The sequence below is a fragment of the Hevea brasiliensis genome, chromosome 10 (genome assembly GCF_030052815.1).
Source record: "Hevea brasiliensis isolate MT/VB/25A 57/8 chromosome 10, ASM3005281v1, whole genome shotgun sequence".
Taxonomy (NCBI): domain Eukaryota; kingdom Viridiplantae; phylum Streptophyta; class Magnoliopsida; order Malpighiales; family Euphorbiaceae; genus Hevea; species Hevea brasiliensis.
The window spans coordinates 97566239-97709661 of record NC_079502.1 but is presented as its reverse complement, the minus strand read 5'-3'; the positions used below and the strand labels follow the sequence as shown (position 1 = coordinate 97709661).

Genomic DNA, 143423 nt, shown 5'->3' with positions numbered 1-143423 from the left:
TAAAGTCATTAACTTAAATTTTAATTAAAGAATTTATAATCCAACTACGAAGAATTAAAGGTTCAAGACAAATAAGCAATCCATGCATATGATAAACAAACGTTTCCTGAAATAATCAGAGAAAAGAAATTACGTACACATGCATTTCATGGAATTTAATTAGAGTCCTAATGACGAGATAGAGGAGTGCCAATTCCATGTCGTTTTGTGGGAAATACAAGGAACAAAAAGCTGCAAATCACCCCAACTCCAACAGGAACTACAACAAGCAGATCCTTCGCCTCTTCAGTTGGTGTAGGATAGAAGCAGTTCACCACATTTTTATCAAACAAAGCCACTGCTCCAAAAACCAACATGGACATGAACCCATGGAAGAAATCAATAAACCTTAACCGATAATTCGCAGCCTCTTCTGGTGATAGTTTTAGCGACAGTCCATCGATAACCCACAAACCCTTGAATGTAGCCATTCCATATCTAACTTTACCTCTTTCATCTCTGAAACTATCAGTGAAGCATAAAAGAAAGCAAGCAAATGCACAAAGAGTTAAAAGGCCTAATGTGAGTGATATGCTTGTGATGGTGCGGCATTCCCCTTGGTGAGTCAAGATTGGAGATAGAATTTGGAAAGCAAGAACAGAACCCGTGGGGAGAAGCTTGGCTAAATGTGCTGTTCCTTTGAAGGTCTTTCTCATGGCTTTTTGTGCAGGTGTTTTTGGTGGTTTCTGGGGTTGCTGCAGCAGATGCTCTTGAAGTGATGTTTGTGTTTGAGATAATAATCCTTCTTGCACTACCTTAATGTCCATAGCTTAAAATAATTCTAAAATGTTTTGATTCATTTGAATGCTTGGAATTTGGAATATATAATATAAATTGAGTTTTATTAAAGAAACTGAAGACCTCAAAATAGGAGAGATATGGTTTTGTTCTTCTGTTTATCTTTTAAAATTGTAACAGTTTGAACATTTTTATGGAATTTATTGTTAGGGAGTTTGATTAGGCAGTAATTAATGCTAATTATGTATGGGTTATGAGCTTATGGGTGTTTGTTGACAAATGGGTTACAAATTTAAATACAGGCAAAAATAAAAAAATTGTCTTCTTGCCCTACAACTTCTCTCCATCGATACCTATCAACAAGAAGTGGCCTACACAGATTCTCGATCATATATCTCATAGGATTTTATTTAGAAAAAAAAAAATTCAAAACATAATGCATGCAACTATTTATATATTACTATCTTCTTTATTTCAAAAATTATTTTAGTATATCTATTATATCATATAGTAAAATATTATAATAAACACATAAATTTAAGACACACACAATCGTATAATCACATAATATAAGAAAAGAGAAGAATAATATAGAATTTACGTAGTTCGACAGTAAAATCTATATCTATAGACAAGATACATGAAAAAATTTTTATTATAATAAAAAGAGCAAGATATAATTACTAGAAATTCTCAAATTTTAACTACAGTGTATTTTTCAAATATCTCACTACTCTATCACCACAAATCTCATTTTTATTTAATCGAATTACAGCGTAAAACTTTCAGGTGAAATTACAATTCGAGTTCATAAAGACATATCTAAAATTTAAGTCACATAAAAATAACACAAAATCCAAAGATATGAATGATTTTCTAGAGGATTAATTTTTGGCATCCTAACTCAAATATTGACATTTGTAAAGATTTAGTTAGATCTATTCAAGCGTGGGTTTGGAATAAAACCGGATTGATTTAATTTGAAATTAAAATTAAATTGAAACTAATTAAAATTTGATTAACAAAAATCGATCTTGAATCGGATAAGAATTCATCGGTTTGATTTGAGTTAAAATTAATATTTTTCTTTTATTAAAAGTAAAAGAAATTTCATGAAAAAAAAGTATTAGATTTAATTAAAATTAAAATCAAAATAAAAATAGAAGAAAACTCTATAATTTTAATTTGATACTTCTAAATCTTAAAATTAAACTTTTGCAAAATTTTTCATTAAAACTGAAATCAAGTTTGATTCATCAAATTGAGAGTTGATCGAAAACCTTTTTTTTTTTTTGGGTGTGAGAAACCCAATATAAATTGTAGAACAAGACCCTGAAGTCATTGCAATTTGTCCCATATGGGTTAATAGTGTGAAGTTATCTCTTGATTGTGTTTTTGGACTTTGGTAAGATCCTTCCCCATGAAGTCCATGATTCTTCAGTCTCTGTGGCCCAAAAGGCCGAAAATAGAAAGAAGGCCTATGGCAAATCTCTTTCGAGGCATCAATCAATGTCCTTTTTCTTTATCGTTAATTAAAAAACGAGAACAAGATGTTCCAAATCCAAAGATGATTACCATTTAGATTTTGTATTTCAAATGAAATTGATCATTTGATTTTTATATTTTAAAAAATATATTATTTAATTTTTATATTTAATTTTTTAAATTATTTAATTAATTTTTTATTAATTAATAATTATTAAATTATTATTTAATTTTTTTATTTTAATAAAATTAATTAATTAATTCTTATATTTTAAAAAAATATATTATTTAATTCATATTATTAGATTTCGTTAACTATTTAACCTTATGATTATTTTTTATACTTAAACTATTATAATTTTCTTTCCTTTATTTTTTTCTTATTCTCCATTTTTTTTTTCTCATTTTATCTTTTTTTTTTTACTCTCACACCCTTCTCCATTCTCTCTTTATTTTCATATAATGATAAAACTATACAAAAAAGTTAATAATTTTTCTTAGTAATAAAAAAAAAATTATTTCTTAGTAAATAAAATATAAAAATAATATTTAAGAAATTAAAAATTAAAAAAATATAAATTTAGATTTACTCTCACATAGATCAAAATTTTTATTTTTATCAAATATTATATTTTTTAAAATATTATATTTTTAAAAATATATGAACCAACTGATTAATTTCACTAAAATAGATGAACTAAATAGTAATATTTTTTAAAAATTAAAAATTAACTAATTAATTTCCTTAAAATATAATGATTAAATAGTAACTTGAACAGTATAAATAACGAAAATTTTAATGAAAAGACTAAATAATTTAATAAAGTAAAATATAAAAATTAAATAATATATAGAAATTAAATAATTAATTTTATTAAAATATAAAAATCAAATAATAATTTTTTCCTAAATCTAAACTTTAATTAATTTTAATTAAAATTCAAACTCGAGTTTCATCAACCTCATAAATTAATATAAAAATAAATTTATGTGAAAAATAAATTAAGGAGGAAGAGGAATATGCTAAATGAATAATGAGCATGAACATGAACTGATAAAACTTGGACATTATTTGATTTTTAAATCTTTCTCAAACATGACAATGAAATCTTCAAATCTCTTTAATCAATAAAACAACAGCTGGCTGCTACACAATAAACATTTAATTAATGTGCTCTATAATCCTAATTCCAACTCCACATTCTGTCTTTATTAAACCTCCACTTTCTTATACTTAAAAAAATATATATATATCTTGTTTCATTCTTTGCTAATCACTGAATGTTAATATACTGTTCACATGTCTAAATGACAAAAATTTTCAATTGATAATTAATCACAAAATAATTTATGTTAGAATATTTTAAATATGGAAATTGGTATCCATAAGCTACAAGCATAAAATTATATATTAAGGTTTTGTTGGTCAACAATTTCTAAGATAACATTTAGTATTTTGATTAGAGTCAAAATATTACTTCTCTTATTTATATTATTTGATGATATAGTGTTTATATTAATTTTTACAGGTTGAGAGAGTGGTTCATACAAAACTATATCTTCTGTCTTTTAGAAGTTGAGAGAGTATTTTGACTAAGGTTAACAAAATTTTATTACTATTTTTACATTTAACAGCTAATTTAATAACTATTTTTACTAAACACTTCTATTTCAATAGCTATATAAACAATTAACCATTAACAGTCAATATCTAACAGCTAACGGCTGCTAAAATAACTAACAGCCACTAGAACGGTTAATATTATTAAACATGACTTAATAATTTATTTATTTTACGAAAAATATTAAACTAAGTCATTTAAAAAAATATCTTTTTTTCTTTTTAAAAAAGAAGTTATTTTTAGATATTGATATTTTTATTAAAATGTAAAAACTTATACATGCACAAATATAAATACATATGATTATTTTAATATTATAACTAAATAATAAAAAATATTTTTTTAAAAATAATTTTTAAGAAAAATATTTTTCATATATAAATTATTTTATATAAAATAAATGAAGGTCAAAACTCTTAAAATAGTGAAATGTTTTTTAATTATTTTAATAATATTTAAAATGATTGTTTTTTTTAATTAAAAAGAATATTAAAACTTATATCTGACCACAGACTGATTTGAAATTAAAAATAAATTAAAATCACATTAGAATTTATCAAAATTGGTATTAAAACTGACTCATTTGATTATAGGACAAATTATTTAAAAAAATAAATTACTTAATTTAATTAAAATCAAAATCAAACTAAAATTAAAATTAAATTGTAATTAGGAGAAATCTGATCCTAATATTCCAAAACCTTATCAAATCTGCTAATTCAAACCCAAAATCAAATCGAAAGTCTCCCTTGCCTAGCCCTATTGGAACTGACAATATAACAACTGCATAATTTTTCTAGGGCATGGAGATCTTATTGATGGAGATAGAACACAAATTAGGTGAAGAAATTTTACCAAATGCTGGCAATTTTCTACTGGTTCGTTACAATTTGATTTAGACAACACAACCTTTTTAATTTGATTTTGAAGGATTGGGAATTTGACTGATAATTAAATTAATTTCATCAATCATTTCGGTTTTTGTTAGGAGCACCAAATATTATTTAATATTTTTAATACCATAATAACCATTGTGAAACCTTTTTTTTTTTTAAAGAATTGTTAATTTTCCATAATCCTAAGGGTTTATTTGGTTTAAAATATTATATTTCTAAGAAAATATACTTTTCCAAAAATATATTTCTAAAAAATTTATAATTTCTCAAATAGTATGATACAAATATGTCTAATATATAAATTAATTTATTAGGAAATAATTTGTTTTCTAATTGTAAAGATAATAACATCTATTATATAATTTTATGTATAACAAATTAAATAATAAATTAATAAATTACATTACATTTAATTAGAGAAGTGTAACTTACTTAAATTTCATTTAGGTAAATCATTTTTCTTCTAATAAATACTTAACATTAGAAATTATTAAACTTATAATATATTGGTAGCCTAAAATTAAAAAGTCTATTCAATTGATCTCAAATTTATTTTTTTTAAATAATTATAAAAAATAAACTTAATTAAAATTATAAATTAAATGAAATAAATGATATAATTTTAATTTATGAAAGATTTTTTTATATATAATTTGAGTATGATAAAATTATAATAATAAAGATATTTCAATAATAATAATAAGATTACAATAAGAAAATTATTAAAATTTAAAAAATGATAAGAGAAATGTATTGTTAGACTTTCAATTAATAATTCAAATTAAAAAAAATAAATTAATGTGTACAGTAAAATAAAATTGATGGAGGAAAAGAGACATTAATATTTTATATCATTATTTCAAAAAGTAGTAAAAAAATTAGTTTTTTTTTATAAAATTACTAATAAATATCTATAATTTTTTTAAATATTAAGCCTAAAACTCCATCAAACTTTGATAGACAATTATAAAAAAAAATATTAATTTTTGAAAAATTATCATTATTTTTATACTCTAAAAAATTTTAAAATATTTATTAAAATTTTATGACCTCATTGCCTCATTAAATTTATATAATAAAAATAAAAAATATTGATTTTTCTAGAAACTACTGTACTCCTCAAGCATAGTTCCATTCCTGTTCTTATTTTCTTTTTATCGATGTTCTGCCCCTGGTTTCCTTGTACAAAGATTTATCTCCTGATAAAGTTAATTTAATAATTCAAATCAAATAAAAATAATATTATTTTCTACATTTTTTCAGAAAATTCCACGTCCTGGTCTGCTTAGCTGGACGCAACAAGGCCTAAGAATGCCAGTCGGACGCTTACTCTTTACTGACTCCCATTGACTGCCAAGTTTCCAAATATCCAATGAGGACCCACATTTGTCTCAAAGTAGGGCCCACTACAGGCTTCAAAATATAACATGACATGTGTTCAGTTTGAAACTGAAACAGGCCAAAGACCGACACACATTTTTCCTTCCCCTTCTCTCCAAGCTCTTCTGTTTCTTTCCCTTCTGCTCAGTTCAAATTTCAAATGCTGCTCTTTCTTTCCCTTCTCTTTCTTTCCTTTCCTCTCTCTGCACTTTCCCTCAACCAAGAAGGTCTCTTCCTCCAGCGAGTCAAACTCGGACTCTTCGATCCAACTCGCGCGCTCTCTAACTGGAACGAACGAGACGAAACTCCATGTAACTGGGTCGGCATCACATGCGACAAGGAAACTCGCCGAGTCGACTCTGTCGACCTTTCTGACTCATTTCTCTCCGGTCCTTTTCCCACCTTCCTTTGCCGCCTCCCTTCTGTCACCTTCATCTCTCTTTACAACAATTCTATCAACTCGTCCCTGCCCGTTGATTTCTCCCCGTGTAGGAATCTCGAGTACTTGGACTTGGGCCAGAATCTTTTAGTGGGCTCCATCTCGGAATCTCTCGCTGACTTGCCGAATCTCCGGTACCTGAGCTTGGCGGGAAACAATTTAACTGGTGAGATTCCGGTGAAATTTGGGGAGTTCCGGCGGCTTAAGACGCTATTGCTCGCCGGAAATTTCCTTAATGGAACTATACCCAGTGAGCTCAGTAACATCTCGACTCTGGAAAATCTCTTAATCGCTTATAACCCCTTCACACCGAGTCCATTGCCGATTCGACTCGCCAACTTAACGAATCTTAAAGCGCTCTGGCTCGCTGACTGTAAGCTTATTGGTCCCATTCCAGCAATTCTGGGCCATTTAACTCGGTTGGAAAACTTGGATTTGTCTCAGAATAGCCTCACTGGGTCAATACCAACTTTGCTCACCAAGCTCAAGAGTGTAGTCCAAATTGAGCTCTACAACAACTCATTATCAGGCATGCTACCAGTAGGATTTTCAAACTTGACGAAGCTGAGAAGATTTGATGCTTCGATGAATGAGTTAACTGGGACGATTCCAAATGAGTTGTGCCAGTTGGAGCTCGAGTCACTGAATTTGTTCGAGAACAGTCTCGAAGGCACTTTACCAGACAGTATAGCCAAGTCTCCCAATTTATACGAGCTCAAATTGTTCAATAACAAGCTAACAGGTCAATTACCGAGTGAACTCGGCCAGAACTCTCTGTTGAAATCGCTTGATGTGTCATACAATGGATTTTCTGGTGAAATACCGAATAACTTGTGTGCAAAGGGAGAATTAGAAGACATCATTTTGATATACAATTCATTTTCCGGGAAAATCCCAGAAAGTCTAGGGAAATGCCACAGTTTAGGCCGTGCTCGGTTAAGGAACAATCAACTTTCTGGGACAGTTCCAGAAGAGTTTTGGGGACTTCCAAGGGTATATTTGGTCGAGCTTGTAGGGAACTCGTTATCTGGGCAAGTTTCCAGGAGAATATCTTCTGCTTATAATCTCTCTGTTTTGCTGATCTCAGACAACAAGCTTTCTGGGAACATACCTATGGAGATTGGTTTTCTTGGCAATTTAGTTGAATTTTCTGCAAGTAATAATTTGTTTACGGGTCCAATTCCAGGAAGCCTGGTAAATTTGAATGTGTTAAGTAGTCTTGTCCTTAATGGTAATGAATTATCTGGTGAGTTCCCCACGGAAATTCAAGGTTGGAAGAGTTTAAACGAGCTTAATTTGGCGAACAATAAGCTATCTGGTCCCATCCCAGATGAAATTGGGAACTTGCCAGTACTTAATTACCTTGATCTTTCTGGGAATTACTTTTCTGGGAAAATCCCACCGGCCTTGCAGAAACTGAAGCTCAATTTGTTAAACTTATCAAATAATATGCTTTCGGGAGAGTTACCCCCTCTTTTTGCCAGGGAGATCTATAAGAAGAGCTTCGGGGGGAATCCAGGATTGTGCAATGGCTTGGAGGGTCTTTGTCCGAAGATGGGTGAGTCTAGGAAGCTGCGCTACTTATGGCTTCTTAGGTCGATTTTCATACTTGCTGGTTTAGTTTTTGTTGTTGGCGTTGTTTGGTTCTACTTCAAGTACCGGAATTTCAACAAAGGTAAGAAAGGGATTACAATATCCAAGTGGAGGTCTTTCCATAAGCTTGGTTTTAGTGAATTTGAGATTACTGATTGCCTTAAGGAAGATAATGTGATTGGAACTGGAGCTTCTGGGAAAGTATACAAGGTTGTGCTTAGTAATGGTGAGACAGTAGCGGTAAAGAAACTAAGGGGAGAGAGCAAGCAAGAGGATGCTAGTGCCAATTACGACAAAGACGAATTCGAAGTAGAGGTCGAAACTTTGGGAAGGATCAGGCACAAGAATATTGTGAGATTATGGTGTTGCTGCAATACTGGGGACTGCAAGCTTCTGGTTTACGAGTATATGCCAAATGGGAGCTTAGGTGACTTGTTGCATGGTAGTAAGGGTGGCTTGTTGGATTGGCCAACAAGGTACAAGATAGCTTTAGATGCAGCAGAGGGTTTATCTTACCTGCACCATGATTGTGTTCCTCCAATTGTTCATCGGGATGTGAAGTCGAACAACATATTGTTAGATGGAGAGTTTGGTGCTAGAATCGCAGATTTTGGAGTTGCTAAAGCTGTACAAGGAATTAACAAGGGAACAGAATCCATGTCTGTGATTGCTGGTTCTTGTGGTTACCTTGCACCAGGTATATATCGCTTGTGCGCATTAAATTGCTGAGTTATTTGTCTATTTTGTTCAAATTGAGCTCATCTAACTTATATATCATCTTGAATCTAAGAAAATCGGTATTCTTTGTCTGAATTTGATGCAGAATATGCCTATACTGTCAGGGTGAATGAGAAGAGTGACATCTACAGTTTTGGAGTCGTCATATTAGAGTTGGTAACAGGCAGGCTGCCCATAGATCCAGAGTTTGGAGAGAAAGACTTGGTGAAATGGGTTTACACCACCTTAGACCAAAAGGGAGTGGATCATGTAATTGATCCCAATCTTGATTCCAGTTTCCAGGATGAAATTTGCAGGGTTCTTAATGTTGGTCTCAAATGCACTAGCTCACTTCCTGTCAGCCGGCCTTCTATGCGAAGAGTGGTGAACATGCTGCAAGAGGCTAGCGTAGAGAGCAAGCTTAAATCCAACAAGAAGGATGGGAAGCTCTCGCCATATTACCATGAAAAAGCCTGTGATGATGTAGGGAATGATTGATGCAATGACATGAGATATTATAAATGTCTCCACATGCTCTCTTTGAACCACAGATTAAGACATGAAAGCTAGTAATTATTAGTGCCTGCTATTTTAGTTGCTGCCCTCTTCTTTAGTTAGGCAATTGTAGTAACATGAAACATGAAACTTGTCAAGAAATGAAACCCATTTCCATTTAGCAACAACTTTTATACAAAGAGTACCATTAATCCAAAATTTGAAATGATTCAATATATTGTAATTTTAACCTTCCCTGCATTTCTTCCTATGTTGTGAATTTGTGATCCAGAAGTTGCAGAGTTCAGAGTCTTCAGATAAAAAAAAATAGTCTCCTTTAATGCAAGGGAAATCTGATCCTGTTAACAGGAACCTGAAATGCAGAAAATCTCCTGAATTCAGATAATTTATATGTATTTTAGATGTTCAATCAACCAGTAGCTTGGAGTAATGAGTTGAAAGCTCCAACTGACAGTTATACTAATTTAATGGAGATAGCTGTATGCAAGTGCTTGTCCTTCCTGCTGTCCCCTCATTAATGGAGATACTGAATTGGGTGTAGTTTAACAAAGCGAATTCTAGACATTACAATCTTGAATATGATTAAAACTCATTCATTGTAATTTTTTTTTTCACACACAGCAAAGATGATGGAGAGTAACAAGTGGATTGAACTGGGATCTCACATTTATCAGCAAAATGACAATATGACCGACTAATTTTGACCAGAGAGATTTTCAATAATGGATCCAAAAATTCTTTTTTTTTTTTTTAAGTCCATTGGGCTTAGGATTTCTTTAAAAATGCCTAAAATCCTAATTAATTTTGATAGCCTTGCAAGTTGCAACTTCAAAAATCAACTACTTTCTTGTATTTTAAAAGCTTAGCAACTGCACATTAATTTCCATTACAGCCTGCAAAGCTTGGGAAACATGGTGATAACCTTTTGATTATATTAGGGTTAGTAATGAACAATAACTGTATTAAGCTGGCAATTATTCATCTCAAGACAGTGGAGGTATTGGATTAATCACACTTGGAGCTGATAATTTCATAAAATTCTCATATTTAAGTAAAATTTAAGAACTTTGATTTTTTTAAAAAAAAAAAATACCACAACAACAATGAACTTTTATTTCCAAACTAACCGAGTCAGCTATATAAATTCTTTTTCGTTAATGAGTTACATTATACACTAGATCTATATAAATATCTAAAATTTATAAATTTTTTAATACTACTTTACTTCACATCATTATAAAAAGATGAAGCGCCAAGATTTAAATCACTAATTTTTTATATTATTTCATCGTTCAATCATTAACTTAATAATTGAGATTTTCAAATTTATATTTAATTATTAAAATATAAAATTAAATTTGGAAAAATTATTGTTTATATAATAGCCACAAATTTCAAAAAAAATTCAAATTTCTGTCAACCGTAAAATTAATATAGAGAATTATTAGTTATAAAAAATGGTAAAATATATATATAAAATTTCATAAATAGTACCTAGCTTGATGATAGGACTAAGTATATTGAAAAGGGGAATAATATATGGAGGAATTTGCTTGTTTTCTTTTAATTTTCCCCTTTATTTTTGGAGGTTGACAATGATATAACATAGGGAAATCAAAATTTCTCCCTTCTTTAGACGAAGCTCATGGCTTTTAATTTTTTTTTTTTTTTAAAAAACGAAAAACAAAATGCTAAAGGGAATAAAAACCTCTGCAAAAAAAAAAAAAAGTGTCCCATACAAATGCCCATGGCAGAATGGCATTCAATTCCATATGAAACACGTTGTAGACAATACAATAATAAATAGAGTTAGAATTCCATACGCAGATTGCCCTTAGAAAAAAAAAATATTAAAATAAATTTTAAATTATTTTTAATAACATCTAATGTTTTTTAAAAAGTGTTTTTTTTTATCTTGAATTTTAATATCGAAAATAGGATTTTTGTAATTAGAAATTAATTAAGTGATAAATCTGTTGACAATATAAAATATCATGAATTCTTTTAAAATTTTATTTATGTGAAAAATATTTTATATATAGAAATAAATATTACGTATATTTGCCTCATCAAAAACTTTACCTACCAAGACTTATGTAATAATTAATGACACAGAAATTATGAAATCCCACTTTAATTGTATAAATAGCAATTTAAACATTGATATCTGTAATTAAAATGATCAAGGAGATCTTAATTTAAGTATGCATTTTTTTGTTTTAATTTGAAGAGGCTCAATTTCAAAAAATAACAAGTATGCATAATTTTTTTATTAGAAAATTATAATTTGTAATAACTCATAATTAATAAATAAAAAAACTTCTAAAATTAAAAATCTTTTCATTTCATGTATTTTTAAAGGTAAAATTCGTCTAAACAGATATTTTCTAACCTACTAGGTCTGCTTGTGCTAGGAAAATCCATTATAGAGTAAGACGCTCTTAGCAAGAATTTTATTCATTTATATGATCGAACACCCGACTTTATTTGAGGAATATAGAATTCTTTATCACTCATATCAATCCCGTAAGTTTAATTAAATAATTTTTTATTGATCATAATTATTTTTTTAAATGAAGTCTAAGTTAACATGCTAAACTCAATGATAATTATCATCTGGAATTTTTCAAAGATATATGTCAACCTTTATTTTAATAATATCCTTTTTCTACAAGCATAACAAATTATATATTTATGGCTGCTATTACTATAGATTTATCAACAAGGGCTACAAGAGCTAGATGTATATGGACACATTAAACACTCCCCAAATGGCCAAGTGGCAGAAAAAAAATCCAAGAAACCTAAGAAAAGTTGAGAGAGAGAGAGAGAGAGAGAGAGAGAGAGAGAGAGAGATGGGGCTGCCAATTTACAGTGAGAAAGATGAGGTTTCTTGCTTTACATGAGAAGTCTACGTGAAGAAATAGAATAATGGTTGCTGGGTGTTAATATATATATATATATATATATATATATATTCTGTTTTTTTAATTGATTCAAGAATTTATATATTGTAGCTTTACATACACTCTACTTTGACATTGGACCTGAAATCTCTTCTTATCTAATGTGGTGAAACAGTACAATAATATTGCAGATTGCCCCATCTCCACTCAACTCTGATTAAGTCTTTGATGATATCTTTCCAATTTTATTAATCTCTGCATACTCTGGTTTTCAAGAAAACAAAGCTGCCTTTAGACAGAGTTAAAAAAGACCCGAAAACTACATTTATTCTTCTGCAAGTTTTCACACATATGCATATGCACACAAGCACAAAACCAAACTTAAAATCCAAGCAACCCCTAATATATATACAACACATTTTTAATTTTCCTTTTAATTCTTTATATTATTAATCATGCTATATATATTAGATCATTTACACCTTATTTTGATTTTTTAGGTAGCTTTCCAGAGGAAAGGACAAAGAAGGTATAGTGTTTATTCAATCATGCAAAGGACTAAAAAGTGAGCAAGAATTTAATTCCTTCCCTGCCCTCAAGAAGAAATGGCTTGAGGGACAACATGCTTTAGAAGAGACAATTTTCTTTTCTTTCTTTTCTCTCCTTCTCATTATCCCTTTCTCTCTTTCTCTCTCTTTCTCTGCGATCTCTCTGTCTCTCTCTCCCATAGTTTTTGGTTTTTGGAGTAGCAGTAGAGGAGAAAGCAAGAAAGAAAGGATTCACTGTGGGATGGGCATAAGAGGAAACGGAGGAAATGACTTGGTGCAATGACAGTAACGATGTTCAAACCATTGAAAGAACCTCTCCAGTTCCTTCCAATTCAAGCAGTGTTAATATTGCTCAAAGACACAAAGAAAGCCTACTTAGAAGCTGCCCTTCTTGTGGTCACCAGATCAAGTGCCAAGATCAGGTTTTTCAATAATTATTTTCTCTTTACATTGTCATTGTAATTTTCTAATCATTTTGCTTTTTTCTTATTATCCTGTATTTTTTATATATATAGGCGAGAATCCATGATTTGCCAGGGCTACCTGCTGGAGTGAAGTTTGATCCAACTGATCAAGAGCTGCTTGAGCATTTGGAGGGAAAGGTCAAGTGTGATGCTCGCAAGCTTCATCCTCTAATCGATGAGTTTATCCCCACAATTGAAGGAGAGAATGGAATTTGCTATACTCACCCAGAAAAGTTGCCAGGTGAAAATATTCCAGGGATCTGATCGATAATTTCTAGTCCCTTACAGTATTTAAGATCTGGTAATCTTGTTCATTACATGCAATATATGACTATTAAAAGCTCATGATCCGGGTTAATCAATCATATATTATAAGTGCCGGAGTCATCTCTAGAACAGTAAAGCCTCGTGTTCGAACCCCAATCATGCATATAAGCATTCTGATGTTTGAAACATTAGATTGTTAATAGGCTGAATATCCAGTACCTGAAAAAATTGAGGTGATCCATGGAGGTCTTTTTTTTTTTTTTTTTTTTTTTTATCTGAGGAACTTGTAGACATATAGTTATGGAGAAGACCATATGTATATATGTATGCATGAAAATGGAGTGTACAGTTTTCCAATGGACCAGTTTGCTTTGTGTCTGAAGATGAAAATGTATGAGAAACATTCTTCTGACTCCAACCATAATAGTTGTTAATCTATCTTCTCGCTTGATGAAAACCCACCAACTAACTTTTCTATATACTTGTATGTAGCATTTGCCATTAGAAAAGAATAAAGTACAAAACCTTAATACCTAGAAATGAAGAAACCCTCCAACTAACCCTAATATATCACAATATAATTCTTAGAAGCATTAGTTTTCCAATAATTGAAATTAAAACATTTTGGGTTCTTAACGTATCATCAATATCTCATGTTTTCACCTTGCATTTTCACATTTAAGGAAATTAAACAATTTCTTTGTCACAATATCCAGGAGTTAGCAAAGATGGCCTGGTTCGCCACTTCTTCCATCGACCATCGAAAGCATACACAACAGGAACAAGAAAAAGAAGAAAGGTACACACAGACGCAGAAGGTGGCGAGACACGGTGGCACAAAACAGGCAAGACTAGACCAGTTCTTGTTAGTGGAAAGGTGAAAGGGTACAAGAAGATTCTAGTGCTTTACACCAACTATGGGAAGCAAAGAAAGCCAGAGAAGACCAATTGGGTAATGCACCAATACCATCTTGGTAATAACGAGGAAGAGAAAGATGGAGAGCTTGTGATATCCAAAGTTTTCTACCAAACACAGCCTAGACAATGTGGTTCTTCCATGAAAGACTCTCCTCCTTCAAAATTAAAGGGACAAAGTGGTCATGAAGGTGCTAATAGCCTTAAGAATTCTACTCTTGTTCATGAGTACTATAATCCTTCTTTTATTTCCTTTGACCAGGGTAGCCAAGCCAGAGCAAACCCTCCACAACTGCTTCCCCATTTTGCCGTCCATGATGGGTCTTCTTTTATCCCTTGAATAATAAAAGCAGCACCTAAGAGAGAAAAGGCTGCATGATATGGTGGTAGAGCAAGTTCCAATTATTATGGAATTAATGGTGAAATAAATTACAAAATATATTGTTAATTAGGGCAAAAGGGGAACATGGAAAAGAATAAGGTTTCTTTAGCTAAAGAGTAGAAGCCATATTCTTCAGGTTTAAATCTGAAGATTTTGGCAAGCTATAACTTTTATTTCTTTCTTTCTTTCTTTCTTTGTTATATGATATGATGCGTATGCATGGCTTTGTACAGTGTGAGGAAGATCCGAAGAAGTAAATTTCACATGGGTGGCGAACCTTTTTCCTCTGAGTGTGTGTTAACTTTGGAAACTGTACAAAGAGGATTCTTACCATAAATATTCTAACCAGTTTTATACTTTTGTTTGATTCTTGCATGTTCTTTTGAACTTTACAATGATGATGATGACGAAGAATATAGAACTTCACGATGATGATGTAATTTCACTTCTTCTTTTAGTTTACTTATTTCTTAGTAAATATTCTAAACCTGATGAAAATATACATCTAAATTGGCTATCTCCATGTAATAATTCTCATATTCTTTGAAAAAAAAAATTCTCATATTGAAGTTTAATTATATTCTAAAAAAAAGTTTAACTAAATAATTTTACGAACAAAAATTTCTTTTATCTGAAATAATAACAATAATACAAACGGTTAATTTTACTCAGGTTGATTCTTAAAAAATATTATTGGGATGGACAACTAGATAATCACAAACCCTAAAAGTATTATTCTTCTGAAGATGGAGACTGTAAAATGGATATATAGATATAATGCAAAAAAATAAATAAATAAATAAAGATTTGCTTTCAACGAGTCATCTCTAAATGGACTACCAATTGAAAAATTTTATAATGAAATAGTGATTCTATATAGATGTGTCTATATAAAATGGTAACCCAATAAGTTTTAAATATATATACATTAATAGACTGTAAAAAATTAAAACTGCCAAGTAATTACTTAATTTTTTTTTTCTTTTTAAAATTTTATAACTATTTTTATTTATAAGTAATTCATTTATTTTATTATTCTTTGCGATATATACCCACAGTTAGCATTTATTATGGGAACTATCTTTTTGTTCTGCAATTTTTCAGATGGGCCTCAGGCCTTATTCCTACTTAATGAATCCTGACTTTCGGAATAAACATAAAAAAGGGGCTCAAGCCTAGAGAGTTGGCTTGCAAAATAAATAAGAATGGTTTGAAGCCCATCACCAACTGCAATCAATCAAACTTCTTTTTCAGTAATTTCTTCGTGAATCGATTTCTTATCAACCATATAAGAACTTAAAAAGACTAAGCAAACAATAACAAATTCAAATGCCTGCTTCTCCAGTTATCATCGATCAACAAAGAAGAGATACAATTCAAAAAACAAGCACCAGAATTACCAAAAGAGCGTGTGCCTAGTTCTTCTTCATGAGTAATATATAAACACGTCGATCTCTTCCCAAGCGTATTCCGGATGCAAATCCTCGTGCGGTACCTTCTTGATGTCAAAAATCCTCTCTAGATATTTCCCAGAACTTCTCATCCACCTCCGGCGACCTGAACTAATATCCTAATAGAATGACACAGTCGTTCGCCAACAGCGCTTCCATTGCACCCACGAGCTGCCCCCCAGACTTCTCAATATAAATCACATCGGTGACTAACGCCTTGATCTGATCCTGATTGTTAAATTTAATGTAAAACAATAAAATTAAATGATTAATTTATTAATAATAGAAAATAATATCATGCAAAAATTAGCTGAATTATGTTTTCAGAAGTCTCTGAAAAACATGAATTGACTGTATGTAGTTGATTAATTAATCAAGCTATATAAATATTTATTTCTTTTTTAAAAAAAAAATTGAAATAAAAAAATGGTGGGACAAAGCTGTGTCACCATACGAAGAGTGGAAAACAGTCAATCAATGTATAGAATTTATTGCTTCAAAATAACCCAGAAAAATAAAACCCTTTTAAAATATGGTCCACCTGAAGAATATATATATATATATATAATATTAGCGATTAAAATTTAGAGAGTAACATTTAACCTTAACTTTCTACCATACACATATTATGAGTAAATTATTTAATTATTTTATAATTTTTATAATTAAAACATACTAAATTTAACTTCAAATTAATTTTTAATATTTTCAAACTATTATTTTTAAAATATATTAAAGAGATTCAAAAAGTGTTGTATGTGGTAGATGGGCAGATAAGGGTAACTTCTGTTTTAATTTCTTCTGAATCATTTATAGCTATACAATTCAAAAGCTAAAATTTGGAGCTGGCAGAAGTATGCCTGCAAGTATTGTTGTTCTCGACTGCAATGAATTTTGTGATGTGAATTTGCTCTAACTTCTATGGCACACAAAAGCAAATTAAAGCCTTTCAATCAATCATATCAATAAAAGTTTACAAAATCAAAGAGACTGCTTATCTTTTTCTCTTTACCCCTTTTTCTTTTTATATCATTGTGTATTTTTTTTTAATTTGTCTATAAATATAATGGAATGACTGTATTCTTTTAAATAAGAGCACTTCATATATGTGGTAGATGGAGGACGATTTATGTATAAAAAGTTTGATTTGCGCGGCTTGATCCATTTTCTGCATGAAATAATTATATAGCTAATGTTGTAATAATACAATTATGCATGGTTTGGTGATAGAAGGTTATTAATATATACGATATATGCTTTTTGCCACTGGGAAATGGGAATAATATTATTCTTTCTTTCTTTCAAGTCCGAGTTCGACAAGATAACAACCACAATAGAGATGAAACAAGTGCAATAATGGAGCTCAAAAGTTGCTCATACTCTGCCCCCCACTACTCCCTTCCTCTTTTATCAAAAATAGAAAAAGCCACCATTTTTAAAGGGATCAGCTTTCTGTGCTTAACAGGAATATCCATGGATCTCTTCCTTTATCTCTTCAATGGTTATCTAACCTTAACTTTTAGCCCACATCATGCCACATAATGTCACCTTTTCCTTCCTGCAAAGTTTCCTAATACTAAAATCTCTCCCTCTCTCTCACCTCAAGTCCAACTTCATTATTACCAATTTTAATCTCTACATGCGACCCATGAATGAAATTCCCATATCATATCAAAATCAAATCCACCCATTGATTGTTGATGGGTGGCATATGGCTTGTTGTACACCAACCCCAAGAAAGTCTCTTGTTTGCCCTCCTGCACTATCTTGGTCGCTTTGTATTTTTTGGCGTTTGGCTGTTGGGTACATTTGCAGCTGATGATTTAAGCTGGAAATATCATTCCCTGCTGTGTCATCACTTGCTAGATTTGTACTCGTGCTTACTGGGTTTGAGCCATACATTAATCCGCAGTACCTGTTCCCTTCTTGAACTTGAGTACTGTTACTACTGTACTTTAATCCAAAACTCCCAAGAAATGATGGGTCAGTTGAAGTTGCACCAATTTGAGCAGCTTTTTGAAGTAAAGCTGTGGCTGACATATTTGCTGAAGTGGTTTGATGCGATTGCTGTTGGTTGCTATATAAGGAAGGAACACTTGCTAGTTGAACTGCTGCTGCAGCTTCCTTAGCGTTGTTTAATGGAAGCGAATCATTGCTTGTTAACTGTTCATGACCATTACATGAAGAGAGGAGCTTATTTCCAAAAAAGGGCCAATTCAACTGAAAATGATCAGATGGTGAAGGATTTGATGATGAAAAAAGAGGGTCACCAAATATTGCTCCTGATGAACCCGTAGACCCAAGTTGGTGAATCTCTTGGATACTATTATTGCCGCCTATTACTTCATGATGAACTTGGGGTCCTTGGCTCACCCACAAGGAGAGTCCCCTTCTACTTCGGTCCATTGTCTGGTCATTGCTTGAGATTGGCTTGAAAACTGAAGAGAAATGCTGTGCCATGTTAGGCCCTACAGGAGTAGTCCCCATAAGATGATGATAGTTGAAGTTCGTGGAAACTGCAGCCAAACCATTAGATGCTGCATTTACTCTTGCCGTTTCCTCAGCTAATGCATCGCAAAAGGCCCTGTGAGTGATGAAGCTATCTCTCCTGCTCAAAGAAAATCAAAAGAAAACTCAGAAATTTTAATTAAACAAGTAACAATTGTTTTGCAAATTCAAGATTAAGCAATAACTTGACTACTATCTCCTTTTTTCTCTTTTTCTTCTCAAAAACAGAGAGAAAAAGAGGGAGCTTGTGTGGGGGGGGTGGGGGTTTGGTGGGGCGGTGCGGCGGCGCAGGCAAAGATATCACAACCACAAAGATCACTTTCTTCTTTGAGTTGTTCGATAATTTCTGTTGACAAGAAAAAAAGTGATTCTCTCTATCATATGTCTATCACACAGACAAACAGATAACAACCACAAAAATCACTTTCATGCTTTATTAATTATCTAGTTAAAGCTACTTAGCCTCCTTACTTATTATCTTCTCTTAGAACTTGTTAACTATATTAACAAAGAATTAAATTCCAGTATCAATAAATTCTTATTATAAGCTATATATTTAAGCTATACCTACCGCGAAAATAGAGTTCCACAGTCGCATTTGTACTCCCTAGTGCCACAAGTTTTTGAGTGTGCTTTCCAATCAGATTGGACAGCATATCTCTTTGAACACTTGTCGCACTTCCACTTCTTCTCTCCATGCTTTCTGCAGAAGTGCTTCTTTATACCAGTTAGGTCTCCAAGAGCCCTAGAAGGGTGGTGATGGACACAAGTCTTTTCTGGGCAGACGTAGACTCGCTTTCTTACTTCCTTAGTAGTCCTCTGCTTGAGTTTCCATGGGAGGTTGTGTCCACGGCGATGGAGTTGTAGATTCTGATCTCTTTGGAAGCCTTTGCCACATATTTCACACAAGAATCTGTTAGTGGCCATGAGAGTTTTTGGTGACAAGGCTATGACTTCGGCTTCAGGATCTGCATATATATAGAATTAGTATATGAATATCCCATTAAATATGTGGGATTAAATCTTGCAAACAAAAAAAGTTAATAACTTTGAATATACTAGTGGTTTGCATAAAGCTAGCTAAGGAGAGAAGAGGAGAAGTGAAGAAAGAATAATATAGCAGACAAAGAGAGAAGATTAATCATGAAGAAGAGCGACAACTTGCCTGGTGTTCCTGGTAGGTTTCTCTTCTTCTTTACAGCGGGAAGATTAGATCCACTAACTGGGTTTTGAACAAAACCACCATTACCTGAGATTGCTTCTTCAGCCATCTTCTCTAACGTGTCAAAGAAGTTCTCTTTCTCAGTTGACTTGGCTCAAAAATTGAGCTGTATATATGAACGAACCCAGGTGAAAGAAAGTCTCATCAAAAGGGTGTCATATATATTAGAAGTGTAATTAACCGAAAACCCAAAGAGAAAAGATATATATGCAAGGATTTTGATCCCTCTCTCTCTCTCTCTCTCTCTCTCTCTCTGATATGCTATGGAGTCCTTTTAATTTCTCTGCTTTTTTGACTAGGTGGAATAGAATAATCATAATTTTTGGGAGAGGCGGTGAAAAGTTAAAGTTGGGACATGGAGAGAGAGAGAGAGAGAGAGAGAGAGAGAGAGGGCAAAGCCCAAAGGAAAACCCAAAGGTGCATGATGACACATATGATGAGGTTGGGAAAGCCAGTCTCCATGCCTTTCTATGTAGAATGATTATCGCATAATTTGTTTGCTTTTTGTTCATCTGTTTTTCTAATCAACCAACATACCACCTTATTAAAATAGCATTAAATGCTAATTAATTAATTAATTTGTAACAAGCCTTTTGCAAATATTTTATATGGAAGCCTCTCTATCCAGGTTATCCTATGCAAAGCAAGTAGATTCAATTGTTGTTCTTTAGATTTAATTAATTAGTAATAGCCATTTAGTCATATAATACTTAAACCACTTCAATTAACCTAGTCTCAAACATATCAATTTCACTATATATTTCTCTTGTTTTCTTGTTTAAGCTAGCTAAAAAAATTGATTTTTTTTTGGGAAATGATAATTATTAACTGATAATTAATTGTGCAGTTAAAAAGGGTAACATGCAATATGCTTGAATTTGGCATCCCTATATTGGGCTATAACCCCATGGACGACTACTGAACACCTAACTCGGTGCCCACTCAGTAATTAATTAGGTGGTGCCTCCAAATTTGAAGTTTGGTCGTGGTGGCGGTTCCCTATGCCCCAAGACGTGCAAGAATTTTGCATTTTAATAAAACATAGTAACATGAATTGATGAAACCATATATATATATATATATATGCTAGTGGCCATCATACATAGGATGAAAAAAGCAGTGGTATGGATTATTATGTTGTTTTGATGATTATGCATCACCTTGTTTTTGTCAAAAAAGATGAGTTAACATGTCTCAGAGTTTGAATGTTACTGGTTTCAGACAACCCTCCACTCAAAAACCCTCTCTTTTAACCTATTTTCCACGCAAGTAAAAACTTCTCATTATAAACTTCATTCATCATATATTTGAAATATAAATATATAATATTTATATATTTAATAAGTAAGTATTATTATATATTTTATATTTTAAATTTGATTTTAAACTGTGTTAAACTATGCATTAGATATCTTTATCAAAAATTAAAGCAAAATAGTTTTTTTTTTTTTTCAAAGAAGAAATTGATGCCATTAGTTACATATTTACATCTCTAATGAGTTAATGAATCATGCAGAGGAAATCTTCTTGGTCTCTTATTTTGCAAAATCTGCCATGCACGTGTATCCATACCATGCACGTGCCCAAGTGCCAAGGAAGGTGAAAAATCCAAAGGAAACGACGAAAATAACACATAAAAGGGAATAATAGTCCGAATGACAGTAGGACGACCATGGCATCATATCCTTCAATTCAAAATGACTAGATATGTTACCCACTTGCCCTTCTATTATTAATTATTGTCTAGCTACTCAATACATATATATTTTTTATTTAATTTCTTTATTCATAATTAAGATTGGTATTATATAATAATTGGGTTTTAATTTGTTATAAAAATTGTACCAATTAATAATGATGCTTAAAGAAGTTCATAGCAGTAAGTTTATAAAATTTTCTATTCCAAAGTTTTGAAATTAAACTTGAATTTTATAATATCTCGCTAGCTACCATACATATATATAATTGATGGGTTTTTAATAAAAAAATGGAAAAGAAAATTAACCTTTAAGGGGTTTGTAAGGTATATAGTATGGGGAATAATTAACCATTGGTTGATTAATAATTAATGAATATTAATTAATTAATACTGAGTTTAGTAAGCTATATAGCATGGGGAAGAGATTAAAAGACAGAGAGCTGACAAAGGCAGTGAATTTTTGGAAGTATGAGCAGTCGTCTCCTTGTGGGCTGACTTTTCCTGCTAACCTTTAATCATAATCTAATGATGTTTTTGCTTTCAAAGTTAGTTTAGTATATAATCTTTGTAATTTAGCTGTTGAACTGTTGCAGCCTCAGAATATTCTCTCCTTCTCCAACACCCTCTCTCAATGGCTTCAACTTTCAATGCTTCAACTTTGCTTGTGTTTTCTGATTTCAAGAGATCCTCACAAGCTTGTGTTCCCTACTCATTCCATTTCCATAGAAATTATAATATTAATTGTAGATTTTGAAGTTAACACTGCAATGTGAATTAATAAGATTGATTTTTATTTGTAATGAAAAAATATTAACCCAAAAGGGATAGCAGAGATTTTGGATCTAGGAATCCTATAGAAACCCACATGCTTTGGCAGTATCAAAAGTTAGAGAATATATGCCTTTTTGCAAGCCATGTTATATTTCTCTTTATTTTTGTTTTCTCCACCTTTTTCTTTATATAACTTTCTTTTCTTATTTGTGTTATACACATGTACATTACAGTGGAAGGCTCATTAAATCTAATCTAGCCAACTTTAAAGACATTAAAAGAAGTTGATGTGAATATTCCTTACAGATATTGGTCTGTTAGCTCCTCTCTCTAGGAATGCATGTTAACTTTCACTTTCTCTCTCCTAAATTCTTCTCAACTTGTTAAGCATCTTATTGGTATTGCTGTTAGAGTTACAGTTAAGAAAAATATTTTTTTTACATCTAAAATGATTTTTTTTTTCAATAAAAAGCAGTTTTAGCCCTCGAATTATAATGCTAAATAGACACTAAGTTTACTTATTTATATAACAGAGCAAATAACCAAAACATAATAATAAAGTAATAAGTCTAATATATATATATATATATATAGAGAGAGAGAGAGAGAGAGAGAGAGAGAGAGAGAGAGAGAGAGAGAGAGAGAGAGGAAAGAGTAGCTATAGACAGGAGGCATTTCCACCTAGGTGAAACAATATGTGGAGGTGACGAAGATGGAGGACAACTTGTCTAGCAAGAAAAGGAGCAAAAATTCGTCCCTTATAGTGTTAGTGGTAGTATCTATGAATTATGGATATATATCGAAGAAGACAAATGATTTTTCAAAGAATGAATCAATCTTCACATATCAAGACATTATAGAGGTGAGAAGAGAGTAAAGTATGCAAATGTCACCTAGTGGATGATAATGGCTTCTTGTTTTTGTAATCATTTACCCTTTTCTTAGCTTCTTCCCCTATGATCCCTTTCATACGTGCCTACTTTTGGTCAATTTTGAAAAGATATATACAGAGGAGAAATATATAATTACAAAGTGTAGGAGTAGCTATCATTTGATTGTTGAGTGTGACTGTGAAGTGTACAATAGAGAAGAAACAAACGCATTGTTAAAAAAATTAATAAATTTGTCCATATATATGGTCATATAGGTTGATGAATTAGCTCTCAAATTTTTGAATCATTGAGCTTCAGATCATTCAATAATCTTCCAGATGTAACAAGAAATAAAAATATCTGGAACTAGAACTGCCTTTTCCTAACCTTGCTCAAGCTATGGATATCCTCTCCTAGCTAGAAAAAATGAAAGAGACCACCACTATATATATGCTCAATCAACTAAATGATAATGTACTCATTTCAAAATACCATATGTACATAATAAGGAAGACTAAAGATTCTCTTTTTGGCTTGGAAAGCAAAGTTAAAGCACATCCCACTCTCTCCCCCCATGGAAATGGTTGGTCCCTACCTGTTCTCTTAAAAGGAAGACTATTCATCCTTGATTTCACTTTTAATTGCTTGTTTGTGTATTTGAGAGAGAGAGAGAGAGAGCATATAATGCCTAAATCATAGAGTTAAGTATTCATACTTAAAACATAAACAGAATTAAATATTGAGAAGAAACAAGGTATTGTCCCCATCAAATTTTTTATGAGCACTGAAATTCCACTAAGAAAAAAAGAATTTCAATTAATTTTATATATTTTAAAGATTTGGATGGTGATTATCCATCGTTAATTATTGATAAATTATTGCATTTATATACATTTACGCAGAGAAAAGACACGAACCTGTTCAAAGCATGCATATATATTCACTAGCAAATTCAAACGCTAGCAGGGCCATGTATCTTCCACTCGGTTTTTCACTATAACTATTCCAACAAGAAAAGCTTACAATGATTGCAGAAATTGATTAAGAAAAGTAATCCTTGTAACCTGCATGATGACGAGAATCCATCTTTAGTTCTTGGATCAAATTATCACTCCTGGTTCAGATATATGAAAATGGTTTTGCTCCAATCTGCAATTTGTTGATGGGACCATACCAGTTCGTGCAACTACTAATCCTTGCTACATAACCTGCTAGGCAACGATGCAACACCATAGTTTTTCTTGGTTGATGCATTCTTTGACTCCCATTGCTTTTGGTGTGATCTGGCTTGATAATGCGATTAATGTTTAAAATAAAATATTATTAGTCGAAAAGATTCAAATCAAGGAATTGATGATTTGCTTTCTCATATACTTTATCAACCAACAAATGAAAGAAAACTAATTAATTAAGTTGCATGCTTTGGCATGCTAATTAATTAAGTTTTGTTATTATTATTATTATTATTATTATTATTATTATTATTAAAATGCATAGCATAATGTGTTCATACTTCATATATTAGTTGCCACAGCATCCATTTCCATTCTAAATCCCACTTGCATATAACTATATATATCTGTGTGCTGCTATACCACTTACGGTGTTCTTCTATTTTCAAACCCAAGTTCTTATTTGCCATTGATTCTCTCTACAAAATTTCAATATAAATTAAATTGAAGAAAAATTAAGTGTCAAGTTAATTAATCATAAGTAGCAATATTCATCTTTCAATCATAGCTTTGTGAAATTCTCCCTTGAATCTTATTTGGAGGAAATCATGTGATAGAGTAGACGTTGTGACCTTACTGCTAGAATGCTTAGTTTCTTTTTAAAAAGAAAAGCTCTCTTTCTAAAAAAGAAGAAGGCTTCAATTTCAACCAATATTATATAAAAAAAAATTTAAACAAAAGCAATTTTTTAACGTTCAGGACACTCAGAAAATAGTCACAATAGGAAAATTAAAGCACTTTTAAGAAAGTGATTTACTTATTTTTATAAAAAAATATTATATATATATAAATTATTTTCTGCGAGACAAAATTGCTGAATTTGGAATTCATTGCAATCCTTTTTCGAAAGGAAAAAGTTTGCTTCTTGGAGCATTCATGGGTTGGACCAGGAATGGATAAAGCCTTAAGCCTATATATTTTCTGCAAGTGGAGAGCCCTGGAAAGTATCAGCCTCTTTCAAAGCTGGGCTTGTAAAAGAGGCACCAGATCACCAACAGCTCTTCGTGAACTAGTGTGCTGAAACGTCGACGTTTCACTTTTTCTGTTATCAAAATATTCGATTCTCACAGTGCAAGCAAATCTCTGAAAATCCAGGTACAATAAGGGATTAGCCATTTTACTTAATCAAGGCTTCTTCTCTGGTTTTGCTTTAGCAGAACTCACTGAGTGAGTTCATTTCCATCTTAATGAATTCGTATCTTTCTGTCAATTTAATGGGTTTTATTTTGTTGCTTTGATTTCGAAAGTTGGTCAAATTGGAATTTCAAATTTCATACAGAAGTAAACCATTCAGGTTAACCTTTAATTTTATATGTTGTGGCATTGGCGAACTCAGTAAGCTTTGTTTTCAATAATGGATGCAAAAGCATTAGCAAAATCAAAGAGGGCTCACTCGCTACAACATAGCAAAAAGCCCCATTCTGCTCAAAAATCTAAAGCCCCGGCTGGAGGTGCTAACGATGCTGGAACTGGAAATAAGGCATTGGGGAAGCAAGCTAAGGAGAAAGCTCGCCAGTCTGGTCTCCCTTCGAATTGGGATCGTTATGAGGAAGAATTTGATTCAGGTTCTCAAGACCCATCTGGGGATACAACAAATAAAGCCTCTGATGTTATTTTGCCCAAGAGTAAAGGTGCAGACTACCGTTACCTGCTTGCTGAATATCAGACTCAGTGCCAGTCGGATTGTTACTTGGATACCGTTCCTTCACTGGATGATATTTTGCCTGGTATTTTTCTTGATGCCTTCTGCTTCACCAGTGAATAGCTGTATGTTTAAGTTATTTAATGTTAACTAATTGTATATATCATAGATGGCTGAGAAATTATTCCATCTTGCTTGGAATGATTCTTATGGTAGAATTCAATTCAATTGTATTAAAAGAATTCAATTTAATTGATCTTGTAAGGAGATTTATGTGTTTGGAATAAATTTTAAAATGATAGAATTTATTTAAATTATATTATTGATTAGTGAATTGAATGTACTCATTTTCCTATTTTCCCTTTATTTACAAGGGAATAAATATAAATTAAGTAGGGGTGTTTTGGGTTTTTGATAGAAAACTTCATTAAATGAATTGAATTCTTGCAAAATCATGTCACTTTTGGCATGAATTCATTTCTTTCAAAATGAGTTATTTTTTAACTAAAAGAATTGAATTCTAGCAATTTTAAACTTTCTAAACATGGGAATTGATCAAATAGAATAGAATAGAATTGAATTCTTTCATTTCCAGACTTTCCAAACTCACCCCAATGAATGCTATTTCATCTTAATTTAGTGGTTGTTCTTGTTATTAGGTATTGGTGATCTAGAGAGAAAGTTATGGTAAGATGTTCTATGACTAAGTAGGCACACACGCACACATCCATAATGTAGTTACTTATAATCTCTTTCTACTAGAAGTTCTAAACTTCCAACTAAGATGTGTAAAAGAAAAACTTTTCTGCATCTTAAAGATGGATGAAATAGTATTTAAGAAGTTCATTTCCAGTATGGAATAGAAGCTTGTATATGGAACTACTAGAGTAGCACTTTGCGGGCGGTATGGTTCAATTCAATAATTAAAAATTCTTCTGTGCATACTGCATACTATCAGGACTAAATAAATGAATGTCCTTCTACAAACATGTTTTGATAAATTTAGTGACGACTTGGATATAGACAGTGCAAGTCTTGCACAATCTAGAGTCTAGATATGATAATCTCTTGTTCATGGTATAAGTTTGAGGAATGGCTCATCCATTGAGTTAAAACCTAAGAAAGCTTGCACTCCCTACTAAGTTAGCTATTAATGGATGTTTGCCCTTTTGTAGATCCATCTTTTCTTATATAAACTTATTTTGGATTGCAATTGGTGGGCAATATTGCGTCAATCAAACATCTCTATACTAGCATCTTCTTCCATTGCCTTCTTTTCCCCATATACCTCAAACTTATGTTTCCAGCTCATCTATACACGAGTTTGCCTTTTTTTATTTATTTATTTTGTTTGGCTTGTTGAAGTAAAATGCAGGCCCAATTCTCTTTTTATTTGACACTGAATGCTTATATCCTTATCAAATTGCTTGTCCGTTTATCACCTGGCTAGCAGTTTTCTCATTGCATAATTGACTTGTTACTGATTGTCTCTGGCTATCAACTAATAAATCTTACGGCATCCCTGAATTTGTTAAGGAGTCCTGATTAGCTAATCTAGACATCTGACTCTATGTATTTGTTTGTGAAAATAGAATCGTTTCACTGCTGAGGCCATTCTGTTGGTTTTTAATAGTGTTGTTGAGGTATTGATTTTAAAGTGCATGGCTTGAAATTATTTGTACGTCATTGTCATAGGGGACTTTAAACTTGGATTAGAGTCAATGCTTTCAGTCAGGGGAAAGAGCATTCAATCATGGATTGGGGATGATAATTTTGTTGTAGAGGAAACAGCTGTGAGCCCTGAGGTAATTGGTTACTTATAATTCTTTTTTAATGATAATAAGATATGATAACTGAGTAAAAAGAAGGAACTAGTGATTGAAAAACTTTGTAGCATACAGGTCCTTGATATGCTGGTAATTCTGGACAGAGATTAATTCTCCCCCTTTCATTGTCCTCCCTGCTGTGTATGTTATATGTTGGATGTGCCTGCTAATGTGATAACTCATGTCTTAAGTGTCATGAAAATGAAGCAAGGGTTTACCCCAGGGTTGAAGGTATCCTTGAAATCAAGTAATTTGCTGTGGCAAAAAGAATTTAGCTTGAGTTGAATCCCTATGTTTCTCTAAGTGCAATCTCACTTACCTTAATAATTGATATCTCTGTAGTCTTTATTTGACTTAAGATTATGCCTGAAATGGCAGTTTAGAATTGACAGTCTGCCTTTAAGCAGCCTCAGTGTTGAGGTAATTTAATGTATATCAACATACTGGCAATATAGTTTCAGGATCTTACATTGAGGCTCACTTGTTTTATTTTATGCATAAATCTGATTCATTGCACTCAATTTCCAACAAATCATTTTTGGACTTCCTAAGATGGTTGAACAACAAACATGGTTAAGAAGCCGTCTCTTATCTTGAGGAGCCTCATCATGTTTGTTTGTAGTTTGTTTTGGATCTAAACTTATAACATTAGGATGAAAACTTGTGCTTAACTCCAGATTGAATTACAATTTTACAAGTTTAACTAATGTTATGCTGCACTTAAACTTTTGTAATTGCAGTTACCTGGAAAGACCAAAAACAATTGTAGATGTGTTAATATTGATATGGGATACGTCCACACTTCCTTTCTCCAACAAAGGCGAGAAAGGAAAGAAGGCGAGGAACACAATCCTAGTTAATGGGAAACCTGTGAGAGAATTTCTAGTTTGGTCCTTTCCTAGAATTTTATAGGTAGCTGTGCTGCTTACTGGCTGCAAACTATATTAGGTATCAACAGCATGTAAATTCTGTAGGTTTAACATCTAATGAAAATGGAACAGAAACGTGGAAAGCATCTTTGGTTGAATTTGCAGCAGTGTTCTGGAGTGTAGGCATTTATCATCACATCAATGCCAATATTCCTATTCCTATTTTATTATTCTTTATCCTGGCTTAGCTTATCATATGTTAGCTTTTCTTTTCCTTTTCTTATTGTCCTGCTGGGTTTTTCAATCAGGTACCATTTCTCTCCTTGAATTTGAATGCTCTTGCGGAACAACTAGCGAAAGTAGACATTTCAGAGAGGCTCTTCATTGAAGCAGACCTATTACCACTGCAGCTGGTATGCTTGACATTGTAATTTGATTTGTGAATACATGCAGAGAGTTTATGCTACTTCTCTAAATTTGCCAAATGGTTTGGAAAATTATATAACTGGTCCCAATTCCCAACTGGATCAGGATTACAGTTGAGTTCAAATTCCTTGAATATCATGGAGAGTCCGTGTGTGTTAAGTTGAACTTCTAATGGTTGGCTAGTTTGGCCTCTAATTATTTATTTATTTTTTTCAATTGATTGTTGAAGCTAAGACCTCTTTGAGCTGCTTAGAAGATGCCCCAACTGCTAGGAAAGAATTGGCTTGTAGGTCACAAACATTACAGAATATTTTAGAAGATGGAATTAATAATTATTTGCTAATGTTTCCTTGAAATTGTTTTGGCATTCAAACATGTTTCCTATTGCATAATGCAGTCCAAAAAATTGTTATTGGCTTAGATTTTCTCTGCTTTCATTTTTGAAGTACTTTCTCTGGACAGATTAATTGGTGAGGATGTTTATTTGTTGCCCAAGTTTCAACTATATGTTAAGTCATACAAAATTCAGTTATAATGCTGAATGTATAATAATAATAATAATAATAATAATAATAATAATAATAGTAATAATAATAATGCTTAATGTAACATTATTTACTTGGCAGACTGGTGATGGATCAAAGCCATGCAGCAGCCTGGAGTCAGATCAAATGCAAACAAGTGAAACTGAAGCAACAGCAACATTCTCTGAAGAACCGACGCTAAAAGATTTTTCCAAGATGAATAAGGTTGCAAACGAGAATATTGAGATTACATCATCAGGATCCATTGTCAATGGCCATTTGAACGTGAATTCATTTAACCAAGGATTTGATTTATTAAATCAGACTAGGACTGATCGAAATTCAAGTCAAGACAGCAAACACAGTCAAAGCAGAGCTTTGGAGTGCCCAACAGAATTCAACATGAGTTCGGTTTCAGAACCCAAGAAGAAACGATCCACATTCGAGGCATCAACTGCCGAGGCAGAACTGGATATGCTTCTTGACTCATTTAGTGAGACAAAGCTGCTTGATTCTTCTGGATTCATGTCTGCTACTATTCCTGTGAAACAAAAAGAGGCCCCTGCACCTCTGCCACAACTCGCAAGAAATACCCCGAGTTCTGCAAAATCAAGGCCCATTGCTGCAAAACTAGATGATGTACTGGATGACTTACTTGAGGAAACGTCCATTTTGACAGACAAAAACGGTTCATATCAGCTGACTAAGGTAACAGCTGCCCACGATGAAATTCAATCGTCTTCCTCTCAGCCTGCAACTAAGTCAAAAGTTTTGGATGATTTTGATTCATGGTTAGATACAATTTGAATCTTTGTAAGCAAAAACACCCCACTTGCGCATCCTTATTTGTTGTGTTTGATGCTCTATACGAGGAATTAAACCACTGAATTAAAGCTTATTGGTATACTTTTTTTCCCCATTATGAGGATGCATATCATTTTTGTGGGTAATCAAGGCTCAAAGCTCTTAAACTTTCCCATCATGAAAGCAACAATTTGAAAATTTGAATCAAACATTGCAGTTTCCCACTGCAACTTACAGCTTCACCTTTTTATTCATCTGTCAAACAACTGGAAACCAGGAGGTGTATTCTAATTAATCTTCAATACATGCAAATTAAATGGGATTGGATTTGATTTGATTTTTTTTTTCTTTTTTAATTCATAAATTGGTTACTTGTATTAAAAAATGATGAAACTTATCCTTGACTATATCCGATCAAACAAAATATTGGTGAGATTTTGTAATGTTCTCTGAACTGTTTGCCTAATTGGACTAAGTACTGATATCTTAACCATTAGCTGAATAGCTGTTAATGAGAGTGAAATGAAATGACCTTATTATTTAAATCTAACATGTTAGGTGGTGTGTCCAAAGCCACTTATGTTAATAATGGCTACATTTCCATGTGATGCAAACAGTACAAAGCATCTCTTTCCTTAATTTGCAAACCTTCGCACTGTAAAAATATGATAATATGCCTGGAAACAGCTGTTAATATTGTTTAAATAGCTTAAGTCAATACCATAGTTTTAGAATCGAACTGAATCAATTAATCAAGAAAGAGAGAGAGAGAGAGAGAGAGAGAGAGAGAGAGAGTTGTGTTTCTTTCTTTACTTCTGACAAAATTACAATCTCAAATCTAAAACCCAAAAATAATTAATCGTTCATATCTTGTGAACTAAACTGCAGCAATCAGAAAGCAAAGGAGGATTTTTTTTTTTTTTTTTAAAGGGAGTTAGATGAAATCAAAACTGCAGGAATCAAAGCCACAAGGCTCCTGCGTCTTTCAATATAGGCACCAATTCTCCTGAAATATGAGTAGCCATAAGCCTATCCAATCCTCCAAACAACTTGCCACCAATAAAAACACCAGGAAGCTGAACTTTTCTCATATTATCATTTCCACCTCCCACTTTGTTAACAATCATCTCCAATTCTTGCAAAACACTAATCTCATCTTCCTCATCAATCTCATAGATCGGTGGGTTCACTCCAAGACCTAATAGCAATCGCTTCACTACATGGCTCATACAGCACCCCCGCCTAGCAAACACTATAATAGCATTCTCTTGAACCATACTGACCATGTTTTTCGACCCTTTTAACAGTTTCTTATAATCAACGAGACCATTAGTGGAAGTGTGGTTAAGGGTTAGAGGGTTGGTGGTGGTGGTGTATAGAGGCAGCCATGACTTGTAAGGGATTGCCTGCTGCATCTTTGCTTATCTAAAGATGGAGAAATCAATGGAGAAATTAACAAGGAAAGACAGAGAGAGATTGAAAGGTGTAATGGGTTGTTTTGTGTGGTTTTGGAAACGAGAAGAGAATTGAATATATAAAGGGAGAAGAGAAGAGGAGAGAAGACTTTGATAATTTGGAGGGCGTCAACGGCAGTTGGGTTGTATTTTCTTGTTTACGCGCTGTATGTATAGTTGTGCGGTGACGTTTTGCTTCTGTCATTGCTCGCTATTTTATTAGGCACATGTAATGCACTTACGTCTTCTTTCTCAATCATCCTTTTTTTTTTTTTTTTTTTTTGTCTATACATGCTCTCTTCTCATTGCCTTTTTTTTTTCAATAAAAATTTTGAATTTTTTTTTATTATTTCAATTAATTTATATTTGAAAATAATTTATTAATTTTAATTAATTTATATTTATATTTTTTGGGGGGTATGGTGAGGGTGAGGGTGAGGGTGAGGGTGAGGGTGAGGGTGAGGGTGATGTAAACGAGTAGTGACGTTTACCAGAAATAAGAGAAAAATATCCATTGAAACTCTATCCATATTACTATGTGCGTAAGCTTGCAGGCTGTTTCAAGCTCATTCACTGCCCATAGAGTGTTGACATTTCAACCCCCAATAATTCATTTCTTTTTTTACTAAAAAATTATAATAAAATCTGTTAAATAAATAATATATCTCTAATTATTATATTAAATTAAATTATATATTTTTAATTATAAAAATTTATAATTATCTTTTTTTAAATAGTTATAAATTTTTTAAAAGAATGAGAGTTATAAATTATTTTTAATTATTTCTAATTTTTTATATTAAGAATTAAATTACCATAAAAAAAAAAATATTGAAGTAGAGATGAAAACCGTGTGGCGCTGTTACCTTATCATATCAAAACAGCCGCTGGGAGCCGCCTGACGGTGCGCTACGTAATACACACAAAATTTTAATGTCACCGGCAATCATGAAGCGTGTGCGTGATGTCATCTGCTGGTCCCGCCACGTGGAATTAGTGTTAGCTTCGTGCGAGAATACGTCAGAACAGTGACCTGTAATATCTGCCACGTCACCGATACATCGACGCTCCATCACTCCACCCCCGCGTGATTACGTTATAGTGACGACATCCACTCATCTCTTTTGGCATTCTTCACATGTGCGTTTGTGGAAGCTGGCCTAAGCAAATTGATAATTCTACCCACCAATTAAATTGATTTTTGGGTAAATTATTTTATTTATCAATTTTTAAAATTTAATTTTTTTTAACAGTAAAATTGAATTCATTGTCACTCCTCATCGTATACTTATTTCATTTATTCATGCGCACATTTTGATTCAACTACGGACCGATTTAGCCTTAAGATAGAGAGACCATGAGCAGGGGTGAGCAGATTTTCATAAATCAAATCAAACTAAAATTATATATATATATATATTAAGAAAATTTTAAAATTTTAAAATTCTAATTTCTAAATTTTTTTTTATTTTTATTATTGAGACTTATTATTAAAAATATGAAATCTTATAAAATTGAATCAAAGTGATATTTACAGGTTTAATTCGGTTTGATTGTCTCTTGGTGATAGGTTTGGTTTGATTTTCAAAGTTCTTGATTTTTGACTTTCGATTTCATCGGTTCAGTTTAGTTTCTAATCGAACCGATCGTTTACACACCCCTAATCATGGGAGAGTAGAGAGCATGGTTTTTAGATCCAGTTCCGACTAAAAATGAGTGAAAGCAGATAGTTAAAGATTTAAATTTCAATTGAATTGAATCGGATTACAATAAAAAATCTTGTATAATAATATTATTAATCTAATATAAATTTTCATATTCAACATAAATGTGTACAAATCATGATTTAATTAAAATTTAATATAACATGGTTGTCTATATAAATTATGTTTAAAATAAGTAACCATAACATAATAACAACTTAAAAATGAAAGAATAAAAGAATTGAATATTTGATTTGCATTTTTTAGTCTTTTAGAAGTAAAATGACATTATTTTGATTAAATTAGTTAAATAAAAAAATAATAATGAAAATCTGGTTCGTTAAATCTGTAATGGTTACTTGATTAGTTGGTCAAATTTTTTTCGATTTTAATAATATGCAAATTTTAAGAATGAACCAAACTTTTTGATTAACCGATTGATAATTTTCACAGTTCGATCAACTTGGTCCGTCTGGGTTTCAAAATCATGGTTGAGAGTAATATTTTGGATATGAAAGATAGAGAGAATTTAAGAGAAAGAGAGGGCATATAGAGAGAGAAGAGAGGGTTTTGAGAAATTAATTAGTCTTATATGATATAAAGGGTATTTTTAATATTTCATAAATAATTAGCGATAATTGAGTTTAATTTGGACAAAAAGGTTAAGTTATTGACAAAAAACCAAATTATTTTAGATTGAAAAGAACGATTTAATTATGATTTTTTTGTCAAACCTTAGATCAAATTGTAAATTATCTTTAACAATTTTTTAATTTTAAGAATTAAATAATAATTTAGATAAAGATAATAATATTCTTTTCATTATCTTATCAAAATATGAAAATACTTATATATAAATGACATAAGTACATAGGATTAATTTAAATCATAATCAAACGATATTTATGAAAAGTATTTTTTTTTAAAAATAATTTTTAAATATAAATTATTTTTCATGAAATAAATAAAATTTAAATTTAAAATAAAAAAAAATTGAGCCATTCGAGTCTTCTAAGTGTGAAAGCTCAAGTTGATAGAGGCTGAAATCATTTTAGAAATCTTGAGAGTAGTGTCCTTGATGTGCGATTTTAGAGACAGCAATAAAGACCCAAAGTGAAAAATTCAATGGCTAAAGCAGAGACACAAAACCTTCCATCTCTCTATATCCTTGGTAACGAAGACAAAATCCTGCAGACAAATACTAATGACTCATTAATTATATCAAAATATAATAACTAAAATATAATTCATCCTTAAATTTATTTACTATCTAAAAAATGAATTAATGATAAATAATATATTAAAAAATAGAATTTAATTATTTTTAGAAATACTTGGTATTCATACGATAGAATTTGGATTTCAGAAGGAAGAAAGTGGTGGTTGAGGATGCAAGACGTGCAACCAAAAATGGCAAAAATATCAAAGCCTAAAGCTTTGTAGTTCATTTACCAAAAAGGTTGAGGTGTACAAGTAATCAAATTAATGCTTACCAATCATCTAGAAGGTGCTACATGAAAAATTCCAACCACCTCCCATCACATTCTTACATCATCCAACCCAACATTTCAATTTAATTAATTTATTATCATCACAAAATGACGTGGCATACGCTCTATACATAATCTCTCATATACAGACAATTCATGCACATATGAAAAAACAATCTGAATTTATAACTTCTTTAGCTGCTTCTGTTCATAAAGAAGCTTCCTTCTGCTAAAAGTTCCAACCAAACCAAACTATTGCACATTTGAGATCAAATTAAATTAAATAAACTGAACTTGAGTATTGGAGGTTTAACTTGGTTTGATTTGATTACGGTTTTCATACCCAACAAAGTATCAATTAGAATTCAACTGCATTGAGAAGTATTTCAAAATTATTAAAAATCCAGAATACACCAAGCCAATGTGAAAGAATCCGCCTTTAAGATCGCTCGACGAGGAGATGTACATAAACTGAAATTGATCCAAAAATACTCGACTGTAATTACCATGAGCTGGACTCCAAAACCAAGAGATGCCTACTTCTTCCCATGAACCGCCAGCTCCATCTTTTGAAGGTTCAGTAGCAAATCATCTGAATTAAGGAAAACCTTGTTGGCTGAATTTGAGATTGTCTGCGCAATTTCTCTTGCAGCTTCAATCTTCCTAAGTGTGATAAATGCAGGATTGTTGGCAATAGCCTGGCCTATGAGCTGGGCACTCGTAGCCTCCCCCTGTCAATCACAAAGAGGCAGAAATATTTTGAGGGGTTTGTGAATTCACATATTAACTATCAAACAGAGCAAATAAAGTACAAAATAGATTCTTTACTCTTCTTCTCCCCTTCCCCCTGAAACAAATTAAATTAGATGAAAAAAATAGATGAGGATTAAGCATTTTTTCTCACCTCTGCTCTGATAATAGCACTTTTCTTGTCTTGTTCAGCTTTTTCCACAATAAATTTAGCCCTTTCAGCTTCTTGTGCAGCCACCTGTTTAGCTTCAATTGCAGCAGTAAATTCTTTCCCAAAAGTCAGGCTTGTAATGGACACATCATCAAGTGCAATGTTAAAATTGGCTGCCCTTTCTGTCAAAATCTTCCGTATTTCTCTACTAACAGCCTGCAAAATATCAATCAGTCAGCAGTCATCATATTATGATGCCTGAACAACCACAGGCAAGCAAGCATTAATATAATGCTAATATAAAGAAGCAATTTCACAAATCCATAACTAATGGAGGACTCTAATGTTATATATATATATATACACACACACACACACACACAAACAAACTATGTGAATCATGAAGAATTTGTAATATCAATCTGTACAGAAATCCAAATCATTTGAATTCATTACCTCTCTCTGAGTAATGAGCTGGCTGGCATTATACTGTGCAACCACAGCTTTCAATGTTTCATGAACGATAGAAGGCAGAACTCTTTCATTATAGTTTTCACCAAGGGCGCGATAAATTGTAGGTAATTGGCCTGCCACAGGACGAGTAAGAACTCGAAGTCCAATCTTAACCTGTACAGCAATTTTAAGACCCAATTTTTCAAATGCTTGGATTTTCAGGATTTTAAATATGTATAACTAATGGAAAATACAACCATCATACAGAAATCAACAAGTGACTACCATCCTAGCTTAATCCTAAAATTCATGGAAATACTAAATTTGAAGATTTAAAAAAAAAATCTAACTATGGTCAAGCAGACAACATGAATGAAGAGAGAAAGAGAGGGGACGGGAATCACATCCAAGGTATGCAATCATGCACAAACAAAAGGGGGGACTTGCAGGGTTTCCTGAGTGTGGAAACATGAAAGCAAGGTTCAAAACTAATGATGATACAAGTTCAAGAATATTATAGGATTAGAAAGCCTGCATGAAAAGAAAATTATCTGGACAAGGAACGAAAGGAGTGAATAATGGAACAAATGGAGGTTGGAGAATCTACGTCATTAGTGGGAACAAAAAGGAAAAAAGAAAAGCAATAGAACAAAATATGCCCTGCTATATAATCTGGGAAGTGGGAACAATTAATTATGACAAAAATGGTCTAGCTGAGGTTACGAAATTGAAATACTCCAATCAAGTTTTTAAGTGCATCAGCTGCCAAAAAAAAAAAAAAACTCACAAATGAGAATTTTTTTACCAATTTGCTAAACCATAAATAAAGGAATAATAAAGACCTAATAAATTTACCATTTGGAGATCACGACTCCCAGAAGTACTCTCAACTAGATGGGGTCGTGCTCGAACATCATAAATGACAGGGCGTTCAAACCATGGAATCATAAGGTGTGTCCCCTCAGGGTAGACCTGCATATTCAACAAGTACATTGTCCTAATAAAAACTCAGAAATTAAAAAAACTATGGGTGAAGATTTGAAAAATATCAGTGGGATCAGAAAAACAGAATCAAATGGTGGCAAGGAACAATATTTTCCAGGGTAAGTTGAAAAACCACATTGTTAATTTCAATCAAACACTAAAAATCTGCCCTCTAGTAATCAGCGCCTCTTCCCCAGTTACGATCAATGAAAAAGCAACAAACACCCTTGCATGAGAGGCCAGAAGAATTAAAGTGCCCCAAAAGAATGTAAAACATTACAAACACAAGGCAAAAAATAATTAGTAATTGGATGAATGTCTGGATGCCAGTAGCTGTCACAGTACCAAACCCCACATAAATGATTAAGCCAAGGTATCGTCCACTCAACAAGAACAAAAAGCTTAAAAAGACTTATTAATAAATTAGTATAGGATCATGGAGACTTTGACGTTGTTCCGTTATTATTATTTTTTACTATTGTTTTCATTGTCTAGTGAGCCTTTTTTTTTCCTTTTTACAAAAGAGGAAAAACCCCCCCTGTTAGGGGGGGGGGGCTGTGGGGGCGGGGCCGGGGGGGTGTGGGGGCGGGGCCGGGGAGGATTGATTAAAAGGTGGGTTCAGGAGAAGAAATTCCAGATAATTAGTGGTGCAGCTGCATAGAAACTATACATATTCACCACCAGCCCACAAATCAAAATACTCGGATCTTGTTAAAATACTAAATAAGTTCCTGCCTACATATTTCTTAACATTTGATGAAATGAAAAATAAAGTATCTACTATATCACAAAAAGAATAACAGAAAGATAAGATAAACATGCTTAAGAAACATGACAAGTTACTAGAACAGAAAAGATATTTGAAAAATATGGGAAAGGCAAAAAAATTAAATGTCCAACACAAACCATATATGAGAAGGAAGTCAGATCTGATGACAAAATTTTGTTGGATATGAGCTTCTTCACAAATTACAATATGAAGTATATTAAAGAAATAACCTTGTCTTTGACACCAACAATACGGTTGAACACAATGGCCCGATGCCCTCCCTCAACATTGTAGAGACTGTTAGCAGCTGCATACACACCAATCCCACCAATAACACCAAGCTTAAGCAAAGTGGAGACTGCACCACCGCCTGGCACCTTAGGAACTTTGACATTGTTGAAATTCATTTTTTCCAAAAGCTAAGCATATCATTTTGATGTTAATAGAGTAAAAAATTAAATGTAAGTACTCAACAATGAACATCAAGTAAAAAGTTCAGAAACAAGCTGCAATATGAGAACAAGGATGTGAGAGGAAACATAAGATATTTCATGAATAGGTAGGCGTGACCTCTTAGAAAGGAAAAACCAAATATGAACAGCACAAATATATTTCTCATCAAAGTATGCATAAAGGCAACTTTAACCAACTTCTGCTAGAAAGTACAAACCCCCACAACTGAAGTCAGCAGAAATCAACATTGATAGTAATGAAATACTAGCTAGCTAGAGGAAAAACATATTAATCTACAATTGCAACATGTTACTTGCTATTGCCTTGAACTTAATATCTGTTGAAGCAAGAGGAATCAATTTTCCGCCCTCTCTTACTACCTTTTCAATAACCATTTTATTTTTAAAATTTTTCTGGAGGACTTCTAAACAGTCTTTTAAATTAACACTTTTTTCTCAGCAATAAGATATTTAGGTGTGGATGAGATATGAGAGACTACTAATCTCTCTCTCTCTTACACAAACACGCACAGAGGAAATTACAAGCAAACATTACACATTTCTTTACCCTAAATAGCATCAAAACGCCCTCGACTAAAAAACCAAACATTTAACCTTCCAGTAGTCATAAAAATTACTCTAGAATACAACAATAAAAGAAAAACAATCTTGAATACATTTCTTCTAGGCATACACCAACGAACAAACTGAACGGAATTACAGAAATAAAGGGCATACTCTGTGACACAAACAAAAATTCAACCAAATATTTCTCACAATAAAATATAAGTAAATTGATTAAAGATGATCCCTATTTGGATGCTAAGATAAGTGAAGCAAAACACTTATATATATCTCTATTGTTTCAGAATCCATTAAATGAAAAGAACCCAACTCAATTAAGCCAGGAAAACAAAATCTTAGCCCCAAAATTTTGATTTCTCCCCTTCCCCAAAAAGAACTTTCTCGGGCATCAAACAGAAGATAACATCATGAACAAAATTTTAAAAAGAAAATGAGAAAAGCAAAATAAAAGGAGGGAAAGAAACATCTGTGCACACCTTGTAGCCTTCCACTCGATAGAGAGAGAGAGAGAGAAAGAGAGAGAAGGGGTTTAGGGTTTATAGCTTCGAACAAGAAAACGAAACGGTAGGGTTTTAGCGGGTTTCGGGCTGATCTCAAATGGACCCAACTTTCTTTCTCCGCTTCATCCTTTTTTTTTTTAATTTTTATTTTTTTTATTTTTAAGTTCCATTTGTTCTGTATAAAATGTTTTTCACGAGGAATATTTTTTACAAAAATATATTTTATAAAAATATTTTTTTATTATTTGATTTTAATGTTAGGTTAATTATATATACTCATATTATATATATATATAAATATCCTCACATTTTAATAAAATTTTTAAAATTTATAAAATAAAAAATAAATTTTTTAAAAAGAAAATAATTTTTTTCTTTTTTCTAATAAAAAATATTTTTTTATTAATTTATTTTTTTAATATCATAAACATCAAAAAATATAAAGAAATATTTTATGTAAGACAAACAGAGTCTAAAGGTATAATTTTCAACTATTCAGCTAATAATATATATATTTAATATAAATTATTAGGAATAAAAATAATAATTTTTATATATTTAAAATTAATTTAAAATTTAATTTTTTTTATCTATTTTAAATGATTTAATAGTTGAATATATAGTGATTTGTGTGTGTGTTTGTGTTAACCACTTGGATTTTGAAGACATAATTAATAGATAAATTAACCTAAAATTATAGGTTTAGTTGCTGAAGTCTTGGTGATTTGGTTGGTACATACACAGGTGAGGTGGCCACGATCAGATGGATCGATCTCTGTGAGGATTATTAATTATATATATTAGGATTTTTAATTCAATAATTAAATTTTTGTACACATAAAAATAAAAATTAATTGGAATAATGTTCATATTGAGTATATCTATTGGGAAATTATTATTTACGTGAAGTGAATGGTACCACTTAAAAAAAAAAGATTACTATTGCTACATTATTAGGGAATGGTTGAATATTAGAAATTATATGCATATATATATATATATAATACAAATGAGAAAAGAATTACAATCAAATGATAAAAGAAAGTTATTAAAAAGAACACAAGAAATGTGAAAATCTGCAGCAAACCCCAAGGGTAGATCGAGAAAGAAAGCAAATTCATGCGCAAAACACTTTGATCAACAAGATTTCTCAAGAAAGAACTCCCATGCATGCCAACCCCAGTCCCAGAACAAACCCCAATGCCACATTACTATTCCTTCCACCTGAGCCGTTGCCAGGTGCTGGCTGTGAAGCCGCTACTGTTGAGTTCGTTGAACCACCAGACGAAGTCTTTGTTGGCGGTGCGGGAGCTGCCGTTGGTGCCTTAACGCCAAACAACTCCTCAGGCAACAACACCTTGTCAACTTGGTAGACCGCCAAAGGAAAATCTTGCCTTAAAGCATTGTTGATTTGCGTCTCAACAATACCACTTGACACATTAACTTGGTTGCCTTGGCCTGTAAAGTTGAGACCAAAAACGCCACCATCTTGGCCGGTGGCCTGAGTCCTAACTGGGTTGCTAACCAGTAAAAGATTGTTCAAAGTGTAGAATTTTGGTAAAATGTGATACAGAACAAGTTGAACTTGTTGTTGAATAGTGAGGTCATTTATAGTACCAGCTTTAAGGTTGTTAAAGGCATTATCGGTGGGAGCAAAAACAGTCATGCCCTCGGTGGAGCTGTTGAGCTGGTTTTCGACTTGGTTTGCTACTTGGGTTGAGGTTAAAAGCCTAATAAATGTGGTGAATTGACCATTTTTATCAAGAATTCCAGTGAGGTTGACGGGACCAGGGGGTGCTGGAGCAGGGGCTGAGGGGGTCTGGGCTTGGGTATTGAGGGAGAGGAGGAGGAGGAGGAGGAGAAGGGTGGTGAGACAGATGGGGACAGAAGTGGCGGCCATGGTGGTTCTCTTGTGGTGGGATGGGGCTGTGGGGAAGGAAAGGGGATTTATCATTTATATATAAATTGAATGAAAGGGGATTCATCAATTAATTTTAATTTATTGATATTGAATTTATTTTTAATATTTTGATTTTAATGTTAATCTAAGTTAAATTAATTAAAAAAAAAAGAGAGGTAGGCTGGGACTTCGAACTATGGTGGAAAAATGAGCTGGCTATAGGCTTGAACTAAGAAAAATTATAGTGAGAAAGCTAGCTAAAGACTTCAATAATCAAAATAAATAATTAGTCACATACGTGCAAATAGGAAATAAATTAAATTTAAATAATAAAATTATAATCAATAATAAAAAAGGAATTAGAGAGAGACAAAGCAGTGAATAGAGAAATTAATTGAATTGATTATTTATTTTTATAATATGGCAAATGGGCAATATAAAATCAATTCTTAAATAGGTATTAGTCAACCAGCCAATAATTCAACTACATTATATATTTATTTTATGGGTGCTCACATGAATTTGATAATTTATAATATATTTGATACCAAAATGATAATAAATTTTACAACTTCAGACCTCCTAGAGGAAGTGTAATTAATTTGGTCAAACTAAGATCTGAAATATTAAAAAAAAATAAAAATAAAAAAAATATTGGACTGGTTTAAAAAGAATGATTTGAAACTAAGTTTTACTAACTTAAAAATTACTCTAACACTATTTAATTAAATCCTATATAGAATTTTATAATTTAGAAGAGCTTTCTATCCAAAAATGAGATGATAATGACTTGGAACATCCAGCATAGCTCTAGCCTGGGGTCTTCTCTGTATACCATCCTGCAGGTATTATGTTAAATGATTAAATGTGGGTCAGATATCATATCTGAAGAACAAAAAACTTTATCCAACCAACTAAAAAGACTCTTCAGTGGCTTTACATATTTTTTAATCAGACAGAGTTGAGAGCAAACAAAAGGTTTATATCCTTACTGGGTGAGTGCAGGCTGTCATAACATAGCAGGAGAGAACATGGGATACCTCTAACAACTAAATCAGGCTTCACCATATTCTCCTAATGTTGCATTGCAGAAATGTCGTGTTAGTTGTTAGAAATTATCTTGTTATTCTTATTTTTAAAAATAATTTCACAATAAGCAATTAGTATCTCTCCTGCGAATGAATAGGACTATTGTATTATGGGTGTAGTTGGAAGCCAGCATGTAGAAATGGACATCATTGCACTCCTCAATCAGCCAAATATTATTAATTCCTACCAACTATAGCTAGCTTCAAGATGATTACCAACCAACAGCTATAGCCCGGCGATATCTTCTGTTGGCATTTCATTTTCCTTTGCAAATTGCAATTCTTATATATAGCAGATTGGAATAAGCCAGTGTTAATTTCAAGATCTCATACTAACCCTTTTATATAAAATGGAAATTTAAAAGACCAAGTATATTTTCTACTCATCAAACAGAAAATTGTAAAAGAAACCTAAGTTGGCCAAAAATCTTCACATTGATATAATTTACTCTGTTCTGATTTTCTGAGAAAATTTTAAACCAGACATTCGATTTTAGTTATGGACTTACATTAATTTGTAAAACCATGTTGTCATCTTTACAAATATCAAAACCTACTGTAATGTTGATTGGGTTTGGAATATTTGCTCTTAACAGACCAAACTGAAAGTTGAAAATCTCCAGCTAATGCTTTGGAGTCCTAATCATCTACTTCTTCGTTCTTCCATTATTGAACTAATCCTGCTACTTCCCATTTTTTTCCAACTGCTCGCAAAGGAGATCTCACCGTCATCGGTACCTCTGGAGGTACTAGCTTCCTCTGTAGTGATTTCTCGTGTGGAAGTGCTTGAGGTGGTAGCTGCAATATTATGAGTATGGTTATGATGCTCTGCTGCATTTTCTGTTGTCTCAGGATTAGGAGAGTTCATGACTGCTAATTGACGAGTAACAGAAGTGTCATTGCCATAAGAACGCTGAAAATTTAATGGCTGTCTGGTTATAGTGGATATATTATTGTGAAGACGGTTCCTTGCTCTCCAATGCCAATTCTTGAGCCCTTTGGTTGCACGTTCAGTGAATACAGCTCTCTTCATCCCAGAACCCATCTGTGATCAAGAACCCAAATTCACTCACGCAAATCATTTCGTGCGTTAATCAATAGCATTCCATTGCATTGTGTTCAATGCCTGTACCTGAGTGACGAGTGCGTAGATTGGTAGAGTCACATAGCCGCAGAGGAACTGCACACCAATGCCCGTTGTGATCCTAATGGCAACATCTTCTGTTTCTTGATTGAAGCAAGATCTTGGGCCATACTTATACTATTTTTTTTTTTTTTAACAGGGAATGGTTAGCTGATAAGGATTATGAGGATATGAAAATCTCTTGAATTTAGTAACTTGGGCAATGTTTGGATTGTGGGTTTTAAATTCGTGAATTCCGTTAAAATACATGTATTTAGAAACCATGGATTTTATAAGCTTTAAAATCCATGGATTTAGGATGTCTCTCTTGTTTGTTATGCAAGCCAAAATCTATGGATATGTTTGGCAAATGATGGATTTTGTAAAATCCATGGATTGTGATGATGACAATTCCATGGATTCTTCAAAACCCATCATCCAAATCCCTCCAACCAAACGTTGCCTTATACATTGAGAATTTGAGATACCTACCCATGCCCAGGTGAAGAATGCCAGTTGAAAGGAATTCTGTAATCACATTCAACATCTTGGTTTGATTAATATTTAATGCAGATTAGTAAAAGTGAAAAAAAAAAACATAAAGCAAGCCGGTTTTAGGACCAATGTGTACAACTTTAGAGTGCATTTTCTACCTGGATTAGGATAAACTGCAGCAGATAGAGCAGCAATTTAGGTTTATTAAACCAGAAATATTCATTGCTGGGCTTCACCGGAAAAGTGCCTCGAATCACAGAATTATTCTTGCAACTCTCCACACACATTTTGGTTATTATAGTTTCCAGCTTTGTCCCCACTGCTAGAACAATCTGCCAAAAAAAAAAAAAAAAGGCATACAAGAGTCTAATCCCCTGTTTCCATGGTGTCTTTGCAAAGGATAATCATAGTGGGATTATATAGTTCATTATACCAGTAGGGGAATGAATGGAAGCCAGTAGTAGTTGTAAAATTCTGCAGATCAATCAGACTAAAATGTGAGAAGTAATTGGAAAATTATATAGAATATGCTCGGTATACATAAAAATAGTGCACCTGTCATGAAGAAAATAATTGCACCACAAAAAGATAAATGTTTTACCTTTTGCACTGAAAAAAATGAAAAGCAGGCACAACATCCAGATCCATAGCCTGCAAGAAAGAGTGCCAAACTTTTTATTGTTGGAATGATTTGTTCCCTCTTCCAAGGGGTTTGATACATTTTCTTATGTTAACCCCCGGCCCTGCCCATTCCAATATGAATATTGTGTTCCAGTAAAGAATCAATCTTTACCTGATTCCAACTATCTGTTTAAAATCATCATCAAAAGCTCTGACGAGGAATTTCTGGAAGTTGAATGTGCTTCCTTCAGCAACATTGGCCTGCCAAAACAAGACCATAGTTGTCCATGTTTTCCACTTGGAAATAATGGTTTAGATGATCTTGATTACCCGGATGAAACCATCGCGAAGGGTGAAGTAATCAGCTTTCGAGGCTGAGCCACTAAACTGACGAATGAAACATACCTAAACAAAGAAATCACCACATATTCAGATTCTTCCTTGGATATATTAGAAAACTTCAAAAGAGGAATGAATAACAGTTTATGAATTCCTAACACATCCTGCAATACGAGATAGCTTTAAAAGTAAAACCAGTTGTAGAGTTAGAATGGATACATATCTTATTCACTTACTGGCCAAAGCAAGAGAGGATTATCACTCCACATTTTCAAATGTCTTCTCCCAAACGATGTTTGGTGGGTGAGCCGGAACCTCCTTGGATCTGTACATATGAAGTTCTTAGCATTGGGAAAGAAGGATTTGTCTAAACCCTGACACCTTCTCCAAGACAGTTTCACCTTTTGAAGCACTAGCCGTATGGAGTTTTTTTAAAACTGAAAAACTTACCTAGTCCTAGTTCGTCATCAATGCAAGACATACATAAATATATGGTACCACCATACAATACATACTGTTCTGAGTCGATGACAAAGCGAGTCTAAGCAAGAATTTATCTTTTAAAACGGGGCAAAAAACATTAGTAATCCTGTGATGTATAATCTTATAGAATTGCATAGTCAATCAGAGTGGTTGTGTTGGTCTTCCTTCAGTTTTAAAAGGTGCAAAGAATGGAAATAAGCCGAATTTGAGTTTTTTTTTTTTTGGTTTATCTACCCATTTTGAGATTTATCACCAAGTATTACTGGATCCATTTGGGTCTCCATTGAATTTGAAAAAATAGCTGCATAAAAAGTACAGTTGGGGCAGGAGCAAAAGATGTAGCTAAAATATTGATACTAGGATCAGTGAAGCTACCATTAGCAATCTGATACTCAAAGGATTGAGTCTCTTCCTCCCATGCTTTCCATCTTCTCATCTGCACACAATTTTTTTAAAGAAATATTGGATTAGCCAACATTTAAATGCAGTGGCTGCTCAAACAATTGTCAAAATCTACATGAATTGGTCCACTATAATCTAAACTATGATGCCTCAACATCTTCTATCCTTGAAACTAGTCTGCAATTGTTGGACTATTACCTAATAAAGAATAACTGATCTAGGAAAAGTGAAATAGAGGCAGATTAATACCTTTGCCCTACCAAGAGACATAGTTAATATACAGTAGAATACATGAAACACAGCTAACGCAGAAATGAACAACTTTAGCTGCATGACTCCTTCCCTTGATATCAGTGATACCATTCCCTGTATCCATTTTCAGGCAAATTAAAGAATATATAATATCAACATGACTCATAAGTTTTGGGTAGGTATTCAAACACTTAACTAATATTGGCTCAATAGCATGATTTATTTTCTGTTTTTTTTTTTTTCTTAAAAAACTTAGTTTCTGATAAAGGTTGTTGCTCACCTTTGCCTGACAAAAGGATTCACCTGTGGTGTCACTGGAAAGGTCCGCAATTTGTGTTGCTGATAAAAGAGCAGGTTCTGGATCTTTGCAAGGATGAAAGGAGTTTGCCACTGATTCTGTTACACAGATTTTTGATATAGGTACTTCCGATATTGTGAGAAGCAATGATATGAAACCCATTGTCATCATCTCTAAATTAATTCCAAAACAATTAGGAAATCAAATGATTAATATCGATCTAAAACAACTTAGTAAACAATTGAAGAATTTAAGGGAGAGAGATAGTAATCAGTCTATAAAGAACTTGATGCAGAGCCTATTGCTAGGCTTGTGCTAACCTGTTTTAGTCTTTTCCAGGGCTATAACAAGGGATTTTCTTCTTCTTTTCCTGAGAAACTGAAACACGATATGCATACCAAAAACTATATCTTACAAAACCATGGCCCTCAGACATAAAAAAATTGAAGAAAGAAGAAAGAAAAAAGGAAAAAGGACTGCACATATATACATACTTCTGTGAGGCAATGAAGAGCAGCTTCAAAGATAAAACAGATGAGAATAAAACACATACAAACAATTGAAATAGCCCATGTTGGAGTGTGCTCAAGGGTAGCATTCCCTTGCTCCATCTATCTACTATTTTTGCTTCAAATGTTACAATTTCTCTCTTGCTTAATGAGACATATATAGCCAGTGATGCTGTTATTTTTGGGATGAATAGGTGTAACTAAATGAAGGATTTGTCAAACACAGCTTTTGAAATGGAGCATTTGTCAAACACATAGCTATCTTACATAGTTTTAAGGACTGGTTCTCTGCTGCCGTACTTCATCAGTAACACACACGAAAAGCGATTGAGCTAGACATTACATCTCGGGTATAAACGATTTCATGCAAATTCTTATCTAAATGGATTCATCTTGTACCTAAGAATGAATGGTAGGACCCATAAGACACAAACACGTGGATTCCACTTGTGTCTGGACGGTGAACTCGGTCTAGATAAAAAAAAAGTCCATAATTTCAAAAGCATTAAGCTATAACGACTTTACTAATCAAACAGAGCTAAATTTACTCTTAAGATTTTGTAAGATTTTTAACAGTGTGTAGGATGGATTTTCAAAGTCAATGACGTAATGCAGGGAGAGTTATGTGTCATATTTTTTTTTTTTTAAGGCTAATGACACGTGAGATCATTTATTAAATATATAAATTTATTAAATTTACGATGAATTGGATTCACAGAAGGATTTTCTAATATGTCATTGGAGAATAAGAACCACTGGTAATGAAAACGTTGAAAAATGCTCCATCTTACTTGAGCCAAACCTCTAAATTACGTAGAAAAATGAGAGTTCCTTTGATTACCTTTGATAGGGATAGCAAGAAGTTTGATGCAAGGAACAGACCTACCCTATTGGGGTACGATCTTGTCAAAAGACAAGCTGCTATGACTTGGAAATATTTCTTATTTTAATCTCTCTAGTTATAAGTTGAAAACATGTTATACATAAGTTAATAAAGTTGAATATTACTAAACAAAAATCTTAGAATTTTAAAACAAAAAATAATTGCATAATGTGAGATTCTTTTTGGTAAAAGGTTGAAGAATTTTTTTTTTTATAGTTAGTAACATTATTGGATCAATTTTTCTATATGAAAATTAAAAAATATATATATAAAAAAAAAGACTAAGCAACACAAAAATAATTATTTTTAAATTAATAAATTTTAATTTAATAATATTAAATTTGTCTTTAAAATTAAAAATTTTAAATTTAAATTCTAATTAAATTCTATTATGAAATAATATTTAAAAAAAATATAAGACAAATTCTATGTTTTGCTAGAGTATCAAAAATGATTATTTATTTCAAGAGGCGTGATAAAAAAGTAACAAATAACTATCTCTCTTTTTCCCATCAACATTATAAAGGCAATGGGCAAGTCCATGGGCTTCTTGCTTGTACCAAGAATTTAGGACACTTGGCCCATTGGTTGCTAAATTAGTAGGTTATATATATACTTAATTTAATTTAATTGAAACTTTTCAGTGATGTATAATTATAAATTTAATTTTAAATTTAAGTATTTAATTATATATAATTAAAATAATTAAACACCCCTTAATATATTGGATTATTAAGTAGACTTGATTGTGAGTCTAGGACTCTTTGCTTGATTTATTTGATTTAATTTCAACTCTTTACACTCTATTTGGATATGGGGAAAAGGGAAGGAAAGGAAATAAATAAGAGAAAATAAATTATAATTAGCACTTTTCCTTGTAAAAAAATGAAGGAAAAATAAGGAAATCAGGGAAAATAACATTTTTTCTCTTGTTATTTTTTCTTCAATTTGAAGAGAAAATAATAAAAGTGTGGGATTATACATCAAAATTATTATATTACCATTTTCTAAAGGTTTTTTTTTTTAAATACAGTGAATAAAATTATAAATTCATCATACTTCTTTTTACTTTCTTTACTTTCTTTCCTTTCTATCTAAACAAGAGCAAAGAAAATAACAAAAAAAAAAAAAATTCTTTATTTTTCACTCTTCATTTTCCTTCTCTCCTAACAAATTTTCCAAACAGAGTGTTAGTCTCTAAAAACAAATTCTCTCAAATCTTTTTTCGTTTTTTTGAGCATTATAGTCTCTTTTTTTCTCATAAAATTTGACTATCTTTTACCCTTCTTAAGCAAGGAGATGGCTCTCTTCCTTTACTCGACGTGCATTTTTATCTCTGTGCATCTCGGGCAGAGTTGTAAATAATTTTTGAGCTATGTGTTCTCTTTGTTTTTTTCTTGCAAATGAAGTGCTAAATCGTGAGGGAGGCTCATTTTGAACTTGTCATGTTGAGTTTAGTCAAAGACCTTGAGTCGAATTGGTTCTTCTTCTGATTTAGCCCGCGAGAGGATGCATTAATGCGGTGAGGATGAGCATATCAAGGGTCCCATAGCCGACTCACTTAGATGATCATGTGACTCTTAAAGACAAAAGATGTCATTTGGAACTCTGCTCATTGATTCTCCATGCAAATCATCGTGTTGGGTTGAATTTGTCTCATGGGGGCTTTGTTTTGGTTTCTAGAAGGAAATTTTGGGGTGGCACTTTATTGCTTTTCCATGCAAAACCCGACGATCCCTTGCATCAATGAGGCAAGCGATGCTGCAGGGTTGATTGCTTCCTCCTGTTCCTTGTGTTCTGTTAGCTTTTGCAACCGGTGATCTTGGGTTGAATCTGTTGTGTTGTTACTTTGCTGTGTACCATTAGGACTTAATGAAATTCTATTTTTGAAAAATAATTATTTTTTAAAAATTTAAAAATAATTTTATTATTTTTAATTTTTATGTAAATAATTTTTTTTTATAAAAAATTACTAGATGAGCTAAGCAAGCAAGTACAACGTCAACCCATAGAAAACAGAAAAAAATGAAATGCAAGAAACGAAGCTTGTGGAAGGAACGCCACTAAAATTGCACTCACGAATCGCCACGTAGGTATATGGACCCACCATTGATTTTCCACCAATCTCAATCTCTCTATTCCTGACTTTTCCTTCTCTCGTCCACCCAGCCTGCCCACGGGTATTACAAAAGACGACAAAAATTCTTTCTTTCACCCTCCTACGATTCCAGATCCAATCTTTCTCTCTCTCTCTCTCTTAAAAAAGGAAGAACCCCCAGTGTGGTTGTCTGTGGCGGTGGTGGTGGTTGTTGTTGTGGATGGCAAGGGCCAACAAGTATTCCTCCATTAACTTTAACCATATCTATGACAGAAACTTAACCAACAACGCTACTCCTAATACCGCAAACAACACATCAAAACAGCCTTCCTCTTCTTCTTCGTCGTCGTCGTCTTCTTCTGCTCTTTATTCTGCTATATCTTCTCCCAATACTTACAAAAACCATCTTTCTTCTTCCCGCTCCCATGGCCGTATGCTGGTTCTGACCCGTCCTACTCCCAAACCCGTTTCAGCTATTGCCACCCAGTCCTCTCTTTCACCTTCTTCGCAAATACCATCGACCCAACAACCTCGAGCGCCTATTTCGGATCAAGCGCCTTCTGAACCGGAATCGGACCTGATTTCTCTCCGTCCCTTGGGTCGGACAGGGGCCGCTCCGTTTGTTTCTTCTTCGGTATTGGTACCGGAGAAAGAGAAGGAGGTGGGGCCCTTGGTAGGATCGCCAAAGCCAGACAAGTTCGTGCCACCGCATCTCAGACCGGGTTTTGTGGGGAGGGAGGAGAGGCCTGGGCCGGAGGTTTTTAGGGGGAAGGAGGCGAATCAGAGGCCGCCGCAGCAGCAACAAGATTATTTTGTGTCTAAGGGTGAGTATGGGGTTGATGGAAGGCCTAAATCTGGTGGTTATGAGAGGATGATGGGAGGTGGCGAGTCAGATCTGGGTTTGATGAATCGTCCCAGATCTAGTGGGAATCGCCCCAGTTCAAGTGGATGGTATGGTTCTTGCCAATCTAATCCAATTCATTTATGCTTTAGATTTGATCAATTTTTGTTTGTTTATGTTACTGTGTCTAGTTTACTTGAAGCTTATAGTGTAGGTCTTATTATTTTGTTCATGCTATTCTAGTATTCTATGCTCAATTCTTAATTTTTGATGATTCATCTTTTCTGGGATTTTTATTTGATGAGCATTATTATTTGCAGCCTTTCTAATAAGATTTTTTATTTGTTAGTGGCAATTATCACAAATATGTAGGGTCAATATTAGAAAAGGGGGAAAAAGGGTAAGCTATTTATGTCTGGAGTAGCTTATGAAGCTTAAGTTGGTAGTATAAAAAAGTGTCCACATCTCAATCATTGATGTCTGGAAACAATTTTGGGGAAGATGCTCAATCTTGCAAAACCACTTCATTTCTGTTTTATTCCTCCATGTGTTCTGCTGCCTCTAAAATTTGCAAAATCTTTGAAGGCCTATTGTTGTTGAAAGCTTCTTAAGGCCTCTCCCCTATTTAAACAAATATATCTGCGCATGCACACATATTGCATTTGAAAGTGGATTGATGGCTATGGGAGTTTGCCTAGTGACATGGAGATGTTAAATTAAAGTTGGCACATTTGAAAATTTTATGAGGAAGTGTGGCTTTTTATCTTGGGATTGTGACATCTTGTTTAGGTCTTACACAAGACAATAAATATTTTAATGAGGGTAGCAATTACCAGAGCTGTTTGAGGTTTTTGTTTGTGGTGGATGGTGCCTTGGATTAACCGACTAACAAGAGAAAATGGATTGCACTTAACATTAACTGTCTTTCTGCATTGTGTTCTTTGTGCTATTTGCATTTGGTTGTAACGTTCCAGAGTATGCTGTTATTGCCCACAACCACAAGATCAATTGCTAATAGTTTTTAGATTATAATTTGGTTTTTTTACAAGGCATTACTTATAAGATGAAAATTGCCTTGAGTTTCAATGAGAAATGGTTCAGATTGTATACAGGGGTTGGCTGTTTTAGACTTGCAGTTGAAATTTTGAGGAATTTCTCAAGTCTGTTGACCTTTTGAGCAATGTTCTAGTGGCCGTAGTATATTATCATCTGGTTGTAATAATTCAAGTAAGTTATTATCCTTGATATTGAGTTATTTGGTGATTGAGTGCATTATGCTGGAGAGAGATAGGCTGAAGGGTAGTTATACAAACCTGCAATTAGAGTAGTTACTCTAGAGTTGGAAGCTGGTAATTAACAGATAATGTCCATTAAATGAGCTTAGCTGAAATTAAAAAGGTTAAGATAGCTGTGCGGGAATAAGAAAATATAGATAAGAAAAGAATGTATCTTAAGAAGATGGAAGAGGCACCCATTGAGTGTAAGTTGAGGATGATTTGGTTGAGAAGGTCTTTTTTTTATTTTTTTATTTTTTTTAACGCAGATGGTTTGTCCCTGTACGGTCTTCAGATGCACCGTTTGGACAAGTGAGAGAGTGCTAGTAGTAGGAGAGAAACAAAAATGACATAGAATGAAGTGATTAAAAATATGATTTTATGTTCCAACAACTATTAGAAAGATTAACCCTAAATGGAGCTGAATAAAGAAGCAGACTTTTATGATTGACTTTGATTAGGTTGGGGTTGAGATTTAGTTGAGTATTGGTTCATACCATTGGGGTTTGAAAAGTGATTTTCAGTGCAGTCACAGAAGTCAGAACATTATTGGGGGAAATTTATTGGAGATCGAGGATGATTTCATTGTTAATTTTAGCTATCTAATGAAGGGTCTCAATTTACTGAGTGCCATGTGAATTAAATTAAATATCTCTTAGGAGGGGATGATAATGGGACTAGAGTTTCTGAAATAATGAACTGCTTGCAATGAGAAAGATGGCTCTATTAAACAGAAGTATTTGTGCCAGGCATAGCTGTTGCATAGAAACCAATTCAAGGCATTGTATGCTATTATGTAATCAAGTTATTGCTATTGCATTGAATGTGATTATTAAAGTTGTTGTATGCCATTGTAAAACTAAGCTTAGTTCTGTGGATTGATTCCCCTAACCCCTCTGGTTGTTGTGAACTTTACCCGAAGTTTCTAACCTTGAATCAATGTGTTTAAGCAGAGGTTCATATGAAGTAGTTTAACTTGTGGAAGATAGGATCAAACCTGGTGGCACCTTTTGAGTTCTTGACCCTGTTGATAGAATTCACATTGAAGTGATGTAAAAGAGAGTATCTGGGACTTTCAAGCAGTCAAGCTGCATCATTGCTCGGTAATTCAGTCTTTGTAGCTGATTAAAGAAAGACATCAAGGTGCCTACAGAATGTAGATTGTGTGATTTTTTTTCCCGTTTAATTAGTTATATGAATTTTGAAGGTGAGGGGTGAGCATATACCTCTTCGATATTTATTTTCCTCTAATGTACTTAAAAAACTTTTCTTTTGTAAGGATTGTGTCTCATTTTGTTCTTCATCTGTTTCTATTGCAATCTTCATTTGCTGCTATGCTGGGACTGGCTTTTGAGCATGCAGAAAAAATGAGAGGAATTCTATAGGAAAATCAATCTAATGGCTTTTAGCGGTTTCCTGCTGTATAAGCCAAAATTAATACAATTTCAGTATGAACGTGAAATTTTTATTTTTATTCTATTCATTTATACGGCGAAATTACAAGTTCTCTGGTCATGCACTGAAATATTGTTAAAGGAGTTAGGCTAATAAAATCATTTCAAGAGAGAAAACCTTCTCAACATATTGCCTTGGTGGGTTAGAAAATGAAGATTTCTGGAAGTGTGTTTTTTTTTTCAATCTGAGAGTTTTCAAAAACTTAAAAAAATCTTATTTTGTAAAATCACAGATTCTCTTAAATATAAATGCCTGATTTTAGAACTTGAAAAAGTTTCTCAGAGGTATGATTTGAGTTTGTGTATCAGGAAAAAAAAAAAAAAAAAGCAAGGAATTTCAATTAAAATTCAACTTTGACAACTCTTTTCTTATGCATAACTGCGACGGCAGAGGGAGAATCTCTCAAAGATTTCCCCTCCAAAGTGCAAGTTATTAATCCCTTGCATGTCTGCAACACTCGAGTTTTAACATTAGTGCAGCTTATAAGTTATACCTGAAATGGAAAGACCCTATAAAGAGGTTTCCTGCATTGTCATTATGGGCCAAGAAGTAGATGTGTCAAATTTTGGCCCAACCTGTCAACTTAACATGAATCAGTTGCCTCCAAAACGATTCATAAGTTATATTTAGGGCAAATATAATTTAGACCCATAATTTAGCAAAATTTATATAGTAGTCTTTTTATTTTTAAAATTTACTTATTTAGCCCTCAATAGTTTAATAAATCTACAGATTAGTCCCTATCATTAGGATCACAATTAAATTACTGTTAATTTTAGCAAAAAAAAACCAAAATGCCATATACTATATTTTATATATTAAACAATTTAGTTCTTAAGGTTTGGAAAAACCTAAAAATTAGTCCTTGCAATTTAGTAAAACCAATAGATTAGTCTTTGTATTTTTAAAACCAATCTATTTAGTCCTTAAAATTTTAATAAACTTATAGATTTATAACAACCCGATTTTTTCTAATAAAATATTTTTCATTAAATTATTAATTTATTACTATTTTATTCATTGTGTTAAATTAATATTCTCTATAATAATATTTTTTTAAATGAATATTATTTTAAATGTATTATTATTATTTTATTTGTTATTTGTATTGTTGTTATTATTAAATACAATTAAAGTAGTTTAAGATTAAATTATAATATATGTAAAAATAATTAAATTTCTTTAGTGTATTATTATTATTATTATTATTATTATTATTATTATTATTATTATTATTATCATCATCATCATCAAAGTTTTATTTAATTTATATATAATAAGAGTAATTTTGGACATAATTGAGGTGGAGAAAGGACCTAGGTGAATAAGTTAGAAAAGTTCAGGGAGTTTAATGTAATTAAAAGTTAAAACAAAAAAAAAAAGTAAATCTAGAAATCAAAATAGGTGCCCCTTTCTCTCTCTCTCTCCCCCCTCTGGCCAAGGAGCAACTAACGCTGGCCAGGGCTCCAATCACCTCCCTAACCTCTAAGCAACATTGGCGAGCACCATAGCAGCAACACTGGCAGCAAGAAATAGCAGATCAGCGAGAAGGAAAAAGAAGAGAAGAGAGGTAGCTAGGCAAATTTTAGGTCATTTTTTGGCTGATTTCGGTAGCCAATGCCGGCGATCCAAGCGGTGCCTGACTCCCCAGAACCTAGCTTCATTTTTCGACCAACCACGCCTGAAGTAGCAGCTAGAGAAGAGAGAACTAAGGAGAGAGAAAATGGGTAGATTTAGAGCTTTTCGATAGAATTCAGGATGATCCAACCATCGGATCGGCAATTCGAGATCATCGTTAAACTCAACGCAGCGAAACCTTTGAGATGAGACCAATCTCGATTCGATCGGATATCATTTGAAAATGACGATTATCAGACTATCTAAATCGCTTAGTGAGTTTTCAAGCCTTTTCGATTCCTATAAATTAAAAATAATTATATAATAATTATTAACAATTTATGGGTTTTATTTAGGTGCAATCGGATCGGTGACAGCTCATCGGCACTTAGGACTGAGTTTTCGGGTCAATCTGGGCACCCGGCGGGCTATCTTGGAAGGTGACCATCTTAACAGTCATTTCTAACATTTTTAGATATTTTGAACGCGTTCCAGGTAGCAAAATTTGCAAATGTAGTCCCTAACTCAAGTCGTGTTGTTTTTAACTTGATTAAGCTAGTTAGTTAAATCTGTAAAATATTTTTGATTAAGTAAAATTAAGTAAACTAAATTTAATTAATACAAAGATGAGGTAAAAGACCTCTAAGAATATTTTTACAAATTTTGAAGTACTGAAAATAATTGTTTGGATTCTAGAGGAGTTAGGGACTCGAGTTGGAGCTTGAATGATTGAACTTAGATTAAGTTCTTGTAGGTCTCGGATGGGTATGTGATGTCGTTGTTGGGTCTTGAGGCTCTGTGTGTTACTTTTTGCTTAGTTTTCTTATAGAGAGTTAGATCTAGTTATAGGAGAGACTCTGCCAAAATTTCAGCAAGACCTTAGGATTTATTTTTGTTTCTGTAAATTAAATTACTTGGTTAATTTTGTTAGTATTTAAATAGAGGTCAGTGTGTCTGTATAGGTGATCAGGCCAGCCATCTTCTACTTCTAGTCGGACCAGCTGCAATCGAGTCAATCAGTCTGTAAATTAGATATTGACTATTTTTTTTTGTAATTTCAATATTATTTATATTTTGGCATGCTCATGCTTTTTCTAAATATATTTACATACTTAGTTAAATAAATTAAGAGCATTCTTATTATTGCATATTTAATTGTTATTAGTTATTTATGTTTGTTGCCCTAAGTATAATTTAGAGCTGTATGTGTTATATATATATATATATATATATATATATATATATATATATATATATATATATATATATATATATATATATATGATTGGATAGGTAGTCGCGGCTTGAGCTAGTCTTGCTGGAACCCGATTCTTATAGTTATTAAAAGTTGAGGAGAGGCACGGCTTTGATTTGATCTCGCTGGCCTCCGCACACACATTTAAGTAAAAGTCCGGCTTGAGTTAAGCTCGTTGGTAAGATTTGGACTAAAAAAGTTATATAAGTGATCAACTCTCGTATGTATTGATGTGATACACAGAGTGTGTGTGTGGCTCTAAATTATTTTTTTGTGTAAATGTTGGATGAATTATTTGTTACATATGATAGATATGTAAATTCATAATAGGATTGTACTAGTTTTGGGTGGTCATAGAAATTACATCTATAATCAATATTTAAACTCTTTGAGTTAAATGCTCATTCCTATTCAAATATTTTTTCAAGTTGCAGGAGGAGCAAGTTTATTTGCGAGTCTGACCTGTATTTTTTTTCATAGATTATGGTGTTTTTTTTTAGTTAGTAGGTTTTTTTTTTTCTGGTTATTTATTTATTTATCTATTTATTCAATTATTGAAACTCTATTATGACACCAATATATATATTTATTATATTAAATAATAAAAATTAAATGATTTATGCATGTTGGTATCAAGACTGAGCTAGGCTTCTTTGATTGTGGATTTTGACGGTTATTGGGTTGAGTTAGCTTAAATTAATTTATAATATTTTATATTTTTTTAATTTTGGGTTGTATAATGGACTTTGAATTTAGGCCTAGTTATGGGTTTGGGAATAGTGAGGTTTTCTACGAGTCTCAGGGGCTTTATGTCAACCTAGATTTTAGTATCGGTCCGACCCATATAATCAGGTCATGACAATATTAGTCACTCCATTAAATTTTCCTTTAAAATTAGTGTTAATTTGATAAAGAGATCAAGAAGCCCTTCATTTATGAATTTTAATATTAAACAAAATAGTTCTCGAGATTTTGATTTAACAAAATAGTTCCTTATGTGGCAAAATTAAAAACTTATAAATTACATTTTAAAATTTTGAACATAATTAATAATTAATTTTACAAAATAACTATCATTTACAAAATTAACTACTAATTAAAAGGGTGGAATTTTACAAAATTAGCACTATTAATAAATCCTAATTTTCAATTTCTTTAAATTGTACCTAATTTTACAAAATAACTATTAAATTGTATTTATGTTTCACTGTATATTGTTAAAATGTAAGGATGAATTTGTAATAAACAAAAATATAAGGATGTTACTTTAATAATTATAGCTATTTAGAAATTAATCATTATATGTTTATTAATTACAAAAATAAAATGTCTTATTTGTAAATAGTTATAATATTTAGAGATTATTTTGTAAAATATATGGATTATTTTATAATTAACTAAATTTAAGTCTCTTAAAGTAATTAATTCATATTTTTAATAATTATAATTTATAGGAACTAATATGTAGATTTAGCCAAATTCCATGGGCTAAATTGTTTGAGATAGAAAGTATATTAAAAGCATCTTGATATTTTCTGTTAAAATTAATGGCAATTTAACTGTAATTTTAATAGTAAATACTAATCTGTAGATTATTGAAATGTTAATGACTAAATTAATATTTAGGTAATAATTTATAAGTTTTACTAATTTCAGGAATTAAATTTTAATTTATCCTTATTTTTAATTTCATAAAACTCAAAATAATATAAATTTAAATTTAAAAAAAAATTGAGAATTTAATTGAAAAGTCAATCTAATTACTTGTATGATCCGATATCAACTAATTCGTTTAAACTAGTAAGTTTAATGGCAAAAATCAAAACCTTTATTAATTATCAATTTTAACTAAATCATTTAATTTTATTAATTTAATCATACTTTTCATGTTTAATAATAAATTTAATTAAAAATAATTAAACTCTTTGATTAATAAATTATTTAAATTTTTTTATTTTTATATTATCATTTTTAGTTAATCTATTTAATTTTACTAATTTATTAAGTAATTTTAATATTTTTATTAATTTTAATAGACTTCTTATTAATAAAAAATATAATAATTGAGTAATATATCTTATATAGTTATCTTAGTTCTAATTTTTTTCCTCTTTCTTTTTGCTATACTTTTAATTTACATCTTTATCATCATTTTTATCTCAAATTTAAGGCCTAACAAATAAAAAAATTTAAATCTTTAAATATAAAATATTCATAAATAACATAACTGAAATAAATCTAATTATAACTTTCAAAATAATAAGTATTTGATTTAGTAAAATAATATTTTTATTTGATTTATTTGACAATAAACATTAAAATGATAAAAAAATTAAAATAATTAACTAATATTAATAATGTTGGTAAATATTTAAATGTTTCAATTAATTAAATTATACAATTAAGTTAATTACTAAAATTGAAATTAATATGAAAATTTGAGATTAAATTAATAAAATTAAAAATTTTTTTGTTAAAATTAAAAAAAATTATAAAGGTTTAATTTTTTTAATTATTTAGTTAAATTAATATGATTAATTTAAAAATTAAATGTATAAAATTAATTAAAAAAAATAATTTTTTAAACTAAAAAAGCTAGTTGTAGCCTCTATTAAAACAATGAAATCAATAAAAATAAATTGGCACATCATTCTTGACTTTGTCAACAACCACTATAATTTCATCACTCAATGGTTCAACTATTATAAACAACATATTAAAAACTTGCGCTCTATATCTCTCCATATCCTCATCAAATCCTTAATAACATTACAAACTTAATTAAGCTACCCATGCACTCCATGGTTCTTTTTTCTAAATAATTTTTTTTTTATTGAAAGACATATTTGGATTTATTGATAGAGAAAAAAAAAGCTTCCAGATCAAATACAATAGGAACCCATGACCAAAAAAAAAAAAAAAAAAGACAAAAATCTGACATGAGTGGTTTGATATGAGGGTAAAACGTAGAATTGCCCTTTACAGCACAACTGATTGCCATATCTATATATATATTATTTTTTTTAAATCATACAATTATTGTTCTTAGATGGAAATTAATACAAGGGTAAAATTAATTTTATTAGAGACAATAAGATATTCAAGGATAAACCTCAATGATAGATCTTAGGCCAAGAACAGGATTTATTTTATAGCTGCTGAATCCTGCATCAAAAAATAGTTTGGCCCATTCTTTTTCGTTCCTCTCCTGACCAGAGACCAGCACCAGCATTTCCAGGTCATAAAGCTGTATGGTTTCAGTTGATTGCTTCACCCAATTTCGGTCCTCCATTACTGTGTCTATGATTATCACCTTCCCTGACCTCTCACAGTTATTCTTTATTGCCTCCTTGCATTTCTTCAGTAACTTAAGGCACTCTTCATCATCCAATATGTGAAATATCATCTGTTGGTCACTTGCAATATTGTATTAGAAGTAGCAAAGAGAGAAAATTAATTAATACACGCTTGAAGCTAAAGAGCTTGAATTTAAATTCGATATCTCTGGAAACAATTTCATTATTAGTGAAAAAATACCGTTAGCAGGACTGCATCTGCTGGAGGAATATACTCAAACATGTCTCCTCCAAGAAAATTCAAGTTCTTGTCGTTCTGCAAACCAGCAACCACATGTGGGAGATCTAACACAGTGCACTTCAAGTTTGGGAATGTTTCAGCAATGGCCTTGGCCATAGTTCCCGTGTTGCCTTCCACATCAACAAGCGAATTCAGGCCCTTGAACACCTCCTTACACTTGCTATTATTAATCACCACTTCACTAACCAGTGAGCTATCGCTAGCCATGGCTTCGTTAAAGAAACGATTAAACCTAGCTTCATCACTGGCAAGATCCCAAAATGTTTTCCCATGTGCAATACTGAATGGAGTGGGATCATCATTTTGGAACCAAGAGCTCAAGAAATGCCACGGTTTTGTAAGAATAGGATCAAGCACGGCGAGTAAGTATGGTCTAGCACTCAGGGGGTTGTCCTTGAGGAGGAGGAGACAAGATTGGGTAAGCAAGTAGCCGTCTTCTTGGCGATTATCATCAAGTTTCTGCAGAGAAAAGAAGCCTGAATGGACAAGAATACGCATAAGACGATAGACATGGTGGGATTTTGATGGGTGGATTTGTAGTGCAGAAATGAGCTCAGAAAGAGTCATGGGTTGGCCATGGCTATGGATGATATCCGGTATCCCAAGCTCAACTGCACATTTCAGTGACATGGATTTTATGAAGTTGAATATGTGATTCCATATATAAGCCTGAGCTTCAAGCAGTTCAATTTTCCTCTCTCCATTGCTTAACTCCACCGTTGTTCTTGTTGCAGTTTCCTGCATTAGCTTTAGCTCTACATACAGGGAAGCCTAGTAGAAGGATGGAGATGATTTTCTGGTTTTTTGGTTTATTTTGGTGTTTTGTTCTTTCTTGGAAGATTCTCTTATTTTCAATAAAAAAATTATCTTTCCTTATAAAGAAAATGATAGAGATGATTTATTCGCCAAACGTTTAACATGAATCATGAAACATCATTAACTGCCTACACACTCAAATTACTCAAAATGCCTCCATTTTATTAATAAATTTAAATTAAATTGATAAATCAAATTAAAATTTATAATCTCTATCAAAATCTAATAATGTTAAATGAAAAAGATAAAAATATAAAATCTTAGTGAATATTAAAAAGTAAGTCTTCTCTGCACTTAAAACTTAATTTATAATTAAATATTTAATGTACAGTAAAATTTATAGGTTAGTTGCTTTTTAATTTAATATAATTTATTTTATGAAATTTTATTTTATTATTAATAAAATAATTATATTTTATTTATTTTATATTTAAATAATTATATAAAATTATAAAAAGATGAAAAATATATGCCATGATGTAACTTTTCCGACAAGCTGATGTGGTTATGCCCACTTAAAGATTTTGTGTCTCATCTCATATTGCATGGTAGCGGTTGAAATGAAAAGCGATCAATGGATTATTAGGGGAAAATAATGCAAGATATATTTGTATATATCATTTTAATTTCCAAAAATAAAATAATATTAATTCTATTCAAAATAGTATCTTTTACATTTGAATTATCTCTTTCTTCTTCATTTTAGTTTTTTTTTTAATAGATACTAATAAGTATTTTCATTGATAATTATTTTTTTTTTATGCTTAATAATATTTAAATCAGTCTATTTTTATTGATAAATATGAGTTTTATTATTTTCTTTGAGAGAATTTAGTATTTTTTTATAAGAATTTTTTATTTTTTCATTAGCGATGATTTGCTATTTTCTCTATTATAATTTTTTTTATCATAGAATTATTAAGTATTTTACTTTATTATTTAAAAATAGTATAATGATGATAAGTATAAATTTTTTCTTCAAGAGGATATCAAAGCTTGGTGATTTTCAAATTAGACTCGTAAAATGATCATATAATTTAAACAATAGTAAATTACAATTGAGTGAAGCGTATAATTAAATGACCAAGCTAAATAATTTATCAATATAATTAGATCTCTTAAATTAAAATAATAATTATTATATTTTATATAAATAATTTATTTTAAATTTTTTTATGTAAAATTATAATAATATAAAATTTATATTTTAGAATTTTATGAAAGCATTATTTTTAGTTTTTTAAATATTTGAATTATAATATTATTTTGCGGAATATGAAAGGCGAAGATTTGCCATGTCTCCGACAAAGCTTGCGAGTGGGCAAGTTAAATCGAAGCTGTTTAATTTGGTTTTTTATTTGATTTTTCAATTATACAGTTTGATTTTAGTTATTAATTTCAGAAAAATTGATTTTTTGATTCGATTTGATTTAATTAATTTAATAAAAACCTACAAAATCAAACCGAACCGATTTTTGTACATTTATACTAAGCTCTGCCGTTTTGTATTTTATGCGTATATTTGCAACACTAGAGCAAAAGAAACCACGCCATTCACTTCGCAGATGCTCATTTTCTCGCGGCCATTTTCTAGATTCACCGTCATTGACCTCACCTTCATGACTTATGGCAAACTCATGGCTCCTAGCAGATCCATCCCTCCTCGGCCCTCGTAGATATGTCCATCTCGTTTGCTCCTTGCTTGCCAGATCGTCCATCTTCACTGTTCTTCTCCAACCATCGCCTATAGTCACCGATCATCTTTTGGTCTTCGAGACTTCTCATTTGTGTATGAATGTAAATGATGAGTTTTGAGTCTGTAAATAATGATTTTGGGTTCTTGAATCTGTGTAAATAGATGAATCTGGGTTTCTATAAAACTGTTAACTGATTTTTATTTTCTTTAACTCAATTTTCTTTCCTTTTAGGTTTTTGAATCTTTGAATCTGTGTAAATGATGAGTTTGGGTTTTTTGATGAATAATAGATTAATATTGCATCTGGGTTTGATTGAAAATTTGGATATATTCAATCTGTTTTTCAGTAGCCTAGATTGTGTTGATGTGGGAAAAATTTTTCTGTTCATTTTTGGGAATTTTTGTGTTGAGCTGAGTTATTTGGTTGACCGTATCGATCAGTTAAAATTGAACCAAATCGATTTATCGATTTGATTCAATTTGTTTATGTTTATATAACCAGTAGTAAGTCTATCAACTTGGGTTAGCTAGCAATTCCATGCTAAGTTTTCTTGTATTCTATTTATTAATAAAATGTTGCTTATTAAAAAAAAATTAAGTTGATCAACTTTTATGATTAAAATAGAGGAGAGCCTTTGATACAACCATTAAGTTAAAGGATGTGGGAACTAATTTGTCTGATCCCATCCACTCCATTTGCCACCTCTGCTCAACTCCGAGTGAAAGAAATTGTTGAAAATCTAGAGATTCAGTTTTAATTCCTAAGCATCAATTGAGGAGAGTTGCATCTTATGAGTCGTTGAAGTAAAGCATCGAACAATGATGCAATCTACAAATGCTCCAGCAAAGAAACATACATATATAGATGAAAGACTGGATTATGAAACAGATCACACCCACCATTCTATCATAACACTTAGTTCTAATTATAACCACATACATATGAAAGCATCATTCGCCAAGTAGTTCAGCATTTGAACTCTTATTTCTTCCTATCACATATGAAATCAAGTAGCAAGGTAAGTTGTTGATTAAGGATAAACCTCAATTAGAGCTCTGGGGCCTAATACAGGGTTTATCTTATAGTTGCTGAATCCAGCATCAAAGAAGAGCTTTGCCCACTCCTTTTCGTTTCTCTCCTTACCAATGATACAAACCATCATTTCCATGTCGAAGAGTAGCTGTGCTTCAGTGATCTTATCATCATCACTATCCCATGTTTGGTTTCCCATCACCATGTCAATGATTATGACCTTCCCTCCCTGCTGCTTCCCATTTCTTGTAATTGCCTCTTTGCAATTCTTTAGTATCTTCACACATTCTTCATCAGGCCAGTCGTGTAATGTCCACTGTTCATAATTATTCAGCTCAATTCTGTCAGCTACAACTTCATTGTACATATCAAATGACATATGTGTGGTTTTCTAAATTTTTTTTATTTTTTATTAATAGAAATATATTTGGCTTGTAAAAAAGTGGTTTATATATATGTATGTGTACCTTCAGTAAAATTGCATCAGCAGGAGGAACAGCCTTAAACATGTCTCCTCCAAGAAAATTCAAGTTCTTGCTGCCTTGCAAATCAGCAACAACATGTGGGAGATCCAACACAGTGCACTTCAAGTCTGGGAATGCATCAGCAATGGCCTTGGCCATATTTCCAGTGCCACCTGCAACATCCACCAGTGAATTCAGCCCCTGGAATACCTCCTTACACTTGACAACCACTGCCCTGCCAATCAGGGAGCTATCACTAGCCATCGTTTTGTTAATCAAATGATTAACGCCAGCTTCATGGCTTGCGTATTCCCAAATTGGCTCTCCAAAGGTAGTGACAAATGCTGAGGGATCATCATTTTGGAACCAGGTGCTCATACAATTATAAGGTTCTGTTACAGTTGGATCAAGCACCATGGCTATGAAGGGTCTGGAATCTAAAAAAGGATTGTCCTTGAGGAGGAGACGAGACGCTGGTGTAAGCAAATAGCCTTCTTGGCAGTGATTATCAGCAACTTTCTGCAAAGCAAAGAAACCAGAGTGAACAAGAAGACGCATGAGACGGTAGAGATGATGTGTTTTTTTAGGGTGGACTGGTAGAGCAGCAACCAGCTCAGAAAGAGTCATGGGTTTGCCATGGCTGTTAATGGCATCTGGTATGCCTAATTGAACTGCACATTTTAGGGACATGGATTTAATAAAGTAAAATGTATGATTCCATATATGAGTTTGAGCTTGAATTAGCTCATCTATGGTTTCTTCACTAACCAACTCCATCAATTAACTGACTCTTTTTTAGTAATCTAAAGGCAGCTACTCGCTATGTTGGTGCATACCCTAAATTCTAAGTTTCTATATATATGTATATGGTAGAATGTTACTGTTGGCTTGATTTCATTACCTTTCATCAGTTTTAGCATGCGAGAAAAATTATTCAGATTATTTGCATGTTAATGGTCATTTTTAGTCAAAATATTAACTTTTTAAAAATAATTTTATTAATTTAATTTTAATATTAAAATATTAATTTTTTAAAAATAATTTTATTAATTTAATTTCAATATTAAAATTTAAATTGATTGAATCAGATCAATCATCGAGTTCACCTTCAATTGAACTTTCAATTTTATGCATCATTATTATTTTAAATTTTATGTTATTTTCAGATTCAAATTAAGTTAAAATATATCATTTCTATATAAGATCTGATTTTATACGTTTCAGGCATAACATGTGAGAAAAAACTGTTACTCCACTAGAAATTAAAAGTTTTTAATATATTAATATGGCATCTACCAAATTTCACTTTCATTATGATCTTACTCACTTTTTCTTGAAGATTTTCTTGTTTATAATATATGGTAGTGGCGAAAATGGAAAGAAAGCAAAGATCAATGGTTGAGTTGGACAAAAAAAGAAAGGCAGCTTTACTTCAAATTGAGATTAATTGTTTAATTGTGCATAACTTTATGAAAATAATGAATGTGTATAATATTTGGTCCATGGTTGTTAAAAACATTCAAGTAGTGCATATGTATATTCCCACCACAAATTAGGCCATGCTTGGCAATAACTTTTAATATAGCGTTTAATGTTCTGATCTAATCAAAATATTATCTCTTTTATTTATATTATTCGGTGGTATAGTATTTACACTAGTGTTTAAAGGTTGAAGAAGTAGTTTATAAAATATTACCCTCCTAATTTTTAGAGGTTAAGGGAGAGTTTTGACTAGTTAAAATGATGATATCGGTATTTTTATATTTAATAGCTAATTCAATAGTTATTTTTACCGAATATTTCTCTTTATTACTATATAAACAACTAACTACTGATAGCTAATTGCCTTGTTCAGCAATAATTTTTAAGATAACATTTAATGTTTCGACTAAGGTCAAAACACTATCTCACTTATTTATATTATTCGATGGCATATTGTTTATACTAGTATTTAGAGGTTGAAGGAGTGGTTTATAAAAAATTATCTCTCCGAATTTTTAGAGGTTCAGAAAGCATTTTGATTAGAGTCAATAAGATGATACTACCATTTTTATATTTAACAGTTAATTTAATAGTTATTTTTACCGAACGCTTCTGTTTTAAATCACTATATAAATAGTTAATTACTGACAACTAATATCTAATAATTAATGGCTAGTAAAATAACTAACAGCTACTAAAACAGTTAATATTATCAAATATGACTAACATCTAATAGCGAATAACTAATAATATAGTTAACAACTAATAGAATAGTTAATAATTTTTAAAATAATTAATATTGCCGAATAGATCCTAAATATTAAAGTTGTACTTTTGAAGGATCCAAAGGTTGTTTTCTTCTCTCATATTTTATATAATTTATCATATACTCAATAAAATTAGTGTAATTAATAAGATATGAATTTTAGCTTACAGGAATTTATCAACAAAGAAGGAAGGCCGGTTCATGGATTTGTGATCCTCCTTGTGTCTATTGCTTGGTTTAGTGGTAGCTACTGGCTGGCTCTCTTGACTGGGTTTGTTGGAGTTTTATCAGCAGGCAAGATTGGGTTTGGTGTTTGCACCAACTTTGGATTGAGGAAATCGCCTGAAGATGAGATTTAATCTCGATATGGGAAAATTAGTCTAAAAATATCTTAACCATGTAAACATAAATATATAGTCAAACTCTTTTCTTTTTCTTTCAATAGGTGAAGTGGAGGAGTGAACTCAAACCCGTCATTTACCAGGTGAGTGATACAAAGTCATTTTTTTTTCTTGCAAAATTATAGAATACTTTAAATGCATCAATTTTCATATTACTTTTAAAATGATATATTTTGTAATTTAAAAAAAATAAATTTTGGGATTTATGAATTTTCCAAACAAGATAATCAACAAAATTATTTCGATTGAATTCACCTTTTATATTTTTAGAATATCCTAAAATATTATTGGAAAGACATGAGAAAATTTTATGGGAGTAGAGAAAGATGTGCCAAATTAATTAATTACAAAATAATTAAAGTACCTCAATTATAAATTATTAATCATTCGTTTTCAACTTAAATAAAATTAGTACAAGCGAAGATAAGTACTATCATTTGGTTGAGAAATGAAAAATTTTATTTAATTTTCTTTTATATAATTGGTTTTATTAATCTTAATTTGGCACTGTTTGCTTGATTTCATTATCTTTCAGGTTTAACATGCGAGGAAAAAAACTTTGATTTAGTTAGAAATTAAAAATGCAACTATAGTGATTGTTGACTAATGATTGATAATTAATTTATGTTAAGTATTTGATAAAACTAAGATATATCATATAATTTATTTTATTATGTAATAAATATATAATTATTAATTTATTATTTTACATATAATTTATTTTATTATTTAAATAAATATATAATTATTAACTTATTATATTATATCATTTATTTTACTATTAAAATATTTAAATAAATAGTTTTTTAAGAGATATTTGAAGAAATAATAAATAATATAAAAATTGTAATTCAATAAGCAAAGAAGAAATTAAAAAAAAAAAGTTATGATCCTATTCAAGAAGTTATGCAACTTTCGACAAGTTCAGGTTTGTCTTCCGTGAAGGTGCATATGCAGGTGCATGAAGCTGCATAGTCTGTGCAAGAAGTTATGCAACTTTTAGTAGGTTCTGCAATTCTTTAGCTTTCTACATAAGCTGGTGCATAGCTAGACAAAAGTTGCATAGGCTATACAGCTCCTTATACAACTTTCGACAATCTTCAAAATCTTTAATTTTTAGGCTTCATTTTTGGCACTTTTGGACTTAGAATTTACTCCTCACTTGCACAATTATCTTTTAGTCTCTCAAGAACACCAATTTATCTACAAAACAAAAATAAAATTATAAATTAATATAAAAATTGACAATTAAGAAAAATTAACTAAATAATTGATGAAATTAACTAAAGATAACTAACAAATGGATAAAATGACTATGAAATTTAACTTAAATGACTACATGAAATGCATGTATCATTCATCAATTTGGACAAGTCGATAAAGACTATTGTGAAAATGGGAGATGGAGTAGTTCGTGAAGCACAGAGAAATGGAACTGTAAAGATTAATTCTAGTGGAACTAGTTGCATTAAAGATGTTCTTTATGCCTTAACCTGGATTCAAACTTGTTGAGTGTTGGGTAATTTCTAAGACAAGGTTATTGACTCATCTTTGAAGACTTTTCATGTTCTGTTTTTCAGACAAAACAAGGAAGAACATACTGCTCAAGGTTCCTATGGCCAAGAATAATTTGTTTCCTCTCACTCTTAATGACAAGAAGAAAGCACTATCAGCTTCATTGGAGGATGACAATTGGTTGTGGCATCATAGGTGTGGACATTTGAACTTTACAAGTTTAAATTTGTTGTCTAAACATAATTTGGTGCATGGTTTGCCAGTGATAAAGCATGATACTAATGTATGTGAAAGCTGTGTGTTTGGGAAACATCATAGAGACTCTTTTTCAAAAGGCAAAAGTAAGAGAGCTTCATGACCAGCAAAATTGATACATGTTGATGTTTATCGACCTATGCACACTTCTTCCCTTAACAACAATAAGTACTTTGTTGTCTTTGTTAAAGAAAAATCAGAGGTGCTTCCCATATTTAAGAAGTTCAAGTTTTCTATTGAAAAGCAAAGTGGACATGCAATTAAGATTTTGCGAACAGACCATGGTAGAGAATTTGTTTCCACGAAATTTGATAAATTATGTGAAGAATTGGGAATTTGAAGGCAATTGACAGCTAGTTGTACTTCGCCACAAAATGGAGTGGCGAAAAGAAAGAATCGAAGTCTTGTAGAAATGGCCAAAAGTATGTTAAAGGCCAAATGTCTTCCTAAGTGTTTGTGGCAGAATCTGTTCATACTGCTGCTTACATCCTCAACCGGAGTCCTACATCAGCACTGTCCAATCCCACTCCTTTTGAACCATGGCATGGGTGGAAACCAAAGGTAACACATTTTAAAATTTTCGATTGCGTTGCTTATGTGTTAATACCATCTCAAAAGAGAGAAAAACTTGATGATAATAGTGTGAAATGTATTTTTGTTGGCTATAGTATGGAAACGAAAGGGTATGGATTTTAAAATCCTGTTTCTAAGAAACTACTAATAAGTCGTGATGCTATGTTTGATGAGAAAAATCAATGGAATTGGACTAAGATACAGACAAGTGCTGGTTACATTCAAAATGATTGTGAATTTGTTAAACCAGTAGAGTCCATAGACGATGATGGTGGCAATGGTGGTTCGGGTTCTTCATCACCTAGTACCAGCCCTTCCACACCTGGTACTAGTTCTTCCAACTCTACATCATCAAACTTGTCTTCCTCAACTACACATCCATGTACATGGAGATCCTTAGCCGGGATCTATACACCAACTGAGAGATGTCAACTAGCACAAATTAAAGAGCCTGATAGCTTTGAAGAAGCTATAAAAAGCAACAAATGGTGTGTTGCGATGGATGAGGAGATGAACACATTAGAGAAAAACAAAACATGGGAGCTTATTGACTTGCCATTGGGAAAAGAAGTTGTGGGGCTGAAATAGGTGTACAAACTCAAATATAAACCCGATGGGTCAGTTCAAAAACATAAAGCTCAGATAGTTGCCCGTGGATACATGCAAAGGGAAGGCACTGATTTCGAAGAGACATTTTCTCCAGTGGCCAGGTTTGACACCATCCGTACTGTTTTGTCAATGCCTACTCATTATAAGTGGTAAGTTTTTCAATTTGATGTGAAATTAGCCTTTTTAAATGCTTTATTGGAAGAAGAAGTATGTACAGCAGCAAAGAGGATATGAAATTGTTGGTGAAGAAATGAAGGTGTTTCGATTAAAAAAAAGCTCTCTACAGTCTCAAACAAGCACCGAGAGCTTGGTATGAGAGGATTGACGGGCATTTCATAAAAAATGGCTTTCATAAGAGTGCAAGTGAGCCCGCTGTGTTTGTTAAAACACAAGGAGCTGATGAGGTATTGATTGTTTGCCTTTATGTGGATGATTTAATCTATACTGGAAATAGTGTTGCTTTAATTCATGATTTCAAGAGGATTATGGTAGCTGAATTTAAAATGACTGATTTGGGTTTGATGAGTTATTTCTTGGGCTTAGAGGTGAAACAATGTGATGCTGGAATTTTTGTTTCACAAGAAAAATATGTGAATGATCTTCTTGAGAAGTTTAAGATGAAAGATTGTAATCTAGTTAAAACTCCAACGATTACCAGTCATAAATACAGCCTGGATGATGGAGAAGAGAAGGCAGATTTTTAAGTGTATTGAAGTTTGGTAGGGAGTCTACTCTATCTCACAAATAGTCACCCTGACATTTTTCAAGCTACCAGTCTTTTGTCACGGTTTGTGCAAAATCTAAGCAAAATTCATTATGGTGCTACGAAGAGGGTGCTAAGATATTTGAAAGGAACATGCTCTTATGGTCTTTGGTACTCTAACACTAACAACTTTAAGTTGTGTGGATTTTCTGATAGTGATTGGGCAGGTTCAATTGATGACTGCAAAAGTACTACGGGCTGTCTGTTCAAGCTTGGATCAAATGCCATATCCTGGTGCTTAAAGAAGCAGCCATCCACTGCTTTATCATCATCAGAGGCTGAGTACATGGTTGTTACTCTAGCAGCTTGCCAAGCAATTTGGTTGAGAAGAATTTTAGGAGACATGAAGCTACATCAAAAGGAGGCCACAACAATCTTTTGTGATAATCAATCCACCATTGCAATGACAAAGAATCCAATTCATCACAGTCGTACAAGGCACATTGACACTCGACATCATTTCATAAGAGAGCTTGTGGTTAAAGGAAGCACTAGGATAAAACACTGCAACTCCTAAGAACAAGTTGCTGATTTATTTACTAAGCCACTTTCTTTTGAGAAATTTGTGTATTTTAGAGATAAGTTTGGTGTAGTAGATTTTTGCATTAAGGGGGAGTATGTTAGTAAGTAATGTAAAAATCTATTTACTGCTGTTTAAGTTCATGAGTCAGATCTTTCATGTGTTTTTTTAATTATTTGAGTTGGTCAAGAGATGTTACTTAGTTGCCCTATTTTATTATTCATCATGAGATTGTGCTTCCCACATATTAGGAAGTAGTTGATTCTTCTGCTTGTATTTAAAGGGATTCACTCATTTAATAAGTTGAGAGATGAAGAGTGATATTTAATAATAAATTAACTCAGTAATAACAATTTATAGAAAAATTTTAATAAAACTTAAATTAAAGTTGAGGGATTTTTATGATTCAAACGCTTGAATTGAATTAAGAAGTGCAAACTAATCAATCCGATCCACCCATTCCGTTTGCCACCTTTGATGAACTCCGAAGTGATATATAAAAAGCTCATTAGAATTTAAATTATAAAGATTAATAATTAAAAATTCTAAAAGAATTAGGTTTTAGTAGCTTATATATATATAAGACGATAGACATGGTGGGATTTCGAGGGGTGGATTTGAAGTGCAAAAATGAGCTCAGAAAGAGTCATGGGTTGGCCATGACTACGGATGATATCTGGTGTCCCAAGCTCAACTGCACATTTCAGTGACTTGGATATTATGAAGTTGTATATGTGATTCCATATATGAGTCTGAGCTTCAAGCAGCTCATTCTTCCTCTCTCCATTGGTTAACTCGATCCATTATTGTTCTTGTTGCAGTTTCCTGCATTAGCTTTAGCTCTACATGTAGGGAAGCCTAGTTCAAGGATGGAGATGTAAAAGAACTAAGAAATTTTGGAATAAGAATTCTGATCTTTATTGCCCCAGAAATCAAAGATATATAAAAAAAATTACAGCTAACAAATAGGTTCCTAATCAAGCTAAACTACCAAAATTATATCAGAATCATACAACAAAAGGTAAGAACAGATATGCACACAAAAATTCCTAAACAAATGCCCTAAATAAATGCAAAATAAGTGGCAGCTAACAGCTGCCTTTCCAATACCCCCCCTCAAGTTGGAGCATGGAGATCTCGAATGCCCAACTTGCGAAGAAAAAAGTCAAACTGATCCTTTCCCAATACCTTTGTGAAGATATCCGCAGGTTGCATTGAACTATGTACATAATCTGTTCGAATGTTACCATTCAATATCTCATCACGAATAAAATGACAGTCCACTTCAATATGCTTGGTACGTTCATTATAAACAGGATTAGCAGCTATATGCAGAGTTGCCTGACTATCATAATACAAATTCATAGGTTCAGTATGCGCCACACCAAGAGCATTCAATAATCCTTTCAACCATTTAAGTTCACAAGTTGTAGTACTCATAGACCGATATTAAGCTTCAGCGGATGAGCGAGACACTGTCTGTTGCTTTTTAGTCTTCCATGAGATAAGGGGATTCACCCAAAAGAAGAAAATAACCGGTCAAAGACAGTCTCGTCAAAGGACAGCAAGCACAATCAGAATCACAGTAAGCAGACAATTTGAGATCACAATTGACATGCAGTAGTATACCCTGACCTGGATTTCCTTTCACATAATGCACAACTCTAACAGCTGCCTCCCAATGAGCTTTCTTCGGTTGTTGCATGAACTGAGCAAGAATATGCACACAATAAGACAACTCGGGCCGAGTTATTGTTAGATAAATAAGCCATCCCACCAGACGCCTATACTGAGCAGGGTCATCCACATCATCACTCTCGGTAAGGGCTAGCTTGTGATTTTGTTCAAGAGGAGTTTTAGCCGACTTACAACCCAGTAATCCAACTTCTAAAATTACATCCAATGCATACTTACGTTGACACAAGAAAATACAATTCGAGTTTCTGGCTACTTCAATCTCTAAGAAAAATTTCAGCTTCCCCAAGTCTTTCATATGAAAGCAACGACTCAAATAGTTCTTGAATTTTTGTATAGCTGAAACATCATTGCTGGAGATAATAAGGTCATCCACATAAATAAGCACATTCAATTGAACAGTCCCAGCTCGAAAAGTGAACAAAGAGTAATATGAATATGATTGCTGAAATCCATAAGCTTTCAGAGATGCAGCCAATTTCGCAAACCAACATCTAAGTGCTTGCCGCAAACCGTATGGACATTTTCGGAGTTTACAAACCTTCCCTGGTGATTGAGAAGCAAATCCAGGCGGCATCTTCATGTAAACCTCTTCCTCCAAATCATCGTGTAAGAAAGCATTTTGGACATCCATCTGATGGAGTTCCCAATTCTTTGCAGCCGCAACGGCAAGAAATGTGCGCACAGTAATCATTTTTGCTGTAGGAGCAAAAGTCTCCTGATAATCTATGCCTTCAACTTGATTATTTCCCAATATCACTAACCGCGCCTTGCATCGTTCAACGCTTCCATCAGAATTGTATTTAATTTTGTATACCCACTTACTTCCTATTGCTTTCTTCCCAAATAGAAAATTTTCAACTGTCCATGTACCATTATCCTCCAAAGCCTGTATTTCTTTTCTCATAGCTGCTCTCCACCGTTCATCCTTAACTGCTTCTGCATAAGAGCTTGGTTCATGTCCTGTAGTAATGGCTGCCAAAAAACATCGGTGTTGTGTAGAGAATTTATCATAACCCACATAATGTGCTATAGAGTAAGGCATACCTGAGGAATCAGATTGGGAAGGTGAGCATACCGAGGGGCTTATTTTGATGGCATTTGTCACATAATCCTTCAAACGAACACTAGGTTGCTTGGCCCTTTGTCCCCTACCTAGTTGCTCTTCAACAACTTCACCTCTATCCACTCCCTCACGGTTTTCATGGATCAATTCTTCCGTTTCAGGATTCACCTCACTTTTTCTACCCACACTTTCATCGTGCTCCTTTCCCAAGTTGTTCTCTAAACCATCAACTTCATCACCCAACTCCTCAACTCCATTTTTAATGAGTTCATCACCCATTGTTTTCTCATTTGCATATGGAAATTCTGTTTCAGTGAATACCACGTCTCTTGATACAAAGTATTCTTTAGTTTCCAAATCATACAATCTCCATCCCTTCTTTTTAAATGGATACCCAACAAAAACACACCTACGACTTTTACTACCAAATTTATCTTTATCTCGATTCAGATTATGCGCATAGCACAAACAACCAAAAACCCGAACATGTTTGTAAGAAGGTACTTTCCCAAAGAGCATCTCATATGGGGTTTTACCATTTAATAACATAGATGGAGTCCTATTAATCAAACACCCGGCTGCAAGTACACATTCTCCCTAAAATTCTATGGGTAAATTTGCTTGGAAACGCAAGGCTCTTGCCACATTAAGAATATGGCGATGTTTTCTTTCCACTCGGCCATTTTGTTGAGGTGTTCCTACACAGGAAGTCTGATGCAACATCCCTTGTTCATCAAAATATTCTTTCAAGCACATAAATTCACTTCCGTTATCACTTCTGACAATTTTCACATTTTTTTCAAATTGGCGTTTAACCATCACAACAAATTTTTTAAGAACACAAGCTACTTCTTGTTTTCCATTCAGCAAATATATCCAAATAGCACGAGAGTAATCATCAATAATTATTAAGAAGTAAATTGCTCCACAAGAAGTTGGGACTCTATAAGGTCCCCACAAATTACAATGTATCAATTCAAAATAACCATCAGCTTTATTGTCACTAGAAAAGAAAATCTCTCTTGTTTGCTTTGCTCTAAAACAAACTTCATAAGTTTTATTAGTTTTCCTAACTATGCTACCAGCTTCTGGAATTAACTCTACCACCATATAAGAAGGATGACCCATTCTCTTATGCCAAAGCTCAAAAGACCCCACATCAGTTACCTTGCAAGCATGTACCGATATCACTCCCTTGGGAAAGTACAGCCCTCGCGTTGCTCACCCGCTCCAATCAGGTTTCTCGAATTTAGGTCCTGTATAGCACAAATTTTGTTAGTGAGTTGAATAACCAAATTTGAATCATTAAGTAGTTGTGATACAGAGATCAGATTGCAATTCAAATCTGGCACATAAAGGACTCGTTGCAATTTCAAGTCTCCTCCAAGCAACACAGTTCCTTCTTTCACCGCCAAGGTCTTTTCTCCATTAGGTAACCTGACTGAGCATGGCACAATGTCATGCAATTCACTAAAAAATGCCAACGTTCCTGTCATATGATGGGAAGTTCCTGTGTCAATAATCCAAGGAAATATCCTCTGCGTACCTGTCAGCCTCTCATTGCCACCATTCTAACAAGAATTCAACATGCCCAGCAAAGCAGCCCACTGCTCTTTATTTAATCCACCAAGACCCTTTCGATTTGAATCTGTCACAATTCCACGCCCAACATCCACTCCAGTTGCTTGTGTGGCATTGGCACGAGCAACTCCTCCCTTGCTACGTCCTGCTCCATTACCACGCTTTTGACCACCTCCTCGTCCAGCAGAAGTTTCACGTGGTCTATTACTCCACCATTCTGGATAACCTATCAGCTGGAAACAACTTTCAGCATCATGTCCCTCTCGGTTGCAATTAGAACAAATTGAGGATTTGTCTTTATCCCCCCCTGAATTTCGACTTCCTGCTCGAATTACAAAACTCATAGGATTGCCTCTTTCTTCCTTGGTGAAGGAACGGTAGCGTGAAAAACACAAGTTTATACTATTGAATTCAAAAATTTTCACCTAGGGTCACATGCATCATACAAGATTTATTTTTATCTATTTGATTTCAATGATAAACAACATATTAAAACTCTTTTAATATGTTTTTGGATCTGTATTTGCCATTTAAGATTTTAAAATTAATCAGATTAATTTTAGAACCCTAGATTAAATCAAGAATGATTACACTAACCTCTTGATGCACTGCAGCGTGTCTGCGCCTTTGAGATTCGTCTTCAGGACACCAGATGTTGTCCCTCTAGCTTGTCCACACCAAGAACACCTATGGCAGCCCTTGAACAGCTTCTAAAGCTTTTTCTATTAATTAGAAATTCAAGTTCTGCCTTTTAAGAGATTAGAGATGTAAACAGGACACTAGAAACAATTTCTAGCGTTCTTAATTCAAGAGATTGATGGCTAATCTCTTTGAATTGATGAGAGATGAAGAAGAATAGATGAAAAGCCTCAAAGTGGCGTGACAAAGGAGAGGAGTGGCTGCTGGTTATTTTTTCTTTTCATAACCACACTTAAATAGCTAGGTTAACACATTAAACCCTTGCCACATGTCACCTTTTGATTAGCTCTAGGTTTAAGTGACCCAATCACATTGTGCCAAGTGTCAAACCTATATTTAATCTTGATTTTAATCATCTTACATGATTAAAAAATATTTGGCAAGCTTATGTGTAATCCCATGTGTCACCATCTCATGGTGCCACGTGTCACACTGTGAAATGACCAAAATGCCCCTGTGTCTTAATTTTGAGTTCTTAACCCAAAACAATTATTTTTCTTCTTCTAATTAATTTATATCAAATATAAATTAATTAATTTATCTCTATTAATTAATTTCTCATTAATTAAATTCATATTTAAACACTTTAAATATAAATTTAATTTATACTACACATCCAATAATCTAGATTTGGTTTCAAGTCATGCTAGGGACTTTGCAATTTAATTGCAAACCAAACCTATTTAATTAATCAATTAAACTCTTTAATTAATTAATTAAATCATATTTAAATAGGTGATAACTTGTGTATGTGTGTGACTTACTAGGCTCATCACTAATTGGCAATGAGACATGATATCAACACTTAATATCATCAGAACTCTTTCTTACCATAAATGATTTCTCTAAATAATTTTATGCACCTCATAGACCATGGTTAACACCTAGCATAGCATGCCATGGCCACCCAATTAGTAATAAGGTTTACCTTAAATGAACCTATAATCATATGTTACCATGCACTAGAATCTCTCTTACAAAATCCCAACTCAAGCCGGAGTCATGGTTTATGTCAAACTCCATTTGCTATGAATATTATGTTCTCTTTTAATTCCAGTTCTTGATTAAAAGATTTTCTAATCGAAACTCTTTTACGTATAAATCTATCTGTCTGCCAGAACTTGAAACATCAAGAACAATTAAATGAACATAGGATTTTATCTCTATTTACTTAGAGGAACAGATTTCATCTTGATCAACACCTACCTCCATATATAACTAGTAGGAGCCAACACATGCCCATATACCCATACACAGTACAAGTATGAAAGCAGTATCAAACTCAAACTACCTATATACAAGATAACTGTGCTATCTCAGGTCTAAAGATTATATGCACTGATATGATTTATGACAAAACATTGACAAGAGTAAACTCCATGTGCTTGTCATAAGTGTCACTGGTTCGGCCTACTTATCATTTATAAGTGCCTATCATGTTTGTTATATGGCATGAGACTCACCATTCCATCTTATTTATATCTCATATAAATAACTTGGGAACAAACATGAATACAATCTTTCTGGATAAGTCATGTCCTTATTATGAAGTATCCTCGATTGTGAACCTATTTATGATACTTTGTGTTAGAAATATTGTCACTCATATTCTTAACAACTTAAGAATAATATTTCTAACAAAATATCAATGGACCTTTTCTATTACACATAAATATATTATGTAAATGGAAAAGTGAAAATGCCTTTTATTAATAAAAATATGTACAAGATACATACTAAATGATATGCTCTAGGGCATACTACTAACACTTGGTTCGTGTCATAGTTCGCACCCGCTCTTGCTGAACAACCATAGCATAGGCACAATTCAAATTGGGCAAGGGTTCAGTGCTCAAAATATTAGAGCGCACTGTTCCATATCCTTCTTCATCCAAGCCCATCAAAAACTGATGACCTCTCTCTTCTTCACACTTTCTTTCCAAATCAATGGTAAGATTGCATCTGCAGCCTGCACAGACACACACTGGTATTTGATCATAGTTGTTTATTTCATCCCATAACGTTTTGAGTCTTCCAAAATAGGACACGATCGGTTGACCTTCCTGCCTATAATTCGCCAGATCCGATCTCAGTTGCTGCATTCGTGGACCATTCCCAATCGAGAACCTCTGTTTAATATCCTCCCATAGATCCTTTACGTTCTCCATGTGAGAGATAGTCGAGCGAAGCATCGGTTCAATGGTGTTAAACACCCAAGAAACCAGCATAGAGTTAACCGTCCACCAATCTTCGAGTTCCAGTGAGTCATCTGCTGGTTGCTTAACAGATCCATTAATAAAACCATATTTCTTTTTGGCTCGCAATGCAGTCCGCATAGCTCGCGCCCATTCTTCAAAATTCTTGCCCTTCAACTGAACTTGGGTAATCAAGTTACCTGGATTGTCATTCGAATTCAGTGTGTAAGAACTAGAAGTTTCTTCCCTGATCCAGAACTCTCATTTTTCTTTTCATCAGCCATGGCTCTGATACCATGTAAAAGAACTATGAAATTTTAGAATAAGAATTCTGATATTTATTGCTCCAGAAATCAAAGATATATATAAAAAATTACAGCTAACAAATAGGTTCCTAATCAAGCTAAACTACCAAAATTGTATCAGAATCATACAACAAAAGGTAAGAACAGATATGCACACAAAAATTCCTAAACAAATGCCTAAATAAATGTAAAACAAGTAGCAGCTAACAGCTGACTTTCCAATAGGAGATGATTTTTTTTTTTTTTTTAAGATTCTCTTATTTTCAATAAAAAAAATATCTTTCCTTATAAAGAAATGATAGAGATGATTTATTCGCCAAACGTTTAACACGAGTCATGAGACATCATTAGCTGCCTACACACTCAAATTACTCAAAATGCCTCCATTTTATTAATAAATTTAAATTAAATTGACAAATCAAATTAAAATTTATAATCTATAATGCCAAATGAAAAAGATAAAAATATAAAAGCTTAGTGAATATTAAAAAGTAAGTCTTCTCTACGTTCAAGTATGTCAATTGGTGATACTTAAAACTTAATTTATAATTAAATATTTAATGTATAGTAAAATTCATAGCTAAGTTGCTTTTCAATTTAATATAATTTATTTTTTAAATTTTATTTTATTATTAATAAAATAATTATATTTTATTTATTTCATATTTAAATAATTATATAAAATTATAAAAAGATGAAAAATATATCCCATGATGCAACTTTTCCGACAAGCTGATATGGTTATGCCCACCTAAAGATTATATTTCTCATATTGTATGATAGTGGTTGAAATGAAAAGCGATCAATGGATTGTTAGGGGAAATGGCTATCTCTATAATGCAAGATATACATGCATATATCATTTTAATTTCCAAAATTAAAAACATATTAATTCTGTTAAAAATATTATCTTTCGCATTTGGATTATCTCTTTCTTCTTCATGTTAATTTTTTTTGGTGGCTACTTAGTAAGTATTTTCATTGATGATTACTTTTTTTCTTCTCTTAATAATCTTCATATGCATCATTTTGTAGTAGATTTGTATTTACATATTAATTCTGTTAAAAATATTATCTTTCGCATTTGGATTATCTCTTTCTTCTTCATGTTAATTTTTTTTGGTGGCTACTTAGTAAGTATTTTCATTGATGATTACTTTTTTTCTTCTCTTAATAATCTTCATATGCATCATTTTGTAGTAGATTTGTATTTACATATTAATTCTGTTAAAAATATTATCTTTCGCATTTGGATTATCTCTTTCTTCTTCATGTTAATTTTTTTTGGTGGCTACTTAGTAAGTATTTTCATTGATGATTACTTTTTTTCTTCTCTTAATAATCTTCATATGCATCATTTTGTAGTAGATTTATATTTATCTTTAGTCTATTCTTATTAATAAATTTGAGTTTTATCACTTTTTTGGAAAGAATTTAGTGTCTCATCTTCTGTGAGAATTTAGTATTTCTTCTTTGCAATGATTGCTATTTCCTCTATTTCGAGATTTTTTTTTTCTATCATGGAGTTTTTAACTATTTTATTTTTTTATTTGGAAAAAGTGTAACGATAACAAGTATAAATTTTTTCTTCACGAGCATATCAAATTTTAATAATTTTCAAATTAAACTCGTAAAAAGATTATATAATTGAACAATAGTAAATTACCACTGAGTAAAGCGTGTTGTTGGATGGCCAAATCGAATACTTTGTCAACATAATCAAATCTTTCAAATTGAAATAATTACTATTATATTTTATATAAATAATTTATTTAAATTTTTTTTATATAAAATTATAATAGTATAAAATTTTATATTTTAGAATTGTATGAAAGCATTATTTTTTATTTTTTAAATATTTTAATTATAATTTTATTTTACGTAATAAAAAGGAAAGATTCTCCGACAAAGCCTGTGAGTAGAGCTAAGCATTCATCGATTTTAATAAAAAAATTAAATGAACTTATTGAATTCGGTTTTTTATTTTATTTTTTGATTATTTAGTTCGGTTTTAATTATTAATTTTAGAAAAATTGATTTTTCAATTGGGTTCGATTAATTCAATAAAAACCTAAAAAATCGAACCGACTCAATTTTTATACATTTATACTAAGTTCTGCCGTTTTGTGTTTTACATGTATATGACACTAAAGCTAAAGAAACCAATCATTCACTTTCAGATCTGGCCATTTTCTAGATTCACCATCATTGACCTCACCTTCATGCCTTATGGCAAACTCATGGCTCCTCGCAGATCCATCTCTCCTTGGCCTTCGTAGATATGTCCATCTCGTTTGCTCCTCGCTCGCCAGATCGTCCATCTTCAGTGTTCTTCTACAACCATCGCCTATAGTCACCGATCATCCTTTAGTCTTCGAGACTTCTCATTTGTGTATGAATGTAAATGATGAGTTTTTGACTCTGTAAATAATGAGTTTGGGTTTTTGAATAAGTGTAAATTGATGAATCTGGGTTTCTAAAAATTTTTTTGTTCTTTAACTTAATTTTCTTTTCTTTAGGTTTTTGAATCTGTGTGAATAATGAGTTTTGGTATTTTGATAAATAATAGATTACTATTGCATCCAGGTTTGATTGAAATTTTGGATATATTCAATCTGTTTTTTAGTAGCCTAGATTGTGTTGATGTGGGGAAAATTGTGTTGTGCATTTTTGGGGATTTTTGTGTTGAGCTAAAGTTATTTGGTTAAGAGTACCGATCGATTAAAACTTCAGTTTAGTTATGTTTATATAATCGGTTCAGTTTAATTTAAATTTTTAATGAAATTTGATTTTTTTGATTTGATTCAATTTAGAACTGAATTGACGAGTACACATCTCTACTTCTCAGCACTTGGTGGATGAAACTCTGCCACTTGCCTATATACTAGAAATATTATATAAAATTAATTGTTCCGTTTTCATGATGGCCGAACATAGAAAGGGTGAGGCGTTGCTAATCAATATGATGATCCCTTTGAATTTACAATGAAAATTCTAATATAGTACCAAGCAAGGAATTACAGGAAGGAGATAACATAAACCACATTTGTAATATTACAAAATCAACTTCACTCCTGCAAACATAGTTAAATCAAATGCGGGCACACACATATGTATATTTATTGTAATAATTATATGACTCTTTATATGCTCTTCACATATGATAGCAACTGAGAAATTGGAGGAGCAGAGACTCATAACTGACGCCACCTGCTAATAGCCAGTAGGCTAAACTAAGGGCAACTAATTCTTCACATACTTAATCTCCACACAATTCACTTATTAACTCAAACACACATACTAATATTTATAATTTATATTTCCAATAGTAGTAGTAGCATCTTCAAGGATAAACCTCGATGAGAGCTCTGGGGCCTAGTACAGGGTTAATCTTGTACTTGCTGAATCCAGCACTGAAGAAGAGATTTGCCCACTCCTTTTCGTTTCGCTGCTTACCAACCAGACATGACATCCCTTCTATATCAAATAACAGCTTCGTTTCAGTGAACTTATCATCATCATCCTGGTCCCCCACCACCATGTCAATTATTATGACCTTCCCTCCTTGCTTGTCGTTTCTGGTAACAAGTGCCTCTTTGCAATTCTTGAGTATCTTCACACATTCTTCGTCCCTCCAATCATGCAATGTCCACTGTTGGTAATTACAATTAGCTCAACTCTGTTAGCAAAAGGTTTAGCATCCCAAGTGGCAAAATAAAGGACTGAAACTTAGTAACATAAGCAAACAGAGCCCTTAATTGTATTTAATTGGTTAATTAATACCTTCAGTAAAATTGCATCAGCAGGAGGAACAGCCTTAAACATGTCTCCTCCAAGAAAATTCAAGTTCTTGCTGCCTTGCAAATCAGCAACAACATGTGGTTGATCAAACACAGTGCACTTCAAGTCTGGGAATGCATCAGCAATGGCCTTTGCCATATTTCCGGTGCCACCTGCAACATCAACTAACGAATTCAGCCCCTCGAATACCTCCTTACACTTGATAATCACCGCCTTGCCAATCAGGGAGCTATCACCACCCATGGATGCATTAAGCAGACGATTAAACCCAGATTCACGGCTTGACTTTTCCCACATTGTCTCTCCAAAGGCAGTGACAAATGCTGAAGGATCATCATTTTGGAACCAAGTGCTCATGCAATTATATGGTTCCGTTAGAATTGGATCAAGCACCAGAGTAATGAGGGGACTGGAACCAAAAGGGTTGTCCTTAAGGAGGAGACGAGAAGCAGGGGTAAGGAAATAGCCTTCTTGGGAGTGATCATCAGCAACTTTCTGCAAAGCAAAGAAACCCGAGTGAATAAGAAGACGCATAAGACGGTAGAGATGTTGTGTTTTTGTAGGGTGGACTGATAGAGCAGAAACCAGCTCAGAAAGAGTCATGGGTTTGCCATGGCTGTTAATGGCATCTGATATGCCTAGTTGAACTGCACATTTTAGGGACATGGATTTGATGAAGTAAAACATATGATCCCATATATGAGTTTGAGCTTGAATTAGCTCATCTATGGTTTCTCCACTAACCAACTCCATCAATTAATCAACTCTTTTAGTAATCTAAAGGTAGCTACTAACTATGTTGATGCATACCTTTAATTCCAAGTTCCTATATATAGCAAGGAAACAAACCAAAATGTTACTGTTTGCTTGATTTCATTATCTTTCAGGTTTAACATGCGAGAAAAAAAACTTTGATTTAGTTGAAATTAAAAATGCAACTATAGTGATTGTTAACTAACAATTGATAATTAATTTACGTGAAGTATTTGATAAAATTAAAATATATTATATAATTTATTTTATCATGAAATAAATATATAATTATTAATTTATTATTTTTATATAATTTATTTTATTATTTAAATAAATATATAATTATTAACTTATTATTTTACTATTAAATAAATATTTTACTATTAAAATATTTAAATAAATAGCTTTTTAAGAGATTTTTAAAGAAATAATAAATAATATAAAAATTGTAATTCAATGAGCAAAGAAGAAATTAAAAAAAAAAAAAAAGAAGTTATGGTCTTATTCATTATTGTGCTGTAAGTTCAACTTGGCTTCACGAGATAGATAGAAAATAAGAGTATATCATTTTGCTTTGTCCTCATTGGGTTACTTTTTGTCAGAATGTCACACTAGGTGATGAATACCTCTACAATTAAAGCCGATCTAAAACGCAATTGGTAGATATTTTAGATTTTTTTTATTTAAATTTAATTTATTATAAATTCAAAACACAATATATAAAATAAAATTAATTTATAAAATATATAAATTTTATATGTTTATATTAAAAATTTATAATAAATCGAATCTAATTAAGAATTTTTTGATATTTTATTAATTATTATATGCCTTTTGAAATAGTTTACCAAACAATCACTCGTAACTATATTCAATAACTGAATAAAACACCATAATCTTTGTATAACTACATGTGATTGTTATTTGTTAATGCTATTATCTTTAATGGCTATATTTATCACTATTTTTAGCTTATAGTGTTTGATATTATCTTGTAAAGTTATGTTTATCTTTTCATTTAACAGCTCTACATATATGTTATTGTATTCTGTACAAAACATTAATACATATAAAATATATTTCATCCAATAATCTTTGTATGGTATCAGACTCATGAGTATTGCACTTCAAGATCCCTCAAACTCTCAAATACTTATGGCTAATCCTGTCTATCTTCTCCAATATACCCATCACTCTTTTTATTTCAAAGTTAATATAAAGAATTTTTTAAAGGTAAGTTACATAGTCAATATTTCAATTTATAAATATGTATTAATAAATTATTTGAATATTAATTTGTAACACAAAACTTTTTAATCTTTAATTTAAGTAATATAAAGCCTCTTAACTTTCTGTAATTAATTTCTAAATCAAGCCAATTATTCTAGATTATCATTGATATTATATATATAGCTTTTTTCTTTCTTAGCAAAATAATATATTCAATCTAATTAAATTATTATTTAACACATTTTGTATTAAAAATTATTTATATATTAAATTTTAAGTTTACATATTTTTATTATGCAAATTAAAGTTGAAGGACATCCATAATACAATTATTTAAGTTCAGTTATGGGATGATTAGTGAAATTTAGTCATGAGTTAACCTGTAATAAGTAATTATACAAGGCCACTAAAATTGCAAATCATTAATAGAAAGTCATAGAAATTTTAAATGATACTTAAATTGAAGTTGATCATTCTCTGCGTGAGTCGAATTCTGCGGCGAATGCACTTGCAAAGCAAAGTGTGGTTAGATTGGTAGACTTTGTGGCTGTTTTGTGATGTCTCAATTCAATTAAATATGCGCAATATTTGTAGTGTACTCATGTTATTGACTGTGTTTTTGCTGTGTCTATGCTATGCTCTTGTGCAGATTTTGTTTTGGTCTTGTGCAGGTCTCCTCTTTGGTTGTAGATTCGGAGTTGGGTGGGTTTTGTGTGTGACTTTTCTCTAGATTCTGCTGCAGCTCTTGGCATGATTTTGTGGCTGCCAAGACCTTTGCTCTTGTTATTTTGGCATTTGTTTGGTCATATATCCTAGACTTTTGTATCCTGTCTTTTGTAATGCAACTTGTTAGTGTATTTTGTACTTTTCTTTCTAGGTTCTTTTTTTTTTTTTTTTTTTCACTTAACATGCTGTTACTTAATTTGGATGTATCGGGTAAACCTATTGGTTTGGATTTCCGTGCTAAAATTTTCCTCTGAATTTCATTTATTAATAAAATGTTGCTTATAAAAAAAAAATTAAAGTTAATCAACTTTTATGATACAAATTAAAATTAAGCACCTTTGATACAACCATTAAGTTAAAGGAAGAATGAACTAATTTATCTAATCCCATCCACTCCATTTGCCACCTCTGCTAAGTGAAAGAAATTGTTGAAAATCCAGAGATTCTGTTTTAATTTCTAAAGCATCAATTGAGGAGAGTTGCATCTTATGAGTCGTTGAAGTAAAGCATCGAACAATGATGCAATCTACAAATGGTCCAACAAAGAAACATATATATATATAGATGAAAGACTGGATTATGAAACAGATCACACCCGCCATTCTATCATAACACTTAGTTCTAATTATAACCACATACATATGAAAGCTTCATTCTCCAAGTAGGTCAGCATTTGAACTCTTATTTCCTCCTATCACATATGAAATAAAGCAGCAAGGTAAGCTGTTGATTAAGGATAAACCTCAATTAGAGCTCTGGGGCCTAATACAGGGTTTATCTTATAGTTGCTGAATCCAGCATCAAAGAAGAGCTTTGCCCACTCCTTTTCATTTCACCCCTTACCAATGACACAAACCATCATTTCCATGTCGAAGAGTAGCTGTGCTTCAGTGATCTTATCATCATCACTATCCCATGTTTGGTTTCCCATCACCATGTCAATGATTATGGCCTTCCCTCCCTACTGCTTCCCGTTTCTTGTAATTGCCTCTTTGCCTTTTTGCTTCCCATTTTACACTTTATCTTATAGTTATTGTCTTTCTTTCTTATACTAGTAAAATAATATATCAAATCTTAAATTATTATTTATCACTTTGTATTAAAAATTATTTATTCATTAAATTATAATTTAGAGATTTTTATGATGCAAATTAAAGTTGTAGAATGTTTATGATACACCTATCTAAATTGAGAGATGATGAGTAATATTTAGTTATAAATTGAAGTTTAGATATTTTTATTATACAAATTAAAATTGTAAGACGTATGTGATACACCCATCTAATAAGTTGAGGAATAAAGGGTGATATTTAAGCATAAGTTAACTCGGTAATAATAGCCTATAGAAATCTTAATAATATTAAATTAAAGTTGAGGGATTTTTATGATTCAAACACTTGAGTTGAATTACAAAGTGTGAACTCATTTGTCAGATCCACCCGCTCTATTTGCCAACAATGCTCAACTCCGAAGTGTAAAAGAACTATTGAAAATCCAGAGATTTTGTTTTAAAGGAAAGTTCTCAGTTGCACCAAAGTATATAAACTATTTTTTGCACCAAGGTGTATAAACTATTTTATACGCCCAACTAATGAGAAATTAACAAGTCATATTTTGTAGTGAGATTCACCATATTTTGTAGTAGGATTCATCATTATTTTAATGATATGTCGGTTATTCATTGGATGGGATGGGTGTATACACCCCCAAGAAGTTCCCTTGTTTTAATTTCTAAAGCATTTACAAGGGAGAGTTGCATCCTATGAGTCATTGAAGTACAGAATCGAACAATGATGCAGTCTACAAATAGTTCCAACAAAGAAACATATATAGATGAAAGACTACATAATCTAATTATCACATACATATGAAAGCCTCGTTCTTCTATTGGTTCAGTATTGATCTTATTTCCTCTTATCATATATGAAATCAAGTTGTTAATTAAGGATAAACCTCAATAGGAGCTCAGGGGCTAATAAAGGGTTTATCTTATAGTTGCTGAATCCTGCATCAAAGAAGAGCTTTGCCCACTCCTTTTCGTTTCTCTCCTTACCATTGGCAAAAACCATCATTTCCATGTCGAAGAGTAGCTTTGCTTCAGTGATCTTATCATCATCACTATCCCATGTTTGGTTTCCCATCACCATGTCAATGATTATGACCTTCCCTCCCTGCTGCTTCCCATTTCTTGTAATTGCCTCTTTGCAATTCTTCAGTATCATCACACATTCTTCATCAGGCCAGTCGTGTAATGTACACTGTTCATAATTATTCAGCTCAATTCTGTCAGCTACAACTTCATTGTACATATCAAATGACATACGTGTGGTTTTCTCAATTTTTTTTTATTTTTTATTAATAGAAATATATTTGGCTTATAAAAAAATGGTTTATATATATGTATGTATACCTTCAGTAAAATTGCATCAGCAGGAGGAACAGCCTTAAACATGTCTCCTCCAAGAAAATTCAAGTTCTTGCTGCCTTGCAAATCAGCAACAACATGTGGGAGATCTAACACAGTGCACTTCAAGTCTGGGAATGCATCAACAATGGCCTTGGCCATATTTCCAGTGCCACCTGCAACATCCACCAGTGAATTCAGCCCCTGGAAGACCCCCTTACACTTGACAAGCACTGCCCTGCCAATCAGGAAGCTATCACTAGCCTTCGTTCTGTTAATCAAATGATTAACGCTGGCTTCATGGCTTGCATGTTCCCAAATTGGCTCTCCAAAGACAGTCACAAATGGATTGGGATCATCATTTTGGAACCAAGTGCTCATGCAATTATTTGTTTCTATTAGAATTGGATCAAGCACCAGATCTACGAAGGGTCTGGAAATTGAAGGGTTGTCCTGAAGGAGAAGAAGAGAGGCTGGGGTAAGCAAATAGCCTTCCTGGAAGTGATTATCAGCAACTTTCTGCATAGCAAAGAAACCCAGGTGAACAAGAAGACGCATTAGACGGTAGAGATGATGTGTTTTCGTGGGGTGGACTGGCAGAGCAGCAACTAGCTCAGAAAGGGTCATGGCTTTTCCATGGCTGTTAATCACATCTGGTATACCTAATTGAAGTGCACATCTTAGGGACATGGACTTGATAATATGGAATGTATGATTCCATATATGAGTTTGAGCCTGAAGTAGCTCTTCTATGGTTTCTCCACTCACCAACTCCATCAATTGAATTTTCTTTTTTTTTTTTAATTACCTTCAAAGTAATCTAAGCTAGGTAGTTATCAGTTTATTATATTATATATATACACTAAAATCCCATATCACTGCTCATGAACCCTTTTTCTTTTTCCTTTTTTTCTACTAACTTTATTTTTTAAAATTATTCACTTTTTTTCACAGAGTAGCAATTCATCCATTGATGAAGTTGTGACATCGGGATATCGCAAATGGAGGACACGTAAATAGTGCTGAGGTTGTATGATAAAGGTAAAAGTGTGGAGTTTGGAATATAGGCGAGGGTATTCTTATACGGTTATATGGATTCGACTGGTTAAGAGTGGTTATGAAAGCTTGACAACGACTCCAGCTGCAAGACAAAGAAAGGTTAGAATGCCAAAGAGGGTATTAACTCCCTATTAGCACTCCAATGATTAAGTTAGTTCCTATTGAGAGAGTTGACAGCCAAAGAAATAAGGAATAGAATGTGAGTTCCAATGTTTTACCTATCGAATGTGTGGCTTTATATACTGACCGTTAGGTCAATGAAAGAGTGTCAAATGTAAAGTTGTAATACTAGCTTAGTAGTAGCTTTCAGCTTTAGTGGCGTATTGTATAAGGTTTAACTCTAATGGTAGGTGTCCCTTTGCTTCTGCTACACAGTTATGGTTTTAATAATGATGACATTTGTTGTAGGCAGGGTACCACTATTAGTCAGCCAATTAACGTACTTGTCTCATTAATAAATGGCTCTTCATCTACGAACATGGGCGTGTCCTCCCAAGGGTTAGTCCATATGGTGATGCTCTGAGTTTACTTGGGGCTTCGTCAAGGAGGTCTTAGTAGCTTGCCATACCGGTCTAGGTCAAAAAATTATATTATACAATGGTGATTCCACGTAGGATAGCCTACACAGAATAATAAGTTAATCATAAAGTAATAATTAAATTATAATGCATCCTATAAAATTTACTGTTATCCATGTGTTAAAAATATATATTTTTTTCAAATAATAACTATCATTTTATGTTTAATTATTACTTTATAATTGATTTGTCATTTCATATTAAATGCTGACATGAAATCACGATTATACTGTATAATATCTCGGTCAGGTCATGCCACATTTTTGAGCGATCACGCAGCTTGTCTTTCATATGTATGGGTATCATTTGGTTGTATATACAAGTACTTCAACTTGTTGAGTTCCATGTGTCATCAATCCATCAGTCAAATATTTTTGTGTATATCATCCATCAATAAATTTGATTTGAGATATTAAATCACCATAAAATTTATCATATGATAAGTGATATATTAACTTTTTCCCCTTTAACGAGCTAAAAAACTTTTCTAAATGGTTTATCTTTTTTGTACAAAAGTGTCAACCTTCTATAGCATCAGCTAATTCAATTTAAGAGATTTAAGTCATAATAAAATTTATCAACTAATAAATGATATAATAACTTTTTTTTTTCTTTAATAAATGAAAAACACATAAACATTTTGTTTATAATTCAAACTTGAAACACTTCAATTTTAGGATTGATGCAGTTCCTTTTTTTACTTTTTTAAATTAATTATTTTTTCACACAAATGTCAATCCACCTATCAACTAATCCAATTTTAGAAATTAAGCCATAATAAAATTTATTAACCAATGAGTAATATCATAATTTTTTTTAATTTTTTTTAGTTTATAGTGCCAACTACGACAATTGTTCCTATAAAAAATTTTTCCCTTAATTCTCTGGCACTTTGTGAGACAGTTTTTTTTTTTTCGTTTTTTAATATTTAATAAATTTTTAAAAATTAAATTCTAAATAATTAAATATAATTTTACAATAATATTTAAAATATACCTTTTTAAGAAATAATTTTTTAACCTCTCAACTTCAATAATATGACTTTAATATATAAATTATTTAAGTTAAATTATTTTAAATTTTATTATAAATTAAAATAAATTATAAATTATTTCAAATTCGAAATGGGTTAAAATTTACTGTCTGTCCTGTTATATATACATTGAGTGGGCTTGATTTTATATCTTTCAGGTTTAACATGTGAGAAAAAGCAGTCTCCACTAAAAATTAAAATATTTTTTTATATATTAATTAGAATCAGATGGCACCTACCAAATTTCGCTTTCATTATGATCTTATTATTGATTTTGTTGATAAAAATACATGCTAGTGAACAAAATGAAAGGAAAGCACTGACCAATGATTGAGTTGGAAAATAATAAAATAATAAGGAAGGCGGTGTTTCTTCATGATCAAATGCAATAATTAAATAATGACCTTCAAATAAAATTTCATTTCATTTTCAAAAGGTTAGATTACATCATTTGGGTGATCCCAAGAGATCGGATTACACCATTGATAGAACCTTCAAAGATCAAATTTCATCATTTGGGCGATCTCAAATCGGGAAGTGATGAGGGACCCGGTGTGAGAGAGATCGAAAAAGAGTCATAACAGAGAGATTGGAAGGAACAGAGATCGGAAAGCAATAAGAGGACAAAAAGACTTCCAAATAACTTTCTTCATAATCAGGGCCGAGGTAGTTAAAGCATTGCACGCCTGATCAAATCTTCACCGCAAGCCTCATTTGCAGAATCGCCCACATTGCTGACAAACGCCAAGACAGTTATGGCAGTCCTGTACATCTCAATCTCCACCGTTGATCTTACTTGTAAGGACAAACCCGGAGCCCTTGGATCAAAAAGTAGACGACAGGACCGGCGCCTTTTATTCCCAGCCTTCGGATCTGTCTGGACAGGAAAGCTCCTGAGCTGTTGGATTAAAAAAAAAAAAAGGACAGATATTCTGAATAGGATCTCAGCCGTCCATTTTGATTCTCTTCAATTCTCAGGCTTCGGATTATGTCCTTTTAAATCCAAACCTTCCATCTCCCCAGAAGAGATCCTGACCCTTAATTAGGAACACTCGTTCCCTATAAATACCTGCATGCAATACTGTAGAGGGCAGAACAAAAAAAAGGTGGTGGTGATTATAGTGGAAAGGCTCTGAAATTTAATTCAGTCTTGTTACTCTGCCGTTCTAAGCTTGCATAAAATCGAGAAACTTCAGAAACTAGTTTTCTTAAGTATCTCTTTTGAAAGAGTTTTGGACCCTGAAATTCTTCATTTTCAGTTTGTTCATTATTCTGTGATACCATTTTTTATTCAGTTTCGTCTTCATCACCCTAACACCAGCATATTATTCTCCAAGCTTGATCTTATTCCGATCTAGTTACCGTCGCTTCGGTTCAACTGTATTCTGATCTGGTTCTTGTTATTTCGAAGCAAGCATTAGTCCCTGGACCATCATCTTTTAACTCTACAATATTTGTGGTCCCAAAATTAGTTCAATAGCCTCAACCTCCCACAGCTTGATCTTATTCTGACCCAGTTTCCGTCGCTTCAGCACAACTGCATTTTAACCTGGTTCTCGCAATCTTGAAGTAAGCATTGGTCCCTATACCACCAAAATTCAACTCTACAATATTTGTGATCTCTGGAGTTGGTTTGATAGCCTCGACCTCATATAGGTAAGTGTCTAAGACTGTCACTTTGCTGAACGCTCGCGTTTTACTTTCTTTGCTTTTATTCTCGAAATTTTCATTAAGTTCAGTTATACTAAAAGATCCCCACGTAGATCATTTAGGTCGATAGTTATCCTCTTGGGTTTACTTTTTCTATTCATAAGTTCACATTATTTATTCGTTCTTAGTTTTTTATTTCCTTCGAATATAGGTGTTTCGGTTGCGGGTAAATTGTAGGTAATTTAATAAAATATTAGTAGCAGTCTCCTAATGTGAAAGTTTCTTTTGAATAAATAAAAATAATAAAAGAATGAATAGGGAATCGGAGGAAAAGTTATGAGATCGGGCTACTAAGCGAGTCTAGGAAATAGCATAATAAAGCGAGAATCAAGAAAAGATTGGGCCCCAGACTAGTAACCGAAAGAGATTGGATATAGCCAGCCAAAGAGTTCAGACAAGGTAGTCATATAGGAGAGCGGTAAAGAGTTCGGTCTTTTATCACGAAAACTTTAAGAGGTCGGGGGAGAGTTCTTACCCGATCCTCATTCAAACAAAAACCCAGAGATTGGATGAGAGTTCTTATCCGAGATCCTTCATTTAAATTTCAAACCGAATGCTCTAAGAGGTCGGGGGAGAGTTCTTACCCGATCCTCATTCAAACAAAAACCCAGAGATCGGAGGAGAGTTCTTATTTGAGATCCTTCATTAAAAATTTCAAACCGAACACTTTAAGAGGTTGGGGGAGAGTTCTTACCCGATCCTCACTTAAACAAAAAACATGGAGATCAGAGGAGAGTTTTTATCCGAGATCCTTCATTAAAATTTCAAACCGCACGCTCTAAGAGATCGGGGGGAGTTCTTACCCGTTTCTCAGCTAAGACCTTAATAAAATATATAGAGATCGGATGAGAGTTCTTATCTGAAATCCCCCGCCTAAAACTCTTAATAAAATATATTTAGAGATCGGGAGGAAACTCCTCACCCAAGCTCTCTTAACAAAAATCCAAATTAAATATAACTCCAATACAAGAGACAATTTTATTCAGACATCTATTCACTAAAGGGCCATCTCACGAACTCGTGTTCTTGGGTAACCCAAAATAAGTGAAACATCAAACATTCCTTTATTTTGCACAAAGGGTTAACATCATCACTATCCCTACCCTCTAATTATCTTTTAATTTATGAAGAGCATAACGTTAAATCTGTTTACCCTCGTTGAGGGACGAGGCGGGGTGCCTAATACCTTTCTCATCCGTATACGGACCCCGAACCTAGAATCTCTATTATTGTCCCAAAATAGTCTAAGAGGGGGGTGAATTGGACTTTAACAATTTTTCAGCCCTTGCTTGTAGCCTAATGAAAAATTGTGGCTTTGTTCAACTAGGTGCTTTTCTATATAAAATGAAAATAATATGTGCTTCAACAATGTGTTCCTAAGTTGCGATTCAAGCCTCAATCAATTTATATGGCAATATCTAACAAAGTATTTATCATACAATATACAACCAATTTCGCAAGTCACTCAATATGTCAACAAATTTATCAACTCAATCTATTTAACCAACATTCAATATCATGTATATGAGGGAAAATTTAAAATTGCACAAAGGTAAAAGGTAAAGGTTAGAGAAATCAAGCACAAGGATTTTTATAGTGGTTCGGCTTAACTAGCCTACATCCACTCTCTCAAAGAACCCTCTTTGAGTCTTCTCTTCACTATTTGCTCTTTTGAAGGCAAGAGACCAAAAGCCCTTTACAATTTCTCAACACCAAGCTTTTACCAAGGTAGCTTGAAACCTTCACAAGTGCTATCACAAGCACTTTCTCTCTCAAGCTTCAATAGGTGCTTGTACAACCTCTCTTAAATGCAATTCAATATTTCAACACTCACTCTTACTCAATACAAATCAAACTATAAAGAAGAGATGAGTTGATTTCCCAATGGTAGCTCAAAATCTTTAAAGCTCTTGAATGAAAGCAATAAATGAAAAATCAATATTGGAGTTCAAATGTAGGCTTTCATCAAGTGTAAATGAAGTAGAGAATGTGTATTTATAGTCCCAAATTATTTTAGACCGTTTGAAACCCTTTTGGAACGTTACACACACTGCCCAAGACAAAATAACCGTTATTTTGTCCTTTTGTGCGAAGTTGAGCAGCTCTGATAAATTAGCAAACTAATGAAATTTTAGGAGCAGTCAGTAAACTGGTTAGTAAACTAACGTTTTTAGCAAACTCATTAGCAAACTCATTAGCAAACCAGTTAGCAAACTAAGTCAACAGCTGCATATCTCAACTTGCAATGTCAAATGATTTAGACCTTAAAAAATATTTCAATGGTAGTATCCAAGGTCATGGAGAGAAAAAGTAATCCGAAAATAAAATTTCATTTTTGAGCTCCATAGGACTAAATTCTCATCCATTCTTTTTACAAAAGACCTAAGACTCACTCCTTAATACTATGCCTTTCATACATTTTCTTTGAGTCTTGGCTTCCATAGTCTTGTCCTTTTCTCATTTTGTATTTGTCTTGAAATGCCTTTGAGTATCCTTTCTCATGAGATGCAACTTCAAGAATTCTTTAGTGATAAGACAAAGAATCTACACATCACTTTAAAGTTGGGTTAGATAGATTCTCTTTGAGTTTTGTTATCATCAAAATCAATGCTCATTTTGAGCTACACGGGGTCAACAATCTCCCCCTTTTTGATGATGACAAAACTCAACTGAATCAACAATAAAAAATAAAGGTGTGTGAAAGTTTATGTGAGTATGTAAATCCAAGTATAGTATACCGAAAATGCTCCCCCTAAATATATGCACATAATTTCCAAGAAATCTATTATAAGCTCCCCCTGAATTTATGCTATAAAGCATATTCACAATTCACAAGTATAAACACCAGTATTAACACATTTCAATCAACACAAGTATCAGCACATATCATCACACTTCACAAGTATATCAACACATTTCCATATTTCCATGTTCATCAACACAAGTATGAACACATGAACACATATTCACATATCACATATTCATATCCATTCTCCCCCTTTTTGTCATCAATCAAAAAGGAAACAGGAGAAAATAATCCAAAAAGAATCATGTTAGCCCAAGGTAAACGCAGTAAGGTAGACAGTAGCAAACTAAAAACCAATAGTAGCAAACAGACTAGGAAACTAAATATGCAGATAGTAAACTAAAAATCCAGATGAGATGCTATTTAAGTCTGTTACTCCTGCGAGTGGATTTTGAAGGCACCATTTTCTTCCTAGGGAGTTTAATAACAGGGGGCTGAGGTGCTTGTTCAGCCACTTGATCATCTTTCTCGGGCTCATCTTCTTCAGATTGTGGTTGAAGAGCAGCAGCGAGGGTCTGGTATGGATTTGACACGGTTGACTTGTACCTTTTCTTACCTTTCTTTGCTGCAGGGGCAGCAACTGCAGATAGCTGAGTTTGAGCACTAGCTTGGTGATCTTTTAAAGAAGGTTCCTAGTGCTGCGTAGGAGCAGCAGCTGGCTCAACTGGTGGTGCAGGTGGAGGTTCAACAGCTTTTTCAGATTCTAGAACTGCTGCACTTTCCTTTGGTAACTCACTTTCAGTTGCTACAACCTTTTTACCATCAAGTTCAGTAGGTACATTAGTTGTAGGACCAATCTCAGGTTCAAGGACCTGGTCACTAGCATGCTCAACATGGGCATCCACTGCAGGTTCAGGTTCAGATTTAGCTACTTGGCCACTTTCATATGCCATAGCAGCAGGAGACTCTTCAACTTTGTTGCTTTCTCCCTTATCAACCGAAACTTGAGTAGCAGCCTCAACTTTAGTTGGAACTCCAATTTTCTTGGCCTGCTGAAGATCCATAATCAGCTTCTTTAACTCCTCATTTTGAGTGAGCAGGTGACTCACTTTATAGTCAACCACATCCACAAATTTTCTGAGAATGTCAAGGGACTGATTTGTTGAGCTAAAATGTTCATTAACAGTAGCTTTTATCCCTTGAATTTCACTCAAAACTGCACTAGCTGATTCAGAATCAACCTTAGCAGAGGAGGAACCACCCTTTTCAAATCTTGTCTTTCTCCCATCCGTGTCTGAATGTATTTCTCTAAGCACTATCAAGTCAGCCTGAGAGCTTTCCTTAGAAACATTCACATGTAGCTCTTTAAACACAAAGCATGTAAGGTGTGCATACGGCAGTTTTCCAATTCCATAAGCTTTGCACATGTTTTTGAAAATTAAATAAGCTAGATTCAATCTAACTTTATGCACAATATGCCACATAATACACATGTCCAAGTGACTCAAATACCCATAACTGCCAGATTTAGGACAGAAAATATAGTTCACCATACTGTGAATGATTTTGATATGTTGAAGTGCCTTTGTGCTAGTGGACTTCTCATTTTTGGCAGTGTTAGCAGGGAACACCTCATTTTCAAACTCAACCAGATTGAATCCTGCCACCCTAGCAACATCCTTATGTGTGGAAATTCTATTTCCATCATTGGGCAATTTCAAAGCCGTGGCTATCAGTTCAACAGAAACACTATATGTGTTGGTATTCAAAATCACTTCAAATCGATCCTCATCATCAACAGTTCTCATGGTTCTATAAAATTCTTGAACAAGCCTAGGGTAGTACTCATTTGCACATTCACACACATCCAACCATCCTTGAAACTCAAAAAGCTCTTTAAATTGAAAGTTTACCTGATGAAAGTTCTCCCATTTGATGAATTTGCAATCCAACAGTGCTTTATCCACTGAACCCGAAAATTTTTCGGTACGCATTTTTCGTTTGGTATCCATCCCTTGCTTCTGTCCTGCCTTTTTCTGTTCTGGCGTCGATTTAGAGGATTCGACACCCTTAGACGAGTTTGAAGACTCACTAGCGGATTTCGATTTCGGCAAGTTTTGTTTTCCTTTCATTTTCTTTCGCAATGCCGCGACAGGAACATCGTCAGAGGCTGACGAGGAAGAAGAAGCAGCTGCAGCGACAGGGGATTTTCGTTTGGTGCGAGCCATTAAGACAAAAATGAAATCGGGTAATGGTGTTTGGGTGAGTGAAGAGAGGAAAAGGAAAGGAAACTTGAGATTTTTGGTGAGTTAGGGTATGTTTCGCTGGAAAGAGGTATTGGGTATGTTTTGGGAGGTGACGGCAATCGATACAGAGGAGAGAGAGAACGCGTGGGGGTTTCGTGTGGCAGAGGGTTTAAGTCCTCTTGAGTCTCGCGCTTTTCAGTGTCACTGTACTTTCAACTGAACCAGTTTTCTTACTTTTTATTTTATTTTATTCTATATTTCAAACAAGTTTATCTGTCCCTATATGCACACATAAACATTTTTACATGACTGACACAGCACTGAGAATGTGATATCAAATGTGAAAAGATAAATGCATTGCTGGACATGCAGAAAAATTTCAAGAACAATTACCTTTCGGTTTGAAATTTGAACAGTACAAGATATAGCAAACTAATTTTCGTCACGCAATATTAGCATACAACTTAGTAAACTAATTTCACGAGTACACAAACAAGTTAGCTAATATTCTTTAAAGATTTCTTAGCAAACTTATATTACAGCAGTTCACTCACATATTAAACAAAATGTAAAACATGAAATTATTATGAATTAAATTTCAAACAAACAGTTCACACATACCAATTTCTCTTCTAATTCTACAAAATGTTTCTTCATTAAGAGGCTTTGTAAAAATGTCAGCAAGTTGATTTTCAGAGGTAACAAACTCAATTTTGATATTTCCATTTTGAACATGATCTCTAATAAAATGATGTCTGATCTCAATATGTTTAGTTCTTGAATGTTGGACTGGATTTTTGACCAAGTTTATGGCACTTGTGTTGTCACACCTAATTGGAACAAGATTATATTTTAAACCAAAATCTTCCAATTGTTGTTTCATCCATAAAATTTGAGCAACACAACTACCAGCAGCTATATATTCTGCCTCAGCTGTAGATAAAGCTACTGAAGTTTGTTTCTTACTGTGCCAAGAAACTAGTGCAAGACCAAGAAATTGACAAGTACCTGAAGTACTTTTTCTATCCAGTCTACTTCCAGCAAAATCAGAGTCACTATAGCCAACAAGATTAAATGATTCACACTTTGGATACCATAAACCAATTGATTGTGAGCCAATGAGATATCTAAAAATCCTTTTAACTGCACTTAGATGAGATTCTTTTGGACATGATTGAAATCTTGCACACAAGCAAACACTAAAGTGTATGTCTGGCCTAGATGCAGTAAGATACAAAAGAGAGCCAATCATACCTCTATAAAGCTTGGTATCTACTTCTTTACCTTTTTCATCACTGTCCATTTTAATTGTTGAACTCATAGGAGTGCCCATGCTCTTCAAATCTTCCATTTTAAATTTCTTTAGCATATCCTTGATGTACTTTGATTGATTTATGAAGATGCCATCTTTCATTTGCTTAATTTGAAGTCCAAGGAAGAATGTGAGCTCACCCATCATGCTCATTTCAAATTCATTCTGCATAATCTTAGAAAATTTCTTGCAAAGAGATTCGTTAGTAGCACCAAAAATTATATCATCAACATAAATTTGCACAATGAGCATATCATTATGATGCTTCTTAACAAAAAGTGTTGTATCCACTTTGCCTCTTTGAAAATCATTTTGTAAAAGGAATTTACTAAGCCTTTCATACCATGCTCTAGGAGCTTGCTTTAAACCATATAAAGCTTTAGTAAGTTTATAAACATGATTTGGATGCTCATGATTTTCAAAGCCTGGAGGTTGTGCAACATACACTTCCTCATCAATATAACCATTTAAAAATGCACTCTTGACATCCATTTGATAAAGCATAAAATCCTTGTAACATGCAAAGGCACACAACATTCTAATAGCTTCAATTCTAGCAACCGGAGCAAAGGTTTCATCAAAATCAATCCCTTCCTCTTGGTTGTAGCCTTGAGCCACTAGTCTAGCTTTGTTTCTAACAACATTGCCTTTTTCATCCATTTTGTTTCTAAAAACCCATTTAGTACCAATAATTGAATGATCTTTTGGTTTAGGCACTAAATTCCAAACTTTATTTCTCTCAAATTGATTTAGTTCTTCTTGCATAGCAAGAATCCAACTTTCATCATTTTGAGCATCTTTAAAACATTTAGGTTCAATTTGTGAAACAAAAGCAACATTACCAAAATATCTTCTCAATTGAGCTCTAGTCATCATCCTCTGAGATGGATCATCAATAATGTCTTCTTGAGGATGATTTCTATGGAATCTCCATTCTTTAGGTAAATCTTCATGTTGGGGCTCATTTACTTGTGATTCTTCCAAATTTGGCATTTCTTCATTAATTTGATCTTCATTGGCATCATGGACATCTATTGTAGTTTCTCCTTGAGTTTCATCATCTTTGTCATCAACTTGTTCCATTTCTTGACTTGATATTGAATTTTCTTTTCCAAAAATCTGCTCATTATTATCATCACAAGCATTTTTCCTTCTAATAGAAGGGTTAGTCTCATCAAACAAAACATGAATAGTTTCATCAATAACCAAAGTTCTTCTATTGAACACTCTATAGGCTTTACTCTTTGTTGAATACCCAAGAAAGATTCCTTCATCGGATTTAGCATCAAATTTCTTTAAGTTATCCTTCTTGTTGTTTAAAATATAGCACTTACAACCAAATGCTTTGAAATATGAGATATTTGGTTTCCTTCCTTTCCATAGCTCATAGGGGGTCTTTTTCAAAATTGGTCTAATCAAAACTCTATTCAACACATAGCAAGATGTATTAACAGCTTCAGCCCAAAAGTATTTTGACAAATTATTTTCACTCAACATAGTTCTAGTCATTTCCTGCAAAGTCCTATTTTTCCTTTCCACTACCCCATTTTGTTGTGGTGTTCTAGGAGCTGAAAAATTATGATTGATTCCATGTTTATCACAATATTTCTCAAACAAATGATTTTCAAATTCAGTTCCATGGTCACTTCTTATAGATGAGATGCAAAAGCCTTTTTCATTTTGAACCATTTTACTAAAAGAGGTGAATTTTTCGAAAGTTTCATCTTTGTGAGCAAGGAAAAATGTCCATGTATATCTTGAATAGTCATCAACAATAACTAAAGCATATGACTTTCCACCAAGACTAGTAGGAGTTACAGGTCCAAATAAATCAAGATGAAGCAATTCTAATGGACTAGTGGTTGACACAATATTTTTAGATTTAAAAGATGCTCTAGTATGCTTTCCTAGTGCACAAGCTCTACATTGAAATTCATTTTCATACTTAATCTTAGGAAGGCCATTAACAAGTTCTTTCTTAGACAATTTTGAGAGTGTATGCATGCTTGCATGACCTAGTCTTCTGTGCCACAAATAACTAGAGTTATCAAGAGATACTAGACATGTACCATGATTAGTTTCAAAATTATTCATGTCAAGCAAGTAAACATTATTGGATCTATTTGCAATGAACAATGTATCATTATCTAAGTTATTAATTGTACATAGAGAAGAAGTAAACTTTATCTCAAAACCTTTATCACAGAGTTGGCTTACACTTAGCAAGTTGTATTTCAAACCTTCAACAAGTGATACATCTTCAATACAAGGTTTGGTTCCAATTGAGCCATTTCCAATTATTTTTCCTTTCCCTTTATCTCCAAATTTTACATATCCTCCATCTTTCATTGCAATTTCTGAAAACTTGTCCTTTTCACAGTCATGTGCTTTGAACAACCACTATCTATATACCATTTATCACTTTCCTTCATCCCTTTGCAACAAACCTGAAATTTAATCATTTAGCTTTAGGTACCCAAGCAACTTTGGGTCCTTGGGGGTTAGTGACCTTAGGTAAGGTTCCCTTTGGTACCCATACCTTCTTTACCTTAAAATGACCTTTCCTAAGTGCACAAGAACTAATCATATGACCTGTTCTATTGCAATAATAACATGTAACATTAGGCAAGGAGGATGTAGATGCTTTAATGAAATGATTCTTGTACTTGTCATAGTTTATGAAACCATCAAAACCAATTCCATATTTCTCATTTGAAATTCTTTGGTTTCCAAGAAGTACATCTAGAGTTTCTTTTCCTTTTGTAAATTTTGCCAAATCATTTGTCAAAGACTCTACTTTAGCTTCAAGAACTTTATTTTTCTCAATGAGCATTTCACAAGTTTCTTTTGAGGATTTCAACTCTAAGTCTAGTTCTTTAAACAAAGCAATTTGTCCTTTGTAAAATTCATTTTCTTTATGCACATTTGACATGGTAATATTTTGTGATCTCAATGATTCAATCTCTAAATTCATTTTAGTGCATTTTCTCTTGTAATTTCTATACTCATCATATACTCTAGCAAATGCAAGTTCAAGTTCTTCATAAGAATTTACCTCATTGTCACTTTCTTCTTCCTTTTGTGAACTCTCTACTTTCTCTTCAAGTGCCATCATACAAAGAAGAGCAGTCTCTTTGTCGCTTGATTCATCATTTGAAGATTCTTCACTGTTGCTCCAAACTACTTTCATAGCTTTCTTGCTCCTATCTTCTTTTCCTTTCTTCTTTTTGAGCAATGGACATTTGGGCTTGATATGTCCAGGTTTGTGACACTCATAACATACAATTTTTTCTTTTGAATCTCTGAAGTGTTTATCCTTGGGAGTATACTTTTTTAAGAATTTCTTGTATTTGCTTCCTCCTTTCTTGAAAGCTCTTTCAAATTTTTGCAAGCATAGCCATTTCATCATCATCTTCACTCGAAGCACTTGAGTTGTCACTTGAGTCAACTTTGAATGCAACTCCTTTCTTCTTATCTTCATCCTTATTTGACTTGAGAGCAATGCTTTTCTTCTTCTTTTGCTCATTTTCAACTTCATCTTTCTTGTATACCATCTCATGTGCAATGAGAGAACCAATGAGTTCATCATAGGTGAATGTTTTGAAATCTTTGGTATCTTGGATAACTGTTGTCTTTGCTTCCCAAGACTTTGGAAGTGATCTAAGAATTTTCTTCACAAGTTCAGCTTCCTCAAATCTTTTACCTAGCGCTTTGAGAAGATTTACAAGATCAGTAAACCTTGTACTCATATCCGCAATTGATTCTCCTGGCCTCATTTCAAACAGCTCATAATCTCGAATAAGAAGGTTTGCTTTGGACTCTTTAACAACATCAGTTCCTTCATAAGTCACTTCAAGCTTATCCCAAATTTCCTTAGCAGATTGACATCCTGAAACACGATTGTATTCATTAAGGTTAAGTGAGCAATGCAAAATATTAATAGCTTTAGCATTTATAAAAATTTCTTCCAATCATTGTCATCATATTCATCTTCAAGTTTTGGAACCTTTGTAGTTCCTGGACCATTCTTTTGAGGAACATGTGGACCATTCTAAGGTTGTAAGACCCTAAGCAAGAGAGTCAGGCTCTGATACCAATTTGTTGTCCCAAAATAGTCCAAGAGGGGGGTGAATTGGACTTTAACAATTTTTTCGGCCCTTGCTTGTAGCCTAATGAAAAATTGTGGCTTTGTTCAACTAGGTGCTTTTCTATATAAAATGAAAATAATATGTGCTTCAACAATGTGTTCCTAAGTTGCGATTCAAGCCTCAATCAATTTATATGGCAATATCTAACAAAGCATTTATCATACAATATACAACCAATTTCGCAAGTCACTCAATATGTCAACAAATTTATCAACTCAATCTATTTAACCAACATTCAATATCATGTATATGAGGGAAAATTTAAAATTGCACAAAGGTAAAAGGTAAAGGTTAGAGAAATCAAACACAATGATTTTTATAGTGGTTCGGCTTAACTAGCCTACATCCACTCTCTCAAAGAACCCTCTTTGAGTCTTCTCTTCACTATTTGCTCTTTTGAAGGCAAGAGACCAAAAGCCCTTTACAATTTCTCAACACCAAGCTTTTACCAAGGTAGCTTGAAACCTTCACAAGTGCTATCACAATCACTTTCTCTCTCAAGCTTCAATAGGTGCTTGTACAACCTCTCTTAAATGCAATTCAATATTTCAACACTCACTCTTACTCAATACAAATCAAACTATAAAGAAGAGATGAGTTGATTTCCCAATGGTAGCTCAAAATCTTTAAAGCTCTTGAATGAAAGCAATAAATGAAAAATCAATGTTGGAGTTCAAATGAAGGCTTTCATCAAGTGTAAATGAAGTAGAGAATGTGTATTTATAGTCCCAAATTATTTTAGACCGTTTGAAACCCTTTTGGAACGTTACACACATTGCCCAAGACAAAATAGCCGTTATTTTGTCCTTTTGTGCGAAGTTGAGCAGCTCTGATAAATTAGCAAACTAATGAAATTTTAGGAGCAGTCAGTAAACTGGTTAGTAAACTAACGTTTTTAGCAAACTCATTAGCAAACTGAAAAATTTAGCAAACCAGTTAGCAAACTAAGTCAACAGCTGCATATCTCAACTTGCAATGTCAAATGATTTAGACCTTAAAAAATATTTCAATGGTAGTATCCAAGGTCATGGAGAGAAAAAGTAATCAGAAAATAAAATTTCATTTTTGAGCTCCATAGGACTAAATTCTCATCCATTCTTTTTACAAAAGACCTAAGACTCACTCCTTAATACTATGTCTTTCATACCTTTTCTTTGAGTATTGGCTTCCATAGTCTTGTCCTTTTCTCATTTTGTATTTGTCTTGAAATGCCTTTGAGTATCATTTCTCATTAGATGCAACTTCAAGAATTCTTTAGTGATAAGACAAAGAATCTAAACATCACTTTAAAGTTGGGTTAGATAGATTCTCTTTGAGTTTTGTTATCATCAAAATCAATGCTCATTTTGAGCTACACGGGGTCAACATCTATTTTCAAAGTGGTTTATTTTTACAAATGGTTTTTTTTAATTTTCTTCAAAATTAAAGTGGCGACTCCTCACTTTTCCCCACTTCAGTGAAGAGTTTTCGTCCAGGCGACCGCAAAATACCTTGCGACAATAAAGATTAATAATTAAAAATTCTAAAAGAATTAGGTTTTAGTAGCTTATATATATATATATATATATATATATATATATATAAGACGATAGACATGGTGGGATTTCGATGGGTGGATTTGTAGTGCAGAAATGAGCTCAGAAAGAGTCATGGGTTGGCCATGACTACGGATGATATCTGGTATCCCAAGCTCAACTGCACATTTCAGTGACTTGGATTTTATGAAGTTGTATATGTGATTCCATATATGAGTCTGAGCTTCAAGCAGCTCATTTTTCCTCTCTCCATTGGTTAACTCGATCCATTGTTGTTCTTGTTGCAGTTTCCTGCATTAGCTTTTGCTCTACATGTAGGGAAGCCTAGTTCAAGGATGGAGATGATTTTTTTTTTTTTTTTTTTTAAGATTCTCTTATTTTCAATAAAAAAAATATATATGTTTCCTTATAAAGAAAATGACAGAGATGATTTATTCGCCAAACGTTTAACACGAGTCATGAGACATCATTAGCTGCCTACACACTCAAATTACTCAAAATGCCTGCATTTTATTAATAAATTTAAATTAAATTGACAAATCAAATTAAAATTTATAATCTATAATGCTAAATGAAAAAGATAAAAATATAAAAGCTTAGTGAATATTAAAAAGTAAGTCTTCTCTACGTTCAAGTATGTCAATTGGTGATACTTAAAACTTAATTTATAATTAAATATTTAATGTATAGTAAAATTCATAGCTTAGTTGCTTTTCAATTTAATATAATTTATTTTTTAAATTTTATTTTATTATTAATAAAATAATTATATTTTATTTATTTTATATTTAAATAATTATATAAAATTATAAAAAGATGAAAAATATATCCCATGATGCAACTTTTCCGACAAGCTGATATGGTTATGCCCACTTAAAGATTTTATTTCTCATATTGTATGATAGTGATTGAAATGAAAAGCGATCAATGGATTGTTAGGGGAAAAATGGTGGCTCTCTCTATAATTAAGCCAATAATGCAAGATATACATGCATATATCATTTTAATTTCCAAAATTAAAAACATATTAATTCTGTTAAAAATATTATCTTTCGCATTTGGATTATCTCTTTCCTCTTCATGTTAATTTTTTTTGGTGGCTACTTAGTAAGTGTTTTCATTGATGATTACTTTTTTTCTTTTCTTCATAATCTTCATATGCATCATTTTGGAGTAGATCTATATTTATCTTTAGTCTATTCTTATAAATAAATTTGAGTTTTGTCACATTCTTTGAGAAAATTTTATCTCATTTTCTATGAGAATTTATTATTTCTTTTTGGCAATGATTGCTATTTTCTCTATTACAAAAATTTTTTTATTTATCATGGAGTTAACTATTTTATTTTTATTTGGAAAGAGTGTAATGAAAATAAATACAAATTTTCTCTTCACAAGGAGATCAAAATTTAATAATTTTCAAATTAGACTCATAAAAAGATCATATAATTGAACAATAGTAAATTACCACTGAGTAAAGCGTGCTGTTAGATGGCCAAATCGAATACTTTATCAACATAATCAAATCTTTTAAATTGAAATAATTACTATTATATTTTATATAAATAATTTATTTAAAATTTTTTTATATAAAATTATAATAGTATAAAATTTTATATTTTAGAATCTTATGAAAGCATTATTTTTTATTTTTTAAATATTTTAATTATAATTTTATTTTACAAAGATTCTCCGACAAAGCCTGTGAGTAGAGCTAAGCATTCATCGATTTTAATCAAAAAATTAAATGAACTTATTGAATTCGGTTTTTTATTTTATTTTTTGATTATTTAGTTCGGTTTTAATTATTTATTTTAGAAAAATTGATTTTTCAATTTAGTTCGATTAATTCAATGAAAACCTGAAAAATCGAACCGACTCAATTTTTATACATTTATACTATGTTCTGCCGTTTTGTATTTTACATATATATATATGACACTAAAGCAAAAGAAACCAATCATTCACTTTCAGATCTGGCCATTTTCTAGATTCACCATCATTGACCTCACCTTCATGCCTTATGGCAAACTCATGGCTCCTCGCAGATCCATCTCTCCTTGGGCCTCGTAGATATGTCCATCTCGTTTGCTCCTCGCTCGCCAGATCGTCCATCTTCAGTGTTCTTCTACAACCATCGCCTATAGTCACCGATCATCTTTTAGTCTTCGAGACTTCTCATTTGTGTATGAATGTAAATGATGAGTTTTTGACTCTGTAAATAATGAGTTTGGGTTTTTGAATAAGTGTAAATTGATGAATCTGGGTTTCTAAAAATTTTTTTGTTCTTTAACTTAATTTTCTTTTCTTAGGTTTTTGAATCTGTGTAAATAATGAGTTTTGGTATTTTGATAAATAATAGATTACTATTGCATCTAGGTTTGATTGAAATTTTGGATATATTCAATCTGTTTTTCAGTAGCCTAGATTGTGTTGATGTGGGGAAAATTGTGTTGTGCATTTTTGGGATTTTTGTGTTGAGCTAGAGTTATTTGGTTAAGAGTACCGATCGATTAAAACTTCAATTTAGTTATGTTTATATTATCAGTTCAGTTTTATTTAAATTTTTAGGAAAATTTGATTTTTTGATTTGATTCAATTGACCGATTACACATCTCTACTTCTGAGCACTTGGTGGCGTTTCATCGGATGAAACTCTGCCACTTGCCTAAATACTAGAAGTATTATATAAAATTAATTGTTCCATTTTCATGATGGCCGAACATAGAAAGGGTGAGGCGTTGCTAATCAATATGATGATCCCTTTGAATTTACAATGAAAATTCTAATATAGTACCAAGCAAGGAATTACAGGAAGGAGATAACATAAACCACATTTGTAATATTACAAAATCAACTTCACTCCTGCAAACATAGTTAAATCAAATGCGGGCACACACATATGTATATTTATTGTAATAATTATATGACTCTTTATATGCTCTTCACATATGATAGCAACTGATAAATTGGAGGAGCAGAGACTCATAACTGACGCCACCTGCTAATAGCCAATACGCTAAACTAAGGGCAACTAATTCTTCACATACTTAATCTCCACACAATTCACTTATTAACTCAAACACACATACTAATATTTATAATTTATATTTCCAATAGTAGTAGTAGCATCTTCAAGGATAAACCTCGATGAGAGCTCTGGGGCCTAGTACAGGGTTAATCTTGTACTTGCTGAATCCAGCACTGAAGAAGAGATTTGCCCACTCCTTTTCGTTTCGCTGCTTACCAACCAGACATGACATCCCTTCTATATCAAATAACAGCTTCGTTTCAGTGAACTTATCATCATAATCCTGGTCCCCCACCACCATGTCAATTATTATGACCTTCCCTCCTTGCTTGTCGTTTCTGGTAACAAGTGCCTCTTTGCAATTCTTGAGTATCTTCACACATTCTTCGTCCCTCTAATCATGCAATGTCCACTGTTGGTAATTACAATTAGCTTAACTCTGTTAGCAAAAGGTTTAGCATCCCAAGTGGCAAAATAAAGGACTGAAGTAACATAAGCAAACAGAGCCCTTAATTGTATGTAATTGGTTAATTAATACCTTCAGTAAAATTGCATCAGCAGGATGAACAGCCTTAAACATGTCTCCTCCAAGAAAATTCAAGTTCTTTCTGCCTTGCAAATCAGCAACAACATGAGGTTGATCAAACACAGTGCACTTCAAGTCTGGGAATGCATCGGCAATGGCTTTTGCCGTATTTCCGGTGCCACCTGCAACATCAACCAACGAATTCAGCCCCTCGAATACCTCCTTACACTTGATAATCACCGCCTTGCCAATCAGGGAGCTATCACCACCCATAGATGCATTAAGCAGACGATTAAACACAGATTCACGGCTTGACTTATCCCAAAGTGTCTCTCCAAAGGCAGTGACAAATGCTGAAGGATCATCATTTTGGAACCAAGTGCTCATGCTATTATATGGTTCCGTTAGTATTGGATCAAGCACCAGAGCAATGAAGGGACTGGAACCAAAAGGGTTGTCCTTAAGGAGGAGACGAGAAGCAGGGGTAAGGAAATAGCCTTCATGGCAGTGATTATAAGCAACTTTCTGCAAAGCAAAGAAACCCGAGTGAACAAGAAGGCGCATAAGACTGTAGAGACGTTGTGTTTTTGTAGGGTGGAGTGATAGAGCAGAAACCAGCTCATGGGTTTGCCATGGCTGCTAATGGCATCTGGTATGCCTAGTTGAACTGCACATTTTAGGGACATGGATTTGATGAAGTAAAACGTATGATTCCTTAAATGAGTTTGAGCTTGGATTGGCTCATGGTTTCTCCACTAACCAACTCCATCAATTGATTGACTCTTTTAGTAATCTAAAGGTCGCTACTAACTACGTTGATGCATACCTTTAATTCTAAGTTCCTATATATAGCAAGGGAACAAACCAAAATGTTACCGTTTGCTTGATTTCAATATCTTTCAGGTTTAACATGCGAGAAAAAAAACTTTGATTTAGTTGAAATTAAAAATGCAACTATAGTGATTGTTAACTAACAATTGATAATAAATTTATGTGAATTATTTGATAAAATTAAAATATATCATATAATTTATTTTATCATGAAATAAATATATAATTATTAATTTATTATTTTTATATAATTTATTTTATTTTTTAAATAAATATATAATTATTAACTTATTATTTTACTATTAAATAAATATTTTACTATTAAAATATTTAAATAAATAGCTTTTTAAGAGATTTTTAAAGAAATAATAAATAATATAAAAATTGTAATTCAATGAGCAAAGAAGAAATTAAAAAAAAAAATAAAAAGTTATGGTTCTATTCATTATTGTGCTGTAAGTTCAACTTGGCTTCACGAGATAGACAGAAAATGAGAGTATATCATTTTGCTTTGTCCGCATTGTGTTACTTTTTGTCAGAATGTCACACTTGTTGATGAATGCCTCTACAATTAAAGCCGATCTAAAACGCAATTGGTAGATGTTTTAGATTTTTTTATTTAAATTTAATTTATTATAAATTCAAACATAATATATAAAATAAAATTAATTTATAAAACATATAAATTTTATATATTTATATTAAAAATTTATAATAAATCGAACCTAATTAAATTTTTTTTTTTATATTTTATTAATTATCATATATTTTTTAAATAATTTATCAAATACGTTAATTTAACTATTTAAATACTTAGCACTAGAAACTATATTCAACTATTTCAGCCAATAATCTTTGTATGGTATCAGACTCATGAGTATTGCACTTCAAGATCCCTCAAACTCTCAAATACTTATGGCTAATCCTGTCTATCTTCTCCAATATACCCATCACTCTTTTTATTTCAAAGTTAATATAAAGAATTTTTCCAAGGTAAGTTACATAGTCAATATTTCAATTTATAAATATGTATTAATAAATTACTTAAATTTTAATTTGTAACACAACTTTTAAATCTTTAATTTAAGTAATATAAAGCCTCTTAACTTTCTATAGTCAATTTCTAAATCAAGCCAAATATTTTAGATTATCATTGATATTATATATAGCTATTTTCTTTCTTAGCAAAATAATATATCCAATCTAATTAAATTATTATTTAACACATTTTGTATTAAAAATTATTTATATATTAAATTTTAAGTTTACATATTTTTATTATGCAAATTAAAGTTGAGGGAGCATCCATAATACAACTATTTAAGTTTAGTTGTGGGATGATTAGTGAAATTTAGTCATAACTTAACCTGCAATAAGTAATTATAGAAGGCCACTGAAATTGCAAATCATTAATAGAAAGCCATAGAAATTTTAAATGATACTCAAATTGAAGTTGATTATTCTTTGCGTGGGTTGAATTCTATGGCGGATGCACTTGCCAAGCAAAGCGTGGATAGATCGGTAGACTTTGTGGTTGTTTTGTGATATGTCTCAATTCAACTAAATATGTGCAGCGTTTGAAGTGTACTCATGTTGTTGGCTGTGTTTTTGTTGTGTCTGTGTTCTGCTCTTCTGCAGATTTTGTTTTGGTCTTGTGCAGGTACCTCTTTGGTTATAGATTCGGGGTTGGGTGGTTTTTGTGGGTGACATTTCTACAGATTTTGCTGCAGTTTGTTGCAGCTCTTGGCATGGTTTTGTGGCTGCTAAGGCCTTTGGCTCTTGTTATTTGGGCATTTTTTTGGTCATGCATCCTAGACTTTTGTATCTTTTCTTTTGTAATGCAGTTTTGGTGCTATCTTGTTAGTGTATTTTGTACCTTTCTTTTCAAGTTTTTTTTTTTTTTTTTTTTTTTTTTTTTTTTTTTTTTTTTCACTTAGCATGCTGTTACTTAATTTGGATGTATCGGGTAAACCTATTGGTTTGGATTTCCGTGCTAAAAATTTCCTCTGAATTTCATTTATTAATAAAATGTTGCTTATAAAAAAAAATTAAAGTTGATCAACTTTTATGATACAAATTAAAATTAAGCACCTTTGATACAACCATTAAGTTAAAGGAAGAATGAACTAATTTATCTAATCCCATCCACTCCATTTGCCACCTCTGCTAAGTGAAAGAAATTGTTGAAAATCCAGAGATTCTGTTTTAATTTCTAAAGCATCAATTGAGGAGAGTTGCATCTTATGAGTCGTTGAAGTAAAGCATCGAACAATGATGCAATCTACAAATGGTCCAACAAAGAAACATATATATATATATATATATATATATATATATATATATATATATATATATATAGATGAAAGACTGGATTATGAAACAGATCACACCCGCCATTCTATCATAACACTTAGTTCTAATTATAACCACATACATATGAAAGCTTCATTCTCCAAGTAGGTCAGCATTTGATCTCTTATTTCCTCCTATCACATATGAAATATAGTAGCAAGGTAAGCTTTTGATTAAGGATAAACCTCAATTAGAGCTCTGGGGCCTAATACAGGGTTTATCTTATAGTTGCTGAATCCAGCATCAAAGAAGAGCTTTGCCCACTCCTTTTCATTTCACCCCTTACCAATGACACAAACCATCATTTCCATGTCGAAGAGTAGCTGTGCTTCAGTGATCTTATCATCATCACTATCCCATGTTTGGTTTCCCATCACCATGTCAATGATTATGGCCTTCCCTCCCTACTGCTTCCCGTTTCTTGTAATTGCTTCTTTGCCTTTTTGCTTCCCATTTTGCACTTTATCTTATAGTTATTGTCTTTCTTTCTTCTACTAGTAAAATAATATATCAAATCTTAAATTATTATTTATCACTTTGTATTAAAAATTATTTATTCATTAAATTATAATTTAGAGATTTTTATGATGCAAATTAAAGTTGTAGAATGTTTATGATGCACCTATCTAAATTGAGAGACGATGAGTAATATTTAGTTATAAATTGAAGTTTAGATATTTTTATTATACTAATTAAAATTGTAAGACATATGTGATACACCCATCTAATAAGTTGTGGAATAAAGGGTGATATTTAATCATAAGTTAACTCGGTAATAATAGTCTATAGAAATCTTAATAAAATTAAATTAAAGTTGAGGGATTTTTATGATTCAAACACTTGAGTTGAATTACAAAGTGTGAACTAATTTGTCAGATCCACCCGTTCTATTTGCCAACAATGCTCAACTCCGAAGTGTAACAGAACTATTGAAAATCCAGAGATTTTGTTTTAAAGGAAAGTTCTCCGTTGCACCAAAGTATATAAACTATTTTTTACACCAACGTGTATAAACTATTTTATACGCCCAACTAATGAGAAATTAATAAGTCATATTTTGTAGTGAGATTCACCATATTTTATAGTAGGATTCATCATTATTTTAATGATATGTCGGTTATTCATTGGATGGGATGGGTGTATACACCCCCAAGAAGTTCCCTTGTTTTAATTTCTAAAGCATTTACAAGGGAGAGTTGCATCCTATGAGTCATTGAAGTACAGAATCGAACAATGATGCAGTCTACAAATAGTTCCAACAAAGAAACATATATAGATGAAAGACTACATAATCTAATTATCACATACATATGAAAGCCTCATTCTTCTATTGGTTCAGTATTGATCTTATTTCCTCTTATCATATATGAAATCAAGTTGTTAATTAAGGATAAACTTCAGTAGGAGCTCAGGGGCTAATACAGGGTTTATCTTGTAGTTGCTGAATCCTGCATCAAAGAAGAGCTTTGCCCACTCCTTTTCGTTTCTCTCCTTACCATTGGCAAAAACCATCATTTCCATGTCGAAGAGTAGCTTTGCTTCAGTGATCTTATCATCATCACTATCCCATGTTTGGTTTCCCATCACCATGTCAATGATTATGACCTTCCCTCCCTGCTGCTTCCCATTTCTTGTAATTGCCTCTTTGCAATTCTTCAGTATCATCACACATTCTTCATCAGGCCAGTCGTGTAATGTACACTGTTCATAATTATTCAGCTCAATTCTGTCAGCTACAACTTCATTGTACATATCAAATGACATACGTGTGGTTTTCTCAAATTTTTTTTTTATTTTTTATTAATAGAAATATATTTGGCTTATAAAAAAATGGTTTATATATATGTATGTATACCTTCAGTAAAATTGCATCAGCAGGAGGAACAGCCTTAAACATGTCTCCTCCAAGAAAATTCAAGTTCTTGCTGCCTTGCAAATCAGCAACAACATGTGGGAGATCTAACACAGTACACTTCAAGTCTGGGAATGCATCAACAATGGCCTTGGCCATATTTCCAGTGCCACCTGCAACATCCACCAGTGAATTCAGCCCCTGGAATACCCCCTTACACTTGACAAGCACTGCCCTGCCAATCAGGGAGCTATCACTAGCCTTCGTTCTGTTAATCAAATGATTAACGCTGGCTTCATGGCTTGCATGTTCCCAAATTGGCTCTCCAAAGACAGTCACAAATGGATTGGGATCTCATTTTGGAACCAAGTGCTCATGCAATTATTTGTTTCTATTAGAATTGGATCAAGCACCAGATCTACGAAGGGTCTGGAAATTGAAGGGTTGTCCTGAAGGAGAAGAAGAGAGGCTGGGGGAAGCAAATAGCCTTCCTGGAAGTGATTATCAGCAACTTTCTGCATAGCAAAGAAACCCAGGTGAACAAGAAGACGCATTAGACGGTAGAGATGATGTGTTTTCGTGGGGTGGACTGGCAGAGCAGCAACTAGCTCAGAAAGGGTCATGGGTTTTCCATGGCTGTTAATCACATCTGCTATACCTAATTGAAGTGCACATCTTAGGGACATGGACTTGATAATATGGAATGTATGATTCTATATATGAGTTTGAGCCTGAAGTAGCTCATCTATGGTTTCTCCACTCACCAACTCCATCAATTGAATTTTTTTTTAATTACTTTCAAAGTAATCTAAGCTAGGTAGTTATCAGTTTATTATATTATATATATACATAAAATCCCATATCACTGCTCATGAACCCTTTTTCTTTTTCCTTTTTTTCTACTAACTTTATTTTTTAAAATTATTTACTTTTTTTCACAGAGTAGCAATTCATCCATTGATGAAGTTGTGACATCGGGATATCGCAAATGGAGGACACGTAAATAGTGCTGAGGTTGTATGATAAAGGTAAAAGTGTGGAGTTTGGAATATAGGCGAGGGTATTCTTATACGGTTATATGGATTCGACTGGTTAAGAGTGGTTATGAAAGCTTGACAACGACTCCAGCTGCAAGACAAAGAAAGGTTAGAATGCCAAAGAGGGTATTAACTCCCTATTAGCACTCCAATGATTAAGTTAGTTCCTATTGAGAGAGTTGACAGCCAAAGAAATAAGGAATAGAATGTGAGTTCCAATGTTTTACCTATCGAATGTGTGGCTTTATATACTGACCGTTAGGTCAATGAAAGATTGTCAAATGTAAAGTTGTAATACTAGCTTAGTAGTAGCTTTCAGCTTTAGTGGCGTATTGTATAAGGTTTAACTCTAATGGTAGGTGTCCCTTTACTTCTGCTACACAGTTATGGTTTTAATAATGATGACATTTGTTGTAGGCAGGGTACCACTATTATTCAGCAAATTAACGTACTTGTCTCATTAATAAATGGCTCTTCATCTACGAACATGGGCGTGTCCTCCCAAGGGTTAGTCCATATGGTGATGCTCTGAGTTTACTTGGGGCTTCGTCAAGGAGGTCTTAGTAGCTTGCCATACCGGTCTAGGTCAACAAATTATATTAAACAACGGTGATTTCACGTAGGATAGCCTATACAGAATAACAAGTTAATCAGAGTGTAATAATTAAATTATAATGCATCCTATAAAATTTACTTTTATCCATATGTTAAAAATATATATTTTTTTTAAATAATAACTATCATTTTATGTTTAATTATTACTTTATAATTGATTTGCCATTTCATATCAAATGATGACATGAAATCACGGTTATACTATATAATATCTCGGTCAAGTTATGCGACATTTTCGAGCGATCACGCAGCTTGTCTTTCATATGTATGGGTATCATTTGGTTGTATATACAAGTACCTCAACTTGTTGAGTTCCATGTGTCATCAATCCATTAGTCAAATATTTTTATGTATATCATCCATCAATAAATTTGATTTGAGATATTAAATCACCATAAAATTTATCATATGATAAGTGATATATTAACTTTTTCCCCTTTAAAGAGCTAAAAAACTTTTCTAAATGGTTTATCTTTTTTGTACAAAAGTGTCAACTTTCTATAGCATCAGCTAATTCAATTTAAGAGATTTAAGTCATAATAAAATTTATCAACTAATAAATGATATAATAACTTTTTTTTTAATTTTTTTTAATAAATGAAAAACACATAAACATTTTGTTTATAATTCAAACTTGAAACACTTCAATTTTAGGATTGATGCAGTTCCTTTTTTTACTTTTTTAAATTAATTATTTTTTCACACAAATGTCAATCCACCTATCAACTAATCCAATTTTAGAAATTAAGCCATAATAAAATTTATTAACCAATGAGTAATATCATAATTTTTTTTAATTTTTTTTAGTTTATAGTGCCAACTACGACAATTGTTCCTATAAAAAATTTTTCCCTTAATTCTCTGGCACTTTGTGAGACAGTTTTTTTTTTCGTTTTTTAATATTTAATAAATTTTTAAAAATTAAATTCTAAATAATTAAATATAATTTTACAATAATATTTAAAATATACCTTTTTAAAAAATAATTTTTTAACCTCTCAACTTCAATAATATGACTTTAATATATAAATTATTTAAGTTAAATTATTTTGAATTTTATTATAAATTAAAATAAATTATAAATTATTTCAAATTCGAAATGGGTTAAAATTTAGTGTCTGTCCTGTTATATATACATTGAGTGGGCTTGATTTTATATCTTTCAGGTTTAACATGTGAGAAAAAGCAGTCTCCACTAAAAATTAAAATATTTTTTTATATATTAATTAGAATCAGATGGCATCTACCAAATTTCGCTTTCATTATGACCTTATTATTGATTTTGTTGATAAAAATACATGCTAGTGAACAAAATGAAAGGAAAGCACTGTCCAATGATTGAGTTGGAAAATAATAAAATAATAAGGAAGGCGGTGTTTCTTCATGATCAAATCGAGATTAATTGTGCACACATGTATAAAATTATCTGAACGTTTATCATATTTGCCCCATGGTTGTTAAAAACATTCAAGTAATTTATCATATTTATTTATTATATTTTAAATAAATAGAATTTGAACATTTTTATAATAATTTGTTTATTTTTTAAATAATTATTAATTATTTTTCTTTATATATTCATTCGTGAAATAATATAATATCTTATATATTCAACAGTAACTGATATAATTTTGTGCTTAATAAATGATAAAAAAATATATGTATTATTTAATTTTAAATTAAATTACTTAATAGATGATTTCTATTATTTTTTAAATTATACTAATTTTTTTTTAATATGTCATATAGTGATTCATTATTAAGTCATGTTACGTACTTCTGTAAGCAATATTGTGGTTGTCATGTAATTCTTCTCAAATGTGTCGAGTGTAATATAAGGTGACATTTGCCTTATATTATGAATCTAGAGAGCCCAAAGTACATGGAGAGAATCCTTCTTGATGGGTCTTATGAAAGAACAAACTCATGGGTTTGACATATGAAAGAACAAACTCATGGGTTTGACACTACATCCAACCCAAAACCTTAAGGCAATGAGTATATGAGTCCTTCCCACATATATGTCTCTCGCTCATCCCATCTTTTTTCGATGTGGGAATTTCACACTTGTATATTCCCAACAATCTCCCCCTTGATGCATGCATTTTATATCATCATTTAGGTATAATTTTTACACATAATTTATCCTTGTTCATAACTATTACTATAGATATTAGCATATATTTAGTCAATTTTGCAATTTTACACTTCTTAGTTTAATTTTTGGAATTTTTTTGTTTTGTAGGTTAAATTTGGAGAAATTTGGTGTATTTTGATCAGAGCAGCCATTTGGAAGAAATTAAAGTTGAATTGTAAAAAATTTGAAGTTGAGTTAAAGAGGCCGAAAATGACACAACCTGGGACACAGCTTGTGTCACAGGTTGTGTCGATTGTCAGATATGCAGTTTTTCTCGGGCAGACGGTTTCACAACCTGCGACACAAGGCACGACACAACTGATTCAGCTTGTGTCGTTTTACTGAAAATGGCTGATGTGGCACTTTCGTTCCTTTGATTTAATACATCACTTTCTCCAGAATCTTCTACCTTTTTACCCATTCTAGGGGAGACCTCTGAACCATATAAAAGCTTCTTTTTATCTTTCTTTCCACAAGGAGAAAAAGGGGGAGATTTTGTAAGAAAGAAGGAGAGGAAGAGGAGCTCGTGAAATATGGTTTTGTAGCAGCAGCAGAAGCCGTTTTCTGCAACTCTCCAGCAGCAGAATCTTCATCATTTCACAGGGTTTTTCTATTCCTTAGCTTAGATTTTCATTATTTCTTCATTTCTATACTTGGGTTTGTCTTGAAACCATGATTTGTGAGTAGATCTTTGAGATTCTAAAGATGGGTTTGTAAATATTGCTTTGTATTGTGATTTTTGAACTGATTTAGTCATTTAAATGAGATTTGCTGCATTTTGATTTATTGCTTGTGAGCTTGTTGCTTTGCTTGATGAATGGGCCCTCATTAAGTTAAGTTTTAATCCTTGACAGATGGACTAAAAAGTGAATGTTTGGGATAGATAATCTTACAATAAACTTAGTTTTCTTGGTGCTAGAGATAAGCTAAGAGGATTAAGGGGACTTTCCAAAATCAATTAGAGCTTTAATTGGGTTTTTGTTAGGTTTGAAATACCGTGAAAATAGGGTTTGATTTAATGAATATCAACTTTGAATTGCTTGAAAAAGGTTTCAAAGAACTAATAATTGATTTCCCTCAAAATTGCAATTCTCATGTGTTTGGCTAAATTAAGGATAAACCATATGTAAACAATATTGAAAACCCTATCTCTAGAATCACTTTAATTTTTATTGAATTTAGATTTAATTCCACCCAATTTCATAATTAGCAATTTCAATTTAAATTTTGGTAATCTAGTATAATTAATTTAGTTAATTGTTTGATTTAGTTTAAATTCCTCAAATACCAATTTTAATTTTAAATTTCATTTTTAATATCTTTAAATTTTACCATTCTAATTAGCTTATCCTTTTTTTTTTTTTCTAATTTAAGCACAATTTTTTGTGAGAACGATATTATTTTTAAAACTATACTACTGTGACCCGTGCACGTGCACAAGCTACTTCACAGCTAGCACAATCAAGTTTTTGGCGTCGTTGCCGGGGAATTGTTTGTTTTTAAGTTGGATTTTAATTGTTTTAAGCTGATTAGAATTTTTATTTTCTTTTATTTTCACTGCTGTTCCTTGTGTTTTTCAGGTACTTTTCTTGTTTATGAGACGATTGAAAAGCACAAGTGATACTGAATTATTGTTCAACCCTGAAATTGAAAAATTTTGTCGAGCCAACAAAAAGGAATCTAAGAGGAGAAAGAAAGCAGAAAAAGAAGAACAACAAAGGTTTGAGCAAGAGGAGAAAATTGAAAATATGGAGAATCAAAATAGAGCTATTGGTGGAGATAATGGAGGAAATGAGCAAAATAGGCAGAATGAAGTTGTTAATCAAAATGATCCTCAGAGAAGATCCATGTTAGATTATGCTTTTCCTAGATGTGCAGATGTGAGAGATAATAGACCTATTATTGGAGCTAATCAATTTGAGTTAAAGACTGGTCTCATTCAAATGATTCAGAATTCACAATTTGGAGGTAGTCCACTTGAAAATCCTCATTCTCATTTGAAGAAAATTTTGATGATATGTGGCACACAAAGGCAGCCTGGAGTTTCAGATGAAGTGATTCGGCTCACCTTATTTCCATTCTCTCTTCGGGATTCAGCATTAGAGTGGTATGACTCACTTCCACAAGCTACTATAGCTACTTGGGAGCAGCTATCTCAAGCTTTTCTATCTCAATTTTTCCCACCTGGGAAGACCACTCATTTGAGGAATTTGATGGTAGCTTTTAAGCCAAGGGATGATGAAACTTTGTATGAATCTTGGATGAGATTTAAGGAGCTTGAAAGGCAATGTCCTCATCATGAAATACCGAAATGGATGATTGCTCAGAATTTCTACACCAGAGTTACTCCAGCCATAAGAAACACAATTGATTCACAAGCAGGAGGAGATTTCATGAGAATAACAAGTGAAGAATGCTATGATCTATTAGCGAAGATTGCTCATAATACCCATTTATAGGGAAATCCAAGAATAATTGAGCCAAAGAAGGCTAGGATTTATGAACTTGACTCAGTTAGCTATATGAATGCAAGATTTGATCAGTTGACTCAGCTTCTTAGTTATTTTTGCACAAAGGCAATAACCTCAACTCCTACAACTATGCAACAAGTTGCCTACACAGATGGAACCCAAAGTTGTGGAGTTGATTACTCTTCTTATGGTGATGATTATTTGCAAGAACAAGTTGCTTATGCAGGAGGTTATCAATAAAAACCTATGGGAAATTCTTACTCTAATGTGAACAACTCAACATGGAGACCACAAGCAACTTTTGCTCAACAAGGTCAAAGCTCAAATTATGCTCATAACCAGCAGTATATGCAGCAGAATAGGCCTCAGTTTCAGCCTCAATTTCAGCCCACAAGGCAGCCACAACTTGGATATCAAGCAAGAGCACAACAATCCCTTCCACCTCATGAACCGAAGCCAACCTTGGAAAGCATGATGGAGAAATTTTTTGCTAAACAAAGCAAGATGAATAGCAAATTGGAGGAAGAAATGCAACACATGAGACAAACCATGGATCAATTACAAGCCTACAACCGCATGTTGGAGACTCAATTGGCTCAACAAGCAAGCTCATCGGGAAGCAAATCCTATGGCAAACTGCCTAGCTAACCACAAAACCCTCATGAACAATGTAAGGTTGTGAACTTGAGAAGTGGTAAGAAAGTTGGTCAAGAGAGTGAAAACAAGAGAGAGGAAAAAGAGAGCACAAAAGAAGAAAATTCAGCTGACAGCAAGAAAAATGAAAAAGAAGGAGAAAGCAAAAGTGAGCAAGATGAGGGAGAGAAACCATACATCCCACCTGAGCCTTACAAACCCACCCTTCCCTACCCTCAAAGATTCATCAAGCATAAGCTAGACAAATAATTTGGCAAATTCCTTGAAGTGCTAAAGAAGTTGCATATCAATGTGCCATTCACTGAGGCACTATCCCAAATGCCAAGTTATGCCAAGTTTTTGAAGGAGATTCTTACCAACAAGAGAAGGCTAGAAGATTATGATACCATCAACTTGGGAAAGCAATGCAGTGCTATAATTCAGAAAAAGTTACCTCCCAAACTCAAAGATCCAGGTGTATTTTCCATTCCTTGTCATATAGGTGATAATTGTGTGGCAAATGCCTTATGTGACCTTGGAGCTAGTGTTAGCCTAATGCCACTTTCAATATATGAGAAGTTGAATATGGGAGAGTTGAAGCCCACAAACATGTATCTTTCAGTGGCTGATCGTTCAATTAAGTATCCAGAAGGCATTCTAGAAAATGTGCCTATCAAGGTTGGAAAATTCTACATTCCGGTGGACTTTGTCATTTTAGATATGGAAGAAGACACAAAAATTCCTATCTTGTTGGGAAGACCCTTTTTGGCAACAGCTGCTGCATTAATTGATGCAAAGGGTGAGAAATTGACACTTAGAGTGGGAGATGATCAAATGATATTCAACATCAATCCAGCCATGAAAAGGAAACATGAAGAAGTTGAGTCTTGTTTACGGGTAGACATTATTGATGAGATTGCTCAAGAGCATTTCAGAAAAAGCTATCCATAAGACCCTCTTGAAAATTGCTTAGTCCATGGTGGGAGTATTGATGATGACAATCATAACATAGCTGCTTTTGCATAACACTTGGAGAGCTCTCCACCACATCCTGAAGCCATAATTTTTCAGCTTGAAGAAGTGCAAACTTTGGAGATTAAACCACCATCATTAAAGGTAGAGGATGCCCCAAAGGTAGATCTTAAACCTCTTTCTTCCAACCTCAGGTATGCTTTTCTTGGACCAAATAGAACATATCTTGTTATAATTAATGCATCTTTAACTGATATTGAGATTGACAAATTATTGAGAGTTTTGAGAGAATATAGGAGAGTTTTGGATTATATAATTGATGATATAAAGGGAATTAGTTCAACAGTCTGTATGCATAGGATTTTCTTAGAGCCAAATAGTAGACCTTCTATTGAACACCAAAGAAGATTGAATCCTACAATGAAGGATGTTATGAAAAAAGGAAATCCTGAAATTACTAGCTGCTGGAATTATTTACCCCATTTCTGACAGTGAATGGGTTAGTCCTGTGCATGTTGTACCAAAAAAAGGTGAGGTGACAGTTGTTAAAAATGAGAATAATGAATTGATACCCACTAGAACTGTTACAGGCTGGAGAATGTGTATAGACTATAGGAAGTTGAACAATGCTACAAGAAAAGACCATTTTCCCCTTCCTTTTATGGATCAAATGTTAGAGAGATTAGCCAAGCATTCTTACTTTTGTTACTTAGATGGATATTCTGGTTTCTTTCAAATTCCAATCCATCCTAATGACCAAGAAAAAACTACCTTTACCTGTCCCTATGGCACCTTTGCATAACGAAGGATGCCATTCGGATTGTGTAATGCACCTGCCACCTTTCAAAGGTGCATGATGGCCATTTTTTTTGATTTTATTGAAGAAATTATGGAGGTCTTCATGGATGACTTTTCAGTATATGGTACTAATTTTGATTCATGCTTGACTAATTTGTCTAAAATCTTGCAAAGGTGTGCTGATAATGATCTGGTGTTGAATTGAGAGAAATGCCACTTTATGGTCCAAGAGGGGATCGTTTTAGGGCATTTAATATCAAACAGGGGAATAGAAGTAGATAGAGCCAAAATAGAAATTATTGAAAAAATGCCCCCTCCAACCACTGTCAAAGGAGTACAGAGTTTCTTGGACATACCGAGTTTTACCGGCGATTTATTCAGGATTTTTCTAAACTTGCTAAACTCTTAACAAATCTTTTGAATCATGATGTTAAATTTGATTTTAATCAAGATTGTATGGTTGCTTTTTGCAGGTTAAAGACGGCATTAACAATAGCTCCTATCATGCAAACCCCGATTGGACTTTGCCATTCGAAATCATGTGTGATGCAAGCAAGTTTGCTATTGGAGCTGTCCTTGGCCAACGAAAAGATAGAAAACCTTATGCCATTTACTATGCAAGCCGAACCCTTGATGAATCTCAAGTTAATTATGCTACAACTGAAAAGGAGTTCCTTGCGGTAGTATTTGCACTCAATAAGTTTCGTTCTTATTTGGTCAACTCAAAGGTAATAGTTTTCACTGATCATGCAGCAATAAGGTATTTAATGAGCAAGAAAGAAGCTAAATCTAGGTTAATTAGATGGATTTTATTACTTCAAGAATTTGATTTAGAAATAAGAGATAAAAAAGGTGTTGAGAATGTGGTGGCTGATCACCTTTCTATGATAAAAACTGAAAATAAAGATGATGATATTGTGCCATTGATGAGTTTTTTTATGAATGAGCAGTTGTATGTGTTGAAATTTGCACTTCAATGGTTTGCTGATATTGTGAATTATTTGTCTTGTGGTGTCTTGCCACCTGATTTATCTTGGCAGCAAAAGAAAAGATTCTTGCATGATGTTAAATTTTATTCTTGGGAAGAGCCTCTTTTGTTTAGGAGATGTAATGATGGAATAATTAGGAGATGTATACCAGAGGAAGAAATAAATGATGTTATTTACTATTGTCATTCCTCTAAATATGGTGGTCATTGTAGTGTCTCAAAAACTATTGAAAAAGTCTCGACATCAGGTTTTTATTTGCCTAATATGTTTAAACATGTGAGAGACTTTGCAAGCAAGTGTGATAGGTGTCAAAGGGTAGGCAATATTTCCAAGAGAGATGAGATGCCCCAACAGTTCATATTAGAAGTTGAATTGTTTGATGTGTGGGGAATTGATTTCATGGGGCCATTTCTATCCTCTTATGGGAATAATTATATCTTGGTAGGGGTGGACTATGTATCTAAATGGGTAGAAGCTATTGTTACACCTACCAATGATGCAAAAGTTGTGGTGAAATTTCTAAAAAAATTTGTTCTAACCAGATTTGGTGCCCCACATGCCATAATCAGCGATGGTGGTAGCCATTTTTGCAACCACCAATTTGAAAAATTGATGAGAAAGTATGGGGTAAAGCATAGGATTGCCACATCATATCACCCTCAAACAAATGGCCAAGTAGAAATCACAAATAGAGAACTTAAACAAATATTGGAGAAAACTGTCAACAAGTCTAGAAAAGATTGGTCCCTTAAATTAGATGACACTCTTTGGGCATATAGACCAACCTTTAAAACCCCCATAGGAACTACACCTTATAGGTTAGTTTTTGAGAAATCATGCCATTTGCCCGTAGAGTTAGAACATAAAGCTTATTGGGCCATAAGAGCAATCAATTTTGATTTACAAGCTGCTGGACACAAAAGACTTTTGCAACTTGATGAGTTAGAAGAATTAAGACTTGATGCTTATGAAAATGCTAGAATCTACAAAGAGAGAACAAAAATATGGCATGATAAGCACATCAAGGAAAAGGACTTTAAAGAAGGAGATTTGGTTCTCTTATTCAATTCAAGGTTGAAATTTTTTCCAGGAAAATTCAAATCAAGGTGGTCAGGTCCATTTAAAGCTGTAAAAGTTTTCCCTCATGGTGCTATGGAAATTTTTGGTGAAAAATCTGGTAATTTCAAGGTAAATGGGCAAAGGTTGAGGCATTATTCAATTGGTGAGCCAATTGAGAAGATAGCAACCTGCTATCTCTCTCATTCTCCATAAAATTTTGATTGAGTAAGGTCAAGTTAAAGGCCTAAACTTAGCATTTTTGGGCATAACTCACAATTTTTCATTGATTCTTTATTTCTTTCGTATATTTGTTTTAAGTTTTTCTATACTCTTTATTCAGAGTTTGACATTGTTCTAATTTTCTTGTGCAGATGGGATACAATTCATTGCAAGTAAATGAGCATTAAAAAAATTTGTTTTAGTTCTAGTTTTAAATTTCAGCTTTAAATTTTAGTTTTAAATTTGTTCACTTATACTTTTCATCTTTCTATTGTTGATTATTTGCTGGTGGATTTTGCAGGACTCATTGCTCTTTTTGTTAATTTTAAGAGGAAGTTTTTTCAAACTTTGACATCTTGGTTTAAAAAAGAAAATTATTTGAATATGGATGTGTGAATTGGTGCTTTGAAAATTTTTTTTTATGAGTGTTTGATGAACATAACAGGTTGAGCAATTAGAATTCATGTTATGAAGGTCTAATCACTTGAAATCTAATTTGTTTCAATTTTTCAGGTACTGTGTAATTTTGTCAAATTTGGGCAGCAGATTTCACAACCTATGCTATAATCGATTTTGGTTGTGTCGTAGCTTGTGTTCACTGGGCGCAATTTGGGCAAAATATTTCACAACCTGCGGCACAATCGATTTTGGTTATGTCGTAGCTTGTGTTCACTGGGCACAATTTGGGCAGAAGATTTCACAACTTCCGGCACAACCTCCATCTTTGTGTTCTAACTTGTGTAGTTTTTTTTGTTTTGTAGGTTGATAACCCAATTCACTAGAATGGGCCCACGACCAACCCCATGCTAAAAAGCCCACTAACCCATGATAAAAAAAAGACCACTAATTAACTAAACCAAACCCATGGCCCGTAGCCCATTTAACTAAACCCATACCCAAAGCCCGTCATCATTTTCTTTTTACCAACAGCCTTTACCTAATTACCAAAGCCCAAAGCCCATACCCATATCCAAAACCCACCACTACCTCCCTCTTTCTCTCGACATAACCTCCGACACAACCCCACTCCTTCCTCTACGCCGTAACCTCCGCCACCCACGATCCACAACGACATTTTTTTCTTTCTTCTTCTACTTCTTCGTATTCTTCTTCTTCTTTTTCGCTCCCTCTCTTCCATTTTCACCATGATCGATTCCCCTCTTTCCTTTGAAAACTCCCCTCCCCATCCCTCACACCCTACGCCGCAACCTCAACCCACCAAACCCATGGATACTGACTCACCGGCTACCCATTCTGGTGATGCCCCCATTACTACATACAAGAAGAAGAAAGCAAAGAGTATTAAGCCACACAAAACCACAAGCGGCACAAAGAGAAAGAAATCCGAACAGCCCACACAGCCTCAACCAGTCCAGCCACCCACTTCTGCCATACCTGGTGCTCACCTTGGAATCCCGAGATCAGTGGTAAAGCACCCAGGAAAATCTTCAGGTAACCCCACTATTCCTTCATCTGTACCTACTGCCAGACAATGGGTATTGCCTACTGCTGAAACTAGAGAAATTGTTCAGACTCGGTATTTGGATGTGTTTACACTTAAATCTTTGAATATATATGATGAAATGCAGAATTTGTTGGATGCTTTGGGTTGGGTGAGATTTGTTCATAAACAAGAATTGGTTTAGCCCACTCTAGTGCAGGAATTTATGGCCTCCCTATCCATTAGTAAGCATAAATATGAATTGCATAATAACTTGACAATCCACTTTAGATGCCTCGGTCAAGATAGGGTACTGCCCATGGATGACTTTCATCATATATTCGGGTTCCCCGTTGATGGTTTGATTAAAATGCCTACCAGTAGAAGGGATTATAATGGGCATGAATTTTGGTAGCAAATAGCACCCTTAGTAGGTGTTTTCAAAGCTGGGCATAGTAAGGCCTTTAAATTTGAGTCACTCCTTGCGATTGCTTCAAAGATTAATTGCAAACGCAATTTTAGGAAGAGGAGCAAGTGTTGGCACAATGTCTTAGCATGACCTATTTTTTTTGTGGTGTGCCAAAACTGGTAAAAAGGTTTCACCTGGTTATTACTTTTGCTGCCATATGCTCAGCCAAACTACTAGGGGTACTGGTAAGATTGTGTTTGGAGGTTTGGTCACACCCATTGCACATTATTTTGGTTTTGACCCTCAAGTTCATAGGTGTGCTGCAGTCACAATTGGCTTGCTGTATTTGGATGGACCTCATTTGGCCAACCAAAAATTTTGTATTAAAAATGAGGCTACACAGCTTTATGAGATTCCGGCACCAGCAGCAACACCACCAGGCTCCCCTACTGCAATTAGCTCCTCCTCACCATCTGAGCAACCTACTGAGCAGCCTTCTACACAACCTCCATGCCAGGCTCCACCAGCTACACAACCTGTTTCATCAACAGCTTCTGGACCCTACATGGCAACCCTTCTGACATTCATGGAGAATCTCAGTGATGAGATCTACTCCTTTCGGCAAATGACAGATGTCTCTTTTCAAACATTAAGGGATTTAGCTGATATATATTTGGATAGAAGTGCTGAAATGCAAGACGAATTGAAAGCCATGCGAGCTAAGCTAGAGCAGATAGAAACTAACCAGGCACTCATTTTGAGCATCATTTCTCCACAGCAACCACCAAAAGCACCACCACCTCCACAAGATGGCAAGGGCAAAAGAGTTATCATTCATGACTAACCAGCTTCTATTTTCAATTTACATATTTCATGTCTTTATTTTAGTTGCTTAATTAATTAGTGTTTTTAGTAGCTTGTTTAGTTAATATTTTGCTTGTGTTGCTTTTCTTTTACTTGAAACATTTCTTATTCAGTAATTTTTTTTTAGTTACTCATAAGCACATTTTTTCTTTTGAATCTTTAGTACTTTGCTCACTTGCTTTTAATATACTACTTCAGAATTTCACTTCATGGTTATATTTTTGAGCTTAACCTCCCTATTTCAACTTTTTGAGTTTAATTGCTTTAATGGATTCCATTCCACTGTTTCTTTTGCAATGAGTGCAGCAGCTGTCCAAATTTTATTTAATTAAATTGACTACACCTTCAATGAGGTAACAATTCTTATCTCAGCTTGTGTCATTTTCAGCACAAGTTGTGCTACCACTTATGAAACAGGGTACCCCTTATCCACTTTAGGCTTACATATCCATTCTTTATGCACATATTAGCCACCTATTTTCTGCACAATATTTGAGAGAACCCATTGCATTTATAGCCAAATTATCCCATTCCTTGCAATCTTTTAACATTGAGGACAATGTTCATTTTGAGTATGGGGGAGAGGGTAAATTTTTTGCAAAAATTATTTTTCCTTTTCACTTGCATATAGTGACATACTCATTAATTCATACTTGTACATATTCACATATATACACTGCATATAGCTTCATGCACTTAGTTATGCATACTTAGTTACATATAGGTTGATTATACATTTATACATTTATGCATTTCATTTATTCATTTAAAATTTTTGGATTTTTAAACCAGTCTTTGAATTCTAGAGGCTGCTTATTCAAGCAATCCAACTTGCCTTTAGATGGTTAGTGGAATGAAAGTTCCAGCTGGGTACAAAGTCTTAAGCATTATTCTTTCTCTTACTTAATAGCTGAAAATTAATATATTTATCTAGGTATGCTGATTCTGATTAGTTATTTTGAGTTTTGAGTGTCTGAATAAGCCTTTAAGGAAGAAAATGGTCATTGTCATCTCACCATTCCTAGAACAAGCATCTTAGATCTTTCAAAGCGAAATTTTTAACTTGCATTTGATAAGAATATGATTTAAGCATTCCTTCATATTTTTAAACCTCACATTTAGCCTTAACCTACCTTAATTTCATTTCAACCATTGCAAACCCCCCTTTAACCTTAATTCCCTAATTTCTTTGGAACCCAAATCATTTACCTAGCCATAAAACCTAAACACTACCACCTATTTATGAGAATAATATTTTAGCAATTAAGTGCATAAATAAAATAATAAGAAAAAAAAACTTGAAGGATTGAAACATCTTGAAAAGTGCTAGAGTAATTGTGAAAAGCTGATAAAAAAAATAAAAAAAAATAAAAAAATAATAATAATAAAAAAAGGGGTCACCAAAATATCCCAAAGGTAATTTTGGGTGTGACATGAAATAGGGAGACATACAAAATCAAAAAAATAAAAAAAAATAAAATTAAAAAAAGTATAAAAAGTAGTCCTTTTATATAATCATTGTGATAGCACTTGAGATTCATTGTGAATTTCTTTCCTCTTGAATTAAAAGAAAAAAAAATTATATATATAAAAAAAAGGAATATTGGATGCACTTTGAGTTTCATGATTAATATTATTCTCATATTTTGTTTACCTTATTCCCTTTCTTTGTTAACCATAATTTTATCATATTTGACCTCATTACAACCCTTAAAAAGACCTAATGATTCTTTGAAAAATGCTTATTACATTAGTGCAGTTATATCTTTTATGCTTGCATATGGGTTTGGCAATATAATCTTCCATACATTACTCACCATCTATTTGAGACACATTGACTATCTATTTCATTTAGGTTTGTTTTGGCACAATTGACTCTTGTAGCTGGTTGATATTTGTTGTTTGGGTTGATTGGTTAATTCTTAGCTATTATGTAATTGTTGAGAGTGATTGCTTCATTCTTTGTGCTTCGCTGGTGGGAATTTGGAATGTTGGTGGCTAGAGGTAAGTTTGTGGCTTGGATTAGTGATTTTTGTGTTTTTAAAGACTAATACTATTCCCTTCCAAATGAGTTTTAATGAAATTTTACTTGGGGACAAGCAAGAGTTTGAGTATGGGAGAATTTGATGCATGCATTTTATATCATCATTTAGATATAATTTTTGTACATAATTTACCCTTGTTCATAGTTATTACTATAGATATTAGCATATATTTAGTCAATTTTGTAATTTTACACTTCTTAGTTTAATTTTTGGAATTTATTTGTTTTGTAGGTTAAATTTGGAGAAATTTGGTATATTTTGATCAGAGCAGCCATTTGAAAGAAATTAGAGTCGAATTGCAAAAATTTTGAAGTTGAGTTAAAGAGGCCGAAAGTGACACAACCTGTGACATAGCTTGTGTCACAGGTTGTGTCGATTGTCAGAAATGCAGTTTTTCTCGTGTAGACGGTTTCACAACCTGTAACACAACCGATTCAGCTTGTGTCGTTTTACTGAAAATGGATGACGTGGCACTTTCGTTCCTCTGATTTAATACATCACTTTCTCCAGAATCTTCTACCTTTTTACCCATTCTAGGGCAGACCTCTGAACCATATTAAAGCTTCTTTTTATCTTTCTTTCCACAAGGAGAAAGAGGGGGAGATTTTGCAAGAAAGAAGGAGAGGAAGAGAAGCTCGTGAAATCTGGTTTTGCAGCAGCAGCAAAAGTTGTTTTCTGCAACTCTCCAGCAGCAGAATCTTCATCATTTTACTGGGTTTTTCTATTACTTAGCTTAGATTTTCATTATTTCTTCATTTCTATACTTGGGTTTGTCTTGAAACCATGATTTGTGAGTAGATCTTTGAGATTCTAGAGATGGGCTTGTAAATATTACTTTGTATTATGGTTTTTGAACTGATTTAGTCATTTAAATGAGATTTGCTGCATTTTGATTTATTGCTTGTGAGCTTGTTGCCTTGCTTGATGAATGGGCCCTCATCAAGTTAAGTTTTAATCCTTGACAGATGGCCTGAAAAGTGAATGTTTGAGATAGATAATCTTGCAATAAACTTAGTTTTCTTGGTGTTAGAGATAAGCTAAGAGGATTAAGGGGACTTTCCAAAATCAATTAGAGCTTTAATTGGGTTTTTGTTAGGTTTAAAATACCATGAAAACATGGTTTGATTTAATGAATACCAACTTTGAAATGCTTAAAAAAGGTTTCAAAGAACTAAGAATTGATTTTCCTCAAAATTGCAATTCTCATGTGTTTGGCTAAATTAGGGATAAATCACATGCAAATAATATTGAAAACCCTATCTCTAGAATCACTTTAATTTTTATTGAATTTAGATTTAATTCCTCCCAATTTCATAATTAGCAATTTCAATTTAAATTTTGGTAATCTAGTATAATTAATTTAGTTAATTATTTGATTTAGTTTAAATTCCTCAAATACCAATTTTAATTTTAAATTTCATTTTTAATATCTTTAAATTTTACCATTCTAATTAGCTTATCCTTTTATTTCCAATTTAAGCACAATTCCTTGTGGGAGAGATATTATTTTTAAAACTATACTACTATGACCTGTGCACTTGCGGAAGCTACTTCACAGCTAGTACAATCACCCCTCAAGTGTGAATATCTTTTACATTGAGCTTAGTGGGCCTGCTCCCCTTAAACGGAAGCCTTTTTTCTTAACTCAAGTATTACAATGTTACCAAGAACCCCAATTATTCCACCAAACCCACTTAAGCATGCACCTCTAAGAGCCATGCCAGAGTAATCACATGTTCCGCCATCACGTGTATCGAGAGTTTCCACTCTATCGGTCTGCTCTTCTCCAGAAGAGTGCCTACTCCATTGGGCCTAGCAGGAGTCTCCTGACTCTTTCATCCACGTGTCAGAGCATCACAAGAATCACTAACCACCATTTTCATACTTATCCCTTGCCAAACCAAGGCTCTGACACCACTTGTTATATATCTGGGGAGTCCAAAGCACCTGAGGAGAATCCTTTTTGATGGGTCTTATGAAAGAACAAACTCATGAGCTTGACACCACATCCAACCCAAAACCTTAAGGCAATGAGTCTATGGATCCTTCCCACTTATATGTCTCTCACTCATCCCATTTTTTTTCTGATGTGGGAATTCCACACTTGTATATTCCCAACACTTTAATTAAATATGACTCTTTTGTAAAACTCTCTCTCTCTAGACTTCTAGAAAGAGACTTTTCTCTTTTTATGTTTTCATTTTTAGGGCTCTTTTTTCTCATTTTCTGTCGAGTTACAACCTTTTCTTGCTCCTTCTGGGCAAGAGTTGGTTTTTTCTTGTTCTGGATAGTGAGTTTCCCTCCTTGGCTTTGAGATTGGGTTGTAAATAGTGTTTTAGGATTTCTTGTGTGCAGGTTTGGTGCTTCTAACTTGCATATTCTGATCTTTGTGTCTCCTTTGTTTCTACTATGTGAGCTGGTACATTTGGGGTAAGTATCAAATGCAATCATTTAATTTTATCAGCGTTTTCATAAAAATTACTGAATTTTAAGTTCTTTCATAAAACTTATTGAATTTTAATTTTATTTCATAAAAGTTACTGTGACCAAAAATTAAAGATTTTCAAATTAATTTAATGACCTATCAACTATTTTACAAATAAAATTACCTTATTTTATTAGTTTCTTAAAAAAAAAAAAGATGCATAAACCAGCAACCCCCTCACTGTCAAAACTCCTCTCCTTTTTCCATTTATTCTCAATCAACAACTACTAGTTAAGTAATTTTATTTGTAAAATAATTAATAGATCAGCAGATTAATCTGAAAACCTTTAGTTTCTGGTTACAATGACTTTTATAAAATCAAATTAAAGTTCAGTGAGTTTTATAAAAGAAATTAAAATTCAATAATTTTTATAAAAATACTCATAAAATTGAGTGACTACATATGATAATTACCCGGTACATTTATGTTATTGAAGGATTCAATTATATGAGTTTAAGGGAGCAGGCATCTCTAGGGACGTGATCGGCTCCTTTACTAGCATCCAGTCTCTCTTTGGCTACAAAGAATGTTGAGAGTCCTACCTCGCCCCTGTAAAGCCTCTGAGACCAATAACCTGATTCTATTTCGTAAAGGTGCATGGGCGATTTCTGGTGTAGAGGTTCCCTCTAGCATTATTTGGGCTTTTCTAATTTTAAATCATCTCAGGTGTTGAGAATTCCACAGCATGATCTCCCTTGTTTTGACAATATCATCCTAGGTTTTAGTTGTTTGAAACAGCAATTGTAGGCGACGTTGATATTGCTTTCCTTGCCATCTACTAGGTCTCTATGGGTTACCAAGACCTATGGGTTCATCTATTTGGGCTTTAGGCCTAGTCATAAATTTGGGGATTAGGGTGTTTTTAGTTTAGTTGGGCTTATGTTTTCTATGACACCCGCAATTTGTTGACGTCAGAATTTCTGTCATTGATGGAATATTCTAACGAATCATTAGGTAAGGAAATGGTGGTAAGAAGTGTATGATGTTTTTAAAATATATAAAAAAAATATTTTTGTGGTTTTGCTCAAAGAAAAGTTTTAAGAACTTTTGGGTAGAAGGAACTTCGGCAGCCGAAAGATAGACTTTTAGTAGCCGAAGTCATTTTAACTGTTCAAATTGATTTTGGGCAGAATGTACTCTGGCAGCCAAAACTATGACTTCTGGCAACTAAAAGTCCCTCGATAAGTGATGGTATAAAAGGCCCACAGCTTGTTTTCTGACCCAAAAATGACTTGTTTTCTCATTCCTCTTTCTCTTTCAACTTAGCACACATGCAAAAGGCTATCTAAGGAGATTTTCTTAGCTATTGCACACGGTGAAGCTTGATTTCTTCTTCAGGGAAGCTTGGTGGACATGGATTGAAGTTAGAGCCATCAATTCACTTTTTTCTCCTTTTCAAAGGAAAGAGGTAATTCCTCTTTCTTTTGGTCCTTTAGAGAAATTCAAGTACACTTAAGCATATGAGTTTGTTGGATTTTGAATTGAATGTGATTGTTACATGGTTTTAAGTTTTAATCTTGGAAAAAGTTGCTTGTTGAGTTTTTTGAAAGAAAGTATGTTTTTTAGATGTGTTTTGGTTATTTGATTGGTAAAAGAAGTATTGTTCTTGTTTATGTCTATTCCAAGTGTTTATGGATCTAGAATACTTAGTTTCCTTAGTTAAACCTAAGGATTTCTTGTTTTTATGTTGATGAAAGTTTGATGGAACCTTGAATATTAGTTTGTAAGTGTTGCATGCGAGCTTGGAGCATGGATTCAAGTTGTTCTAGGCCTTAGGAATGTGTTTATGTGTTTGAATTGTGATTTGAAGCTTTGGGATATGTTTTAGAGGTTTTGGGAAGAAGAATTCTGCTGTTTTCGACTTGGAAATTCTGGAAATTCCCAGGTTTGGTCATCGAATACCATTGTTTCGACAGTCGAAGCATATAGTTTCTTAGAAAAATCTAGAGAAATTCTAGGTTTAGCAGTCGAAGTTCAAGCCTTCGGCAGCCGCAGTGGCTACTACCCAAAATAGGCACCCAATGATCAAAGGTTCGGCAACCAAAGTCTAAGACTTTGACAGCCGAACTTGGTTCTACCAGCTTTATTTCTTCTTTGATTCCAAGGTTCAAAAACATGATCTTATGATTTCTAAGGGCCTAAAATAAGATGTTTGATATTTGTATAGAGTTCTAGAGTTTCGAACAACTCATTAGGTTTCGATGGTTATAGGATTGAACTTGAGGGTTTCAGGAAACTAAGGATCCCAGGTTAGCTACTGTTCATGATAGGTGGTTGATAGTCTATAAGAGGTGAGTAATTCTAAGCTTAATAAATGTAACTTGTTAAATTCAACTTATAATCATCCTCATATATCATGTCATATTTATTTATGTAGTATGTATTTAGAACTTGAATATATTGCATAATTGGATAATTTTTTATGGTGCATGATGGATTATGCATGACCCATTGACTCCCTCAATGTTTATGACCATGTAATATTATATATATTATGGATCCATAAAATCTAAAAAGAGACCTTACAATACCTCTAGATGCATGACACATGTCATGTTATAAGCAGAAGTTCTGAGGAGCCACTGTATGAGCCGGACATATTTGATTAGGGGAGTCAATGGTGACATGTCTATCCTATGTAAAATGTTTATAATGTGAAAACTCATCTGAATGATGTATTGTATATGTATGAAATAAATGTGATAATTAATGTGTTTAATTTACTCACTGAACCTGTGTAAGCTCACCTCTTTTCCCTAACCCAAGGTGTAGGAGTATAGGAATAGAAGAGTTTTATAGAGCTTGAGCAGCAAGGATAGTTGTGAAGTGTTTAAATGTATATTGTATGATTAGTGGACATGTAATATGTAAGGGAATAATTACTCTACTGGTGTTCAAGTTTAATAGATGTTGTTATTAAGCATAAGTAATGTAATTATGTATGTTTTAAATCTAAGCTAACTCCTCATGTGAGAATGTATGTATGAACCAATTATACTTTAGTATTTTATGTATAGAAAGGTTCAAATTCTAAATGGATTTTTATAATGATGATGATGAATGAGAAATTGAAAGTGTAATGGGTTTGGACTATGTTTGGATTGTGAGTTATAGGATTATGTTCATGATTAACAGGTTTTTAGGCTTGCTACGGGTTCCGACAGCTTTAAGCTGACCTCATCCCTAGCGCTAGTAATGGCCTCTCGTAGAGTAATTACATTTTCTATGAGTCTTGGATTTCTTTTTTACTAGGCCTCTGCCCTTTACTGTTTATTTGTTTATAGGCTCATCTTTAAAATAAAATAACAAAAAATGAATTTTTTTCTAGTTTTAGAGCCTGTTTGGCATTGCTGCTGGAACTACTATTGAAAAAATTATTTTTTTAAATGTACTAGTTAAAGAGTATTAAAAAATAATTTAAAATTAAATTTGATAAGTTTTGATCATAAAAACACTAAAATAATAAAATAATTTTTTTTCAAATTACTTTTTTTAATAGCATATAAAATAATATTTTTATTAAAAAAATAGTTTAGCCCATTGACTTGTTTGTTTGAAAGCTCCATTTTGTTGTCGTGGTTCCGTCCAGCATTGTTAGCTTTTTTACTAATGAAATCGACAGAGCCTTCTCTACGAAGCAATGGATGGGGAGTGGGCGAATTTTTGAGTTTCGTGGTGAAGAGGTGCAGGGGATTATGAGAAGGTGGTGTGCGATTGATGCACATATCTTGCATAGTCATTTAGGTCTAATTTCACAATCATTTTATTTGGTTATTAGTCATTTTTAGCTAATTTCATTAGTTAATTAGTTAGTTTTTCATAGTTGTCAATTTTGCACTAATTTGTAATTTTTACTTTGTTTTGTAGGAAAAATGGTGTTTTTGAAGGACTAAAGAGAATTTTGCCATTGAGGAGTGTCTTCTACAGCAAAAAGATGCCAAAAACAAGTTTTCAAGCTGAAATATGCATTGACCAAACTGTGCATAACTTGCTGCATAAGCTATGCAGTTCTGCATAAGGAGGAAGATCACTGTTCCAGAACCAGCCGAAATGTGCATAAGGAGACTGCATAGCTTATGCACATTCTCACCTCCCTTATGCACATTCACGAAATTGTGCATAACCTATGCACCAAGTCATGCAGCTTCGCATAAGTGACCCAGAACCAGTGAAATCGCATAAGGGATGCATAACTTATGCGATCCACTTATGCATAAAGAGTTCATTAATGAGCTGGCAGAAGATTCCCTTAATGTATCCTTCCTAGAACATACTATTTTAGGGCTCCATGTCAGAAAAATGCTATATATAGTCTCATTTTCCCAATTTAGAAAAAAAAAAAGGAGCAAAGAAGAAGAAGAGGAGGCTGAGCAGAATTTAAGGAGTCATTTTCACCTTCCACACCATTTTCAACCAAGATTTGCAGATTTCTTTCTTTCTTTACACTTTTCTACATTTCTAGTGTTTAATTCCTTACTTCTTAGCTTAGATTAAAGCTTTATTTCTATTTAAACTCATCATATCTTGTAAGCATTATGGATAGTGAGTAGTTTACTTTTGATTCTGGAGTAAGGGTTGTAATATTTGAGATATTTTGTGGATTTTGATTGGGTAATCCATATTTTGTGGTCTTAATGAGTTTTATTCATTTCTTGTATGCTTAATGACATGCTTAATGTAGGATCCCATTGAGTAATGTTCTTAATCCATAGTTGAAGCACCGAAAGGAGAAGGCCTTGTGATAGATAATCAGGAAATTGGACTTAATTAACTTAGACCTAGAAATAGGCTAAGGATTAAGAGGATTCACAGATTAATTAAGGAACTTAATGGGTCTTAATTAATTCTAACTCCACGAAAGTAGGATTAGTTTGATTAAGGCACTCTTTGTCTCACTCGAAAGGGAATTCAAAGGATTTAAGAATTAATCTCCTTAAAACTCATAAGTTTCATAAGATTGGATAACCAATTTAAAATCCCAGAATAGCTCGAATATGAAATCCCGAACTCCGGAATCATCTTTTTACCATTGTTAATTTCTAATCGAATTTAATCATTTGCCATTTTAAATATTGCCATATTTGAACTTGCTTATTTCAATTTGATACAATTTTAGTTTAATTAATACATTGTTGAATAGAATATTAATTTTGCACATTTAGACTTCATACTCCATTACCCATTAATTCATTATTTTAATTTCATAAATACTTCAATTTAGTCAACTTTTATATCGAAAATTCAATCATTAACACAACTCCTCGTGGGATCGATATTTTTCTATACTACTTGTACGACCCGTGCACTTGCGGTTGGGACGCATCAAGTTTTTGGCGCCGTTGCCGGGGAGTTGTTTGTTTAAGATTGAATTCTTGATTATTTTAGTTGTTTTTTAGTTTTATCTCTGTTATCTTTTCATTTTGTGTTTGTTTGTTCTTTTTCAGGTACTCTTAATCTTTTATGAGAAGAGCTAGAAGCACAAGTGATACATCCTTATTATTCAACCCTGAAATTGAGAAATTTTGTAAGGCCAACAAGAAAGAAACCAGAAAAAGAAAAGAAGCCTTGATAGAAACTGAATTAGAAGCAGACATGGCTGATGAAAGAATTAGAATTGGTGTTGGTAATGCTGGAAATGGTCAAAATAATGAAAATGCAGCCCATGGTGAAGAGGTAGTAAATGCTAATCTGCCTAGGGGAAGTATGATGGATCATGCTTTTCCTCGTTTTGATGACTTGAGAGAGAGTATAGCAAGACCAAGAATTGATGCAAATAGTTACAAGATGGATTTTGGAGTTCTTCAAATGATCCAAAACTCTCAATTTGGAGGACATCCTTCTGAAAATCCACACACACATTTGAAGAAATTTGCTATGATTTGCGACATGCAAAAACAACCTGGAGTGTCTGATGATGCAGCAAGATTGAAGCTATTCCCATTCTCTTTGAAAGATAGAGCATTGGATTGGCTTGATTCTTTACCTCACAACTCCATTACAAATTGGGAGCAACTCACTGATGCATTTCTTGCACAATATTTTCCACCTGGAAAAACTCAAGAATTGAGGAATCAAATGACAGCTTTCAGACCAAGAGAAGATGAAACTCTTTATGAGTCATGGATGAGATGGAAAGAATTGGAAAGATTATGCCCACATCATGCCATTCCAAAATGGATGATAAATCAGAATTTCTACACAAATGTCACTCCTGCAATCAGAGGAATTATTGATGCTCAAACAGGAGGAGAATTTATTATAAAGCATGAAGATGAAGCTTATGAGCTATTGGAGAAAATTGCAAAGAATACTCATCTTTGGAGTAGTCCAAGAGGACCAGCTCAAACTCAGAAGAGGCAAGCTGCTGGAATATATGATCTTGACCCATTCAACATGATTAATGCAAAGTTTGATGCACTTACAAATGTCCTTGCTAAGAAGATGGAAGATTTGAGTATGTTGGTTAGTTCATCATCATCAGCTGGAAGTTCACAACAAGTGGCTTATGCAGAGGAAACAACCAGCTGTGGAGTAGATTATGAAGAACAAGCAGCATATGTTGGTAATTATGGAAACAAGCAAATGGGGAATCCTTATTCTCAAACTTACAATCCAAATTGGAGGAATCATCCCAACTTTTCATGGGGCAATCAGCAAGGTCAAGTTCAAAATCAGAATTTTCAACCACAACAAAGAGTCAAGTTCCATAACGACAAAATAGGCAACCATTGCCTAATTTTCAGAGAAAAATATGAACCCTCCACCAAAACAAAGAAGAACGAAATTCCACCATCAAGCTTTATTGCAATGATTCTTGCCAACCAAAATAAGCATGATGAGGAGATGAGAGAGGTGAAAGCAAGGTGGAGCAGATGCAAACACACAATGAATCTTTGGAAAACCAGATTGCACAACAAGCATCTTCCTCAAGTGCCAAATCTTTTGGAAAGCTTCCAAGTCAACCAGAAAATCCAAGAGAGCGATGTCAAGCTATTACTTTAAGAAGTGGTAAAGTTATAAATGATGAGAAGAGTGAAAGCAGTGAGAAGAGAGAAAATGAAAAAGGAACTGATGAGAGTGAAAAACAAGAGAGTGCAGAAAAATGTAAAGAGGAATTTGAAGAAAAAGAAGAGAAGTATATACCTCCTGAGCCCTACAAGCCACAACTTCCCTTTCCACAAAGATTTCACAAAGCCAAGCTTGATAGGCAATTTGGGAAGTTCTTAGAGGTTTTGAAGAAACTTTACATAAATGTGCCTTTTGTTGATGCTCTTTCACAAATGCCCTCTTATGCAAAATTCTTGAAAGAAATTCTCTCAAACAAGAGGAAACTTGAAGATGATGAAACTGTAGCTTTGACAGAAGAATGTAGTGCTATCCTCCAAAGGAAACTTCCTCCAAAGCTTAAGGATCCAGGGAGTTTTTCAATTCCATGCCACATTGGAGAGTCATGTTCTACAAAAGCCCTATGTGATTTAGGGGCTAGTGTAAGCCTTATGCCCCTTTCCATCTATGAGAAGCTCAACATGGGAGATCTAAAGCCAACCCACATTTCTCTTCAGTTAGCTGACAGAACAATCAAGTATCCTGAAGGGATTTTGGAGAATGTGCCCCTGAAGGTTGGAAAGTTCTATATACCTGTTGACTTTGTCATCTTGGACATGGAGGAAGATTCTAATATTCCAATTATATTGGGGAGACCCTTTCTAGCTACAGCAGGAGCATTGATTGATGTGAAAGGAGAAAAGCTGACTCTTAGGGTTGGTGAAGAGCAATTAATTTTCAATATTAATAACACTATGAGAAAGCATCATTCTGAAGCTGATACTTGCTTGAGAGTTGATATCATTGATGAGCTGGTTGAAGAACACTTCAGGAAGAAATATCCAGAAGATCCACTTGAAAATTGTTTGATTCATGGAGGAGGCATAGACTATGACAACCCTCATGTAGCTGCATATACTCAACACTTACAGGGAAGTCCACCATTCACTTCTGCTCCAGTTTTTCAACTCACACAAAAGGAAAAAGTCGAATTTAAGCAACCATCATTCAAGGAAGAAGATGCACCTAAGGTAGAACTTAAGCAACTTCCTTCTCAGCTCAGGTATGAATTTCTTGGCACTAATAACACTTATCCAGTAATAGTAAATGCAAACTTGAGTACTTTAGAAGCTGATAAGTTATTAAGAGTGTTGAGAAAATTTAGGAAAGTTTTGGGATACACCATAGATGACATTAAGGGAATAAGCCCACACTTTTGCATGCATAGAATCATTTTGGAAGAAAATTGTAAACCATCTATTGAACATCAAAGGAGGTTGAACCCAAATATGAAAGAAGTTGTTAAAAAGGAAATTTTGAAGTTGCTTGATGCAGGGATCATTTACCCTATCTCAGACAGTACTTGGGTGAGCCCAGTACATGTTGTTCCAAAAAAGGGTGGAATGACAGTTGTCAAAAATGAAAATAATGAATTAATTCCCACCAGAACAGTGACTAGTTGGCGAATATGCATAGATTACAGAAAATTAAATGTTGCCACTAGAAAAGATCACTTTCCACTTCCCTTCATTGATCAAATGTTGGAAAGACTAGCTAGGCATTCTTACTTTTGCTATTTAGATGGATATTCAGGTTTTTTTCAAATCCCTATCCATCCAAATGATCAAGAGAAAACCACTTTTACTTGTCCATATGGAACCTTTGCTTATAGAAGAATGCCATTTGGGTTGTGTAATGCACCAGCCACTTTTCAAAGGTGCATGATGGCAATCTTCTCAGATTTCATTGAAGACATAATGGAGGTTTTTATGGACGATTTTTCAGTTTATGGATCTTCATTTGATATATGCTTGGCTAACCTTTCTAAAATTTTGCAGCGATGTGCAGATACTGACCTTGTGTTAAATTGGGAAAAGTGTCATTTTATGGTTCAGGAAGGGATAGTGCTTGGACATTTGGTGTCTAACAGAGGAATAGAGGTTGATAAAGCCAAAGTTGAAGTGATAGAGAAGATGGCTCCTCCTACCAATGTCAAGGGAATTCGAAGTTTCCTAGGACATGCCGAGTTCTACAGACGCTTTATCAAGGATTTTTCTAAAATAGCTAAACCTTTGTCTAATTTGTTAAGTAATGACACACCATTTGTATTTGACCAAGAGTGTTTGGATGCCTTTTGCAGGTTGAAGCAAGCTCTTATCACTGCACCAATCATGCAACCACCTGATTGGAGCCTACCTTTTGAAATTATGTGTGATGCTAGCAACTATGTAATTGGGGCTGTTCTTGGTCAAAGAAAGGACAAAAAGGCTTATGCTATTTATTATGCTAGTAGAACACTGGATGAGGCTCAAACAAATTATGCAACAACAGAAAAGGAATTTTTGGCAATTGTCTTTGCATTGGAAAAGTTCAGACCTTACATTATTGACTCAAAGGTGGTTATATTTTCAGATCATGCAGCCATCAGGTATTTGCTCCGTAAAAAGGAGGCTAAACCTAGGCTCATTAGGTGGATTCTGATGCTACAAGAATTTGATTTGGAGATTAGAGATAAGAAAGGAGCTGAAAATGTAGTTGCTGATAATCTTAGTAGGTTGAAATTGGATGGTGAAGAATTGGATGAAATCCCTATTGATGAGTTTTTCTTGGATGACCAACTTTTCTCTCTTGTTGCTAAACTACCTTGGTATGCAGACTTTGTGAATTATCTATCTTGTGGGGTTCTACCTCTAGGTATGACATGGCAACAAAAGAAAAAGTTTCTGCATGAAGTGAAGTTTTATAGATGGGATGATCCTTTACTCTTTAGGAGATGTTGTGATGGTTTAATTAGAAGATGTATTCCTGAAGAGGAGGTACAAAGTATTTTGCATCATTGCCATACTTCTGATTATGGAGGTCATTTTGGCATCTCTAAGACAGCTAGTAAAATTTTGCAAGCTGGTTTCTTTTGGCCAAATCTTTTTAAGGATGTGAGGAAATTTGTGTTGAATTGTGATAAATGTCAAAGGAGTGGAAATTTGTCAAAAAGAGATCAAATGCCCCTAAATAATATTCTTGAAGTGGAATTATTTGATGTTTGGGAATAGATTTTATGGGGACTTTCGCTCCTTCATATGGTAATAGATACATCTTAGTTGGGGTTGACTTTGTGTCAAAGTGGGTGGAAGCTATTGCAACTCCAACTAATGATGCTAGAGTGGTAGTGAAATTCTTGAAGAAATTTGTCTTGAAGCATTTGGAGCTCCTAGGGCTATAATTAGTGATGGGGGTTCCCATTTTTGTAATAAGCAATTTGAGAGCTTAATGAGGAAGTATGGTGTAGTGCACAAGATAGCTACCCCATACCATCCTCAAACTTCAGGACAAGTTGAAATTTCTAACAGAGAGCTCAAGCATATTTTGGAGAAAACAGTGAACAATTCTCGAAAAGATTGGTCTATCAAACTAGATGATGCTTTATGGGCATATAGGATCGCCTACAAAACCCTATAGGAACTACTCCCTTTAGGTTGGTATATGGTAAGTCTTGTCATTTACTGTGGAGCTAGAACATAGAGCATATTGGGCCATTCAAACCTTGAATTTTGATCTTGACAATTTGGTGAGAAAAGGTTGTTACAACTTAATGAGCTTGAGGAATTGAGGATGGATGCTTATGAAAGTGCCCGTATTTACAAAGAAAGAACTAAAGTTTGGCATGATAAGCATCTGAGGAAAAAGGAATTCAAAGAAGGTGATTCAGTTTTGTTGTTCAACTCAAGATTGAAATTGTTCCCTGGAAAACTCAAGTCAAGGTGGACTGGTCCGTATAGAGTTTCTAAGGTTTTCCCTTATGGAGCAATAGAAATTTAGAGTGAAAAATGCAGGAATTTTAAGGTCAATGGGCATAGATTGAAGCATTACATAGCTGGAGACCCAATGCTAGGAGCAAGTCATTACAAGCTCTCCAATCCCTCACCTCTTTTCAAGAAAATTCATGAAGAGTCCAAATTAAGGACTATAAATTAGCCCTCTTGGGAGGCATCCCAAGTCCTTTTATTTTGCTTTTGTTGATTTACTTTCATTTTCATTAATTTTGTTTTTATCTTAAATCTCCCCAAATTCAATTTTTGACATTGTTAAATTTTGTCTCTTGTAGATGTAATTCAATGAAGAAAGGGCTGGTGAACTGTTGAGAAAGTAATTCTTAACTTGAAAAATTTTGTCCTTCAAAAGAACTGATAAGTTTTTGCTGCATAACTTTGTCACGGGAGAGCTGCAATCTGGTTTATGCAGAGGAAATGTACATTCTGCAGCAAAAAAAGGGTGTCTGCAGCAAAATGGCTCATGTTTTTGGTGAGGTTGGGTGGGTAATTTTCTAATATCTGTGCTTATAATGATATTATGGTGGTTAGTTGGTCATTTTTGCAGTTTCGAGCTCCTTTGGGGTTGTAGGATTCAAGGTAGAAATGTTGCATTTTCTTGGCAAATCTTGGAGATTTCATTTCTCATTTGTGGTTAAATGCAACTTTATGCAGATTTTTATGGAGTTTTATGTGCTAAATAATTGACTTGCAGAATTTGAATCAAAATGGCATAGTTCTCAAAGGTCTTTTATGTAGGATCCATTTTTACATGCTTGTGTGATGCACTTTTGATGAACTTTGAATATATTGATGTGTTTTTGATGAAAATTTCTCATAGTTTGTGCTTCATAGAATTATATTTCATCATTCCAGGGTATTCTTCACACTTGCAATCCATGTTCTATTGCATTCTTGATCTTGTTGAATTGTGCATAAGCAACTGCATAGCTTATGCAATCCTGCATAACCAAAATTCTTGCCATTTTTCACCTTTATTGCAAGTGCATAAGGAGAGTGCATAGCTTATGCAACTCTGCATAACCTCATTTTGTCAAATTTCATATCTGTCAAAACTTGCATAAGGTGAGTGCATGACTTATGCACATTTGCATAACTTCAAATCCTTCATTTTCTCTCTCTGCCGAAGTTTGCATAAGGTGAGTGCATGACTTATGCATACGCATAACCAAAAATCCAAAGCTCCAATTCTGCCGAAGGTTGCATAAGCAGAGTGCATAACCTATGCACTTCTGCATGACCAACAACCCAGAAAAAACAACCTTGCCGAGGGGTGCATAAGGAAGGTGCATAAGTTATGCACTTCTGCATAACCAGAAATCAGAAAATCCCAAAAGTTGCCGAGACCTGCATAAGCAATGTGCATAGCCTATGCACTTCTGCATAGCCAAAATTCTGAATTTCAAAACCTACCGCAGAGTGCATAAGCAGAGTGCATAGCTTATGCACATCTGCATGTCCACCAACCAAAATTCCAAAAATTGCCGAACAGTGCA

At 33.0% G+C, this 143423-nt stretch overlaps 15 protein-coding genes, 2 non-coding genes and 1 pseudogene across 19 annotated transcripts; 4 read left to right on the top strand and 14 right to left on the bottom strand.

The window, feature by feature from the left end:
• Positions 1–167: 167 nt before the first annotated feature.
• Positions 168–806, bottom strand: LOC110632593 (protein DMP7). Its single transcript, XM_021780866.2, has one exon. The coding sequence runs from the start codon at positions 804–806 to the stop codon at positions 168–170; it is 639 nt and encodes a 212-aa protein (XP_021636558.2).
• A 5416-nt stretch (positions 807–6222) lies between these two features.
• On the top strand, positions 6223–9659 carry LOC110632613 (receptor-like protein kinase HSL1). The gene is made up of 2 exons (XM_058128377.1): positions 6223–8889; positions 9016–9659. The coding sequence occupies exons 1-2, from the start codon at positions 6321–6323 to the stop codon at positions 9405–9407; spliced, it is 2961 nt and encodes a 986-aa protein (XP_057984360.1). The 5' UTR covers positions 6223–6320; the 3' UTR covers positions 9408–9659.
• Positions 9660–12856: 3197 nt separating this feature from the next.
• Positions 12857–15274, top strand: LOC110632611 (NAC domain-containing protein 73). Its single transcript, XM_021780886.2, has 3 exons — positions 12857–13301; positions 13395–13584; positions 14327–15274. Exons 1-3 carry the CDS (start codon positions 13146–13148, stop codon positions 14863–14865), a joined length of 885 nt encoding a protein of 294 aa, XP_021636578.2. The 5' UTR covers positions 12857–13145; the 3' UTR covers positions 14866–15274.
• A 2341-nt stretch (positions 15275–17615) lies between these two features.
• LOC110632610 (zinc finger protein NUTCRACKER) lies at positions 17616–20329 on the bottom strand. Its single transcript, XM_021780885.2, has 3 exons — positions 20032–20329; positions 19438–19834; positions 17616–18966 (listed from the first exon to the last, which is right to left on the bottom strand). The coding sequence occupies exons 1-3, from the start codon at positions 20135–20137 to the stop codon at positions 18036–18038; spliced, it is 1434 nt and encodes a 477-aa protein (XP_021636577.2). The 5' UTR covers positions 20138–20329; the 3' UTR covers positions 17616–18035.
• Positions 20330–25711: 5382 nt separating this feature from the next.
• LOC110632580 (protein ECERIFERUM 16) lies at positions 25712–30886 on the top strand. Of its 2 annotated transcripts, XM_021780852.2 has the most exons (5): positions 25712–25829; positions 25999–26389; positions 28000–28109; positions 29308–29412; positions 30052–30886. In XM_021780852.2, exons 2-5 carry the CDS (start codon positions 26017–26019, stop codon positions 30754–30756), a joined length of 1293 nt encoding a protein of 430 aa, XP_021636544.2. In that variant the 5' UTR covers positions 25712–25829; positions 25999–26016; the 3' UTR covers positions 30757–30886. The 2 variants fall into 2 exon arrangements, with proteins under 2 accessions (XP_021636544.2, XP_021636543.2); XM_021780851.2 differs by having other exon boundaries at positions 25730–26389.
• A 647-nt stretch (positions 30887–31533) lies between these two features.
• On the bottom strand, positions 31534–32331 carry LOC110632583 (glutaredoxin-C9). Its single transcript, XM_021780855.2, has one exon. It carries the CDS (start codon positions 32166–32168, stop codon positions 31713–31715), a length of 456 nt encoding a protein of 151 aa, XP_021636547.2. The 5' UTR covers positions 32169–32331; the 3' UTR covers positions 31534–31712.
• A 3370-nt stretch (positions 32332–35701) lies between these two features.
• On the bottom strand, positions 35702–40173 carry LOC110632581 (prohibitin-1, mitochondrial). Of its 2 annotated transcripts, none has more exons than XM_021780854.2 (6): positions 40021–40173; positions 38738–38892; positions 37610–37726; positions 36758–36928; positions 36305–36517; positions 35702–36131 (listed from the first exon to the last, which is right to left on the bottom strand). In XM_021780854.2, the coding sequence occupies exons 3-6, from the start codon at positions 37700–37702 to the stop codon at positions 35937–35939; spliced, it is 672 nt and encodes a 223-aa protein (XP_021636546.1). In that variant the 5' UTR covers positions 37703–37726; positions 38738–38892; positions 40021–40173; the 3' UTR covers positions 35702–35936. The 2 variants fall into 2 exon arrangements, with proteins under 2 accessions (XP_021636546.1, XP_021636545.2); XM_021780853.2 differs by having other exon boundaries at positions 38738–38926; positions 40021–40168.
• A 951-nt stretch (positions 40174–41124) lies between these two features.
• On the bottom strand, positions 41125–41979 carry LOC110632609 (fasciclin-like arabinogalactan protein 6). The gene has a single exon (XM_021780884.2). The coding sequence runs from the start codon at positions 41942–41944 to the stop codon at positions 41195–41197; it is 750 nt and encodes a 249-aa protein (XP_021636576.2). The 5' UTR covers positions 41945–41979; the 3' UTR covers positions 41125–41194.
• A 1512-nt stretch (positions 41980–43491) lies between these two features.
• Positions 43492–47765, bottom strand: LOC110632589 (MLO-like protein 9). Its single transcript, XM_021780863.2, has 14 exons — positions 47540–47765; positions 47366–47423; positions 47028–47218; positions 46745–46861; positions 46469–46529; positions 45847–45935; positions 45602–45676; positions 45444–45532; positions 45252–45301; positions 45084–45124; positions 44809–44982; positions 44648–44683; positions 44165–44293; positions 43492–44077 (listed from the first exon to the last, which is right to left on the bottom strand). Exons 1-14 carry the CDS (start codon positions 47654–47656, stop codon positions 43676–43678), a joined length of 1629 nt encoding a protein of 542 aa, XP_021636555.2. The 5' UTR covers positions 47657–47765; the 3' UTR covers positions 43492–43675.
• Positions 47766–50615: 2850 nt separating this feature from the next.
• On the top strand, positions 50616–53985 carry LOC110632598 (uncharacterized). The gene is made up of 2 exons (XM_021780871.2): positions 50616–51486; positions 53604–53985. Coding segments are annotated over exons 1-2 (732 nt in total). The 5' UTR covers positions 50616–50755; the 3' UTR covers positions 53605–53985.
• Positions 53986–59961: 5976 nt separating this feature from the next.
• On the bottom strand, positions 59962–61379 carry LOC110632605 (trans-resveratrol di-O-methyltransferase-like). The gene is made up of 2 exons (XM_058128375.1): positions 60515–61379; positions 59962–60383 (listed from the first exon to the last, which is right to left on the bottom strand). Exons 1-2 carry the CDS (start codon positions 61316–61318, stop codon positions 60078–60080), a joined length of 1110 nt encoding a protein of 369 aa, XP_057984358.1. The 5' UTR covers positions 61319–61379; the 3' UTR covers positions 59962–60077.
• Positions 61380–63801: 2422 nt separating this feature from the next.
• LOC110632603 (trans-resveratrol di-O-methyltransferase) lies at positions 63802–65427 on the bottom strand. The gene is made up of 2 exons (XM_058128745.1): positions 64587–65427; positions 63802–64435 (listed from the first exon to the last, which is right to left on the bottom strand). Exons 1-2 carry the CDS (start codon positions 65358–65360, stop codon positions 64118–64120), a joined length of 1092 nt encoding a protein of 363 aa, XP_057984728.1. The 5' UTR covers positions 65361–65427; the 3' UTR covers positions 63802–64117.
• Positions 65428–82039: 16612 nt separating this feature from the next.
• On the bottom strand, positions 82040–83618 carry LOC110634857 (trans-resveratrol di-O-methyltransferase-like). The gene is made up of 2 exons (XM_058128374.1): positions 82792–83618; positions 82040–82660 (listed from the first exon to the last, which is right to left on the bottom strand). Exons 1-2 carry the CDS (start codon positions 83560–83562, stop codon positions 82352–82354), a joined length of 1080 nt encoding a protein of 359 aa, XP_057984357.1. The 5' UTR covers positions 83563–83618; the 3' UTR covers positions 82040–82351.
• Positions 83619–87412: 3794 nt separating this feature from the next.
• On the bottom strand, positions 87413–88699 carry LOC110634843 (trans-resveratrol di-O-methyltransferase-like). The gene is made up of 2 exons (XM_058128744.1): positions 87929–88699; positions 87413–87776 (listed from the first exon to the last, which is right to left on the bottom strand). The coding sequence occupies exons 1-2, from the start codon at positions 88697–88699 to the stop codon at positions 87456–87458; spliced, it is 1092 nt and encodes a 363-aa protein (XP_057984727.1). The 3' UTR covers positions 87413–87455.
• Positions 88700–107111: 18412 nt separating this feature from the next.
• Positions 107112–108615, bottom strand: LOC110632588 (trans-resveratrol di-O-methyltransferase). Its single transcript, XM_021780862.2, is given in 4 exon segments — positions 107112–107732; positions 107859–108469; positions 108472–108591; positions 108594–108615. Coding segments are annotated over 4 exon segments (1062 nt in total). The 3' UTR covers positions 107112–107423.
• A 3719-nt stretch (positions 108616–112334) lies between these two features.
• Positions 112335–113654, bottom strand: LOC110632604 (trans-resveratrol di-O-methyltransferase-like; annotated as a pseudogene).
• Positions 113655–118868: 5214 nt separating this feature from the next.
• On the bottom strand, positions 118869–118975 carry LOC131170069 (small nucleolar RNA R71). Its single transcript, XR_009141011.1, has one exon. It is a non-coding gene; the product is annotated as a small nucleolar RNA R71 (small nucleolar RNA).
• An 18141-nt stretch (positions 118976–137116) lies between these two features.
• LOC131170085 (small nucleolar RNA R71) lies at positions 137117–137223 on the bottom strand. The gene has a single exon (XR_009141028.1). It is a non-coding gene; the product is annotated as a small nucleolar RNA R71 (small nucleolar RNA).
• Between the last annotated feature and the right edge of the window lie 6200 nt (positions 137224–143423).

What these genes read in the sequence shown, in the direction of transcription:
- LOC110632593 (XM_021780866.2), bottom strand. Translation starts at nt 806, where the DNA reads ATGGACATTAAGGTAGTGCAAGAAGGATTATTATCTCAAACACAAACA.
- LOC110632613 (XM_058128377.1), top strand. Translation starts at nt 6,321, where the DNA reads ATGCTGCTCTTTCTTTCCCTTCTCTTTCTTTCCTTTCCTCTCTCTGCA. An exon ending in TTGTGGTTACCTTGCACCAG is followed by an intron (nt 8,890 to 9,015) that starts GTATATATCGCT and finishes AATTTGATGCAG; the next exon opens with AATATGCCTATACTGTCAGG.
- LOC110632611 (XM_021780886.2), top strand. Translation starts at nt 13,146, where the DNA reads ATGACTTGGTGCAATGACAGTAACGATGTTCAAACCATTGAAAGAACC. An exon ending in AGATCAAGTGCCAAGATCAG is followed by an intron (nt 13,302 to 13,394) that starts GTTTTTCAATAA and finishes TTATATATATAG; the next exon opens with GCGAGAATCCATGATTTGCC. An exon ending in TCACCCAGAAAAGTTGCCAG is followed by an intron (nt 13,585 to 14,326) that starts GTGAAAATATTC and finishes CACAATATCCAG; the next exon opens with GAGTTAGCAAAGATGGCCTG.
- LOC110632610 (XM_021780885.2), bottom strand. Translation starts at nt 20,137, where the DNA reads ATGGCTGAAGAAGCAATCTCAGGTAATGGTGGTTTTGTTCAAAACCCA. An exon ending in AAACCTACCAGGAACACCAG is followed by an intron (nt 19,835 to 20,031) that starts GCAAGTTGTCGC and finishes ATATATATGCAG; the next exon opens with ATCCTGAAGCCGAAGTCATA. An exon ending in TGTGGAACTCTATTTTCGCG is followed by an intron (nt 18,967 to 19,437) that starts GTAGGTATAGCT and finishes TTCTTTGAGCAG; the next exon opens with GAGAGATAGCTTCATCACTC.
- LOC110632580 (XM_021780852.2), top strand. Translation starts at nt 26,017, where the DNA reads ATGGATGCAAAAGCATTAGCAAAATCAAAGAGGGCTCACTCGCTACAA. An exon ending in ACTGGATGATATTTTGCCTG is followed by an intron (nt 26,390 to 27,999) that starts GTATTTTTCTTG and finishes TCATTGTCATAG; the next exon opens with GGGACTTTAAACTTGGATTA. An exon ending in AAACAGCTGTGAGCCCTGAG is followed by an intron (nt 28,110 to 29,307) that starts GTAATTGGTTAC and finishes TTTTTCAATCAG; the next exon opens with GTACCATTTCTCTCCTTGAA.
- LOC110632583 (XM_021780855.2), bottom strand. Translation starts at nt 32,168, where the DNA reads ATGCAGCAGGCAATCCCTTACAAGTCATGGCTGCCTCTATACACCACC.
- LOC110632581 (XM_021780853.2), bottom strand. Translation starts at nt 38,914, where the DNA reads ATGAATTTCAACAATGTCAAAGTTCCTAAGGTGCCAGGCGGTGGTGCA. An exon ending in GGAGTCGTGATCTCCAAATG is followed by an intron (nt 36,929 to 37,609) that starts GTAAATTTATTA and finishes ATTGCTGTACAG; the next exon opens with GTTAAGATTGGACTTCGAGT. An exon ending in GTGCTATTATCAGAGCAGAG is followed by an intron (nt 36,132 to 36,304) that starts GTGAGAAAAAAT and finishes TGTGATTGACAG; the next exon opens with GGGGAGGCTACGAGTGCCCA.
- LOC110632609 (XM_021780884.2), bottom strand. Translation starts at nt 41,944, where the DNA reads ATGGCCGCCACTTCTGTCCCCATCTGTCTCACCACCCTTCTCCTCCTC.
- LOC110632589 (XM_021780863.2), bottom strand. Translation starts at nt 47,656, where the DNA reads ATGGAGCAAGGGAATGCTACCCTTGAGCACACTCCAACATGGGCTATT. An exon ending in AATCCTTTTGTCAGGCAAAG is followed by an intron (nt 46,862 to 47,027) that starts GTGAGCAACAAC and finishes AAATGGATACAG; the next exon opens with GGAATGGTATCACTGATATC. An exon ending in TGAGTATCAGATTGCTAATG is followed by an intron (nt 45,936 to 46,468) that starts GTAGCTTCACTG and finishes TCATATGTACAG; the next exon opens with ATCCAAGGAGGTTCCGGCTC.
- LOC110632598 (XM_021780871.2), top strand. Translation starts at nt 50,756, where the DNA reads ATGGCAAGGGCCAACAAGTATTCCTCCATTAACTTTAACCATATCTAT.
- LOC110632605 (XM_058128375.1), bottom strand. Translation starts at nt 61,318, where the DNA reads ATGCAGGAAACTGCAACAAGAACAACGGTGGAGTTAAGCAATGGAGAG. An exon ending in CAGATGCAGTCCTGCTAACG is followed by an intron (nt 60,384 to 60,514) that starts GTATTTTTTCAC and finishes AGTGACCAACAG; the next exon opens with ATGATATTTCACATATTGGA.
- LOC110632603 (XM_058128745.1), bottom strand. Translation starts at nt 65,360, where the DNA reads ATGGAGTTGGTTAGTGAAGAAACCATAGATGAGCTAATTCAAGCTCAA. An exon ending in CTGATGCAATTTTACTGAAG is followed by an intron (nt 64,436 to 64,586) that starts GTACACATACAT and finishes AATTATGAACAG; the next exon opens with TGGACATTACACGACTGGCC.
- LOC110634857 (XM_058128374.1), bottom strand. Translation starts at nt 83,562, where the DNA reads ATGGAGTTGGTTAGTGGAGAAACCATAGATGAGCTAATTCAAGCTCAA. An exon ending in CTGATGCAATTTTACTGAAG is followed by an intron (nt 82,661 to 82,791) that starts GTATTAATTAAC and finishes AATTACCAACAG; the next exon opens with TGGACATTGCATGATTGGAG.
- LOC110634843 (XM_058128744.1), bottom strand. Translation starts at nt 88,699, where the DNA reads ATGGAGTTGGTGAGTGGAGAAACCATAGAAGAGCTACTTCAGGCTCAA. An exon ending in CTGATGCAATTTTACTGAAG is followed by an intron (nt 87,777 to 87,928) that starts GTATACATACAT and finishes AATTATGAACAG; the next exon opens with TGTACATTACACGACTGGCC.